The sequence below is a fragment of the Haliotis rufescens genome, unplaced genomic scaffold, assembly GCF_023055435.1.
Source record: "Haliotis rufescens isolate VD_foot unplaced genomic scaffold, xgHalRufe1.0.p SCAF_43, whole genome shotgun sequence".
In the NCBI taxonomy this organism is placed as follows: Eukaryota; Metazoa; Mollusca; class Gastropoda; order Lepetellida; family Haliotidae; genus Haliotis; species Haliotis rufescens.
The window spans coordinates 1,509,818-1,653,996 of NW_025964146.1; the positions used below are offsets into that span (position 1 = coordinate 1,509,818).

The window sequence follows — 144,179 nt, forward strand, 5'->3', positions numbered from 1 at the left end:
TATTTCAGTTATATCACGACGTGTCAGCTTGATGTGGGAGTGAGTGAGTTTGATATAACGCCGCCTTGGACAATATTTCAGTTATATCACGGCGTGTCAGCTTGATGTGGGAGTGAGTTTGATATAACGCCGCCTTGGACAATATTTCAGTTACATCACGGCGTGTCAGCTTGGTGTGGGAGTGAGTTTGATATAACGCCGCTTTGAACAATATTTCAGTTATATCACGGCGTGTCAGCTTGGTGTGGGAGTGAGTTTGATATAACGCCGCCTTGGACAATATTTCAGTTACATCACGGCGTGTCAGCTTGATGTGGGAGTGAGTTTGGTATAACGCCGCTTTGAGCAATATTTCAGTTATATCACGGCGTGTCAGCTTGATGTGGGAGTGAGTTTGGTATAACGCCGCCAGTGTGTCAGTCATATCACGGCGTGTCACGAGGTGGTGCAGATCAAAGACATTTACAACATGGTGAAAAATCCAAACATTGGTACCATATTTCAAAAACACGGCTATGGTGCTGAAAAACCTAGAAACATTATAAAGGAGAATCCTAGGTCCTTTGAGCGGTGCATGGTTTGGTTTATCGGCGAGGTACCAACCTTTACATGATGGTGTGGCCGACCAAGCGGATTTCTTTAGTTCTGCATGGTAGGTGCAGGTGATTTTGGAATGGACCGCTTTATAACCTGTGGCACACGTGGTAGTGCATTGTGATGTTATAGCGTTGCTATGGGTGCACTTCACACTGCCGTGGACCACAGTTAGTTTGGGGCAGGTAAACACTGGAATAAATATCAAAGGTCGGTGATATGACTTGTTTGTTGTTTACGCCGCACTCTGCAATATTCCAGCTATATGATGTTTGTCTGTACATAATTTAATCGAGTCTGGATCCGACAATCCAGAGATTGACATCATTCCAAGCAATTGGGATACAATGACATGCATCAACCAAGTCAGCGAGCCTGACCACCCGATCCTGTTAGTCGCCTCTTACGACAAGCATGGGTTTTGTGAAGACCAATTCTAACCCGTATCTCAATGAATCTGGTCGCGATTTGAAAAAGAAAGGCATTGAGAAAGGTGGTTGTATTCTGTCAACATATTTCAATCGTACGAGCTGGGTCAATAAAGATTTGACGGCGTTACAGCTGGATTTGAGTCAAACGTCGACAGGCGTACAGGTCGTGCAGGTCGAGCACGTTCATCATTTTGGTAAAACCGACGGGTAGGGTGTTGACAAACCTGAAATATCTTGGATACGAACCATCGACCAGTAAAGCCTCATGCGCTAAATCTATGTCATTCGTTTTAGAAAATTGTACTGTTCAAGTCCTACAATAATGACTCTTATTTATACGTAAATATGTTCATTACAGAGAACAAAAAACTTGGACGTTTAACTATAGCCTTACAAGAGTTACCTGCCCGCAAATTATCTCCCCTTTATCACGTGTCTACAGTAGGCTGTACACAAACTGTTGGCGTCCTATTTACGTTAGTTTCACGTTGACAGATAGTCAGATGAGAATGTTTCGTATTGTATTGTCAATTTCAATTCCATTTGTATATTTTCCGATAGATAATATAACTACACAAAAAGTATATAATAAATAGGATATTTCATGTGTCGAATGAAAAATCGTGTTCATTTATCGAGTTTATATCGCTTCGTGCAGTTTGTTATCTTTTTGAGAATGTTTCGTATTGTATTGTAAATTTCTCATTTAAAGCGTCAATCGAGACTGTTCGTTTCACAAAGCGCCACATTTGTTACTTGACCAGCGAGAATTGATTTTGTATATAATCATGTCGAAATGAATAACATCAAATATTTTCTGTTACTTTTGTATATTTTGTTTGAGATTTTGCAAATATGGAACTAGGATTTAAATCACACTTACAAGGGAATTTCCGATAGGTAATATAACTACATAAAAAGTATATAATAGATAGGATATTTCATGTGTCGAGTGAAAACTCGTGTCCCCCTCTCTCTCATCGAGTGACGGTGGGAAAGAATACATTTTCATAAGTGCCTCTATCTGTATTTACATATTTACAACTATAATATAAAGTGCACTCACTAGTTGGGGAAAAGAGAATCCTTCTCTGTTTTCCTGCAAAACAACAATAAGCCCCATGAATTAGAGATATCCAGCGAACTAACAAAGTATCTCCTGGTGCCGTCAGGCATGATGACCAGGGGGCATCTGGGATTCGAACTTGCACAGCGACACATATTATTATGACACTAATAGCATAATCAATTTTAATTCTTTAAATACGTCTTTACCATTCGATGTACATGTAATTTCTAACACAATTACACACACATATACACATATACACAAACACTCACAGAGACGCAGACATACACACACACACACACACAAAATACACACACTGCCAAAGTCTCAGATACACTCTCTCTCTCTCTCTCTCTCTCTCTCTCTCTCTCTCTCTCTCTCTCTCTCTCTCTCTCTCTCTCTCTCTCACACACACACACACACACACACACACACACACACACACACACCGTACATCCACATACAAACATATACCCACACTCTGACAAACTCTCGGTTGCAAACAATCCCATACACACAAACATATACACACAGAAACGAACACACATACATACACATAAACACAAACACAACAACACACACTGACATATACACACTAACATATACAAACACAAACACATACATAGACCCACAGATACAAACACATACACACAAATATGCATGAATCGAAAACACACATACACATACATACACACACTGACTGACATACACATTCACACAGACACATACGCGTACACTCACACAGACGCAGACACGCACACACGAGCGGAAGCACATACACACACATACACATACATGCAAACAAATACAAACACATATACACAAACACATTCACTTACACACACATACAAACACATACACTTACACACACATACAAACACATACACTGACACACACAAACACCACACACACAAACAAATACACAAAAACACACGTATATAACAACAATACTGACACTAATGACAATTTCTTTACACCATCTACATCTCTACCACGAAGACATTGAACGCCGAAAGTGAAGGTGTATTGTGATGGACACGCGGTACCTGTTTCCTGTCCTGCAAGGACGACGATAAACACCGCCTGAATCACCAGGAGACGGAGGCTGGTGCCCATCTGTAATACAACGGCATGGATCAGCTGTTTCACATCGAGAAAATATGAAAATATGAAATACTTCAATATAGCGGATCAGAGTTACCTCCCTTCCACCGTCCAGCCTCCCACATCGACCACGGGTCTTCACCATGATGTATTTCAATTGGAGTTTGTACAGTGCTATTTTCATGTGGAAGCAACTCCCCGGTAGATTGTTCACATGTTTTTTTTTATGTAATGATACTTTTGTTATGCAACGATGGGTCTTTACCTTTTCATCAATTTATTAGCTTCTAATAACATGTGGCGGAATGCAAACAATTTAAAAGCCAGGAATTCTACATATAGTGGTGTACACAAAGCATCACAATAATTACTAAACACGAGGGGATGCTGAAAGATCCTGAGCCTTGTTGAGAAGGATGTTACCCTCAACAACATGTACACGCTCTCTACTTTCCATGCATACACACTTCATTTTAATCAAATACACAACCAGGTAGCATCGTTCTGCAGGCATCAGAGTGACTACTCGTCACGATATGGTTGAAATATTGCCAATGTTACGTTTAATCTGAACTCGATCACTCAAAGTGATCAGGCGTATCTGTTAATGAAAATGGAAAGAATTGGCTTCTCGCTGTCAGGAAGTACACGTGTATCTCCAGCTGAAAGGGCCACCTCCAACGGCCATGTGGACATGGTGGCAACGTCAGAGGGTGATGCCCATTCTTTTGCTGTTGTAAATATATAGGCAGAGGAGATGAAGAGGGGAAGAGAGAACCTCGAAGATAATCCAAGTTCAGGAAGACCTTCAACTGCAACCACTGAGGATAATGTTGATTAAATAAACGTTTTGATTTGATTAAGGGTGATTGACGACTAGCCACACGTCACATAGTCAATACAGAAGACAACTCTCAGGAGAAAGTTAAGAACATTCTGGGGAATGAAGTTGACAGGACACAGGTTTCAGCACGCTGGGTTCAAATGCTTTGGACTCCTGATAAACAGAGCACTAGGTTCTTCATCTCTCGTGAGAATTGACGTCGTTTTGACGCAGACCTAGCTGATTCCTAAACATAGTTGTGTTTAGAGTTCACCACTATCAACCAGAGACTAAACAACACTCAAGCAAGTCCTCCCCCGGAAAAAAAGTCTGTTCAATCATCTGGCAATGTAGCGGGTATGATTTTCTTGGATTACAAGGAAATGCTATTGATGGTCTACTTCCCGAACGTTCAGCCACTTAATGGTCTTGATGCTAATCTGATACATCTCTTGCTCAGAAGTTGTTTGATGAAGCTTACAACATTCAAGGCCTCAGTAAACCTTTCAAAACGTTTTATGGTAGCCATGTAGAGGACATTTTCAAATTTGACGCATCAGTGACAAAATGATGCCCTATGCAATTCCCTATTTTGACTTGTTACATATGTTCCCTTGTTTTTTTAGGTGAATATGTTTGACTTGCCTTTGCATGTATTTGTGACGGGTAACACCGGTGGGGCAGGATACGCTTACCTTTTCGCGACCACCTGGTATCATCATTATTTGATAGTGATTCATAAACACATGCCCATGATATAGTCGGAATTGTACAATTGACTCTGCTTTGTACAGAGGCTTCTACTGGACATGGAAAGGGTTTGTCGCTTTATTATAATTGCAAAGTCAGCTGCGTGAGAATATCAAGGCTTAACGCCGTGGAAACGTGGTGTGTTGTTCCACCAAGACAATGCACCTATGCACAAATCTGTTGTCGTCATGGCTGTAATGCATGGATGTGGCTCTAATGCATGGAATGCACTGAACATCCTCCGTATCCACTTCTTCCCAAGTCCCTTGGGCTAGCCAGAAACCTATGATTGTGGGTTCGCCCCGATTATGTTTCTAGGTTTGTCAGCACCATACCCGTGCTCGTGGATTTCACTGAAGTGGTAAACGTCTGAGACCTGCATCACTTCGGGCTTTCCTCCCACATTAAGCTGACACGCCGTGATGTAACTGGAATACTGTTAAAAGCGGCGTTAAACCCAGGTCACTCACTCACTTCTTCCCAAACATGAATATACAACTGTCCCGCAAGCCTTATGCGAATGATGAAGACGTTATTTGTATCGTGGAAGACTTTTTACGAAACCAGAACTAAGCTTTCTACAACAGCGGGACTCAGGCACTCCAGCGTCGTTGGCAACAGTGTGTGAATCTCGGAGGGATTATGTGGAAAAATAATTAGCAATCAAAGCCATCAAAACCGTGATGAAGGTAGCACGCCGCGATATAACTGATATACTGTTCATAGCGTCGATAAATCCAACTCACTCAGAAAAATTCAATCCCGTCACATGACCCTTCAGCTACATGCATGAGGCACTCAAGTATTTAGCATTTTCAAAGTTCATTTTCATGTCCAACTGTAGACTGTACTCACGGTTTCCGTGTCTAAGAACACTGCGTTCGTGCATTCTTGAAGACCGATAAACAACTTCCAAGATAAACACCTGGCTACACTATATAGTTCTCATTCATGATTTCTCACTGCCTGGACTACACGACTTGACATGGTACACATATATTGGTCTTGATCACACGGTTTGACATGGTACACATATATTGGTCTTGATCACACGGCTTTACATGGTACACATATATTGGTCTTGATCACACGACATGACATAGTACACATACGCAGGTCTTGATCACACGACTTGACATAGTACACATGTATAGGTCCTGATCACACGACTTGACACAGTACACAGGTATAGGCCTTGATCACACAACATGACACAGTACACATGAAATGGTCTTGATCACACAACTTGACATGGTACACATGTATTGGTCTTGATCACACGACATGACACAGTACACATGTATTGGTCTTGATCACACGACTTGACATGGCACACATGTATTGGTCTTGATCACACGACTTGACACAGTACACATGTATTGGTCTTGATCACACGACTTGGAACAGTACACATGTATTGGTCTTGATCACACGACTTGACACGGCACACATGTATTAGTCTTGATCACACGACTTGACATGGTACACATGTATTGGTCTTGATCACACGACTTGACATTGTACACATGTATTGGTCTTGATCACACGACTTGACACAGTACACATGTATAGGTCTTGATCACACGACTTGACATGGTACACATGTATTAGTCTTGATCACACCACTTGACATGGTACACATGTATTGGTCTTGATCACACGACTTGACATAGTACACATGTATTGGTCTTGATCACACGACTTGACATGGTACACATGTATAGGTCTTGATCACACGACTTGACACAGTACACATGTATAGGTCTTGATCACACGACTTGACACAGTACACATGTATTGGTCTTGATCACACGACTTGACACAGTACACATGTATAGGTCTTGATCACACGACTTGGAACAGTACACATGTATTGGACTTGATCACACGACTTGGAACAGTACACATGTATTGGACTTGATCACACGACTTGGAACAGTACACATGTATTAGTCTTGATCACACGACTTGACATGGTGCACATGTATTGGTCTTGTTCACACGACTTGACACAGTACACATGTATAGGTCTTGATCACACCACTTGACATGGTACACATGTATTAGTCTTGATCACACGACTTGACATGGTACACATGTATTGGTCTTGTTCACACGACTTGACACAGTACACATGTATAGGTCTTGATCACACGACTTGACATGGTACACATGTATTAGTCTTGATCACACGACTTGACATAGTACACATGTATTGGTCTTGATCACACGACATGACACAGTATACATGTATTGGTCTTGATCACACGACTTGACATGGCACACATGTATTGGTCTTGATCACACGACTTGACACAGTACACATGTATTGGTCTTGATCACACGACTTGACACAGTACACATGTATTGGACTTGATCACACGACTTGACATAGTACACATGTATTGGTCTTGATCACACGACTTGACATAGTACACATGTATTGGTCTTGATCACACGACTTGACATGGCACACATGTATTGGTCTTGATCACACGACTTGACACAGTACACATGTATTGGTCTTGATCACACGACTTGACATAGTACACATGAAATGGTCTTGATCACACCACTTGACATGGTACACATGTATTGGTCTTGATCACACCACTTGACATAGTACACATGTATTGGTCTTGATCACACGACTTGACATAGTACACATGTATAGGTCTTGATCACACGACTTGACATGGTACACATGTATTAGTCTTGATCACACCACTTGACATGGTACACATGTATTGGTCTTGATCACACCACTTGACATAGTACACAAATATTGGTCTTGATCACACGACTTGACATGGTACACATGTATAGGTCTTGATCACACGACTTGACATGGTACACATGTATTGGTCTTGATCACACGACTTGACAAAGTACACATGTATAGGTCTTGATCACACGACTTGACATAGTACACATGTATAGGTCTTGATCACACGACTTGACACAGTACACATGTATTGGTTTTGATCACACGACTTGACACAGTACACATGTATAGGTCTTGATCACACGACTTGACATAGTACACATGTATTGGTCTTGATCACACGACTTGACATAGTACACATGTATTTGTCTTGATCACACCGTGACGGCTTGACACAGTACACATGTATTGGTTTTGATCACACGACTTGACACAGTACTCATGTATAGGTCTTGATCACACGACTTGACATTGTACACATGTATTAGTCTTGATCACACCACTTGACACAGTACACATGTATTGGTCTTGATCACACCACTTGACATGGTACACATGTATTGGTCTTGATCATACGACTTGACATGGTACACATGTATTGGTCTTGATCATACGACTTGACATGGTACACATGTATAGGTCTTGATCAAACGACTTGACATGGTACACATGTATTGGTCTTGATCATACGACTTGACATGGTACTCGTGTATAGGTCTTGATCATACGACTTGACATGGTACACATGTATTGGTCTTGAACACACGACTTGACATGGTACACATGTATAGGTCTTGAACACACGCCTTGACATGGTACATATGTATAGGTCTTGATGACACGCCTTGATATAGTACACATGCAATGGTCTTGATCTGAGACCTGCATCCCTTCGGGCTGTCCTCCCACATTAAGCTGACACGCCGCGATATAACTGGAATACTGTTAAAAGCGGCGTTAAAACCAACTCACTGAGTCTAGAAATGCGGTCATGAAACAAGCGGACATCCGATTTAAGTCTTGTCAATGCTGTAGAGAATTAAAAAACCCTACGTCTAAAAATATAAAAAAGTACTGGATATGTATTAGAATGTAAAACTATTTTGTCTTTCAAGTTGAAAATCTTAAAATCAGAAATGATACAATGTCTGTCTAAAATAGTTTTGGGTTATTATCGTGAGAAGAGTCCCTTTACCCGCGACAATCATTCTAACCCAGAACACCACATGCAACGGATTGATGTCGTCGTATTCTAACCCAGAACATTACATGCAACGGATTGGTGTCGTCGTATTCTCACCCAGAACACCACATGCAACAGATTGATGGCGTCGTATTCTAACCCAGAACACCACATGCAACAGATTGATGGCGTCGTATTCTAACCCAGAACACCACAAGCAACGGATTGATGGCGTCGTATTCTAACCCAGAACACCACATGCAACAGATTGATGGCGTCGTATTCTAACCCAGAACACCACATGCAACAGATTGATGGCGTCGTATTCTAACCCAGAACATTACATGCAACGGATTGATGTCGTCGTATTCTAACCCAGAACATTACATGCAACGGATTGATGTCGTCGTATTCTAACCCAGAACACCACATGCAACAGATTGATGGCGTCGTATTCTTAGCCAGAACACCACATGCAACGGATGATGGCGTCGTATTCTAACCCAGAACACCACAAGCAACAGATTGATGGCGTCGTATTCTAACCCAGAACACCACATGCAACAGATTGATGTCGTCGTATTCTAACCCAGAACACCACATGCAACAGATTGATGGCGTCGTATTCTAACCCAGAACACCACAAGCAACAGATTGATGGCGTTGTATTCTAACCCAGAGCACCACAAGCAACCGATTGATGGCGTCGTATTCTAACCCAGAACACCACAAGCAACAGATTGATGTCGTCGTATTCTAACCCAGAACACCACAAGCAACGGATTGATGGCGTCGTATTCTAACCCAGAACACCACATGCAACAGATTGATGTCGTCGTATTCTCACCCAGAACACCACATGCAACAGATTGATGGCGTCGTATTCTAACCCAGAACATTACATGCAACGGATTGATGTCGTCGTATTCTAACCCAGAACACCACATGCAACAGATTGATGTCGTCGTATTCTCACCCAGAACATTACATGCAACAGATTGATGGCGTCGTATTCTAACCCAGAACACCACAAGCAACATATTGATGGCGTCGTATTCTAACCCAGAGCACCACAAGCAACATATTGATGGCGTCGTATTCTAACCCAAAACACCACAAGCAACAGATTGATGGCGTCGTATTCTAACCAGGAACACCAAATGCAACAGCGTGATGAACACCCATTGTAACCCGGATGGACGAAGCATTTCGGTCAACGCACAGTGTTCCTATGTATGTCGATATTCTGCATGTGATGTGACCTGCAGACGGCAAACTAAGAGTACACTCTCAGGTCACTCGTGTTCAGGTTTGAGATTATGCTATGTGGTGCGGACATATCGCCTAGCCCTCGCGTGTGTGAGTGTGTTCAGATAAGAAGCGTCCTAAAGCCTAGATATATAACCACATGTATATTGGGCAGAAGAAACTACAACTCTGAGTTGTTCTATCAGGTTTTATTTTAAATTGAAACCTAAGCGATATTGAAAACATTAGAAGTTAGCGATGATACATCTTTATTTATCTAAATTTTTATCACTGGCTTTTGCTATCACCACTGTATTTTTGCATTTGATACTGACCACTGCCGTCATAGTACGTACTGCCATTAAATGATACATTTCTCGTGCAGTTCAGCAAGAGCTGTGACAACACTGGTCTTGTGAATCCTTCCAATAGCTATGTTACGGATGAAATAACTTCCAAATGGTTCATCTCGTTTTGCCCACTTTTCGGCATACAATTCAATTCAATTCAATTCTTTATTGTATGAAAGGCCACAGGCCCATATACAACGGATTTACATAACATATTTTATAAGATACAAAGTCAAGGTAACAATTCACTTCGTAACAAAAACGCATGATGTATGTACAAAGCCAGTTGATGTTGTGTTAGAAGATCCTTGCAGGACAGTAATGAAGACAATCTTACAGCATTAAAATGAGATAAAGACCACTGCGGTAAGTACTTGTTTCTTAGATTTTCGTATATAGGGCACATATACATAAAATGGTATTCATATCGACAACAATGTCACCGAATCTCCCTGTGTTAGTTTTTAGATCATTCAGGCCAAGTCTAAAACGAATAATGATGTTACGAAAATTCCTGTTTGATAAATAAGATTCATACAATACATCAATTATTGGGAGATCAGCAGGTACATAGCGAACGCGGCAATCACACTTGTTGAAATGATTTTCACTTTACAGGACTTTTTTGTAATTAAATAATTTGGAGGTAATGGTCATAGTATTGGACTGTGATAAAATCGTTTTATTTGGTGGTTTTGAAAATATGGATGGATTCTACTTGAAACACATTTGTTTCAGAAGATACTGACTGAATAGACTACAAGCATGCACTTATTGGGAAATTTCAAAAGTATGAAATCCTTAACCTCAATATCAGTTGTTTTATCATCTATTGTATTTAAACGCCGTTTGAGAAGTCAGAAAATAAATCTCTTGAAAATCACACATGCGTTTTATTTCTTGGGGATGTGTACATGAAGTCACAAACGTTTTGATTTAACTTGTTTCACTGAGAGTGATTTATAATGTAACTTCAGAGCGGCATGAATGTAACCATAGTAACTGTGTATAAGTGAGATCATACTTCTAATTCACCCTAATTGTCATAACCTTTCGTTACAGCATTTAATATCATACTCTTCAAGTCTGGCTGTAAAATCACCTAAACAACTATGAAGGAACTTCTCCCATACATTCAACACACAAGTTACTTCTTTTTTTTTAACAGCCGTCTACAGAATTGGTGTGAGACTCATAATAATATCAATGAACTACAGGGCTCATTACTCCACTATTGGCAATATTTTCATTACAGAGTATATTATCCCTATAGCATATTTTTTTACTGCCTCTTTGTTGACTCTAAGACATGATATTCTCATGCATTCACTGTGTCAAGTTGGTATTAAGGTTAGTTATTAATTATTATAACATCAGTTTGTAAAGGTATATATGTTACAATCAATGTGTAAAATCAGTCAATTTGTACAATTTACAAAACGCCAAAATATTTCAGTCATTTTACTTAAAAGCTCTTTTGAACTTCTGAATGCCTCTTAGTCAATCTAACGGGAAAGCAGATGTAAATTGACTGAATTAACATTTCAGTCATTTTACACATTGACTGTAACATACATCAGTGTTTTACCTGTAACATGGGCACCCATCAGGTTTGTGTTTGAACTCAAGAAATATTTATCATATTTTTTAAATGTTATTTGCCCTTGCACAGGGCTCGAAACATTTATAATCCCAACTTGTCCTGCAGGACAAGTAGACATTATTTTATACTCGTTTTGCAACATTTTCCCTTCCCGTTATGTTCTATTGCTGGTTGAGGGAGTTGATGTAGCAGCCTTGGACCTTGGTCTGCCCCCTTTTGCACCTTTCATCCAGTGAAGAATATATTTCTTGTGTTGAAAATCTTGAACAAACGGTCCATTCATGCTCATCCTTAACAGACTAAGTGTCCATGATCATACATGATATCAGGCTGGTTTTCAGCCTGCTCATACAGCTAAAGCCTCTCTTACAATCTGCGGTACTTGCGGAGATCGTCAATATGATGAAATCCAGAGGCAAAGTGTGTTGAATGTCTCTGACTGACTGTGACTAACAAACAGACCTTCATAGACATCAACCATTGGCCTGCTCTTCTGATAGTCAGGTCAAGCTATTCATCCGATGCACTGGTTAGTAGAGGACTGTAAATATCAATAAGCTTCTTGACATTTTCATCTCCATATGCCCTGAACTCTTCTGGTTGTGTTGTGAAATTTGTCCACATATGCTTATCAAACAGCTGGAACAGAGAATGGGGTTCCCCTCCAAGGTGTTTAATGAATCTTTTCGTGAAGAAATATTTCAGCTGTCTGAAATGGTGTCATTGTCTTTGTCAAAGTTCCCCTGTCTCTTCAGGTTTCACTAGACCTGCTAAAGGCCTTCCTTTCATTCTTGTTCTGATCTCAGACGCTTTTGCCCCCATTCCTCAACTCCCCTTCCAACTTCAGATACCAGTTCCTTCTACAGTTGGAACACTTTGGACACTTCCGTCACCAAGTTTATGAAATCAATCATGAAATGCAACATCTTCAAGAATTTTTCAGTTTTCACCTCAGCTAAGTTGTTTCTTGCTTTAGCTGGTACTTCATGTCTTCCTGCCGCTACTATAGTTGTCTGGGAGTGACCGCAAGGCTCATCTCACTTCCTTAACCCCTTCGTAATGTTTCAGGTCTTTATCCAGATTTTCAGCAATTTCCACTTCTTCAGGTATGTACATGCCTTGTTAAGTGTATCACACACTGCCAACTCAAGGTTGTGCACAATACAGTGTGCCACAGCAATGTAATCTCACAATGCACTGCCTCGTGAGTCTGTTTGAGATCATCTTAAATGCTCCTCCTTTCTTGCCAAGATTTACTGTTGCACCATCTGTGTTAATACCAAGAGGGTTTTTTCAAGACTGTTCCCTGACAAGCCCACAGTACTTAACATGATATTTTTATGTTCCGTTTCGGAAATTATATTTTTAACCCATTTACAAGTCCAGATTTTGGATCTGATAGTTGAGAATATGTGAGACAGAACACCAAGATTGCTGCGTTTAGACATGGTTGTTTTATAATGGTACACCTGTAGAAGCAGTATCTTTGTATGAATACCTGGGCCCTGTATTCTCTCCAAAGATATTCTGGAGCAAAGCTTGTATCTAAAGCAAAGTAAGGTAACATTTTCTGTTGATAATTACCAAAGGAAAGTTTGAGGTGAGCTACATGCCCTCTTTGCTCTTCTTACCACTGATCTCGCCAAGACAACTCCAAACCGTGTCTGTTCTCGCAGCTATCCTACATCTGTTATTTGCTACACGCGTTTGAAATAAGAATAAGTCAGCATCAGATATAATGTGCATTGATATTTAACGTCAATTTGATACTGATCCTTTCACACAATTTCCGATTATCTCGCGCTGTCATCATTGTGCTAAACGTACTTACATTGAAACCTCGTTCATGGGACTATCATGAGAAAATATACATATACATGTATAGAACTTTCTTTAGTTTGAGACAAGCGGATAGGCCTATATTAAAACCTGTAGTGCCGATGGTTTTATGCGATATCGAATACGCCCCATGTGTGTTAACGACGAAAGTTAACTATGAATTAACCTTGCAGTCTCTACACAGGAGCTTATGTGCAATGTATAGTTGTGATGAGATAACTGTTACATGATAATGACATTGTCTATATTTTATACCTATACATTTGCACCGTGCTTCATAAAGCGAGAAAGCATTGTTCTGAATTCACCTTGATGGTTGATATCCAGGTGACTTAAAGGCCCCAGGTAGTTCTGGCTTATAGTACCAGTTGGTAGCACCCACGAATCCATGCCTTGCTAGTACAGACCTGTATATGCATTCACATTTGGTCAAATGGGTTTATAGTTTTCTAATGGTACAATAATCTTTGCAGATCGTCTGTGGCACTGAGGTAAGAGTGTAGAGGTGACGCACTTCATTAAACAAAACTTTTAGTTTGATGCTTTTATTCTAGTATTCTGCTGCTCCTTTTTGCTCATGTTTCTTCATTTATTTACTGATTATGAACAAAAACAAATAACAACAAACTATAAAGAAATTAAACATCATTTCCCACTTTATTTTTGTAACTTTCTGTCTCCGTTCCTGTGACAAATAAATGACCATTGTTAGAAGGATGAGTGCTTCTTCCAGCTACAATCAACAGGGTTTAACAAAATGGTTGAGAAGTTACTTACTGTGTTGTATTTACACACGATGATAAATCTCGATTCAAACATATTACATGCAAAATTTAAAATCAATCCATTGAAGGTTTTACACCGGACGCTGCAATAAATTCGCATAAAGATGAATACATTTTAAAAACAAATAATCCTAAGATGACGGATATGTGATAAACGTATTCGAACTCAATAGGATTCATATGTACACCAACAAAGTACACTTACAAACAGGTTTGTAAAACAAATATTGGAAGGAGGGATGTTGAGAAATATAGAGAAATCATTGCAATTATGTTAGAATTGAATGGTTTTTTTATATACATTCATCACACATGCACACAATCTTGTGATATGAAGAGTGTCGGATGTATTGCATGGAGGACAACCACGAATGGTACAAACAAATCCACCAACTCCTTCAACAATTGGCCATTTTCAATAAATACTTGAGTGTTCTATGATGCGGTAGATATAAACGTCTCTGATTATTTGTGCAAGGGCACTGAGCACAGTATGGTTTATGAACCTGGTGATCTTTGAGGGGGAAGATGATGACTACTTTTATACCAGAAAATAATTTGGAGTTGGAGGAGGAAAGGAATAATCGGGTCTGAGCCGGACAAACAATTGATTGATATTATGAGCAACAGTCCATGATGTCACGCAATCAATGAAGTCGCCGAGGCTGACCATCCGATATCTTTGAGTTGTCTTGCGACAAGCATTGATTGCCGGAGATGATTGCTGGGGCGAGAAGGGTGAATATATGTGTGGTAAGACAATATTTTCCTCCACATATCTTAAAAACAAACATCAAATTTGAATCCCACATCCGACGACAAGCAGAGATTGCCTGAGACCAAGTTTAACCCGGAATCCTTCCAGGGATGGACTTCTACATATACAAAGGGATATTCATTCCAATCCATTACCTTTATTTAATTATGAAATGTTTTAAAGTGTAGTTGTAAGTCTCCTTTTCAAACCTTTAGGAACCAATGCGAGACTGAGTGAGTGTATGTCCTCAACGCCGCTTTGAACTGAACTTCAATTATATTACGGCTTAAAGTAATGCGGAAGGAAAGCAGGTCGTGAAGGTTTATCACACAATCCGGGATTCGAACTCACGCTCAGAGAATCCTTGGATGCTACCGTGCACAGCGTTTTGTTGTGCCTTTTATCACTGTGCCACTCGTACCCCACCAATGTGAGATCCCCACTGCGCCAACCGTACCCCACCAATGTGAGATCCCCACTGCGCCACCCGTACCCCACCAATGTGAGATCCCCACTGCGCCTCCCGTACCCCACCAATGTGAAATCCCCACTGCGCCACCCGTACCCCACCAATGTGAGATCCCCACTGCGCCAACCGTACCCCACCAATGTGAGATCCCCACTGCGCCAACCGTACCCCACCAATGTGATATCCCCACTGCGCCACCCGTTACCCACCAATGTGAGATCCCCACTGCGCCACCCGTACCCCACCAATGTGAGATCCCCACTGCGCCACCCGTACCCCACCAATGTGAGATTCCCAACTGGGCCACCCTCACCCCACCAATGTGAGATCCCCACTGCGCCACCCGTACCATACCAATGTGAGATCCCCACTGCGCCACCCGTATCCCACCAATGTGAGATCCCCACTGCGCCACCCGTACCCCACCAATGTGAGATCCCGCATGCGCCACCCGTACCCCACCACTGTGAGATTCCCAACTGGGGCCACCCTCACTCCACCAATGTGAGATCCCCACTGAGCCATTCTCGCCTGACCAATGGGAGATCCACACTGGGCCATCCACACCCCACCAATGTGATATTCCCAACTGGGCCACCCTCACCCCACCAATGTAAGATCCCCTCTGCACCACCCGTACCCCACCAATGTGAGATCCCCTTTTGGCCAAGTCACCCCACCAATGTGAGAACTCCACTGGGCGTCCCTCACCCCACTAATGTAAGTTACACAACTGGTCAACGCCCACCCCACCAATGTGAGATCCCCACTCGGCCACCCTAACCCCATCCGAGATAACCCGAGTAACAATTTGGAGGTAGTGAAATAAATATGTACACGTGGAAGCTTGCCTCTGGACATCAGCTTTGTAGAAAACGGCAATCGATTATAGCTCCACCTCGGCAATAATTAAACCACATAAATACCAACCGCTTTCTCGGTAGATATCCTTGACAACAGATTCGATACGTTTCCGTTTCAAAAGGATCTATAGTGACCAATTTATTTATAGATTCGTCAATCTGTGTCATGTGCTATATCTAATTCTGAAGGGGAAGCTAAATTAATAGTGATCACTGAAAGCAGAAATACGGAGCCACCATCACAGGACATCATTGAATGTCATTACAATAACACACCCCTACAAGACACATTGCAGCAGAAATAAAATCCATATTGTCCATATCAATGGGCACCAAACAGTTCTTGTCATTGCTGTCAGTATGGGCAATACATATAAAAAGTATGAATATATTTTACAATGAATCAGTCACCACGAATCACTTTAATACCATGTTTATATACGACACGTAGATCTTGCTTTCCATGTGTACGCCAGCACCTAGATATCCACGACCCCATCTTACACCACGTACAGGTAGATCTTGCTTTCCATGTGTACGCCAGCACCTAGATATCCACGACCCCATCTTACACTACGTACAGGTAGATCTTGCTTTCCATGTGTACGCCAGCACCTAGATATCCACGACCCCATCTTACACCACGTACAGGTAGATCTTGCTTTCCATGTGTACGCCAGCACCTAGATATCCACGACCCCATCTTACACCACGTACAGGTAGATCTTGCTTTCCATGTGTACGCCAGCACCTAGATATCCACGACCCCATCTTACACCACGTACAGGTAGATGCAACGAACAGGAACAGGTGGATACAACTACCAAAATGACATCACAATGATGACAACCAATATAGAACAAACTGGTGCTAAATAATTATAGATACAACATTATCTTGTGGTAACTTGTAAATGCTGCAATGTATATGTCATACATATATGTGCATATTTTAGGAACATGTTTAAAAACAATGGATAATAAATCCCGCTTCAAACGCATCATCACATTTACCATCAAACAACATAGAATACATCTATGAAAATGCAATAAAATATATTCATACATCTCGAAATCAATTTCTCGGAAGAAAGAGTAAATCCGTTGATTTACAGTATGCCAAACAAATTATACAAGCATTTTGCTATCATGTTGTGCGGTTTCAAGAATACGTGGTACCTCATCCTTGACTTAAGCTGTTCTGTTCTTCCTGAGGTACCAATAAAGTTCCAGCAGAACACATGAATTTACACGTCCATAGATTGGCGCAGTGACATTGGTGCATCTTCTTCAAGAACAAGACCAGTCAAGGCCGATCACTGATACATCTGAGTAGTATCCAGTACAGTTGATTCCTGTGATACCAAACACTCGTCATCTAGTCCCGTATATCAAGCTGTACATCATCGTGAGGTATCCGTCAAGGCATCCACTGCCGGATATCTGGATTCCAGAAGGAACTGTGTCCACAAAGGTATCCGGTACCAGACACCCGATTCTAAAAGACTGACTATCCACAAAGGTGGATGATCCGATGATGAATACCATGGATAGGGTATACGGAAGTGTATCTGGACACCAGGATGCATGTCGGGAAGATACAGGACTATCCCAAGGGAATCAAACATTTCAACATATACACAAGTCCAGATGTCTGAGGTCAGGTGATGACCCAAAGAGTCTTCAAGAACACATTTACAATCGATGTAACGAATGTTTCTTAGAGTATGTACACCATCTGTTCCTCGTGCGAAGACCTTACAGAACTCGTTCTGGACACTTTCGTATTTAGTGCATAGTTCAAGAACTACAATCCACACACAGTTTCAAAGAAAATGTTAAATAAAACAATACGATATCAGTTAAACATAAATTCATAAGAAACCATGGAAACATATTGTACGCCTTGCAAGCCTCATTATTCACTGTCTAGCACAAACGGGTAGACGTCAACAAGAATGATAATGCCTTATCCATGATCGTAGGATTATCAACACTTCCTTCATTGTTCCTTCAGAATGGTTTTCCAAACGCTGTTGAGTGGGGGGAGGGGAGGAATATTCCAGCGGTTGTACACCCAGTGACAATGATAAATATTGTCATCAGAAGACGATCCAAAACAAGAGCCAACTGTTGCCATTCGAGTTTAAGCTGATCACGCCTGTCTTGCTCAGCCAATCGCATTTCGTTTTTCTCTATTGTCTGGTACACCTTTTGTAGAACCCGCATGAACTGTCTCTCGGTGCTATCCCCTCCTGATGCTGTTCCCCCTGTGGGTAACTTCCGGGAGAACCGCGGAGAAAGGCCGCCATTTTTCGGCAGTTTATCAGCATCATACACGTCATAGTAATCCGTTGTTGGAACCTGATGCTGAAACAAGATATATAGTACTGAAGACAAGTCCATGACAGCCCGATTCTCATATTACATATATTAAGTTTAGATATATAATGACATAATGGATTAGATAATGTAAAATGACAGATACCGGTGGGCGTTAAGTTTTGGTGTAACTTTTGATATTATATTGATATTACCAATATTTTCCCGCACTCAGGAATGGTCTAGCTATGTGGCGGCGGCTTTGATGTTTTGTGTAACGTCTCATGCCGTTTTTGGTACATCTACACGCTAGTAATTAGAACGAAGAAACAGCGCCTTACAACTCTGTCCACCGAGCCACCTCTTTCAATCATTCTGTCATGAATACATTCACCATATGAATGAAATAGTTCGTCTACTCTAAAAGTTGTAGTAAATTCTTTTGATTTCACATAAATGGAAGTCCTCAAATTTAACGATCTCCTAGTGGTATGGGGGCGGTGGGGTAGCCTAGTCGTTACATGGTCCGTTCGTCACGCCAAAGACACGCGTTCGATTCCCCATATGGGAGCAATGTGTGAAGCCCATTTCTAGTGTCCCTCGCCGTGATATTACTGCTATATTGCTAAAAGCGGCGTGAAATCATACTCACTGACTCACCTAGTGATATCATTGTCATCCCAGTTATGTGTGTGCTATATGATACAGTAGCATGATTCCCTGTCTCCCGCTAGTACCATAGGTTGTACTGGTGCCTCCCTAGTAACATGGATACACCGTACCATCGTAACCATAGTAACATCGATACCTGGTTGCATTATCACCATAGTAACGATGCCAGATATTCATGCCGCACTCCTGTGTGGGAATATATTGAGTTATGTCCCTTACACCGGAATTGGCTGATGGTCCAGTATACAGTACTGCTAAAAAATGATCACCTTTCGTGCTCAGAATCAAGCACTAACCCGATACAACTACGGCACAAGTGATACTCTAGGATTAGAAACACGCAAGCCATGCGGCAATATAGCTGCAATTACGCGAACGAATCAGATACTTGTACAGCGGGCTACAACCGGAAGTTCCCCGAGCAAGCAACGGTGGACAGGTCTTTAGAGAGTCGGCGAGAAACCAACTTACCATCCCAACAGGGGCACTGTGAGGCTCCGCGAGGTCTATCTTAATGAACATAATTTTGGCGAGATAATTAAAAAATATTATCTTGACAACCCGTGGAATCTCCTGTCCCCTCGCTCCTTTATGGTGAATGTTGAGTGTTAGCACAGTCATCCCAGTAGCGAATGACACTATCGCTATAGTTATTCCATAATACAGACCTGAAAGAGAAAAAATAATTCATTGAACCAATACGACAAGGTTATTCCAGAATATAGTTTTCAAAGTATGGTTTTACACCGTTTGTAGTACAATCACGACGGTCGACACAAGAATTGGGCATTACACCTAGTATCCATATGGAGAATCGAACCAGGCCATTCAGCACGACGAGCAAACACTTTAGCCACAATCCTACCCAATCCCCCCATATTGGAATCTGACGTGTTCATATGAAGGAGAGAATTTTAGCTGGAAGTATATCAAATAGATTTAGATTTCGCAACATCTCTAAAGAGAGGGTTTTACACATAAATTCACAAACGTTGTTGTTGATAAGTTATGTCAGTCTGAACAGGGGATACCCATTACAGAAGGAACATATATAATGTATAAAACCTAACTCAGGACGTGAAGTTGATAACAATGACACGACAAAACCGCCATACGTTTATACAGATACACGTGGTAAACCTGTCCTTGGCCTTAAGAGTGAGCATAATTTTATTCCGCTCTCAGAATATTCCAACAACATCATGGCGAGGTACACAAGAAATTATTTTCACATTGCCTCCTTGTGCGGATCTCTTATGCTCTTCTTTCCTGACCCTTCTGTACCTGCTATTGATGGTTACGTCCTATTTCTTTCCTGACACTTCTGTACCTACTATTGGTGGGTACGTCCTATATCTTTCCTGACCCTTCTGTACCTACTATTGATGGTAACGTCCTATTTCTTTCCCGACCGTTCTGTACCTACTATTTGTGGTTACGTTCTATTTATTTCCTGACCCTTCTGTACCTGCTATTGATGGCTGTGTACTATTTCTTTCCTGACCCTTCTGTACCTGCTATTTGTGGTTACGTTCTATTTCTTTCCTGACCCTTCTGTACCTGCTATTGATGGCTGTGTACTATTTCTTTCCTGACCCTTCTGTACCTGCTATTGATGGTTACGTCCTATTTCTTTCCTGACACTTCTGTACCTACTATTTGTGGTAACGTTCTATTTATTTTCTGACTCTTATGTACCTGCTATTGATGGCTGTGTACTATTTCCTTCCTGACCCTTCTGTACCTGCTATTTGTGGTTACGTTCTATTTCTTTCCTGACCCTTCTGTACCTACTATTGATGGTAACGTCCTATTTCTTTCCTGACCGTTCTGTACCTGCTATTTGTGGTTACGTTCTATTTCTTTCCTGACCCTTCTGTACCTACTATTGATGGTTACGTCCTATTTCTTTCCTGACCCTTCTGTACCTGCTATTGATGGCTGTGTACTATTTCTTTCCTGACCCTTCTGTACCTACTATTGATGGTTACGTCCTATTTCTTTCCTGACACTTCTGTACCTACTTTGATGGTTACGTCCTATTTCTTTCCTGACCCTCTGTACCTGCTATTGATGGTTACGTCCTATTTCTTTCCTGACACTTCTGTACCTACTATTTGTGGTAACGTTCTATTTATTTCCTGACTCTTATGTACCTGCTATTGATGGCTGTGTACTATTTCCTTCCTGACCCTTCTGTACCTGCTATTTGTGGTTACGTTCTATTTCTTTCCTGACCCTTCTGTACCTACTATTGATGGTAACGTCCTATTTCTTTCCTGACCGTTCTGTACCTGCTATTTGTGGTTACGTTCTATTTCTTTCCTGACCCTTCTGTACCTACTATTGATGGTTACGTCCTATTTCTTTCCTGACCCTTCTGTACCTGCTATTGATGGCTGTGTACTATTTCTTTCCTGACCCTTCTGTACCTGCTATTGATGGTTACGTCCTATTTCTTTCCTGACACTTCTGTACCTACTATTTGTGGTAACGTTCTATTTATTGCCTGACTCTTATGTACCTGCTATTGATGGCTGTGTACTATTTCCTTCCTGACCCTTCTGTACCTGCTATTTGTGGTTACGTTCTATTTCTTTCCTGACCCTTCTGTACCTACTATTGATGGTTACGTTCTATTTCTTTCCTGACCCTTCTGTACCTACTATTGATGGTTACGTCCTATTTCTTTCCTGACCCTCTGTACCTGCTATTGATGGTTACGTCCTATTTCTTTCCTGACACTTCTGTACCTACTATTTGTGGTAACGTTCTATTTATTTTCTGACTCTTATGTACCTGCTATTGATGGCTGTGTACTATTTCTTTCCTGACCCTTCTGTACCTACTATTGATGGTTACGTTCTATTTCTTTCCTGACCCTTCTGTACCTGCTATTGATGGTTACGTCCTATTTCTTTCCTGACACTTCTGTACCTACTATTTGTGGTAACGTTCTATTTATTTCCTGACTCTTATGTACCTGCTATTGATGGCTGTGTACTATTTCCTTCCTGACCCTTCTGTACCTGTTATTTGTGGTTACGTTCTATTTCTTTCCTGACACTTCTGTACCTACTATTGATGGTAACGTCCTATTTCTTTCCTGACCGTTCTGTACCTGCTATTTGTGGTTACGTTCTATTTCTTTCCTGACCCTTCTGTACCTACTATTGATGGTTACGTCCTATTTCTTTCCTGACCCTTCTGTACCTGCTATTGATGGCTGTGTACTATTTCTTTCCTGACCCTTCTGTACCTGCTATTGATGGTTACGTCCTATTTCTTTCCAGACACTTCTGTACCTACTATTTGTGGTAACGTCCTATTTATTTCCTGACTCTTATGTACCTGCTATTGATGGCTGTGTACTATTTCCTTCCTGACCCTTCTGTACCTGCTATTTGTGGTTACGTTCTATTTCTTTCCTGACCCTTCTGTACCTACTATTGATGGTTACGTCCTATTTCTTTCCTGACCCTTCTGTACCTACTATTGATGGTTACGTCCTATTTCTTTCCTGACCCTTCTGTACCTGCTATTGATGGTTACGTCCTATTTCTTTCCTGACCCTTCTGTACCTGCTATTGATAGTTACGTCCTATTTCTTTCCTGACCCTTCTGTACCTACTATTGATGGTTACGTCCTATTTCTTTCCTGACCCTTCTGTACCTGCTATTGATGGGTACGTCCTATTTCTTTCCTGACTCTTTTGTACCTGCTTTTGATGGCTGCGTACTATTTCCTGACCCCTCTGTGCCTACTATTGATGGTTACTTAGAAAAAACACCCAAAACAAATCGGATATAGAATCAAATAAGCACACAATTTTCATGATCCTATGTCCCCTAGGGAAATCGTTACTTACCTTGCGGGAATTGTTCATATACAATATAAAAATGCTTTTAGCATATTGCTTCATATTAAACACATAAAACTGTATATATAGCAAACAATATAGAAAATTAGTTACACATACCAATTAAAGGTAATAAATCCGATGTCGGGGGCATTTGTTCGGCCACAATCATCAAAAAGACTGTCATTGACAGCAGCGTGGTTATTCCCATTGAAATCTTCTCCCCTGAGTCATTCGGCATATAGAATCCCAGCAGAGCAACCATGGTGATGAGCACGCACGGCATCACCATATTGAACAAATAAAACAGCGGCCTCCGTTTGATAAGGACAAAATATTTCATGAAAATATACGGCTCCGGACAACAAGAAAACAATACGGGATCACGCTTTTGGACATATTGGACAAGATTCCACTCGGTGCTTGGGATGTAGTTGGATGTGTCTCCCTCCTCCCCGACGTTCATAATGTTGAGAGACGTGGCATCGTACGTCCACGACGAGAACTCCATACTACAGTTTTGTTCGTCGAAGGGGAAGTGTTTGACGTCGATTGAGCAGGAGCTTTTATAGATGACCATTGAGAGATACGTCACGTTGCCGTCTGACGTAACGATGACGTTGGTACTCACGCTTGACATTTCCTTACTTGTCACTTCCGCTCTGGACAGGAAATAGAAAACACATTGATTTATAATCTGGGACAAAGACTTGGGCATAAATATATATGACATGCATTATTCTCTTACACGTTGGACCCTTGCAAAGTCGTCATGAGTGGCTCCAAGCTGAGCCTCTCTCTTAACATGGGGCTTAACATTGCTTTCAAGATTATTTCACTTATATAGCGACCTACATGCACGTGTGTGAGTGGCTGCTTGTCTTAATCCGCACTTACCTTGATTTTATAGTGTTAGCCCACTGAGATACCATGCCGCAGTTTAACTAACACCGAGCCGACCATGTTCTAGGGTAGGGTAACAACAAGTACCGTATTGTTGTATGATGCGGCCAGGGGATATAACTACCAACCTTCCGCTCTCCGGGCAGACGATCTATTTTCTATTCACTACACACGGAGACGGTTCAATAGTTAAATAATACATTTATGTTCATTCAATACCGAACAACAGAGGAAGCACAAGTCATCTATTCACGTTTATGTCAGACATTTTCTTACAACGTTTCGCAAATAGAAATAATACAAAATATATAACTCGTTCCATGTACAGAGTCTAGAAACACTATTGTGAGTCTTCGAAAGCTATTTAGAAATGATACACATAAGGAAGAAAATCTATCGACGTTAACTTCTTTATTATGAGGAACACAACGTTTCGGAGTATGTGCTTACTCCTTCCTCATTCAAGCGATGGAGTAAGTATATACTCCGAAACGTTGTGTTCCTCATAATAAATAAGTTAACATCCATAAATTATCTTCCACTATTGTGAGCATTCGTCTAAATTATAGGTTCATAATGCTACAACCACTTAATGCTAAACCCCTTTCTTTCTTTTCTATGTAAAGATTAATCGGTGATATTCTAGTAATTTTACTGTCCATCGATGACAGGTTTTTATTAAGTTAAAATATATGCATTAAAAATGCATAATTTCTCGTCACGATATGGCTGAAATATTGCCGATGTGACGTAAAGCATGAACTCACTCACTCACTCTCTATGACATGATGAGGCGGAGATTGTATCTTACTGTGTGTAAGGACGTCCATCATGTCCGGGGCAGAACATATTTGGTGAAAAATATAGTAAAATATATTTCCAGCATTTTCTTAAACCAATACTTTGCTTTCAAAACAATCCAAGCCCCCTTCACTATCACATGGTTGGTTTCTTAGTGTGAGAAGTTAGTTAAATAGTTTGAACCGCAAACATAAGAGCACAAGTACGTTATATACCGTCCTGACAGACGAATCTACAGTCCTACCACAAGCGGATCCTGGTACACCTTAACCAGGATCCGCTGTCAAGGTTCAAATCTTATATTCGTCTTGGTTTGTCACCAAACCCATGCTTGTAGGTTTTGCTAATATAACATATGACGGATATAACTAAATTATAAAAACTCCCAACAACGTTGAACGAGCTTCAATACCTGTGTCTCTGAAAGATCTGACATACTTACGTATTGTACAGCACTATGTCTGGCAGCCATACTGAATCATATGGAATTCTTATTACGGATATGTTTCCATATTTCTCTGGTACCCAGGCCAACTTTTTGTCAATCCAACCCTGTGATAAGAAAAACATGGATGGTTAGGACATATTGTTCACGAATGTTACTTTCAATTACAGTGTAAGGCCCTTTGACGGTCCGTGATTACACCTTCGTAGAACTATTTCTACTCCACTCTACATTTCTACTATTTTGGAAAGAAGAGTTTCTGATATGTAAAGAATATTATATAACTGTAGTTTTCACTGTAATGCTGGAACAAGTGAGAACGTGTATGTCATTAGGTCCACATTGAGTGAGGTGGGTTTACCGCGGCTTTGAACAGTATTCCAGTTACATCACTGACAGCTGAATGTGGGAAGAAATTTCCGAATAGGTTCAGTTGTCAGACGTTTACGTTCACCTCTTTGCTGAAACCCACGACCCTGGGTATGGTGCCTATAAACCCAGAATCGCGAATTGCAACGCCAAGGGCGACTGGAGCAATGAGACGTGTGTACATGTACGTGATGATTATATGAACTGAATACTGGTATCTAATGTCTCTCTACGGAGTTCGATTCCCTACTCACCTGATTTATCCAGCAATTTGTTGTCATAATTTGATTCTTTTCGTCCTGAAAAATATACAAAAATATATACCATATATTCCATATGTATCATATGTTCCGTGTTCTTTATCAAATGAACAATTGACATGCCTTTGCATGTGTTTGTGACGGGTGTTACCAGTTGGACACGATACGGTCAGCTTTTCGCGAACATCTGGTATCATTACTATTTGATAATGTTCATACACATGCCCATGATATAGTCGGAACCGTATAATGGACTTTGCATTGAGAAGGGATTTATTGTGATTATGGAAATAGGCTCTGTCTCTTTTATTTTCACATCATCAGCTAAAAGGCAACGATTCTGAATATGTTGCCGATGTCGTTCTGCCCGACGTCTTCGCAGTGCACGTGACGGCGTCACTGGTCACCAAGCCGGGCATTACATTTAGATTTGTAAACTTGATTAATCAAAATCATCGAAAGACCGAAAGATGAAAGGTCTCAAATCGGTTAAATGAATGACAAAGTAATGTTCTTTTATTCTTTGCTTGATAGCATTACGAACGTCATTATCCCACACTCGCTCCACATCAACGCACAATTCATTTAATGATCCCAGATCCATGAGGTCAAGCCAAGTTCAGTGCTACACAATGACTGGTGGTAACGTGATATAAATAGATTCGTCGTAAATGTATCTTCCTTCATTAAAACCAGGAACGACATCGCCCTACACGCGACTTCGTCTACGATGACTTGGGTATGAGTCAATCGGAACATTCATTTCCATTCGGCGTGACTTTGGAGATTTACTCGGATTATTTCAGGATTGAAATGACGGTTCCCGAGAACACCCGTGTCTCCAAGCTAAACAGGCAGAATAGGCAACCGTCTGTTTTAATCAACACCACATCGGCCAAATGTACCATGGTGATCGCAGTAGAATGATCACATTTGATTGTGAGATTCATTTACAGGGCTTTTGGTCTTTTAATATCAGTTCGGATTAAACTGGGGCGCCGCGAAAGGGATCCCATTACAGATTGCTACAAGACTAAGGCTCTAATGGGTGATTCGGAGCCTTGATCTTATGCTATATGCACGACCATGGGTGTACAATGTAAACGTTGATAATAAATAAAAGCGACAATACCTTTTCCATATTCATAACAAATATCTGCCAAAATCGGAGTCGACTGTACGATTCCGACAATATGATGAACATGTGTTTATGAATCCCAATCAAACAGTGATAGAAATAGAAAGATTCATAATGTTTTTTCATTAATCTCTATTCAGGTCTTTGATGCGATTTTAAAAGTTGGACGAACATGAGTGAGTGAGTATGGTTTTACGCCGCTTTTAGCAATATTCCAGCAATATCACGGCGGGGGACACCAGAAATGGGCTTCACACATTGTACCCATGTCGGGAATCGAACCCGGGTCTTCGGCGTGACGAGCGAACGCTTTAACCACTAGGCTACCCGACCGCCCCTGGACGAACATGAATACGTGATACTCTTTTCATTAGTAACGACGTTTCGGGGTATAATGCTTGTTCATTAATGACTATTACCCCAGTGGTAAAACATATCATTGCACATATTTCCGATAGTTGCACATGTCGCTTCATGTATTCTATGCCTTCACGTGACTACTTCCTCTGCATCGTTCATATTTCGATCACAAGAACACCGTTTCTGAATACGCTGGCAATACAACCAAACAACGGATAACAAACTATAGTATTTTTATTTGTAATTTTATTATCACAAGCTGCAGTACTATAGCGGAAAAACACTATCTTATTCTTAATATGTATCTGCAGCTGACTGGGGCCGTCGGGTAGCCAAGTGGTTAAAGCGTGCGCTCGTCCCGACTTCTGTACATGTGAAGCCCATATCTGGTGACCCCCGCCGTGATATTGCGGGAATATTGCTAAAAGTGGCGTAAATCAAAACTTACTCACTCACTCTGCAGCTGATTATCTATTTGCTAAATGAACGTATGTCAGATCACATGGTTCGAGATGTGACTGAGTATTGTTTTACGCCGCTTTTAGCAATATTCCAGCAGTATCATGGCGGGGGACACAAGAAATGGGCTTCAGACATTGTACCCATGTCGGGAATCGAACCCGGATGAATAAAGAATTTGGGATGAAGACAAAGTAGGACTATATCTCCTCTCCTGACATGAAGACATATGACAGATCACCAAACTGCCGTATATATATATGGCAATGTATGTGATACAACAATACGGAAATACAAGGCCCCTTCATGCAGTAAACAGTCCGTCACTGAACACATCGACTACATTAAACGCTGTAACGTTACCATGACGATACCAGGTGTTCGCAGGACAATGGACCTGTTATATTACAATCTTCATTATTATTTTTTTTCATTATCATCATCATCATTATTTACTCGGTAAACAGTGCACATTCAACAATATCGCTAATTATTCTTTTCTTACACAGAGTCGGACAGGGCAGAGATCTTCTTTCAACCCCCGGTTTGTAAAAGACCGCCGTGATAACACGGGCAATAATCACAAACACAAGCATTGTCAAGAATACATCACAAGTTTTGCTACTTTCATCAATACCACGGCCGAATAAGCGCTACATTTAGAACTCATGATGAGAGTAAGAACGTTTTAACGCTATAAGTATTCGTCTACAGATCCCGTCTAGTCAGAAAGGACCTTGCAAACGTGATGAAGCAATCACGGCAAGGCCTTGACCTTGCCGTTATAATTGCTCTCTTATTTACAGTGGACGGATGGTTGGTTGTCCTCAAGAGACTGACAGGTCGTGTCCTTGCAAATGGCACATCTTATCAAGGGACAGAGGAACGGCCCGTATCAACATACAGTTCTGTGATTGTTGAATGACCAGATTAAACTATTTAACCATGAATATATCTTAAACACGGCTTTTTGCATTGTTTACACAGATTCATCGGCTTCAGAAATAAACTGCAGGGCAAGAGAACGAAAACATCCATATATGATAATGGCTACAAATGAAACAAACAAGAAATTGTTTTTTTAAAGGTGATGTATTTGATACTGATATCATAGGTGTGATCTGGACCTTAAGTTTGCAGTGTTTCGGCGACTTTGTTCATCCCTGTAATGTTTTAATAACGTTTGTAATTGTTTGATCAAATCCAAATTTCAAGTGTATACTCTCCTTTGCCCGGCGCTGTAGTTTATTATAACAAACTACTGTATGACAAGCATAGGAAAATTAGCACCGCTTGTTCTGTTGTTGATTCGAACAAGGACAAGAGAAGGTGAGGTGAGGTGAAATGGGGTTTAACGTCGCGTCCAAGATTATTGCACTTATATAGCGACGTGCATGCACGTGTATGTGTGTGTGTGGCTGCTTGTACTAGTCCGGACTGATGCCGATTTATAGTGCTAGCTCACTGAGATACCATGCCGCAGGTTAACATGAATACCCCACTCAGACACAGTATACTGACTCCGAGCCGACCAGTCCTTGTTTTAGCCCCTTAATGCCGAGCGCCAGACAGGGTAACAACAAGTACAATCTTTTAACGTCTTTTTGTATGACGCGGCCCGGGATCGAACCCTGGACCTTCCGCTCTCCGGGCGGACGCTCTACCACAAGACCACGGAGGCGGTCAGGACAAGAGAAGACCAAGTGCATATGATTCTGATGCATGTAAAAACCCTATTAAAATATTATGGAATATATATAACTGTGACTTGAAGAACCTTCCAGAGTGAATTTGCTGTCACTTAATGATTATATCATTCGGTCTCATTAACACATTTTTGCAAATCAATCACTCAGATTTGCCCAATACGTTTAGAAACTTACTATGTCAATTATCTGGGCCAGAGCCACGCCCATGGTGACGTTCAGAGCGCCCGACCCGTTGACGAAGGGTTTGATCCGCTTGTCGTAAGTTTTCAGAATGTCCCGCACAAGACGGTATTCCTGTTCACTGCATGCAACCAGGGCTGAAAGAAAACAAATTAAATTAACAGGTTGAAAAAGAGTTAATTTCGGAAATCACGAATTCCACGTGAACATTGACATAAGTTAGTCATATTCGTGTTCTTGTTTGTTTAAGAACCGATATCAGGCCGCTGCTCTTGTGGTTGACATCGAGCGGTTAATAATAAAAAGAAAAAATAATAATAAAAACTCCAGCCTATTACGTTATAAAGTCACAGAGTTGGCACGTTTGCGTTTTGTATTAGTCAAACTCCCTTCAGCAAGACATTGTATTTAGCGAGATTGGCGAGCTAAATACAGAGTGTTTATTTCTACTACCGGATATTTACCATACCAAAAACACACAAGCGTGATAACATCTTTATCATATATTGTTTTCTTCAATTCTGTGCTTGAAAGTCTCTTCCCATTTGTCACAAACATTACCTAAACATTGCATCTTTTTTTTCTTGAATGTGCGCAGTAATATATATTACGTCAGAAGGTAAGTGATGTGTCAGTCGGTCAGTGACAGTAGCCAATATAGTTCAAACTGAAACTTGTTTCTGAAAAAGAGGCGTAACTACATATATGCAAAAAACAATTACCCACACAAATTGCCTTTACTTGCCTTTCGCGGCAATGCATCGGTCTGTCCGCTAGATTATCTGCCCTTTATCAAAGGGAAGCTACTCTAGTCCTAGTCTGTGAGACGTCATGTTTGTAAAGTCTGGCTAAGTGACTGTCCTGTCATAACGTTTCGTTTAAGTGCAGTCAGATGTACACACAGCGACAAAACGACACAAGGTAACAATTCGGACAAATTTCGGCCACATTAATCTGTTTTAATTTGGGGGAAAGCTTCCAAGCCCCAAAGATATAGAAGCACAGATATGGATCCCGCTAGGCTAGTGTCCTTGCTAAATCGTTTTAAAATGTATCTCTCCAAAGATGCCAAAACTCGTAAAATGACCTAGCTACGTCTCTTCTAAACACTGATTTTCAGCGTATTATACTATTATTTTGCTAATAATAGCAATTATCACAGTACTTTCTCCAGATTGTTAATTCTGACTAGATCGCCGAATGACAAGAGCGACGCCATGTTTGTTTGTAAACACTGAAAATAGTCCATACTTGACCTTTGATATTTGCATCTCTATCCGCATATGACCCCAACATATATCGTTTCTATCTGTTGACTTTATCCTGCCGAGAAACCTGCCCATTATATGATAACTGCTGGTCTCTGCTGGAACAGGGCATATGTGGGCCAGTGGTTGGATACCAGGAATCAGTTCTTAGGATTATTATTTACATGTACATCCGACTTATGGCTCCACCAGTATGTTGGCTAAAGCGCCGCAATTCGCTGTGCAGAGTCGTGTCCCTTGTGTACGCCAAACCTATGATCGCGTGTTCGAATCCCGGTTTGCCCTGATTATGTTTCTAGGTTTGTCACCACCATATCCGTGCTTGTCGATTTAACCAAAGTGGTAAACGTCTGAGGCTTGCATCACTTCGGGTTTTCCCACAACATCAGGGTGACACGCCGTAAAATAGCAAGAATAATGTTCAGAGCGGTGTTAAACCCAACTCACTCACTCTGCTAGAATGTCCAAAATATGAAACAAGTGAAACAATAGCATTCTTTATAGCAACAATAAGGACGTTAGGAAGAAATTGTCACTTGAACGTTTGCCATACCCATGATACCGTTTGCAAAGTCATTAAAATCAGACCTTAGTGCCAGCTACCGCTACGCATAGATCCGCCGATCACATGTCATTGATCTGTCAAAGGTCGCGAAAGGTCGTTCTGACGTGATCAGTAATAGGATGTCCTCAGATCTTTGTGTAGATGCAGCGAGCATCCAGATCTGATTATAATGATATATGCTACAACAACATTTGATAAAGTAAATTAATGTTAATATGGCTGGTACACCTTGCCTACATAGAGGTGTTTTATTTTCGTGTGACCTGACAATGTTGATATTTTCATAGGCGGCGCCGCCATGAAAGATATATTTATGCCAAGCTTCAATAATCATAAGCTGCGTATCTGCTTAAATACGCAAAAATAAATTACCACGATGCAATTAATCCGCAATTTAATCAAAGGGTGACGTCATGAACAATGAATGACGTATTGTATTTTCTAAAAATGAAGCACCGTGACGTCACATGGATTCCACTGAGAAATCACCACTGAAAATCACTAATAATGCACATGTGAAAATGTCGAAAAGTTATTCCACACCAGCTTTCTACCCTTAGGGTAAAACGAAATTTTACTCACCTAACAACCCTCCGATAATAACGCATGTCGGGATGAAGCCATTCGTGATCATCTTGGTAAGTTTCCCTAGCAACATGCTCACTGCAGATGAATCCGGGATACTGAAATGCAAACAAACGATGCTGTGAGAAAGTTTACAAAAAATACTCTGAAGACTTAAGTTCTGTAGCTCACCTAAATAATCTGGAATATTCATTGACCAAATTATCTAAAATCATCGACCCAACCTGTCATACCTATCTGTCCCAACGCTCCAATGTTGTATACAAGACTTGTACACGAATAGGTGTCTAAAAAGAGTTTTCACCTTGCTTTTTTTACATGATTTCAAATGGAGAATTTGCATTAGTGACGAACACAATGTTGGCCATCAGTTTGTTTGTTTGTTTGTTTATTTGTTTGTTTAACGGCGCACTCAGCAATGTGACGGCGGTCTGTACATAATCGAGTCTGGACCAGACAATCCAGTGACTGACATCATAAGCATCGATCCACGCTATTGGGATGCGATGACATACATCAACCAAGCCAGCAAGCCTGACCATCCATACCGTTAGTCGCCTCTTACCACAAGCATAGTCGCATAGTCGCCACATTTTATATATAAATACCCTGTATCTAGATTTCAAAACATCCACGAAATATCGCTGTGAACGGTGAAACATAGCGATAATTACGATGTACTTAATTTTCAGAATTCAAAACTGTATTTGTGTACGTGTTGTACAGTATATATTGTCAGTGAAAGAGAATAACCAGCCTAGATTTTCTGCCGAAACGAATTCCACTTGGCGTAAACGGCAGATAGCTGTGAAAATTGTATGAATGGATCATTGAAAATCAGTGATGATACCAGGTGTTTGCGATAAGGGTAAGTTAGTCCTTCCCCACCAGTAGTACCCGCCATTCATACTATTTGCAAAAATAGTAAGTATTTATTGCCTGACGCAACACATCAGTACTTCTGACATGCCACGTCAGTCTGTCAACAAACCAGACAATCAAGTGATCGATGAACCAGAAACTCCAGTGACACGAGAGTACTATTACTGATTTTGTTGAAACTAATAAATACGGTGTTAATTTTGAACCACGTCTGCTGTTTACAAGAGCAGAGATTTTGCTGCTTTTAAGTAAAGAAAAACGTTTAAAAATATGTTCATTTTGCAAAACAGTGGGAAGCAGTTTTCAAGTCTCGGACCAAACATTTCTTTTGTAGTTGTACGCCAGGGGGCTAATTTCATACTCAGCACTGTTCCAGCTATATGACGACGACCTGTAAATAATCGATTCTGAACCAGACAGTCCAATGATTGACATCATAAGCAACGGTCAACGGAATCAACTAAGTCACCGAGCGTGACCACTCGATCCACTAAGTCGCCTCTGACATCCAGCCCAGGTTGCTGGGGAGACACTTTAACCCAGAACCCCACGGGTCTGATGTCTGAGGCTTTACTGGATGATGCAGTGACTACGTGATGGCCAAAGGTTATAAACCTGTTATAAATCAACGCAGATGAAAATGAATCCATATTTAACACAACACAATATAAGTCATCCTTGCTGTATTCAGGTGAACAATTGACTTGCTTTTGCATGTGTTTGTGACTGTGCTACCAGTGGGGAAGGATACGCTCACCTTTTCACGAACACTTGTATCATCACTATTTCATAGTGATAAATAACCATAGGCTCATGATATAGTCGGAATGATACAATCGACTCTGCTTTTGGCAGAGACTCCTTGTGAATATTGAAAGTTTTTTTTAGCTTAGTTTTACTCTAAGGATAGTCAGAAAGACTTTGAAAAATGTCGATGATGATCAACCCCCGGTTCAAGTGAGCTACAGATTCTGTTCCTTCTGGCAGTGACACTTATACATTTAATCCGTGACGAAAAAATAATTCTCATCAACGGAAATTCAACGTAAGAGCATTTATCTTCAAGAAAACACCCCAATCTCCATATTGGGAATTTTTAATCAATGAGATAAAACCTTCAGTGTGCTAATTTTACGTAATTTCTCTGAACTTTCAATGTGCATGGAAATTATAGAGCCACGACGTCATACAACGTGATTGACGTGGAAACTAAAGAGCCTTGTGGCGCATCTAGCGATCCATTTTGCTAAACGTACGTGACTTGTCGTAAAATCGTAATTCATTAACGTTTTTATGGATTAAACATACATCGCGTCCCTGTAGTGTTGACGATTAATCTTCCATTCTGGGCTACTTCGCTAAATTCAAACCCTACTTTGACTTCATGCACATGTCAGAATGAAAATAGTTGTCGTAAACCAACTAACGGTTGTACGTTAGGAAATCAAACGCAATGAATAAGTTAATAAAAGATAAGAATGTTGTTCACGCGTTTCTAAAACAAGGAAGCGTGCACGATTTGTTGAAGTCTAAGATTGTTTTAAAATATTATATTTTTCTTACTTTGACAGATTTTACAGGATTTAATATTTTTTCAGTATAGTCATTATTTCCGTTTTGAGAAAACCTCAAAACATTAATAAAATGAAACTCGTCGCTAACATAACCAAGAGGGGCCCCAATTTTCGCAATATGTTTCATAGTATGTTTGTCTCCGACTGGTTTCAGTAGGTAGATAAAGTTTGCTGTACGGTTGGATATAAAACATAAAATCAACAGAATCTTCCAGAATTCAAAAGTAAAATACTACATTGGAAATCTAGTCCTTAGCTTGTCAGGTCTTCTGCATGGATTAGTCTATAGGTATCTGTTCCACCTTGGCGCACGTCTTGGCGGTGCGTCAAACAGATGAATCTGTAACGTCTGCGTGAGTCGAACGATTGTCAAACTAATTTAACACATTCTACCTTTGGTATTTGTTTTTACTTGGCTTCAGGGTCCAGTATAAAATCTTGCTATAGAACTTCACGGATTGATAATTTGGGAAATCTTTCAATCGGGTTACATATTTAGGATCTACACAGTAGAATTGATACCAACATTGTGTCAAATATTAGCAAGAAAAAGTTAAATGTTACACATAATTATGGCTGCTTTTAACAGACAATACATTGATTTATTAAACTAAATCTTTCGTCTCTGTATATTGTATAGGATACCATATCAAACTATACGGTTCCCGATACATGTTTTTATAGTTATTTATTACAACCAAAACGTTTTTTTTGTCATATCCACAAAACTGTTCCAATCCTTTGGATTAACTACACGTTACAGTACGGCGACAAAAAATATCTCAACACTGATTGAGTGAGTGAGTATAGCCTTCTTCTAGCTGTGTTTAAAACAGCTCATTTTGGTTCATATCAAAACTAAAGTGTTGTTTATCGGCAAGGGATAAAAACATGAAAACATATTTAGGTTGTATCCACAAGTAGACCGTGTGTTACAACTCCTCATTTCCACAAGAAATACATGTCTGTTGTTGTTTCAAGTAGTTGGGTTCAGAAGGGTCAAACCAACAAGTAGACATTGTTAAATAAAAAACTGCGTTTATAATACCAAGACATATTACAACACCCAACACTACGGGCATCACTGAACTATATTTGTTGAAGTCTACTAACATCAATTTGAAACTTGTGTTTAAAATATGTTTGATTACGATGGAAAAGAATATAATGGGCCAATACTGTTCATGATGTCTACAAAACATCAAAATCGAAGACCATTACGGAGGAACATGAATGTATCCAAGGACTAGATGTTCTAGAACCACATGGAGATGTTTCAGTATTGATGTTGCAATTGCCACCGTCATTAGTCTTGCATCAACAAACTGATAGCTAAAATCATTACACGTATGTGATTTAAAACGTTTTCTTATTAAGGTACACTGTATACAACCGCTTTCTTGGTGTTCTTTTGAAATTTACCCCATTTGTTCTTGTACAGAAGAATGAGCAGCCATCAAACGGAGGAATTGAATAGCGCTGATTGCCGGCCCCACTAAATCACTCAGGGAACCGTAATAAATGTTTCACAGCAGACAAGCGAAGATCAACAGCCAACATAAACGCGCGCAATGTGTGAAACAAATCCTTCGATTATTGCCAAATTGCCTGACAGTGATTGTTTGAAATCATTACAAAACCTTCACGGTCAATCAAGTTGAGGTGCAGACAGAAGCAAGACCAGCAAGTATTGTAATAAACCAATTTTCTTCAATAGCCATGACAGATAACCCGAGGTGCTAGACTTGATTGCGGTCAAATCCTCGCTGATACACACCATTGCAGCGCAACAGCAGTTACCCCCCTTTGCCTCGTTATGTAGATTTATGATTGACAGGTAAATGATGTATGTTTCATTTTCTGGTGGGTAAACAGAATTTCGTTAAGGTCTCTAAGCGTCTCGTAAAATACGATATCAAGGAGGATTACGTATTGATTGCTTCACGGGGGGATTGTTTTACTTATAACGGCATAGGAAATGTGAAAAGGGGTTCAGCAGAGTTTGCGTTATTTCTGCTTCGATAGCCAACATCCTAGTTTTTGTTATTTCTTCAGCGGTATCCTCTTTGCGTGCACAATTGGAATTGTTAATGATATTGAATGCATGGAACACGAACAGGCATTTATACATTGATTTAGTACATGTACAAGCGTAAGGCTGCATTACTGTTCCAGTGAGTGAGGGAGTTAATTGGGTTTATCGCCGTTAATAAAAATATTCCAGTTAGATCACGGCGTGTCAGCTGAATGTGGGAGGAAAGCCCGAAGTGATGCAGGTCTCAGAGGTTTACCACTTCGGTGAAACCCACAAGCACGGGTATGTGCTGACAAACCTAGAAACATAATCGGGGTGACCGGGATTCGGACCCACAATCATAGGATTTTGGCATGCCCAAGGGACGGCGCCTTGAACGACACAGGGCCACTGTGGTCCAACTGTTCAAGACAAACGTAACCTGTATCTTTACCGAGTGCGACCATTTTCATGCTTGTTTGTACACTAGTAGGCAAAAGAAACGAAGTACAGCCGTAAAATGTGCGCCGATGATTTGCACGCCTCTGTCGACATCAAGAGGGATGTTTATTGTGAACAATACTGTATTTAACTATAACTATTCAAAGCAATACTTACTTTTCAAATTGAAACCACATGACAGAATTCTTTCATTTTTGTAGGTGAGGTGAGGTGAAATGGGGTTTAATATCGCGTCTGAGATTATTGCACTTACATACCGACGTATATGCACGTGTATGTGGCTGCTTGTACTTGTCCGGACTGATGCCGATTTATAATGCTAGCTCACTGAGATACCATGCCGCAGTTAAACATGAATACCCCACTCAGACACAGTATACTGACTCCGAGCCGACTTGTCCTTGTTTTAGCCACTTAATGCCGAGACAGGGAAACAACAAGTACCATCTTTAAACGTCTTTTGGTATGACGCGGCCTTGGGTCGAACCCTGGACCTTCCGCCCTCCGGACCCCTAGATCACTAGTCTCTTTCATTTGAACGGTGGGGTAGCCTAGCGGTTAAAACGTTCGCTCATTACGCCTAAGACACTGGTTCATTCCCACATGGGTACAATGTGTGGCAGTCATGTTGAATGGCCCGGTCTGTTTTAATGTCGCTAAAAGCAATTTAAAGCATTATGACACCTTCTAGACAATACTTGTGTATTTAACTGACCAGCATTGTACAACCGAGTGTCAACAAGGACTGTTTATGTAGTATTAATAACAGCAGCATACGTCTTAATTTCAGTGGTAATTCTTATAAGCTGGGGACGTTGGGGTAGCCTTGTGGTTAAAGCGTTCGGTCGTCACGCTGAAGACCGGGTTCAATTCACAAACACATACAGATATCAGTTCGCTGTATCCGTTAGTTCGCTGAAGAGAGTTCTTTAAATACGTAAATTTTATAGGATAATATAGAGGAGAAAAATCGGGGATTTTTTAACAGTTCGTTGTATCCGTTTGTTCGCTATATCCGTGTTCGTTATATCCGTGTTCTACTGTATTTATGACAGATGCAGTTGCCTCTTCTGAATTGCCCCATATGTTCCTGTTTTTAAGGTGAACAGTTGACTTGCCTTTGCATGTATTTGTTACGGGTGCCGTCGTTTGGGGCAGGATACGCTCACCTTTTCGCGAACACCTGGCATCATCACTACTTGATAGCGATTTATAATCACATGCTCATTATATAGTCGGAATCGTACAATCGCCTCTGGCTTTACCCGAATATTATTCCTGAAACGTAGGAGCAATTACGGCATATACTGAAAACCTATGGTTGGTTGCATATATGCCTCGTAGCTTTAGACCCCAGTGGGGATTCTGGAATTTAATAGGTAAGGTACATCCTTGCTTGTACAAGGTGTGGGTTCGCTTGTCAGGTTGAAGACCCGGGTTCGATTCACCACGAGGGTACAATATGTGAAACCCATATCTAGTGTCCCCCGTCGTGATACTGGTGTAATATTGCCAAATGCGGTGTAAAACTATACTCACTCACGCACTCTAACTAAATAGGGTGGTCAGACTTGGCTTCTAGATCGTGTGACATCCTGCCGCAACGGCGTTGGACGATGCTCACAATATCAACCACAGGTACCCGTGAAGTTCCGGGTTAGACTTTATCTTCAGCATCCCATGCTATAGTCGTCAGAGGCGAATCACGGAATCGGGTGGTCAGACTCGCTGGCTTAGTTGATACATGTCATCGTATCCCAATTGTGTAGATCGATGCTCATTATGTCAATCACTGGATTGTCTGGTCCATACTCGATTATTTACAGACCATGGTGATACAGAAGGGTTATTAAACAACAAACAAACGTAGCTAAATAATCTAGCTTCTAGATGAGAGCAAATTCCCAGCCGGTGAAAGCGGCATTTCTTTACACAGCTAGACTGCTGTAAGATGTAAGTGTTGTCCGAGGCCTGCGTGTGATGCATTAATAACCTGGTGTCATGTTGCAATGTGAATTGACAGCTTCTGATGTTGTGTCTGAGGCTGATTGACAGGCAATTTGTCAATTTCCTGTCCAACAGAAATGAACTGCTCACGATATATATGAATAGTCATGAATTGGTTCTCGATTTACAACGCCTCGCAACATCAACTGAGAGAGCAAGAGAGTGCATAGGGAGAGAGAGACAGAGATATTGCGAGAGAGCGAGCGAGAGAGAGAGCGACAGATATAGAGACAGCGAGAGAGAGAGAGAGCGACAGAGATAGAGCGAGAGAGAGAGAGAGGGAGCGACAGAGATAGAGCGAGAGCGAGAGGGAGCGACAGAGATAGAGCGAGAAAGAGAGAGAGAGCGATAGAGATATAGAGAGAGAGAGCGACAGAGATAGAGCGAGAGCGAGAGAGAGCGACAGAGATAGAGCGAGAAAGAGAGAGAGAGGGTTGAGATATAGAGAGAGAGAGCGACAGAGATAGAGCGAGAGCGAGAGGGAGCGACAGAGATAGAGCGAGAAAGAGAGAGAGCGATAGAGATATATATAGAGAGAGCGACAGAGATAGAGCGAGAGCGAGAGAGAGCGACAGAGATAGAGCGAGAAAGAGAGAGAGAGAGCGATAGAGATATATAGAGAGAGAGCGACAGAGATAGAGTGAGAGAGAGAGATAGAGAGAGAGGTAGAGAGAGATAGAGACAGAGAGAGAGGTGAGAACAATTTTCAAGCAGGATTCACTGTACGATTCCGACTATAAACATGGAAAGAAAGGTCGAAATAGCCAAATTGTCTTGGACATCGGTTTGGTCACTGATGCGTCAAATTTGAAGAATGCTTCTGCATGTCTACCATAAAACCTACTGAACACTTTACGGAGGCCTAGCATCTTGCCACCCTGATCAAATAACAGGATTCATATGGCGCTCTATGAGGAAATTGTCGAAATATCGAAAGAGAATTATTTTCAAATGTTTACTTACTTTAGCCCGGCACTTAAGGAGTCATCATTAAGGATAAACGTCTAAGACCTGCATCACTTTGGTTTCTCCTCCCACATAAAGCTGACACGCCGAGATATAGCTGACGAAGTGTTCAAATAAAAGCGACAAGACCATATTCATAAGAAATATCTGCCAAAATCAGAGTAGATTGTACTATCCCGACTATATCATAAGCATATGTTTATGACTCACTAAATATCTTGCCCCACCGGTGGTACCCGTGACAAACACATGCAAAGGCAAGTCAATTGTTCACACGAAAAACACGGGAACATATGGTACAAGTCAAAATAGGAAAATGCATCGGACATCAGTTTGTCACTGATGTGTCAAATTTGGAAATGTCCTCCACATGTTTGCCATAAAATGTGTTAGAAGCTTTAATGAGGCCTTGAATGGTGCAACCCTAATCAAACAGCTTCTAAGCAAGAGTCGTACGAAGCCTTTGAAATCTTGGCAGAAAGAGCATGCTCGATTGTAATTCAAAAGTTATGAAATGTAGACACCAAGGACGGGAGCTGCAGGAATACTGCTCGACATACATTGTATAGGGAAAGTTGACCATGGGACAGTGTTTTGTCACTCTGAATCGTTATGCATAGATCTAAATATAAAACAGATGAAGCGGTCTCCCTTGTCTCCTTCATTTCAAGTTCAGGTGGGTAAATCAGTGGAAGGGAATTGGCTATTTGTTGCTTGTTGAATGACATCAGATCATATACCTGAAGCTTGTCCAAATTACATTGTTTCGACTTTGTCAATCGCAGAAGAAATCCTGATCCATGTGCTAAAAGGAACAGATCAGCAAGAAGGGGAGCGCAGTACCCATGCCTATTTCTTGCCTTAATGTCTTAACCCCAAATGTTACAAGGCATTTCACATTTCCAGCAAACTTCAGATGGCATTTGCTGTCATTTTTTAACCTGAACCTCTTAAGATAGATATGTTACTATATCTATGATCACCACGTTTTGTTAAAAAAAGATGGACCAAGGAATTGAGTTTTTCCTTAAGTTTGTCATGTGGGATATGTACAATGTTGAAAATGAAATGTTTTGACAGAATGGAACTTAGTTCTTTTCTGAGATTGCAAAAAGTAAAGCAAATCCTTTGAGTTTTTGAAAATTCACATGGTATTAATCCACTTATCTCAAATACTTTCTGTGAATATATATGGTAGTAGGTTGTTCACGATATTTGGTCAAAAATTTAATAACTGAGGAAAGTTGTTATTATCCACAGTAGAGGAATCACCTGTGATTATATGACCTACAGGTTGGTAGAATTATGATGAGTCTTGGCAGCCACAACCTGAGGTATTTACACCGCGAGCTGCCAAGTCCACGTGCTGCAACACGTTCTTATAATTGAACAACCTGGATGAAATTGTCTCGTGTAAGAAAATGAAGTTATTAATATTTCCTGAAATTTGATATATCGCGGTACATTTTGGGAAACTGATTTTTTTCTGAGAAAACTATCTTACCTAGAGGCATCACAAATTTCTGGTTTGGCCAAATGTTTCAAACCAAGAACTGTACTCTCTTGCCGATATTGTGGGCTCATGCTCTTCGTAGAGGGGCGTTGGGGTAGCCTAGTGGTTAAAGAGTTCGCATTAACGCGGAAGACCAGGGTTCCATTCCCTACATGAGTACAGTGTATGAAACCCATTTCTGGTGTCCCCCGCCATGATATTGCGGGAATATTGCTATGAGCGGCGTAAACAATACCCACTAACTCACCTATTACTGTCTGCAGATCCACCCGTCAGCAAAAGTTGCTTAATTTCTTTCAATGACACAGGGTAGAGTATTGCTCTTTCTTTGTGCAGTCCCAATGGTTCCTGAGGTAGAGGCAACAAATCTTCCAAATGAATGGAATCATATGGCTCTCGTCCTATCATGTGACCATGACTGCGTCGACGTGTGACACATTTCTTTCAAGTGAACAGATCATCGAATTACTGAGTGTCTTAGCTTTGCAATTAATGTGATGTCTGGAGGCAGAAGGTTTATTTCAGGTTGTCATATAAGCTTAGTTCTGGTTCCTCGGCTTAAGACTCTGACTATTGCGAAACGCTGCATCACAAATGTTATTTTCATCGACATAGTGAGTGAGTTTTGTTTTATGTCGCTCGTGGACAAAGTACCAACAATATCACGGTGGGGGACACTAGCAATAGGCTTCACACATGTGGTCCAATCGACCCCGAACCTTCGGGATGACAAGCGAACGCTTTAACCTCTAGGCTACCCCACCCCTGCGTTGGTTGATGATGTGCAAGGAGAAGACATTATTTGTCATTGACGTGGCTGAATTCTGTTTCATGTTGTTTTGATTTTTGTTTGTTTATGCTACAGTTGGTGATGTTTGTATCATCAGCTGAGAGTCTGCAGAACATGTGGGTTTGATTCCCCTAATGAAGTCAATATGTCTCGAAACACACAACATCAACAAAGTATCTGCCACTAACAATCTTTTGACGGAACACGTATACTGTAATATACAAAGTAAGGCCACAACAAACTTAAAACGTATTTTTCCGATTTTTCTCAAAATCCCATCCCTGTTTATACTGATGAATATTTCTGATAATATAGATATGCTATTTAGATGTCTACCCGATAATATAAAAGAGAAGCCATGACCTACTCTCCCACATGACTCACACGTCAGGGCGAAGCAGTTCTGTACAGAGTTGCATCCCTTAGGCCTGACAGGATCTTGTGCTTCTTAGATCCTGAATATTGCACGTGTTCTGTCAGCACCACATCTCACGGGTTTCACACAGATTGTAAACGTCTAAAACCTTCATCACTTCGAGCTTAATTCCCGTATTAGTTACAGATCAAGTCTCTGGTATATCAAATAAATCAAACTCTCTACTCAGTAATATTCCATGCACTTATCTCACATCAGCAAGAGAACATAATCTTTGAAAGCAATAAATATTGTGTTGCTGTGTTTCTAATATACTGTATTTTTAAACTATAATAAGTATGATTTTGCACGCATAAGGACCCTTATCTCATTGTTAGTCACACAGATTGACGTTGCAACAACCAAACCATAATCCCACGTTGTTTTGAACACTCCGAGAAACGAACACTCAACTTGATGTGACCTCCAAAGTAAGAACAGTGCAATATGTCGCCTGAGCCACACAAATGAGACAAACGTATTTCATCACAAACCTACACATTTCAGATTGTAACCATAGCAACTTACCATGCATTATAGAACTGTCATGACATTAAGCAAGCAATTTCATTTCTTTCGTCTTTGACATCTACCGACAGACACTCAGAGGTAACGGCCGATATTTATACATATACTCTCACATTACAGGTGTGTCAATCTGTTTATGAACTGAAAACACTCCTTTCTGAACGTAAACATAATTTTGCTGACAGAACCATTTTTATACGATATTGATTGGTCTCTCTCTCTCTCTCTCTCTCTCTCTCTCTCTCTCTCTCTCTCTCTCTCTCTCTCTCTCCCTCTCCTTCCCTCTCTCTCTCTTTTACTGGCTTAAGAGAAGCTTTAAAGAATTATGGTTTATGCCAAATTGGCAGAAGATAGTAAACAACTGACAACAAAGAAGAAACAATATCAATTACGAATTGCACAATTCAAACTATGACTCAAAACAATGTTGAAAGTAGTATTCTACATCACGTATAAAGAATTAGTCACTGTAGCTTCCATGGCTTGTATCGCTGGTGCTGTCTACTGATACCGTCTGCATGCAGTAGGTTCTCAGTTATACACCTGTAGTCATACTACATGACGTAACGAGTAACTCTTCCTCTCATAGTTCACGTGAGTCAGTGGCTATATTTAGTACTTGCTTAGCACATTGAAAATTGGGACATGCCATTAAAGCATGTACCTGTTATGTACCTGTTATGTACCTGTTATGTACTTGTTATGTACCTGTTATGTACCTGTTATGTACCTGTTATGTACATGTTATGTACTTGTTATGTACCTGTTATGTACCTGTTATGTACTTGTTATGTACCTGTTATGTACCTGTTATGTACCTGTTATGTACCTGTTATGTACCACAGGTATACTCAGAGACGAAGAAGTCATGGATAAGTCACTTGGGGGGCACATGGAGATAGGTAACCAGGGGTTGTCTCAGTGGAATCTGTTTCGTCTGATAGTCCAGACTGTTTGTTCTCTAGTGTTGACATTCTATAAATACTCGCAATGATGTTAACACATCAGTTACATACATTTTACTAAATGGGTTTCAATTCTAATCATAATGATGATTATGATGATGATGCATTTCTATATCGCAGACATTCACACATAGTGAATGCTCTGTGCCCTGTATGATGTTCTAGCAGTCAATCTGTGTTCTTGATTTTAGTTACAATTGAAAGGACCAGATGTCATTTATCGCAGCAGTAGACTCTATTCTGCAATAGCCCCACATGTTACCTTACTTCTTATCGTCAGTATATCTTCACATTTTTAAGAGAAACAAGAACATGGCTACACGTTCTACACGTTCGTATTATGTTTTTTTATGTAAACTTATTTCAGCATTTAATGTTGGTTATTAACTCCGTAATCTGGTTATTCATACGCATGACGCTTACAAGACCGGGACATCCAGCTTATGAATGTACCTCTTTTATGCTTCATCATGCGTATGGCTAGACATAGACACTTCTCACACACACCAGACTGGAACAGCTAGCTTATTCAAGCCAGTGATGGACAAACAACTGCGAGTAGCCGCGCTTAGATCAATGGATTTAAGTTGGTTACAATGTCAACGGTGAGCACTAGCCTCGACTGAGTGGTCATTTCACACTAGGGAAAAGACGATCTCAAACTTAATCATCTATTTGGTTTGGGATTTCCTCGTTCTTGATTGTTGTAATTGTTTGGGAGGGACTGGGGCAGTATAGAAGGAGGGGGATGTTAAGGGGATGGGCAGAGGATGCTGAGTCCATTGAGAACTCAGTTGCCCTGGCACTCAAAGAAAACATTATCAGAATAGTATCTGAAGTATTTCATTGAGACGAGAACGTACAAAAAGTGGAACCTTGTTTGTGAAGTACGTGTCTATTAGCGTTTGACGCACGTATTTCATAATAACTTGTTTGGGTTTGGAAAAGGATAAGTGACACTTGTGCATAATTGGCATCACCATTGACATCACCACTGTCATCACCATTGGCATCATCATTGGCGTCATTGGCATCACCATTGGCATCATCACTGGCATCACCATTTGCATCATCATTGTCATCACCACTGGCAACATCATTGGCATCACCATTAGCAACACCATTAGCAACATTCGCATCATCATTGGCATCACAATTGGTATCCCCATTGGCATCGGCATTGACATCACTATTGTCATCATCACTGGCATCATCACTGTCATGACCACTGTCATCACCATTGGCATCATCTTTGCCATCGCAATTGGCAACATCATTGGTAACATCATTGGCATCATCAATTGGCATCATCAATTGGCATCACCATTGGCATCATCACTGGCATCACCATTGGCATCATAAAGATGAAATCGAAGGGAGAGTAGCGAGCTAACGTTTTCACCAGATTCACCTCATAGACCAGTGGGAATGAATGACAAACAAGACAACATATGGATGACAACTTCCCACATATCCCATCAGCGACAAGAGATACGATACGGTTATAGGATAATTAACATGGTGCATACATTTGTAGAAGCTGTTATCGTCTTTATCTGTAGAGCACCTACTGCGATGAATAGTCCTGTTGTTATAATCGTTACCCTGATTTCACAAAACTGTCTAATGTATTCTAAGCCATCCTTTTCTCTTTGAAGTTTATGGATCATATGGCAAATTAGGTGATACAGGAGAATGTATCTGTTTTCAGAAACGACAAACTCAATTCACATCAAAAGAATACACAGCGCTTATGGTGAGTATGAAGAACTGCATACAAACTGATAAACATTTAAAGAGCCCAGTGGGGCTATCTGATGGAACTATACACAGAATATGCAGAAAGTCCGGACCAGCACTGCGACGCTTGAGAAAAGGAGTCCCTTTTGATCTCGCTTATAAAAGCGCTTATGGAATCGACAAGCGAAGATCAATAACCCAAAACATGTTTGGAAAGAAGCAAATAGGCTAATTTGGCCCGAACGTGCCTCCGTACGACTTCAGTCCCGAGCCAAGAATCTTGAAATGCAGTAACACTGCTAATCTCCTTGATTCAATGAAGTTCATTTTCAGAGCTTATGGATTGATCATGACTCAAATATGAACAATCAAGACTGCTTCTGGTTGATCCTTGGTCAAATTGTGCCACTCCACCAATACTTTAATTTGCCGCGGTCGCTAGTTTTATTATCGAGAGATACTGCCTTGTGGCTGAGATGTCTTCGCACCCAATTGATGATAATTTTTCATGTTATGTGCAAACACAGCTCCGAGATTGCTTTTTACTGCTCCTTCGTCAAGCAGACGCGAAAAGAAGCAGCAACATTATCGTCTTGAAGCGCTTGCATTTATTGAATAGAGGAATCGTCTCACAAACTAAGTGATAGACATAGCTAATCGATAAATCGTAATCGACTTTCTTTAGTAGTAACTCTATCTAATTCAAACTTGACGTAGCCTTTGCCCTACAGTGGAGCTGATCAGTAGATCGAGGCACACAAAATACTTTCATTTCAAATTTCCGGACCCTTTGCAACAGGCTGATTTGCATCTCCAACTAAACTAAGATTAAGGGTCCAATGGTATCAGATAAGATTTGGTGATCTTGAAATGTTTCCATAGAAGATCAAGGGACGTCTTCGTCCTTGCCTAAAACATATCTTGTGGTAAACAGATCATGGTATTCCATGGCACGTTTATATCGTATAGTAAAAATTCCGTACTTATTCCAACCCTACCGCAACTACATAATTGATGAAAAGGTTAAACACACTGTCAAAGACTGGCTCAGTTTATTTTTGAAGTTGAATGAAAAGGCATTTTGATATGAAAGGTTTGTGTTTTGACAGCTAAAGGGTTTTACGTTTATCTGCCCGATAAAGATGAATTGGTTCAATTTTATAAGAATGCAATTTCCTACTAATTTGTGACTTAATGGATGTTGTGATCATAAAAGAGACCCTCCCTTGCATCGTATATTATCTGTCACACAATCGTAAGTCAGGGGAGCAGTCGCACAGTTTCTGTAGAGTCGGAACTCTTCAAGAAGCATTAAGTCCGAATTATAATTTCCTATTTCGACGGCACTTCGTTCTTCATAGCAATGAATTGCAAGTCATTCCGTGGCATTTGACTGACTAACCAGGCATTTTATTTAGCGTTCATGTTTCCATAAGCCGAAAATCAAATTAGGCCAGGCCCAGTAACGGCAAACTGACTGGCTGAAAATAAAATGGGCGGGGCTTGTGTTTGTGCTGCATGATATTACTCATTTCAGCAGTTTTTCGTGTCAAATATCAAACAAACTACACAGAGCATACACAACACACATTGTGTTCTCAAGTGTGCTCAATATATAACAGGCAGTGACAAAATTAAGTCTGTAACACATGATCTACTCAATGTGGCAAAGAAATATGAATTACGGACCATAATAGTTCACTTTATGAAAACTAACCACTTTCCATCCAAGGATGTGTGGAACAAAACCGTACAGACTAAAATAACAGAACATGAAACTGCTCATTGGCACACGAGTCTGTGAGATCACCCAGATTAAACAGATTTATTAAAATTCACAGTAAGCTTGTACCTCATAGACTGTGGAATATGTGTATTTTGTACAATATACAAACTAGACCTATGTATGCACTTGTGAAGCTAGGAACACTACCAATAACACCTGGACAGTGTTTAATGTGTGAGGACGAGTGCGATGACATAATAAAGCACCAACTGCTGTGTTGTACAGCTTTAGCTGAGGCAAGGAACACCCTCTATGAGCATCTATTTGACACTTTAAACCTCGAACAATACATGTGTATTGAGGACTGTGCAGATGACGAAGTAAAACTTGTGACATTGCTAAGTGGTATAACCCGTATTGTAGAGGATATGTGCCGGGCTGAATTCATATCTTCTATATCACGAGATGTAAGCTCCTGGAACCAGCGATCAATGCTCTACCTATAGACAGTATATCTCATACCAGGACCACGACATGTAAATATTCAGTATTGCCAATTTCTCTGCATAATGTTCTTGTAAATATGCTGTGTTAACATGATTCCAAATGTATATCACTCTCCGAAATTAATGGAGGAAATTAAAAATTGTCATTCATTCATTCATTCATTCATTCATTCATTCATTTATTCATTTATTTATTCATTCATTCATTCATTCAATTATTCATTCATTCATTCATACACACATGTACACATTATCCACACATGTACACATCATATATACATCAATAACTACACGGAGCATACACAACACACATGTGCACACCATACACACATGTACTCACCATACACACATGTACACAACATACACACATGTACACAACATACACACATGTACACAACATACACACATGTACACACCATACACACATGTACACACCATACACACATGTACACATCATCAAACATCAATAACTACACGGAGCATACACAACACACATGTGCACACCATACACACATGTACACAACATACACACATGTACACAACATACACACATGTACACAACATACACACATGTACACAACATACACACATGTACACACCATACACACATGTACACACCATACACACATGTACTCACCATACACACATGTACACACCATACACACATGTACACATCATACACACATGTACACAAAATACACCTATGTACACATCATACATACATCAATAACTACACGGAGCATATACAACACACATGTGCACACCATACACACATATACACAACATACACACATGTACACAACATACACACATGTACACAACATACACACATATACTCACCATACACACATGTACACAAAATACACCTATGTACACATCATACATACATCAATAACTACACGGAGCATATACAACACACATGTGCACACCATACACACATATACTCACCATACAAACATGTACACAACATACACACATGTACACAACATACACACATGTACTCAACATACAAACATGTATACAACATACACACATGTATACAACATACACACATGTACACATCATACATACATCAATAACTACACGGATAATACACAACACACATGTACTCATCATGCATCCATGTACATAACATACACACATGTACACAACATACACCTATGTACACATCAAACATACATCAATAACTACACGGAGCATACACAACACACATGTACTCATCATACATCCATGTACACAACATACACACATGTACACAACATACACACATGTACACAACATACACCTATGTACACATCATACATACATCAATAACTACACGGATAATACACAACACACATGTACTCATCATACATCCATGTACACAACATACACACATGTACACAACATACACACATGTACTCAACATACAAACATGTATACAACATACACACATGTACACATCATCAAACATCAATAACTACACGGATCATACACAACACACTTGTGCACACCATACACACATATACTCACCATACACACATGTACACAACATACACCTATGTACACATCATACATACATCAATAACTAAACGGATCATACACAACACACATGTACTCATCATACATCCATGTACATAACATACACACATGTACACAACATACACCTATGTACACATCAAACATACATCAATAACTACACGGATAATACACAACACACATGTACTCATCATACATCCATGTACACAACATACACACATGTACACATCATACATACATCAATAACTACACGGAGCACACTGCAAACACGAAAACGTCGTTTTTTTCCGTATATGGTCATTGGACGGAAAAACGACGTTATTTGGACGTTTTCAAACCATCGTTTTTCCGTCCAAATAACGTCGTTATTTGACATCGGAATTTACTGGGAGAGAACGATAGCGTTAAGCTCCTCCCTTTCTTGATTGACATTGTCAATCAAGCAACAGCGTCTACCGGTATTTCTACTTCTCAGTTTTCATTGGTCAGTCCCCGCGTGTTAGATTACAGGCCCGCGTTTGACGCTGCACTCGATGCGCTTAGCGGAAGTACTGAAATCAATCGTTCTGCGCATGCGGATTACTTAATGCCTTGACCAAATTTTCCGTTCTGTGCATGCGCGATTTCGCGTATTGTTTCCTAGATTTAATGTCACCACTATTTGACAATGGTTCATAAACACAGTCACGTGAAGGTTCGGAATCGTAACGAGTAACTCCATTTAAATTGAAGAGTATCCCCAGTGATATGGGAGATTCCAAGATGAAACTATTCTATGGCTATCTAGGCTGCCACCCAAACCGATCTAAACGGGACCCGATAACTTATTGTATGCTATATAGTCATATGGAAGTGACAAGAACTATACATTGTATTCCGACCGATTGTTCTTGCATTTACTTATAAGTCAGGAAAATGGACTTAAAAGGGGAGTTGTTGAATGTAATTATTTTAATTATTAAATGTTGCCTATACACTAATCTGGACGAACTTCTCATTGTTCTGTTTATGTCATCCTATATACTATTAGTATGTTACCGTTCTAAAGTCAACCTCTCACAAAACATTATATTGTTCATAGTATCAAAGTTTAATCAACAATATCAAGAGCAGCGATTTAAACCACTGAAACACCCAAACACAAGGCTGTTATCAAGCGCTAGTGCAGACGTGATGCATCGTAAAAACTGTATCGTGATGTCTTCAGAATTACAATTATACTACGAGATAGTACGGCTAACGCTGACTCACCGGTGGAACAAAGACAATATCGCTAATACAGATATAACGTATTTGAATGTTAATACTAAAGACAAACAATCATTATTTTTGCAGTGACGATATAACACGTATACACGTTTATTGTTAACTTTCATCAGTTTTGCTCTTCATTTTAATAACTTTGTTTTCACATATATATGTAGCAATACCCGACAAGCATGTCATACATAATTATGGGGCAGTTTTCAATCTTGTACTGACTTACTCTGGTGTTAATGAGCGAAGTTTATTGGCTTGTGTGTAAAACCCCGTTTTTCTGGTAATCCTATTATTACTTAGTTTATTTCTATCTAATGACACCCTGTACTCTGGATCATGGCTCCGTGACTATCCATAACAATTAAGATGAACATTCAGTTCAAGTAAATGAATGAGTTTGTTTTGACGCTACAGTCAGTCAAAAAACCAATGTTGTGAGGTTTGATAACACACTTCTACCAGGTCGAACATCGTGGATCCTCATTTTCTGCCTAAAGAGAATCATAGTTCATATGCTAATCCATCTGCGAATACCCTCCCACTCAAGATGACCTTACTTGTTGCTAAATCTATCATCTATCCCCCCAATCTCACCCCCCACGCACCCCCCCCCCCCCCCCCACGCACGCACGCACGCAAACACGCACGCACGCACACACGCACACACGCACACGCACGCACGCACACACACACACACACACAAACAACTGACCTAAATAACCTGGACAGGAAATACTGCTGATAGCCTCTGGTCAACTCAGCCGCGCCACCGCAGAATGTTCGTCCAACTCTGCAGGGGGCATTCTCAGTGGCTTCAAACGCGCTGAAATGTTTTCGCCTTGCATCCAAGATGGTGGACAAGTGAAATCGTATGAAATTTGGCTATTTTATGTCCTATCTCTTTTTTGATTACCCAATAAAGTCAATTCATATTTACACGGTTGTGAAGAAGCTTACAACTTTATAAGACTTATTCATCTCATTCCAAAAAAGCTACTCGCGCTCACATAAAGTTGTAGTTATTATGTCACTGTTTTATTTCTTTAAAAATATATTACATGTTCAACAATAACAATTAAGATGAACATTCAATTTCCGATATAAGTAAATGAATAAGTGTGTTTTACGCCACAATCAGTCAAAGACCAACGTTGTCCGGTCTGATGACACACAATCTACCAGGTAGCACATTGTGTACACCCTATCCCCATTGAAGTCTCCACTGTGGGTATTCCTGGGGACGAAAAGGCCCCATGTACCTAGGAATTTCATCAATACATTCATGCGCGGCATTCTCTGCCTAAAGAGGATCATATAGTTAACATGCTAATCCTACTCGAACTACCATCCCGCTCAAGATGAATGTTTTATGTAACATCCAACAGGCCCACATTTACGCACGCACGCACGCACGCACGCGCACACTTATATTTGGATTTACCAATCCCTGAATTGAGAAGACGTGCGTTACGAAGCTCCTCCAAGTCATCATCAATATCCGTATATGTCTGTGATATCATTACCCATCCAAAGCCGAATATACATTTATTGTGTTTACTTGACAACAAATGTTATAATTGGGATAACACTTTCTGAGTAAAGTACAGATTCTCGTACTTTCTTGGGTTGAGTCCCGTCCGGAACACAAAGTTGGCGATCTAACCCAGCCACCGAACCAAAAATGTTAGTCCACATACACAACACACATGTACACAAAATCCCTCCATGTACACAACATACATACATCAATAAGTACACGGAGCATACACAACACACATGTACACAATATGCATACATGTACACATAACATACACACATGTACACAACATACACACAACAAATATGCACCGAGCATACTTACATACAGACAACATATGCATAACACACATGGCATAAATACGTGGTATGGATACAGAATATGAACACATGCCTATATAGATACACACATATAATAAACACACAGATGTTAAGTAAGGAGAACCCCGGCCCGTTACACGAACAACAAAGCTATCCAGTCTCTAAAAGCCACTAACGAGTGACCTCCTAACACCTTCCAAAATACATCATGTAGTGTTTCACCCTACAGTCATGTTCTGAGTTAATGCAGGCTCATCAGGTTTCTGCTAAACCACCCCTTGCTTACAGAGAAGGCACGTATAAGGTCGCCATGTACTTTCGTCTGGATTTCTTCATGTAAGGATTTAACAGGAAGCTAGTAACCCTGGAATGTTCCTGCACCTATCGATGAATATTGCAGGGTTAGTCAGTCATACAGACCCTGAAACAAATATGTCCAACACAGCCCATGCACGTCTACTATATAGTAGATTACTTCAGTTTAGGTATCTGGGGTCCTTTCTAATATTTGTTAGATTATCACTCACGGAGCGTGAGATGTACGTAGGGGGCAGGGTTGAGATGAGCATGTTATTGTTTCAATGCATAATATCCACGTAAGTAGACAGTCTAGAATAAAGGTAAATACAAAATTTCAACGCCAGAGAATAACCAGTCTCGACTATCCGACAGAACAGATTCCATTGGGCTTAAAAGGCAACATAGTGTGAACATTATTAAAATGGATCACTGAAAATTAGTGATGACAAAAATGGTAAGAGGGCCTTCCCTACCGCTGAACAGATTGTGTCATTTTAAGTTTATAGATAACCAAGATTAAAAACACCATGTCTACCAGTTGCTATGAATAATAGCAACCAGCCTAATGGCATATATGATCTGAAACGTGAGTTGGTTTGAACATTCGATGGTACACAAGCCCATTACTCATATTACGGAGAGCTATTCGACTGACTCTACACAAGCCCCATAACACAGGCTCAAAAATTTGAATGCATCATTTTAACGTCATGCAAATAAAGCCAGATTTTATATATAAGAAATCATGGGCACTGTGTGGTGTAGACCCGTTGAAGTTAAATAGGGTATTACACTTCTAAAAAGTACTTTCACCTTCAGTGCAACAAACACGGTGGGTGGGTTTTATTGATTTAAGGGAAATGGACACGTGTGCTTTCGTTATAAGGAGTTTGTTTCATTATTCACAGAAAGGAGGAATCAAAGGTTCGTATGTGCGTTAAAGTAGTCTCCAATTTCAGACACATCGACTTTTTATGTTTCAAAGTGATGCAGTATTTTGATCTTTGCTGTCAATAATGGCGGAAATACATGACTCTCAATGCTCCAGGTGTCTGACGCATGTTGTGTGTAGGACGCGGGTGTTGATTGTGGTGTAAATCAAAACTAATTATCGTGATTTTGTTAAACTAATGAACACACAAAAATGTTTTTCAAGTCGGTTGTGTCCACTTCTGTATATAATTGAACACTTTGTCAGATGTAAATAAGATAACAAAACCCTTTCCATAATCAAAAGAAATCTCTGCTCAAAACAAACGCCCAATCTTCACGCAGCCGCGAATGGGACATTTCCCTCGAAGCACTCAGTTTGATATCTACAAATGATCAATTCACTTATCAGCTCAAAGGCGGAAGATACGGTGACATTTACAAATGCCATATTCACTCAAAGTTAACTGTTAGATGCGGTGAAATGCTTAAATGTCAAATCCAGTTCTCAGCACAAGATTAACCAGTAGATACAGTGAACCGTACAAGTGTCATATTGACTCAAAGTTTACCAGTAGATACTGTGAACCGTACAAGTGTCACATTGACTCAAAGTTAACCAGTAGATACTGTGAACCGTACAAGTGTCATATTGACTCAAAGTAAACAAGTAGATACTGTGAACCGTACAAGTGTCATATTGACTCAAAGTTAACCAGTAGATACAGCGAACCGTACAAGTGTCATATTGACTCAAAGTTAACCAGTAGATACTGTGAACCGTACAAGTGTCATATTGACTCAAAGTTAACCAGTAGATACTGTGAACCGTACACGTGTCACATTGACTCAAAGTTAACCAGTAGATATTGTGAACCGTACAAGTGTCATATTGACTCAAAGTTAACCAGTAGATACAGTGAACCGGACAAGTGTCATATTGACTCAAAGTTAACCAGTAGATACAGTCAACCGTACAAGTGTCATATTGACTCAAAGTTAACCAGTAGATACAGTGAACCGTGCAAGTGTCACATTGACTCAAAGTTAACCAGTAGATACTGTAAACCGTACAAGTGTCATATTGACTCAAATTTAACCAGTTGATACAGTGAACCGTACAAGTGTCACATTGACTCAAAGCTAACCAGTAGATACAGTGAACCGTACAAGTGTCATATTGACTCAAAGTTAACCAGTAGATACTGTGAACCGTACAAGTGTCACAAATGCACAGAGGTGCTATTCACTCAATGTGATACAGGTATATACGGTGAAATGCACAAATGTCACTTCTCAGTGCAACACTACGCCACAACATAGATACAAGCCCATCAGAGTTAGTAGCCTTCTCACGTTGTGGTGATGTTATGTTAGAAGCTTCGTGACTGTAAACAGACACTGGGAGGAACACAAGCATGATTCCTGCAGGAGCTGCAAACAGGAGCTAATTCACCATATGTTGTTGATAGAGGATGAACTGATTGACAACCTAAGGGCCGGCGCACGTATCTTCTCGTGGTGGGGTTACGCCTGGTTAGGGAGATGTTGCCAGATACACCCCATAACGTTGGCAAGTTGTTTCACAGACCTTACTTTAGCAGTATCAATTCAAAGAGTAAATACCTGGAACGTTTAAGACCATGTAAACAAACTGATGTCTCCACATATAACATGGAAACACTTTTACCCCGTAAAAGTAAGATATTTCAACACTATAATTTAAAACTTAATTCCATAGAATTAACAGCCTGGTTACGTTTTGAAAACATCGATTATTGCTTGAAGTATGAAAAAGTTAGAAGGTGTACATTTACTTGAAACACGTTTATAATGTTGCATAACTGCGAAACCGATCATGATATCTGTTTCGAGACACCACGCAGAGAGGGGTAGTTTGTCCTCTGCATCATTTACCGAGTATATTCAGCATAATGCTGTTTCCTTTGCACTGATTGTGTTTCATGCAGCGTGGAGGTTATGGAAGGACTTTAACAGCCAACAGCACAGAACGATCGATGAACATCCGAAGCCACCAAAGCCATGCATGTCACAATTACCAACTTATACAGCCTTATTAAAACTGAGCATGTTTTATCTTTAAAAATATTATCTAAGAGAGATATATGGGATATAATGTCACATTGTCTAGACAACATACAATTATGGTGGTGGAACAATTTGTGGTTCCGAAATATTTTGGCAACATAATTACAATTTGGGCTTCAAATTGGCCATGTTGTATTGTACATAAAGGCAACGAGGACACCAAAATGACATAAAGTGGTTGCCGTGGCCGCTGCTATCACACACCGAGCCTGGGTTTTCTAATCTGCTTGATAGCACTTTTATGTGTGGTGATGTCATAAACCGAGGACAAGGCTTAGTTAATAACACTAAACACGTATAATAAGAGCATCAACTCATGCTGGTCGCTTCATTTCGCATTAATGTGTACTCAGTGTGTACTAGCTATGTGGGATATGGGCATGGCGGCAGCATTCCGACTCTTGATGGAGGGCATTCTTAAATAGAACTCATGACTGACAAGGTAGCTGCAGAGAGATAGATAGATGAAAAAGGTGAATATACATAGATGAACATAGATAGTTAACAAAGACATGTGAATATAGATGCATGGATATCAGTGGATAGAGGATATAGACAGAAAGATGAATATAGACAGATATATGCAGGTATAACATGAATATAAATAGAAAGATTGATATAGCTAGGAATCCTAGTATAGGTAGAGGGAGGATATAGATTGAAAGAAGTATATTAAAAATGAATATAGATAGATGAATACAGACACAAATATGAATACAGAAAGATGAATATTGGTTCATATGTGGCATAGATAGAAAGATAAATATAGGAAGATGAATACAGATAGAAAGGTGAATACAGATAGAAAGATGAAGACAGATAGAAAGATGAATACAGGTGGTAGAAAGATGAATATAGAGAGAAAGGTGAATACAGATAGAAAGATGAAAACAGGTAGAAAGATGAATACAGATAGAAAGATGAATACAGGTAGAAAGATGAATACAGGTAGAAAGATGAATACAGATAGAAAGATGAATACAGATAGAAAGGTGAATACAGATAGAAAGATGAATACAGGTAGAAAGATGAATATAGAGAGAAAGATGAATACAGGTAGAAAGATGAATACAGATAGAAAGGTGAATACAGATAGAAAGATGAATACAGGTAGAAAGATGAATATAGAGAGAAAGATGAATACAGATAGAAAGGTGAATACAGATAGAAAGATGAATACAGGTAGAAAGATGAATATAGAGAGAAAGATGAATACAGATAGAAAGACGAATATAGAGAGAAAGATGAATACAGATAGAAACACGACTAAAGAGAGAAAGATGAATACAGATAGAAAGATGAGTATAGAGAGAAAGATGAATACAGATTGAAAGATGGATGCTGGTAGAAAGACGAATATAGAGAGAAAGATTAATACAGTTAGAAAGATTAAAACAGATAGAAAGATGAAAACAGATAGAAAGATGAATACAGGTAGAACGATGAATATAGATAGAGAGAATGATATACTTGTAGGTAGATGAATACAAATTTATAGATGAACACAGACAGATAGATGCATAGACATAAATGAATACAGATTGATGAATGAACATATATAGAAAGATAAATATTAATAAAAGATGTAGATATAGATAGAAAATGAACATATACAGATGAATATATACAGAAAGATGAGTGAGTGAGTGTGAGTGAGTAGGGTTTAACGCCGCTTTTAACATTATTCCAGTTATATCGCGGCGTGTCAGCTTAATGTGGGAGGAAAGCCCGAGGTGATGTAGGTCTCAGACGTTTACCACTTCTGTGAAACCCACGAGCACGAGTATGGTGCTGACAAACCTAGAAACATAATCGGGGCGAACCGGGATTCGAACCCACAATCATAGGTTTCTGGCGTGCCCAAGGGACGCAACTCTGCACAGCGAATCGCGGCGCCTTAGACGATTGGGCCACCTGGGCCACCCGTGCCCCCTCAGAAGGATGAACAGAGATGGTTATAGATAGATAGTTGAATATAAACGGACAGATAGATGACTATATATGGAACATAACTTCAAAAGCTGACATAAATCGAGAAAGATATGAGAAACAATGTGCGGCGTCATGGTCCTATGTGGATGAGATTTCTTATGATATAATTATGTCGCTTTTATTTGTCTAAAATGAAATATCTTTATCTAGATCAGCAAGGAAACACAGATAGACAATTCTCTCTCGACAAATAGCATGCATTATCACCCAAATTATACCACACAAATGGGATAGCAACTTGCTTTAACAATACACTTGATAAATTGCTTACTGAAATGTTTTTGAAAATGAAGTATCAAAACACCATCAATGACTTGAGAGTGACATACTAAACATTTTTGAGCATGAAGAATCCACATGTAAGTCGGTCACACATCAGTAAATGAAAGTGTCATCCGAATGCTTTGAAGCATGACGAACCAACGTCTATTTTGGTCACACATCAATGATTGAAAGTGTTATACGAAACGTTTCGCCCGTGCTTCATGCGTCGGTCAATATTCATCAAGTCATTTCACTTCGATCGCAAACTGAATGTTTCCAAATTGTTTCTGTCAGTTAACAGCCGATATTTAAGACATAGACTTGTAAGGAAAAGTAATTCTCCGTCGATGGTGCCGTTCCTACAGCCAAACCTAGTTGGTACATAGCACCTGCGTCAACAACCCGAAGGATGAAATTGACACAAATCGATGATGATCAGCTGATTGCTTGTTTGTTTGCTGATGAATCAATCATGTCAATCCACTACTTGTATCCACGGGGCTATCGTAATTAACTGATGTTTGTCTGTAAATACCCAAATCAGTACCACTTTGCGGTTTCAGTGTACTCCGCGTAATCTACCTGTTGAAACTGCAATATTATCACTAATTGCTCCCAATAAGGCCTGGCATCTTAAGCAATGGAAATATTGAGTTTGATTACAGATCATTCATCTTTATAATAATTTCCAGCATGGATTGATTACATTATATAAACAGTTCGTGGCGTTTCATTTGATAGTAGGAACAGGAAGCAATTTGGGATACTATTTTATTATAAAGATGAAACGTGTGTTTACATTTGAACTTTTTTTGGACCTCGGTGTACTATCTTGCTATAACATGACCAACGTACGGCGACGCCTTGTTGCTGCTCCTTTTGTGATGTTTGTTGCATACATGGTGATCACACAATCACTTTACTTTTACATTATGGCTTTACGATCATAGAATGACTTTACTTTCACATGGTGGCGTTACGATCACACGGAGACGTTACTTTTACATTATGGCTTTACGGTAATAGAATGACTCTACTTTCACATCGTGGCGTTACGATCACACGGAGACGTTACTTTGAAATTATGGCTTTACGGTAATAGAATGACGTTACTTTCACATCGTGGCGTTACGATCATAGAATGACTTTACTTTTACATCGTGGCGTTACGATCACACGGAGACGTTACTTTTACATTGTGGCGTTACGATCACACGGAGACGTTACTTTTACATTATGGCTTTACGGTAATAGAATGACTTTACTTTCACATTATGGCTTTACGATCATAGAATGACTTTACTTTCACATGGTGGCGTTACGATCACACGGAGACGTTACTTTTACATTATGGCTTTACGGTAATAGAATGACTCTACTTTCACATCGTGGCGTTACGATCCCACGGAGACGTTACTTTGAAATTATAGCTTTACGGTAATAGAATGACTTTACTTTCACATCGTTGCGTTACGATCATAGAATGACTTTACTTTCACATCTTGGCGTTACGATCACACGGAGACGTTACTTTTACATTGTGGCGTTATGATCACACGGAGACGTTACTTTTACATTATGGCTTTACGGTAATAGAATGACTCTACTTTCACATCGTGGCGTTACGATCACACGGAGACGTTACTTTTACATTATGGCTTTACGGTAATAGAATGACTTTACTTTCACATCTTGGCGTTACGGTCATAGAATGACTTTACTTTCACATCGTGGCGTTACGATCACACGGAGACGTTACTTTGAAATTATGGCTTTACGGTAATAGAATGACTTTACTTTCACATGGTGGCGTTACGATCAAAGAATGACGTTACTTTCACATCGTGGCGTTACGATCACACGGAGACGTTACTTTTACATTGTGGCGTTACGATCACACGGAGACGTTACTTTTACATTATGGCTTTACGGTAATAGAATGACTTTACTTTCACATCGTGGCGTTACGATCATAGAATGACTTTACTTTCACATCGTGGCGTTACGATCACACGTAGACGTTACTTTTACATTATGGCTTTACGGTAATAGAATGACTTTACTTTCACATCGTGGCGTTACGATCATAGAATGACTTTACTTTCACATCGTGGCGTTACGATCACACGGAGACGTTACTTTTACATTATGGCTTTACGGTAATAGAATGACTTTACTTTCACATTGTGGCGTTACGATCATAGAATGACTTTACTTTCACATCGTGGCGTTACGATCAAAGAATGACTTTACTTTCACATCGTGGCGTTACGATCATAGAATGACTTTACTTTCACGTCGTAGCGTTCCAATCACACGGAGACGTTACTTTTACATTTTGGCTTTATGGTAATAGAATGACTTTACTTTCACATCGTGGCGTTACGATCATAGAATGACTTTACTTTCACATCGTGGCGTTACGATCACACGGAGACGTTACTTTTACATTATGGCTTTACGGTAATATAATGACTTTACTTTCACATGGTGGCGTTACGATCATAGAATGACTTTACTTTCACATCGTGGCGTTACGATCACACGGAGACGTTACTTTTACATTATGGCTTTACGGTAATATAATGACTTTACTTTCACATCGTGGCGTTACGATCATAGAATGACTTTACTTTCACATTGTGGCGTTACGATCACACGTAGACGTTACTTTTACATCATCGCGTTACGGCCATAGAATGACGTTGCTTTCACATCGTGGCGTTACGATCACACGGAGACGTTACTTTTACATTATGGCTTTACGGTAATAGAATGACTTTACTTTCACATCGTGGCGTTACGATCATAGAATGACTTTACTTTCACATCGTGGCGTTACGATCACACGTAGACGTTACTTTTACATTATGGCTTTACGGTAATAGAATGACTTTACTTTCACATCGTGGCGTTACGATCATAGAATGACTTTACTTTCACATCGTGGCGTTACGATCATAGAATGACGTTAATTTTACATTGTGGCGTTACGATCATAGAATGACGTTACTTTTACATCGTGGCGTTACGATCATAGAATGACTTTACTTTCACATCGTGGCGTTACGATCACACGTAGACGTTACTTTTACATCATCGCGTTACGGCCATAGAATGACGTTGCTTTCACATCGTGGCGTTACGATCACACGGAGACGTTACTTTTACATTATGGCTTTACGGTAATAGAATGACTTTACTTTCACATCGTGGCGTTACGATCATAGAATGACTTTACTTTCACATCGTGGCGTTACGATCACACGTAGACGTTACTTTTACATCATCGCGTTACGGTCATAGAATGACGTTGCTTTCACATCGTGGCGTTACGGTCATAGAATGACGTTGCTTTCACATCGTGGCGTTACGGTCATAGAATGACGTTGCTTTCACATCGTGGAGTTACGATCATAGAATGACTTTACTTTCACACAGAGACACGGCACAATGAGACTTTCAAGACAGCCTCAAGACGTTGGTTTTGTCCCCTGTTTTACGACCGTGCCATGCGCTACTGTCATAAACCGACGTTGCGATCTTCCTTGATCCATGTCTAGTATGACGTTACGACGAAACAATCAAGATAATTTCACAGTATAGCGTTACAACTACACTGTGATGAGGTTTCACAGTATGACGTTAGTACTACATAGTGATGTAATTTCTCTTTATGACGTTAAGATCACACAGTGATGCTCGTTTCACAGTATGGCGTTACTACTTTATAGTGATGTAATTTCACACTATGACGTTACGATCACACAGTGATACTAATTTCAAATCATGACGTTAAGATCTCACAGTAATGTAGTTTCACAGTTTGACGTTACAACAAGGCTGTGATGCTAGTTTCACGTTATGACGTTCCGACCTCGAACTGACGTCACGAAAAGGTTCTGACGTATCAATCAGGGCGTCGCACACCATCTGCACATGTGTCGACTGTTGCTAATATCACGAATGACGATGTGATCAGCGACGTTTAATATTTAAGGCTGCGGAACTTGTTAAACTTGTTTTAACTGCGGAAGTTCAAAGGAAATGTTAATGTTGTAACAGAACGTAATACTGGAGGAATTAGTGATTTGGGTTGTCGCTTTTTTTAGATTTATTCCGGACATGTCCAGTCGAGGACATCAAGAATTGGTTTCACACATCCTACCCATCTGGTGAGTAGAAGCCTTTTTCGGTGCGACGAGCAAACGCATGACCTACATCGCTATTCCATCGCCCCTGTACCCGACGATCCGATATATATTACACATGTCGTACACAATCAACACATTAATAAACATGGTTACTGAACTAATCAATGTCATTGTATATAAGCAGGATATCAACACCTGGTATCATTACTATTGCTTATAGTGATTCATAAACACATGCTCCTCGTGATATAGTCGGAATTGTATATTGAACTCTGCTAGTAAAGACGACTAATGCTTACGGAAATGTTTTTGTCAGTATTATTTGTTGTGTATTTATGTGAAGTTTTGTACGAATCCACAATGTTTCTGTGTTGAGAACTTCTCTATACTGGACAGACTCCGTGGTCTAGTGGTAGAGCGTCCGCCCGGAGAGCGGAAGGTACGGGGTTCGATCCAAGGCCGTGTCAATCAAAAAGGCGTTAAAAACATGGTACTTGTTGTTACCCTGTAACATGTGAAATAATCATATTACTCCATCTACTCGCTTGACTAAGAAATACCCAAACCAAACTGTATGTATATGTTGAGTGTATAGTTGATCAAACACATGCATGTGCCTCGCAATAGAGTTGCCGTGTAAAAAAAACATATTAAGCAAATAACAGGCGAATGCGGACGGAGCGAATTGATATGAAAATATCAGCACAACACTCACAATTCTTAGAAAATGGATTGCATGATTGATAGACATTACATAAAACTGATTTTCCATTAAACTAAAAACAATATTTCCCCGTTTTTTTTACCAGAATCTCAGTGGGGGACATCACAGCGCTTCAATTTCTGCAATTACTCTGTAGGCAAACTCAAATATCAAAAACGCATTTTTTTTGGTGTTGGAGTGCCGTTGTGATAATTGAACTTTTTAAAGCATATCGTCTACATTATTAATCCGAGGAAACTGGCTTTAGAGGGACTAAAAACTGATCAGGTCTGATCTATTTGTTTATATCTTGAGAAGATATTTCTTCGTACAACGGTAATTTACAGAAGTTCATGTGATGTTAAATCTTACACAGCATAGTGTACTCTGAAATATACAGTGAGTGAGTTTGATTTGACGCCGCGTTTAGCAATATTCAAGCAATATCACGACAAGGCCCAGGGGAAATGGGCTTCACACATTCTACCCATGATGGGAATCGAACCCGGGTCTTTGGCGATACGGACGAACGCTTTAACTACTAGACTACCCCACAGCCCGTGAAATTTACTGACACAATGTTATCTAAGTATGCAGATATTCTTGAAAAGACTATGTGCATATTGAAGGTTATCGTGTATTTTGTAGTCCGTTAATGTCAATTCTATGTTGCATTTCAGTGTTCAGGTAAGCAGTATAGAGGTGGGATGAGATGAGGTGTAGCGTCCAAGATTAGTACACATATATAGCGACGTGCATGCACGTGGGTTTTTTTCCGTGGCTGCTTGGACTAGTCCGGACTGATGCCGATTTAAAGCGCTAGCCCACGGAGATACCATGCCGCAGTGTAACATGAATACCCAGCTCAGACACAGTATACTGACTCCGAGCCGACCAGTCCTTGTTTTAGCGCCTAAATGCCGAGCGCCAGGCAGGGAAACAACAAGTACCATCTTTAAACGTCTTTGTGTATGACACGGCCTGAGATCGAACCCACGACCTGGTGTTCTCGAGCCAGACGCTCTACCACTAGACCAGGATCAGAAAGCAAGGGTGCCAATTCCATAAATGACCTGACTTTGACCCCTTGTATTATAGCACAGTATCGTAGCTCGTGGGTGAACAGGTGAACAATTGCCTTGCCTTTACATGTGTTTGTGACGGGTGCCACCGTTAGGGCAGGATTGGCTCACCTTTTCACGAGCACATGGAATCATAACTATTTGATAATGATTCATAAACACATCATATACTAGTAGTTGGAATCGTACAATAGACTCTGCTTTTAGCAGATATTTCTCATGAATACGGAAAGGGTTTTGTCGTGCCATGTATATCGTTCCCAGTAATCGTCCAGAAGGAATTGTTTCTGGATTGACGGAGTTTGGACTAACGAGGTAAGTCTGCAGTGCTGAAGGACCGAGAGAAAAGCGACCATTCTGGAATACTGAGGAACACTGGAGGATCTGACATAGGTAAGGGAGGCCAAAGGGCCAGGATTGTGATAGAGATCCAGTATCAACCATCATCACATGTTGATTGCAAGATAATGAAATCAAAAGGTGCACCTTCAATATGTTTCGATATATGGTGTTGTACCGTACATAACTGCAGATACATTTCAATTGCGGTTGTGGTTGAATGATTTTGTGTGTATAAAATCCTCAAAACGCATCCCATACTCCCGTTTACATTTATTAGAGTGTGATAAAAATCAAAATAACCCAATTGTCCCTTTCTTATTTACATATTAGAAACATACATTAAGCAACATAGGTCGCCCATGCTCCTACATTGTCAAGACAGCAATCGCATGCATGAGTGACCTCAATTTGACCCAAATCCTTGGACGGTCCCCACGGATTTACCTCCCTGATTGCATTCATTTTATCAATACTTGAGAAATTAGAATAAATTATCGTCCTTCAAATGAAATGATTCACCCGATGAAGGAGTAAGTACATTCTCCAAAACGTGTTCCTCATAATAAAGAAGTTGACATCCATAAATTATCTTTCAAATGTGTATCACTTCTACATGCCTTTCAAAGACTTGTTCTTGAAATGGTTAAGATTCTTGTGTATGTTATTCGAAGCAAAACGTATTCTGTGCACTTTCACGGACCAGTGTACCACCGGATCTCACCATGAATTGCAAATATAAAAAGCGAAAGACAAACTAACATCAGCACTATGTCATACACATGATAATAATACACATACTTCCAATTCAGTAAAGTCCAAATTAAAGAGGTTCAATTATATACAGTTACCAGAGTTGATTTCTGAAACTCGCCATACGTATACAAGAACGTCAGTGCAATAAGTGTACTTATATTATTACGCGCATACATGAAATGTCTGTGTTTATTATCAGTGGGCATAGATGATAAAAATAGTCCCTCAACTCACATACAGTTGGAGATACGTGGAAAACTCTTCAGATATCGCTGGATGAAGGCGAGATGAAAAACATCAAATGCGGGAAGATAACGTGTGTAAAAGTTCGCCAGCAGGTAGATGATTTACGAGTATGATCATACCAACACAAAATATTATTTTCAATACCTTTGAGGTCAAACGCACCTGTATGTAATACGGATCAAAGGTCCGACTTAGCTGTAGTTACAATGTAACAAAACAAACAGAATGTAACCCATGACAACAGCACATGTTTGGTTTACCAACATAACGTGGGCTCTTCCTACAGGCACGCGTGCAGGCCACGTGGTATAGGTATCTAATTGTGCGCGGCTTTCGCGGAACAGGAGTTAAAAACCAATCATTAACGTCATGTTGTCTGTTCGACGGAAACGTAATGAACAGTTGCAGACAATAGACTGTATGGTTTGGGCGTTAAAACAATCCACAACAATGGCAGATAGTTTTTACACACGCCTTTTCATTCTGTCTGAGTGGGAATATGGGTCGGGTTTCCCTAACCTTTACAATGCTAGAATAACTCATCTGGATTTTGAATCTTGTCTCTATTGATGGTATCAGCGAATAAACTGCCGGACAAACAAGGTCCAAACACAAGTATGATAGCTGTATCAAATGCATCACCATCGAATAATCATTTCTTGTTTGTTTAATATTTAGCCACCATCAAACATGGGTGTATACGTTCTTGTGCCCGTAGTTTATACAAATGATCTATTTTTTCAAACTGAATGAGAACAGCCATCTACAATCCGATTGTCTTAATCAGCCTGACGTCAGATTTAAAATGTATGTGACATCACGAGCGCTATTGTGACGCCATGATAATAACTTATGTATAAATATGTGACAATACGTGTAGTCTCGACGACGCCGGTGGGGGAGGGTAAGTTCACATTTTCAATATTTGAAAATGATTTATGAACACACGATTAAAGTAAGAATTGTACCGCGGCCTCATATTTTAGCAGAGATGTTTTATGATTAGGTCGAAGGGTCTTGTCGCGTTTTCATTCTAAGATATCGAGACCAGATATTTTCATTTGGCATCTTGTTCGTCTCAAAGCCACAGTGTTGTCCGAACATTCCAGGAACGATGGAATTACTGACCTCGGTTGTATTCAAAGAAAAACTCACAAAATGAAATGATGAAAGTTCCCAAATGTGTAGATTGTTTCAAGATCTGTAATCTATCAGAATGTTCTGATGACTCCAATCTCTCATTGAGACAATGCTTGAGTGAGTTTAAGTTTCAGTAGCTTTCAGCAATGTTCCAGGAACATGACGGCTGGAACACCAGACAAGGGTTCACACAATGCACCCATGTAGAGAATCGAGCTCTGGTCATAGGCGTGAAGAACGAACACTTTAATCACTAGACTATCCCACCGTCCCTGTATACCATAAATGTAAATACATCGTTCGAGTTTCTTAGAGGTTCGGTAGATTGATAAATTTATGTACTATCACTTCGACATACATGTACATTGGTTTATATTCAATAATGTAGAACCTACGGGTCAACAATGCGTTCGATATAGTGGTATGTACTATCACTTCGACATACACTGGTTTATATTCAATAATGTAGAACCTAAGGGTCAACAATGTGTTCGATATATTGGTATGTTCTATCACTTCGACATACACTGGTTTATATTCAATAATGTAGAACCTACGGGTCAGCAATGCGTTCGATATAGTGGCATGTACTATCACTTCGACATACACTGGTTTATATTCAATAATGTAGAACCTACGGGTCAACAATGCGTTCGATGTAGTGGTGTGTACTATCAATTCGACATACACTGGTTTATATTAAAAAATGTAGAACCTACGAGTCAACAATGCGTTCGATATCGTGGTATGTACTATCACTTCTACATACACTGGTTTATATTCAATAATGTAGAACATACGGGTCAACAATGTGTTCGATATAGTGGTATGTACTATCACTTCGACATACACTGGTTTATATTCAATAATGTAGAACCTACGGGTCAACAATGTGTTCGATATATTGGTATGTACTATCACTTCGACATACACTGGTTTATATTCAATAATGTAGAACCTACGAGTCAACAATGCGTTCGATATATTGGTATGTACTATCACTTCGACATACACTGGTTTATATTCAATAATGTAGAACCTACGAGTCAACAATGCGTTCGATATATTGGTATGTACTATCACTTCGACATACACTGGTTTGTATTCAATAATGTAGAACCTACGGGTCAACAATGTGTTCGATATAGTGGTATGTACTATCACTTCGACATACACTGGTTTATATTCAATAATGTAGAACCTACGGGTCAACAATGCGTTTGATATAGTGGTATGTACTATAACTTCTACATACACTGGTTTATATTCAATAATGTAGAACCTACGGGTCAACAATGTGTTCGATATAGTGGTATGTACTATCAATTCGACATACACTGGTTTATATTCAATAATGTAGAACCTACGGGTCAACAATGCGTTCGATGTAGTGGTATGTACTATTACTTCGACATACACTGGTTTATATTCAATAATGTAGAACCTACGGGTCAACAATGTGTTCGATATAGTGGTATGTACTATCACTTCGACATACACTGGTTTATATTCAATAATGTAGAACCTACGGGTCAACAATGCGTTCGATGTAGTGGTATGTTCTATCACTTTGACATACACTGGTTTATATTCAATAATGTAGAACCTACGGGTCAACAATGTGTTCGATATATTGGTATGTACTATCACTTCGACATACACTGGTTTATATTCAATAATGTAGTACAGACGGGTCAATAATGGATTTGAAATATCGGTGCATTCGAGATAACCAAATTCCGATATTTGATAATAATATCATTTCAGACAATAGACTTCATCCTTATGCATATATATATATATGTCAATCACAGGGTTTACTTGTTCAGACTAGATTATTTAGAGATCGCCGCATATGTTTGCGAGTGCAGTGATAAACAACCAACAAACAAACTGTATATGCGGGGAAACGCCAGACAAGGGTTTCACACACTGTACCCATGAGGGGAATCGAACACTGGTCCTCGACATGAAGAGCGAACACCTCAACTGCAAGGCTAACCACCTATCTTCTTGATATCATATTATTTTTTTTTATACGTGTACAGTCAACTACGGTTATAACGAACTCAAAGGGACCACTAATATTAGTTCGTTATAACCGCAGTTCGTTATAAGCATATATACTGCAAATGGACGGGAGCAAAAATCAGTTTGTTATATCCATCAGTTAGTCATAAGCGAGTTCGTTATAAACGTAGTTTACTGTATATATATAGTACATGTTACACAATCAAGACATAGGCAATATAACACAATATAGCACAATATAATAATCCTGAGTAGAGGTACTGGACCCAATACGAGTACAACTTGATAACTTTGCACCTGAAAATGGACATGCACACAATATTCAAGTATCTGTACTGCCCTGAAATCAAATCAAACTATCGAGCTGTCTCTGAAGCTTATCCAATACACCCGGCGATCACAAACGTTTCACTCATAACCAGTTCAAGCGATATGTAAAACACACGAAAATCGATACAAGGTCGGTGACATTTACCTGATTTTAATCGACAAATCCCTTCTCAGGCAGCTCTGCACTTGGTAAAACCATACGTACTCTCAAAGCTTTTAACTCAGTCCTTCGTATTGACACTTTGCCCCTTATCAAGTTGTCCACGCGATACCACGCGAATCCTGATTCACGAGGGAAATAACTTCATATCCCAACGCTGCCAACTTTTTAACAAAATATGATTGAATACTACAGAGGGATTGACGGCGGCGTGGTTTTCCAGCACCAATAGCAGCACGCTAGCGATGTTAGTGTTGACTTTAGCCTTCTGGTGAAAGCATTACCATTGCAGCGCCTGATCTACGCTGCACGGCGTTAGTCTATGGTTGGTCATTATATGCGAATGTTGGAGGCATTTTGTGTGTCGGGACACGCTCTTAAAATTACCACACAAAAATAGCCAAGTTTACGAGCCAACAGAGAAATCTCAGCTCTAACCTTCAAATGGAAGTGCAATATTGAAAGACGTTTGTGCAGAACATTCAGAGAATACAATATCGCTACTCCAGCCATTTCGTCTTCTAGACAGCGGAGACTATTTCTGCACTCATGCTGGAGACATCAATGATTTTATTTCGATTATACAGAGCCACAAGAACATCCTCTGAATAGAAATGGTCATTAGCGAACACTTTTCTCATTCGTCTTTGAGAAGTATATTTTTGTACTTAAGCTTTAATGTCTCGCATTGAGCAAATATATTAACATTGTGCATATTAACGAAACTTTCATCATTAATAACATCGGATGACAAACATATTTACATCCTAACAGTGGTTATGTTTTTAAAACATATTAAGACTCATCATCATGTGGACGAAAGCTATTAATATTATTCGGGAAAAGATCGTTCACCAAAACAAAAGCAAAACGTTGTGTATCTGAAAGCATGGTGCACATTTCAACAAGGTGTACATTTCAACTACCAGCTGTACATTTCAACAGGCAGGTGAACATTTCAACAGGCAGGTGTACATTTCAACAAGCAGGTGCACATTTCAACAAGCAGGTGAACATTTCAACAAGCAGGTGAACATTTCAACAAGCAGGTGAACATTTCCACAATGTGTACATTTCAACTACCAGCTGTACATTTCAACACGCAGATGTACATTTCAACAAGCAGTTGTACATTTCAACTACCAGCTGTACATTTCAAAAAGGTATACATTTCAACTACCAGCTGTACATTTCAACACGCAGGTGCACATTTCAACAAGCAGGTGAACATTTCAACATGCAGGTGCACATTTCAACAAGCAGGTGAACATTTCAACAGGCAGGTGTACATTTCAAAACGGAGGTGTACTTTTCAACACCCAGCTTTACATTCAACAAGCGGATGTACATTTCAACATGCAGCTGTACATTTCAACAACCAGCTGTACATTTTAAAAACCAGGTAGTATATCGCAAAAGAAGCGGTAGAAATGCACCCAAACAACCAAGTGCAGATAAGAAACAATGCATTTTTATTCTTGTAAAATCATTGCACAGATAAACGAATAAACAATGCACACACAGTTGGTGGTATCTGTCTATGCCGCCTTTATTCCCCGCGTCTTTTGCTTACACAACTGGCAGTGGAGCAAAAATAAACACAAAATCTTTCGCCAACCTCCCGCGATTACATACACTGTCTGTACGTCAAGAAAGACATGCTTTCTCTTGTTCATTATTTGCATTGAACGATATATTTAAATAAGTTCTATATTCAGCTATTGTACTTGGGGACATTCTATAGGGGCGTTCCTCGGAATAGTTCAGTTACCTCGAACCCGTTTCTTGGAGCGATCCAGCAGACCTGGGCAGAAATTGGGTTCATTATTTGTCCGTTTGTTTCTGTACTGTCACAACTCTGGTTTATCTTAATGACTGTCGGAGTGATGATGCCTTCACCCACACGGTAGTGACGCTACAAGGCTATTTTAGTGCTTAGGCTACTATAACATACATTTGAAAAGTTTACTGAGTCCGCCTTTGGAATCCCGGGTTTTGACTGGTCCTAAGTCACCGATACATGCTGTATAAGGTGACTTCGTGGATTGGATGGTCAGGTTCGCGACTTGGGGGATGACCTGTCGTGATTCGGTGTTCATCATTACAATACACACACACACACACACACACACACACACACACACACACACACACACACACACACACACACACACACACACACACACACACTCACACACACACACACTCACACACACACACGCACACACACGCACACACACGCACACATACACGCACACCCGCACAGACACACATTCAAAACAAATAAACAAGCCATATTTATCGTATTGCTAACACTTTGTACACGCACGCCTGTTGCACAAAAATCTACAGGAACACGTCCTTAGATCAAAGAATTAACAAGACAAAGAAGATCTTTAAAATTATCTAAAAATATGACTTCAATAAATTGAGAAGCGAAAGGAACTACGTCTCTTATCATAAGTTTGATTTCAAAATGAAAATATCGTTAGAGATTTATATGAAAATGAACTGTGCTGGCACTCAAAGAATACTTCTAAATGGTTTTAATGATTAAAAACTATTAATTACTGCTGATGGATATCGTAGACATGTTATCATTACATTTAACTTTTTCGGTACACATTCACAACATTTCAAACATGGTTGGGGTCACGTGGTTGCAAATTCATTTCTTACTCCAGTCTTCACTGAATCAATTTAGTTTTACACAAAAATACCAGACACAGATTACAGTGAGTGATGGTTAAACAAACATAATGAAATTTAACAAACGTTCTTCCAAAACAAACTCGGTTTACATTCCTTTGCTCCTCTATAAGCTGTCTCGATACACGAGATATTATACGCGTACATAATTCATGAGTATAACCAAGTACTATAAAACGCACCAATGTATGCCTGCCTGACTAAACCATGTGCATAGCTGAGAATATAACACGAGTGTCCTTCCTTTTTTTATGTTTACAGGTTGAGTGCTACGGTTATCATATTTCCCAGGAGACGGAGAGGCAATGAATGTCATAAACACAGCATGGATATTTTATTTATTGTGTTATTTTTACATACTTTGTAACAAAGCTTATGCCTCCCAAAACGTAAATGAAAGGCGTGTGACGTCAACAGTGTTATGATATCACAAGTTTAATCTAGAGGCATAAAGATATCTATATCTAACAGTGAATATTCGTTGATTTGTAAATATAAACGAAAAAACTAAACGCATTCGATTGTACGATTCCGACTACCTCGTGAGCATGTGTTTATGAATCACTATCAAACAGTGATTATGCCATGTGTTCGCGTTTCCTGTCCCACCGGTGGTACCTGTCACAAACACATGGAAAGGCAAGTGAAATGTTTACCTAAAAGAAACACGGGCACATATGGCACAATTTAAAATGGAAAATTGCATGTGACATCCTTTTGGTCACTGATTCGTCAAACTTGGCCATGTCCTCCATATGTCTGGCCATGTCCTCCATATGTCTCGCCATGTCCTCCATATGGCTCGCCATATCCTCCATATGTCTCGCCATGTCCTCCATATGTCTCGCCATGTCCTCCATATGTCTCGCCATGTCCTCCATATGTCTCGCAATGTCCTCCATATGTCTCGCCATGTCCTCCACATGTCCTCCATATGTCTCGCCATGTCCTCCATATGGCTCGCCATGTCCTCCATATGTCTCGCCATGTCCTCCATATGTCTCGCCATGTCCTCCATATGTCTCGCAATGTCCTCCATTTGTCTCGCCATGTCCTCCATATGTCTCGCCATGTCCTCCATATGTCTCGCCATGTCCTCCATATGTCTCGCCATGTCTGCCATACACGTGGAGCTGAATGTTTACTTAAATTGATGGCATAACAAATATGCGATCGAGAAAAAACATTCAATCATATGGTTTCCCTTATCCAATAATTAGCTGTATACAAAATGTCTCTATCCTTATCTCGCAAAATGATGAGCCGCGTTTCGACAAATCCTTTTAAAACATACTTTTTAAGCAACTTAACGAGGCCACCCCATCTGAGAAGAATAACAGACATACTTGGAACTGGAAAAAAAAGCACAGAAATCACGAGAATTGCAAAGGGATATATCAAAGGTTATCAATGGTTTTAATCGTCGGGGAGATCCTTCGCAGAATGTTGTGGGGCTTTTTGCATGTATTTGGCACGAGTTGCGGTGCCATGTTCTGCCGTTCTCTGAAATAGACCTCAGGAATTTTGCACCAGTTGCCTAATTAGAAAGCCATCACCTCCACCAGACTTTGATAAGGCACTCCTCCGGTCCTATCTCGCTCTCACACAATCTGGCCCAGACCATTTAGACAGGGGTCGAGGCCAGGACGACGCGAGTTGGGGTGCGCCTGATACCACACAGGCAAATCTGAGATTCATTAAGATAATCGATGGGCATTCTTCAGTATCAAACGTTGCTTGCTTCTGCAGCCTATAATATTACAATGATTTTCTTAATTGAAGCGTATTTGATGTTTCATTTTACATGTTATGCAAATTTTCGTGTGTGATATGTATTTCTTGAATATTATTTTTGTTACCTTGTTTTAATTATACATTTATGTTTATGTTTGTTTTCATTTGTATAATTGTGTTTGTTTGATTTTGGTTGTTTTTTTGTTTTGGTTTTTTTTATAGTTTTTTTTGGGTGGTGGGGGTGGTTATGGATTATTATTTTGTTGTGGATCTGAATCAGAAAACTCAGTGGTGAGCGAAACAAGCGACCACCACAGTCCGATGACACATATCAACCACCGTAACCCCCAATTCCCCATTTTAATCCACTCAGAACTAGCCACGTGTACATGCGACCTGTCTTGCCCTGAAATCTCCGCGGGATATAGAGTAGTGATTCATAAATGCGCTACTCCATGTTCTTCGTTTGTGCAAACTTCAAAACGATTTTGTCCAAACTGAGACTCCGTAGTTTTCATCCTGTCCAGAAACTTCTATTATAAATAGAAGCGTCAAATTAGGACCAAGTGTATTTCATTACGTTAACTATGTTCTTATCCTAGTTAATTACCGATGCAACAGGCCTATGTAATATATCTTATAGATATCCCAAACTAATTCATACCAGGTGTATCAGGAAAATATACGTGGCGTGAGATCCAAGGTAAAATGCAATCCATCAAAAGTTTCACTAAGCCATTACTCACATTGCATCCTGCATATAATCTTAAACTTAATCTTGTTTAAAAGCCGTGGTTGTTTAGAGCGTATTAAATTGTTCACGGATACAGCGCTTGATATTTATTCTCATACTTAACCTTCAAGATCCTACAGATTGTTTCGCTTACATTCTTGAAAGGTCGAATGGCAGTATCAAGTCGGTCCATACGGTGCCAGTGAAGAATAACTTCTTCGTCGACCCAGAACACACCGTGTTAGCACTGTGTTCAGTCATAAGGCATAACACGCTCGATGAAACATCCCTTATCTCAAAGGGACCCTTGGGTTTTGAATTTGTTAGATGATTTGCCATTCAAAACTATATCCAAAAGATCATATTTGATTGCCTTTTTGTTGTTTGGTGTAGGGATTGTTTTAGGACTTCTATTGATTTCATTGTTTCAAATGAAGCTTGCTGTTCGGAATCGACATTTTACAACGGGATTGGCCCTCGTTTCGCTACATGGTCGAAAGGATACATATTACATGATCCGGAACTGTCTATTGCTACTGTTCTAACAATCGTTCTACTAACACTTTCCAACCGTCCTTCTACTGACACTGTACTAACAATCGTTCCACTGACTCTAACAATCGTTCTACTAACACTGTCTAAATAACAGTCCTTCAACTGACACTGTACTAACAATCGTTCCACTGACTGTCTAACAATCGTTGCACTGACTCTGTCTAACAATCGTTCCACAGACACTGTACTAACAATCGTTCCACTGACACTAATAATCGTTCTACTAACACTGTCTAAATAACAGTCCTTCTACTGACACTGTACTAACAATCGTTCCACTGACGTCAACAATCGTTCTACTAACACTGTCTAAATAACAGTCCTTCTACTGACACTGTACTAACAATCGTTCCACTGACTGTCTAACAATCGTTGCACTGACTCTGTCTAACAATCGTTCCACAGACACTGTACTAACAATCGTTCCACTGACACTAATAATCGTCCCACTGACTCTGTCATACAATCATTCCACTGACTCTGTCTAACAATCGTTCCACTAACACTGTCTAAAACTCGTTCCGCTGACACTGTCTCACAATCGTTTCACTGACTCTGTCTAACATTCGTTCCACTGACACTAACAATCGTTCCACTGACACTAACAATCGTTCCACTGACACTAACAATCGTTCCACTGACACTGTCTAACAGTCGCTCTGCAGAAACTTTCTTATAATCGTTCCACTGACACTGTCTAACAATCGTTCCACTGACACTAACAATCGTTCCACCGACAGTGTCTAACAGTCGTTCCACTGACACTGTCTAACAATCGTTCCACTGACACTAAGAATCGTTCCACCGACACTGTCTAACAGTCGTTCTACTGACACTGTCTCACAATCGTTCCAATGACACTGTCTAACAATCGATCCACTAACACTGTCTCACAATCGTTCCACCGAAAGTGTCTAACAGTCGTTCCACTGATACTGCATTATAGTCATTCTACTGTCACTGTCTAACAGTTGTCAACTGACACTGTCTAACAATCGTTCCACTGACTCTGTCTAACAATCGTCCCACTGACACTGTCTAACAGCGTTCCCATTACACTGTCTAACAATCGTCCTACTGACACTGTCTAACAGTCGCTCTATCGACACTGTCTAACAATCGATCCACTAACACTGTCTCACAATCGTTCCACCGAAAGTGTCTAACAGTCGTTCCACTGACACTGCATTACAGTCATTCTACTGTCACTGTCTAACAGTTGTCAACTGACACTGTCTAACAATCGTTCCACTGACTCTGTCTAACAATCGTTCCACTGACACTGTCTAACAGCGTTCCCATTACACTGTCTAACAATCGTCCTACTGACACTGTCTAACAGTCGCTCTATCGACACTGTCTAACAATCGATCCACTAACACTGTCTCACAATCGTTCCACCGACAGTGTCTAACAGTCGTTCCACTGACACTGCATTACAGTCATTCTACTGTCACTGTCTAACAGTTGTCAACTGACACTGTCTAACAATCGTTCCACTGACTCTGTCTAACAATCGTTCCACTGACACTGTCTAAATAACAGTCCTTCTACTGACACTGTACTAACAATCGTTCCACTGACGTCAACAATCGTTCTACTAACACTGTCTAAATAACAGTCCTTCTACTGACACTGTACTAACAATCGTTCCACTGACTGTCTAACAATCGTTGCACTGACTCTGTCTAACAATCGTTCCACAGACACTGTACTAACAATCGTTCCACTGACACTAATAATCGTCCCACTGACTCTGTCATACAATCATTCCACTGACTCCGTCTAACAATCGTTCCACTAACACTGTCTAAAACTCGTTCCGCTGACACTGTCTCACAATCGTTTCACTGACTCTGTCTAACATTCGTTCCACTGACACTAACAATCGTTCCACTGACACTAACAATCGTTCCACTGACACTAACAATCGTTCCACTGACACTGTCTAACAGTCGCTCTGCAGAAACTTTCTTATAATCGTTCCACTGACACTGTCTAACAATCGTTCCACTGACACTAACAATCGTTCCACCGACAGTGTCTAACAGTCGTTCCACTGACACTGTCTAACAATCGTTCCACTGACACTAACAATCGTTCCACCGACACTGTCTAACAGTCGTTCTACTGACACTGTCTCACAATCGTTCCAATGACACTGTCTAACAATCGATCCACTAACACTGTCTCACAATCGTTCCACCGAAAGTGTCTAACAGTCGTTCCACTGATACTGCATTATAGTCATTCTACTGTCACTGTCTAACAGTTGTCAACTGACACTGTCTAACAATCGTTCCACTGACTCTGTCTAACAATCGTCCCACTGACACTGTCTAACAGCGTTCCCATTACACTGTCTAACAATCGTCCTACTGACACTGTCTAACAGTCGCTCTATCGACACTGTCTAACAATCGATCCACTAACACTGTCTCACAATCGTTCCACCGAAAGTGTCTAACAGTCGTTCCACTGACACTGCATTACAGTCATTCTACTGTCACTGTCTAACAGTTGTCAACTGACACTGTCTAACAATCGTTCCACTGACTCTGTCTAACAATCGTTCCACTGACACTGTCTAACAGCGTTCACATTACACTGTCTAACAATCGTCCTACTGACACTGTCTAACAGTCGCTCTATCGACACTGTCTAACAATCGATCCACTAACACTGTCTCACAATCGTTCCACCGACAGTGTCTAACAGTCGTTCCACTGACACTGCATTACAGTCATTCTACTGTCACTGTCTAACAGTTGTCAACTGACACTGTCTAACAATCGTTCCACTGACTCTGTCTAACAATCGTTCCACTGACACTGTCTAACAGCGTTCCCATTACACTGTCTAACAATCGTCCTACTGACACTGTCTAACAATCGATCCACTAACATACATTGTCTAACAAGCGTTCCCATTACACTGTCTAACAATCGCCCCTTTGACACTGTCTAACATTCGTTCCACTGACACTGTCTCACAATCGTTTAACTGACACTGTTTAACAGTCATTCTGCCGACACTGTCTAACTGTCGTTCAACTGACACTGTCTAACTGTCGTTCCACTGACACTGTCTAACATTCATTCAACTGACATTGTCTAACAAGCGTTCCACTGACACTATTTCAAAGTCGTTTCACTGACACTGTTAAACAGTCGTTCCACTGACACTAACAATCGTTCCACTGACACTAACAATCGTTCCACTGACACTAACAATCGTTCCACTGACACTGTCTAACAGTCGCTCTGCAGAAACTTTCTTATAATCGTTCCACTGACACTGTCTAACAATCGTTCCACTGACACTAACAATCGTTCCACCGACAGTGTCTAACAGTCGTTCCACTGACACTGTCTAACAATCGTTCCACTGACACTAACAATCGTTCCACCGACACTGTCTAACAGTCGTTCTACTGACACTGTCTCACAATCGTTCCAATGACACTGTCTAACAATCGATCCACTAACACTGTCTCACAATCGTTCCACCGAAAGTGTCTAACAGTCGTTCCACTGATACTGCATTATAGTCATTCTACTGTCACTGTCTAACAGTTGTCAACTGACACTGTCTAACAATCGTTCCACTGACTCTGTCTAACAATCGTCCCACTGACACTGTCTAACAGCGTTCCCATTACACTGTCTAACAATCGTCCTACTGACACTGTCTAACAGTCGCTCTATCGACACTGTCTAACAATCGATCCACTAACACTGTCTCACAATCGTTCCACCGAAAGTGTCTAACAGTCGTTCCACTGACACTGCATTACAGTCATTCTACTGTCACTGTCTAACAGTTGTCAACTGACACTGTCTAACAATCGTTCCACTGACTCTGTCTAACAATCGTTCCACTGACACTGTCTAACAGCGTTCCCATTACACTGTCTAACAATCGTCCTACTGACACTGTCTAACAGTCGCTCTATCGACAATGTCTAACAATCGATCCACTAACACTGTCTCACAATCGTTCCACCGACAGTGTCTAACAGTCGTTCCACTGACACTGCATTACAGTCATTCTACTGTCACTGTCTAACAGTTGTCAACTGACACTGTCTAACAATCGTTCCACTGACTCTGTCTAACAATCGTTCCACTGACACTGTCTAACAGCGTTCCCATTACACTGTCTAACAATCGTCCTACTGACACTGTCTAACAATCGATCCACTAACATACATTGTCTAACAAGCGTTCCCATTACACTGTCTAACAATCGCCCCTTTGACACTGTCTAACATTCGTTCCACTGACACTGTCTCACAATCGTTTAACTGACACTGTTTAACAGTCATTCTGCCGACACTGTCTAACTGTCGTTCAACTGACACTGTCTAACTGTCGTTCCACTGACACTGTCTAACATTCATTCAACTGACATTGTCTAACAAGCGTTCCACTGACACTATTTCAAAGTCGTTTCACTGACACTGTTAAACAGTCGTTCCACTGACACTAACAATCGTTCCACTGACACTAACAATCGTCCTACTGACACTGTCTAACAGTCGCTCTATCGACACTGTCTAACAATCGTTCAACTGACACTGTCTAACAGTCGCTCCATCGACACTGTCTAACAATCGATCCACTAAGATACATTGTCTAACAAGCGTTCCCATAACACTGCCTAACAATCGTCCCTTTGACACTGTCTAACATTCGTTCCGCTGACATTGTCTCACAATCGTTTAACTGACACTGTTTAACAGTCATTCTGCCGACACTGTCTAACTGTCGTTAGAAAGACCGGAAGGTCCCGGCCGCGTCATACCAAAAGACGCTAAAAGATGGTACTTGTTGTTAAGGGCATTAAGGGGCTAAAACAAGGACTGGTCGGCTCGGAGTCAGTATACTGTGTCTGAGTGGGGAATTCATGCTATACTGCGGCATGGTGTCTCAGTGAGCTAGCACTATAAATCGGCATCAGCCCAGACTAGTACAAGCAGCCACACACACACATACACGTGCATGCACGTCGCTATATAAGTGCAATAATCTTGGACGCGACTTTAAACCTCACCTCACCTCTAATAGGTGTTCCACTGACACTGTCTAACAATCGTTCCTCTGACACTGTCTAACAAACCTTCCGCTGACACTTTCAAACAATTGTTCCACTCACACTAACAATTGTTCCATTGACAATGTCTAAAAATCGTTCCACTAACACTGTCTAACAATCGTTCCCCTGCGTTTGTCTAACAGTTGTTCCATTGACACTGTCTAACGGTTGTTCCATTGACACTGTCTAACAATCGTTCCACTGCGTCTGTCTAACAGTTGTTCCATTGACACTGTCAAACGGTTGTTCCATTGTCACTGTCTAACGGTTGTTCCATTGACACTGTCTAACAGTTGTTCCCCTGACACTGTCTAACGGTTGTTCCATTGACACTGTCTAACAATCGTTCCACTGCGTCTGTCTAACAGTTGTTCCATTGACACTGTCTAACGGTTGTTCCATTGACACTGTCTAACAGTTGTTCCCCTGACACTAACAGTTGTTCCATTGACACTGTCTGACAATCGTTCCACTAACACTGTCTAACAATCGTTCCACTGCGCCTGTCTAACAGTTGTTCCATTGACACTGTCTAACGGTTGTTCCACTGACACTGTCTAACAATCGTTCCAGTGCGTCTTTCTAACAGTTGTTCCATTGACACTGTCTAACAGTTGTTCCCCTGACACTGTCTAACAGTTGTTCCATTGACACTGTCTGACAATCGTTCCACTAACACTGTCTAACAATCGTTCCACTGCGCCTGTCTTACAGTTGTTCCCCTGACACTGTCTAACGGTTGTCTCACTGACACTGTCTAACAATCGTTCCACTGCGTCTGTCTAACAGTTGTTCCATTGACACTGTCTGACAATCGTTCCACTAACACTGTCTAACAATCGTTCCACTGCGCCTGTCTCACAGTTGTTCCATTGACACTGTCTAACGGTTGTTTCACTGACACTGTCTAACAATCGTTCTTCTGCGTCTGTCTAACAGTTGTTCCATTGACACTGTCTAACGGTTGTTCCATTGACACTGTCTAACAATCGTTCTTCTGCGCCTGTCTAACAGTTGTTCCATTGACACTGTCTAACAGTTGTTCCATTGACACTGTCTAACAGTTGTTCCACTGACACTGTCTGACAATCGTTCCTCTGACACTGTCTAACAGTTGTTCGATTGACACTGTCTAACACTCGTTTCTCTGAGACTGTGTAACAATCATACCACTAACACTGTTTAACAGTCGTTCCAGTGCGTCTGTCTAACATTTGTCCCATCGACACTGTATAACAATTGTTCATCTGACTCTGTATAACAGTCCACAGCTAATACTGTTTATTGTCAGGATTGGTTTGTTAGTCATAAACCACCTCATCACTCACAATATGCAAAGGAAATAAATAGATTTTAATCCTTTATGCTCCCAAAATAATCATAATGACAATTGCACATTCAGTGTATGATACAGACATTAAAGACAGTACGTGGGCGACGATCTCAAGACTCAATAACCAGGCTGCCTAAATGCCTCACAAGCTTCACCTAGTAGATTCACTATGACGTCATGACGTTATCACCTCATTTCGACATTGAGCGAAACGTCATATCTGGAGATATTGGTTACTACAAATAATCTGAGTTTGCAAATATACCATTTTTACTTTTGTTAGTTTACTTTGTGTTCTATGACAAAGGTATGTATATGATGACAATACAATGCATGTTTAGTGTCAGCACCACTAATATGCCAGAAACCCCTGACTGTGGGTTTACATTCTCCTTCGACCTGATTATGTTTCTAGGTTTGTCAGCACTGTATCCGTGTGTAAGACCTGTATCACTTCGGACTCTCCCCCAACATCAAGTTGATACTCTTTGATACAATTGAAATGCAGTTTAGACTGCCGTTATTTACTTACTAACTTTTTATCCTCATCAGGGACAAACAAATACACATGATTTGAGTTTGCAACGACCATCCTAGTACGTACATAGAGATTATTATACGAGCATGTGAGTCATACTGATTTTACGAAACGAGTGTCAGAATTATTGTATTTCCCGAACGAGAGCGAGGGTAATACATGAATTTTTACACTTGTTTTGTAAAATCAGTATGATACACATGTAAGCGTAATAATTTCTTTAGAAATCATTTTTTCTTTATCCTCTTGAGCTCCCCTTTACAAAATAATGCACTGATCACCACCGCTGTCCTAGAAAACAACAATTTGTCGAATGACGTCAACAATATTCAGCTATGAAGTCGTTTCTAGTGTTACGTCATTCCGTCTTTACATTACAATAAAATTCGAATGACGTCAACAATGTCCGGATGACGGACACAATACACTGGTGCGCGTGAAGTAATATTTGCACTAGCGCACATACGATTTTTATTAACTCAGTTATTTCTAACCCTGTGGGTAATAAATAAAAATTCTGCTCAACCCCCTGTGATCTCCATAACTGTGTTACATCCCCTAGCCTGTGATCTACATAACTGTGTTACCCTGAAGTCAACATAGTTGTCCCCCATGCTCTGTGATCTACCTACAGAGGCTATCCCGGGGGAAGTATATGATTTAATATTGTCATGCGACTAGCCTCTAAAAAGTAGATAATTAGAATGATGCTACTCCCTGAGAAGCATATAATCACAAGTGCGCAGCGGTTACGGTCTGAGAAGTACATAATTATACTTGTGTTACGGTTACTCTCGGAGAAGAACAAGCATGCGATTCACATTGTTTTAGTTTGCCTTTCCGGAACGAAATCAATTAATCAATACGTTATGAATTATATTAGACTGGACGTACTGATTTCCAGTTTGAACTTTTTAAATATCAAATTACAAAAAAAACATCCCATTATATTCTTCCTCTTCCATTGGTTGTTCCGAATGCACAAAAAACTCTGAAAACTGTGTCACTAATTAAAAACGTTTCTTAGCAAACCATTATGTTTCAATTGTCCGCTGCAGTTTGTGTTGTTAATTGTGGATATTTGAGACATTACGATTATATAATAAATGGAGACTGATCAAGTCTGCTCAAAAACTCAATATCACACATAAGATTTACAGTTGAGCTGGATAAATCCGATATAAGTTGATGGTCGGTGAATTTGTCTTCACAATATGCATGGTCGTAAAATATTTTTTAAAAGATATATATGTATGTTTTGAAGTGGTGATCGACTAGGTCCTGTTTCTGATATAACACTAACTAGCTGGTCTCTTACAACGATATGCTCCCTTGAAAGACGAAACAGATAAACACAACAAGATTAAGTTTATTTGAAAACAAGCTGTTAATGTTATTGTTGACCAGTTTCCACACGAATATGTCATCAAATACAGAAGTACAAACACCTTGAGCTAGTGTAACTATCACTATGAGGAAAAACTCACCAATAACCTGATAATAACTTAACCTCACACTGCGTGAAACATACGGTGAGGTCGTAGAAACATACGTGTTTGGCTACAACACTATCATGTTCATATCACAACACGTATTGCATGCAATGTCCTTTATATGGTTCTTGGAATTGTGTCTCATAGAGTTTCTCTGAACTGAAATACAGGAACAGGGCCCCGTTCCACATTGCGATGCTAAGGTTGCGTAACTCTCACAAATGACCGTAGACGTAGACTTACGCCAATCGTAGCGCTAAGATCGCTTTGGCTAGTCCACATCAGCGCGTCGTGCGGTCCTCTGACATACATTGCTAGTTGTACAAGTACAGTCGTGCTTTATCTGGAACCGTGTCCATCCTCAGAGACCATTAGTGTTAATAGTAAGATAAGTGGGAGGAAAGTAGTCACTAATTCTTCCCCAGGAAATAGCGATCATTTTCTGATGTGATTAATCTATCTTATAGACCTTACACATGAATCACAAGTATCAAGCTTTACAAACACGTTCGTGTGTCAGTAGTTCATTTTGCTCCGTTCGTCCTAGTTACATTTTCTTGTGGGTAAATTGCTATCCCCACGTAAACATAGAGCTAGCCGAGAAACGTTCTTACCACTGCTTTAATACACTTGATTGACAAAGATATTTCAAAATCATTTCAGAGCATATACCCTCTAGAACCATGACATATTTTATTTTTTTTGCGATGTAAACTGCCGGGCAAGGACAAAATACACCATGTTTCATGGTGGCTAAATATGAAACAGACAAGAAATGGTTACTCGATGGTGATGTATTTGAAACGGGTATCCAGATTGTGTTTTAAACTGTTTCAGCCTAGTAACGTTCTGATAACGTTTGTAATTTTTTGTTCAAATCCATTTTTCAAATGTATGCTATTTGCCCCCGGCAGTTTAGACGTTTAAAGTTAAAACGGGACTAATATTAGCTGAAGAACGATGTAGTAGTTTGATTAACATAGGTTATTATTATATTCTGCAATATGTTTCACAGATCAGTATACATACACAAGCCACGGTTATACATATGCGTTTCTGATCACAGCATGTGCGCATGTACATTACCAAGGTGTACAAATCATTAACGTTTTGGGTTCACTACACTTGCACCCAGGTTGGCATCGTTGTCGGTAACTAAAACACGCGCGGAGGGACATGGTATTATTCATGTATTGTTGTAGGAGCATGCCTAGCTTTGCTTGGTCCTGACTGACTAAATGAACAGTGTAAATAACATAGTGATAGACATGCAAGTTGAAGACGAACTATGTTGTATTCTGAATTACAAGTATCAAAATAATATGTTAATATATAACACGTTCTACATATTATGATATGATACATGCCTATGTATGGTGTTAAACGTGTGTGTGGTATCCTGTGTGGTATCCAACATTTTTTATGGAATATGATAATGGCTACATGTAACAACCCTTGCAGGATCGTAATACGTATTACGTATTACGAAGTTTTCATCCATCTTACCGTACTGAAAAACCAATGGGTGTTCTGCAGTGTAATCGCTAAAGGAAAATGAACCTTCACAGATTTTGTCTTGTATCTAAAGGTAAAAGTGTTGATCTTGTGAATATAGTAAAATATGTTCATGTCCTTTCTGGTCGATTTGTATGAAATACATAAAAACTGTGCAAAACAATAACGAAGAAGGAAGATCTGACACTGCGAGCAATGAAAAATCAATATGTTGTATTTGTTCTGTAATGTTTCTGAAGTTCAAATTGTGTACCATATGTTAAAATTAATTAACATGAATTACATCAGAACAATCCAGAATGAGTTGCATTATTAAACCGGACATGAGAAACAAACACCATTGTACAGTATTTGTCTCGCAATGCTAAAAAAAAACACAAAACAAACATCATTCGAAAAGCAACCATGAAATTGGCATATTTGAAGGAAGAAACATCACGAGATGTTGCGATGAAATTGCAATTTAACGCCAACAACATTAATATGGAAAATTGTTATCAATGCAATTGACAAATGATATTATCAAGTAAATTACCTCGTATACAAGTATCCGTTAACTCTCCGTCGTGGAAGCTCAGTAGAATGTTCTAAGCATAGCACAATCCCTCCTGCACAAACGCATTGCTCCTTTCACAAATGAAATCCTCCAGCCAGGAGGAAAAGTTGATAAATTCGTCAGTCGGATCTTCTAGGTCCTCGACCACTCGCGTATTCCGTCAGCCATATGGAGCAGAAACATCCCCACTAGACGATAAAACAGGAAACATCATAAATCAGACATTAATTGCTGATCGTGTGAATGAAAAATCAACAATTGTGCCCAGGAATGCGAGCAGGGATTAGCGCGATCTCGGCAAGCGTGCAACATTCAATTTGAAGTTAGCAGGGTTGAAGAACCAACTGGCTAAACTCAGCGCGCCTCTTCGGGTCCCATAGCTAATGGCTTGTCCACAATACACCAAACAGTTCATTCCTCAATCGATGTAAAAGAGCGGATCGTCCCTTTGTGAACAGACGCCGTAGGTAGGAGTTTTCAATCTCTTTGCCTGGCCTCCATCGTAACTAATTTGACTTGATGACTCCGGTTATATATAGTGTGGACCGTCGTGCCGGACCACATAAAGAGAAATGTCTTGTCTGGTTAAGAATGAAAAGTCTTAGCGTTCTTAGAGATGACAAACGCTTGTGAAATTGTTCTTGGGAAGAGGAATCAGCTGTCCATGATCAAAATGATTTTGCCGGAGCCTCGTTATGGCGATTAAGTTTCAAGAATGAGCATTGGGAAAATCTTCTGGATAAATCTTTAAATTAAGGGTTCCGAAGCTGTCTCCTGTCAATGTTTATAGGTGTGTTGTTACTCTACGGCGTTAACATGTCTTATTCCTTGCTGATCACAGGTGAACTTTGATTCGTCATGTATGCATAACATTTCAGTTGTGTTGTGATTTATGACATAAATAATGTAGCGTCGTATTACAGTCGTTACATGTAGACTAATAGTTTAAGAGCAAGATCTTCAGTCAACACACAGCTGCAGAAAATAAGACAGCAAGAAGTGAAAAAGGTTATCACTTTGAAACCAACTCTTTCTGTTCTTCAAATTAGATGATATATTTGACATGGACTGAAAGTTTCCTAACAGCCATGGCATAACGATTATATCACTGAGTTGACTAAGTGTTGGTTGTTTGTTTGTTGTTTAACGCCGCATTCAGCAACATTCAAGCTTTATGACGGCTGTCTGTAAATAATCGAGTCTGGACCAGACAATCCAGTGACTGACATCATGTGCATCGATCTACACAATTGGGATACGATGACATGCATCAACAAAGTCAGATAACCTGACCACCCGATCTCGTTAGTCGCCTCTTTCGACAAGCGTAGTCGTCTTTAACGGCAAGCATGGGCTGCTGAAGACCTGTTCTACCCCGGATCTTTGGGGTTAGAAAGTGAATGACGGGGAATGCCGACACTATAAAGGCCGACTGTTATAATCAAGTCTAGACCAACAAACCAGTGACTGAGGAATGTGAAACGAAAACGCAGCCAAGTCGCAAAAGCCGACCACCCGATCCAGTTTGGGCCCCTCTCAGGAGACAAGACAAGTGTGGTTGACTAGTCAAACATGTACTGTAAGCGATATACAAAGGGTAGGGTAACTGTTATTTGTTGCTTACGCCGCAGTCAGCAATATTCCGGTGTATCGTTGTGGCGTGTGATTAAGTTTGCATCAAGAAAACCAACGGTCGATAACGTGAGCAACGCCCAATGCTGTCGGGCACAAGCATGCACCTCGACAAAACGTTTGTCCTATATGATTACACTTAACTACTGTGGCCCATATGAAAATATTTAACTAAAACTGACCTGTTACAAAATACGTAACTGAACCTGACCTATATATAAATACTCAACAACAGCTGACCTATATGAAAATAGTTAACGAAAGCTGACCTATATAAAATACTTAACTTTAGTTGGCCGATGTGGAAATACTTAACTACATCTCACCTGTATGAAATACTTAACTACATCTCACCTGTATGAAATACTTAACTACATCTCACCTGTATGAAATACTTAACTACATCTCACCTGTATGAAATACTTAACTACATCTCACCTGTATGAAATACTTAACTACATCTCACCTGTATGAAATACTTTACTACATCTCACCTGTATGAAATACTTAACTACATCTCACCTGTATGAAATACTTTAATACATCTCACCTGTATGAAATACTTAACTACATCTCACCTGTATGAAATACTTAACTACATCTCACCTGTATGAAAAACTTAACTACATCTCACCTGTATGAAATACTTAACTACATCTCACCTGTATGAAATACTTTACTACATCTCACCTGTATGAAATACTTAACTACATCTCACCTGTATGAAATACTTAACTACATCTCACCTGTATGAAATACTTAACTACATCTCACCTGTATGAAATACTTAACTACATCTCACCTGTATGAAAAACTTTACTAAAGTTGATCTATATGAAAAACTACAGTAGACCTATAGGGAAACAAAGAACCCAGCTGAAACAAAATAAGCTCATCGACTCCTGGTCGCTTATCATTTTCTTTAGGGGCGGTCGGGTAGCCTAGTGGTTAGAGCATTCGCTCGACACGCCGAAGACCCGGGTGCGATTCCCGACATGGGTACAATGTGTGAAGCCCATTTCTGGTGTCCCCCGCCGTGATATTGCTGGAACATTGCTAAAAGCGGCGTAAAACCATACTCACTCACTATCATTTTCTTTAAAGCAGATTTGCGCTGACTAAGTGGCTTAAAATACCAATAGTTCACATGGCGACTGACCATAGTCACTACGTATCAGGAAGCTGGAAACGACACCGCCTTCGCAGTTCGATGTAATTATATGAATTACCCCGAATTATGTTTCCGACTATTGCCGGATACCAAATCAGCCCTTAACGGTTTCCGTGGCAAGGCCATTCTAACCCGGGATACTACACTAAGGAATGTATGGTTTGTGCTCGTTTAAATGGTATGACATCAGTTATTAATTATTAATTATAAACAAAACAGTCCAGTATTACCATGCCACGATGAGTGGTCATCACATCGTTAATGATAATAGTGTTATATATGTAACATCGGATGTAACCAACAAACATTCCTGTTTCGTTGGAGTTAGTTACATTCGGAGTTGACTGGACGACATTCGTAGTGAAATAACAGCAAATGAATATTTACCCAAATGTAGCCAGCAATAGTTATTTAGGAGAACTCTTTGAGGCCTGTTCATTGGTTGAACCTCCATGCCTCATTATGTCTATGCACTGATGCTAATAGCTGTAACACCAACGGCGACAACATGTACATGAATGAGTTCTGTTGTACGCCGCTTTCAGTCATATTCCAGCCAAATCACGGCGGGGGACACCAGAATTGTTCTTCACACATTGTACCTATGTGGGGAATCGAACCTAGTTAGCTGACTAAGTAACACTGTCACCTACCCACATATACATGCATCACCACAGACTGCGATATGCTAGAAACTGAACACTATATAATCCAGACAGTAGCGTTCCCACTGTCATCGTCAACACATTTTCAAAGTAATAAGGCACTTTATACTCATGTAAGCTTACCCAGCAGCAATTGCCCGATATGCGGGGTGTCTAGATTAACGGGGTCCAGACTAACGATTTAATTCTTATTTATTTTGTTCTGTGCTGTTTCTGTCCATATCATACCATGAGCACCCTAACAGCTTGACGTGCTTGTTGTCGAATAGTCACAAGTGTTTAGCTCAGCTGATGAAGCAGCAACTTATAGCACTAATGTAACAATAACGTCATGACCCTTACTCATCAGACACAGCTTAAATATTGAGAGCTCCTGAAAGCATGAGCGTGGTTTGACGCAAAATACATAAATATTTTCATTTCTTAGACTTTTCTTAAAAAAATCTATGGGACTGAAAATTAATTTTATTGTCTTAAAATATATCCTAATTTAAAACTGAAGATGAACTGAATTAAAGATAAGAAAAACTAAAGTTATTGACACAAGTCAATGAAATTATCGTATCATATTATTTCAATAAATGTATTGCTTTGATGATAGAATTATAAAGGATTAGGCTTTTCATGTGATGACTTATGCTTTAGTTCTTAATGACACTGTTATGGTTGCCCGCTGGTCGCAGCGTCTCAGTGTTGACTCAGTCAATGAACTCTCAGCCGGCTTGAGTGAAGAACCGGCTCCATCGACACACCTTATTTCACTGAGTAAAAACTCTTGTTTGAAATGAAATTCTGGTAATGCTTTAGTAAACGTACATTTTGAAAAATCACAATCTGATGGCAATTTCCCATAACCAGCTTTGCATTTGTCCGGTGAATCAATAAACCTTTGCTTCGTGGCCACATTGGGCACTATAACATGGCCCACCAATTAAACATTTTGATAACCTTGGCCCTCGAGGGAAAGAAAAACTGACAAATTTACATCATTTGGCTCTCAAATATGTGTGACCTAGGATTTAACTATCCAGCACAATCGCATGGCTGAATCAGGTCCTTCAACGCACAAACGAAAGAAGCCATAAGCCTCCATTAGAGTCACAATCATTCAACGGGGACCTTATTTTCCGGTCAATAATGACCCCAGGGCTTTATTTGCACGGTATGCAAATTACGGCTGGGAACTTCCGTTTCGACTGAACAGTTCAGAGGACTTCATTCCAACTCCAAATCAATGACGGTGGTTTTTGGGACAAATGTCTTTAAGTCTAATCCGGTAATTTGAAGCCTAAGTTAACTAATGAGTGCTCGCAACATTTTGACTATTCATACTTCAATAGTCGACCGAGTGCCGTGCTGGAATGAGATGGACTGCGTGATGTAACATAGGGAGAGGGGGTATAATGATTTTCAAAGGAACAGGACTTGCTGCTTTGGAAACCTGACTAATTTAATGGCTGTTTTTAATTCAGGTTTCATTAGATATAACACGTAATTAGGATGAGATTCGTTTCATCTCACCAACCTGGAAATGACTAACTTGAAAGTTACATCACCCAAAATGGCCATGTGACCTGGTTGACCTGTTGTAGTGCTGTACCTGTAAAGGGGGCATCCGCTAGATGATCTGTCAGACTAGCCGATGACTTGTCGTCATCCAGTAAATATTTAAGACTATATACATCGTGTCTGTATTTAAGACATTTATAGAATTACGTTTTGGGTGAAATAACCTTCGACGGTATCCGTGGCATGTACAGTAAACTACGGTTATAACGAACCCAGAGGTACCACTAATTTTAATTCGTTATAACCGTAGTTCGTTATAAGCAAATGTTCAGAATATTTACAGCAAATGGACAGGACAAAAATAGTTCGTTATATCCGTCAGTTCGTCATAGCGTGTTCGTTATAAACGTAGTTTACTGTACAATGAATGCCTTGGTCATTTCAGTGACTGTCAAGTCATCTGACATTTGCCTGTATCGATAGATGTATTTATAGAACTAATTTATACCACCGACAGATCAGGAATACCCTCCAATATCACCTGGAGACTTTGATCTTGATCGCTGCCTTGAGAACACAGGTGTCACCGTCAGGATTGTGACCATTTAGCTGCGCGATAACTACAGTCATCAATGTCATTCATGAATAACGGTCTTACGAAAGTATATTGTAAAGGACTGATTATTTGGAAAAAAATAATACATAACATTTGATACCAAAAAAATGTAATTGCTGACTAGATGTCCAGAAAAATATGCATGTGTCAAAGGAAAGGTTTAGCTCCAGAGAAGGAATACACGTCTTGAAGCAGTGACCGAAACCAACTTAGTTTCAAACAAACATCTCAGACCATCCCTTGGAATATGAAAAGGTCGTCCCCAGGGTGTATCGACACACTGCTGTCTTCCACCACAATAATGGCCATCACGATCGGAGTTCAGATTGTGCGTGCTGTGGATGGCATAAGTGGACTATTGTGTACATTTTCCATGCTCCGCAGTTGTCTTGTTGTATTAGCGTACTCCGACATCAAGAGTAGATCTTTTGCAAAATGTGCCCGTGGGAAATCATGGCTTGAATAAGTCTCCTCCACCCCGGGCTCATTGTTGCCGATTCGAAAAGAGATTAGATGGTTATGATGATGTAGGCGTTTGCATGAGACAACTGCTAAAACATGGCAGCGAGATACAGTGAAGAATGTCAGTCAGTCATTCAATCATTCATTTTGTCATCTGGCTCATGCAAACCTTATAAAACAAAAGCTGACTGCCATATTTGTATGAATCACTTGGGGTCTCAAACCTCAGTTTCTTTGGTAGCACAGGGCATTGGTGTACACGATCATCGGATGGATGGATTATCAATGTTCTACATATATTGCTACAATTAAATATGATTTTGCTGGATCCAGCTTACAATCTCACTCACCCCCCTGTTGTCATGAGCGAGTTACAACTATGGACAATATTGCAGCTATCCTGGGTCATCACCTCATTCAATTAGGAGACAAACACACTCTGCAGATGTAATCGCGCTAAATTGAATTTGGAACCGAACGCGCAGAGTATTCATGAGGTTTCCAATGTTAAATTTAGCGCTTAAATTGGGACTTAAGAAAAATAGAACTCTTCTGTACAAGATCCAACACCTGATAGGTATAAATCTGACTCCCAGCCATGACCAGAACGTACAGGAAGACGGCGTCTAAGCGTTCGACATTTGATACTACTGTCTGAAAACAGGTGAACTTTGATTCATCATGAATGCATAAAATTTCAGCGTCGATATGATATTTGACATACATAATATAGCGCTTCATCCCCGCCAGTACATGCAGACTAGCACTTTCAGAGCAAGATCTTCATTTAGCAAAGAGCTGCAGACACCACGCAGAGGCATGTAAAGACCGTTAGGGACAGTCACAATGCAAAAAAAGGACCGAGTATTCCGCCATTCATTCTGTTGCAATTAATACAAAAGGCCTTTCTCGCCGTTGCGTTCAATGTACTCTTTATATGCCCTGTGGGAACTTCACGAACAACGAATCTAACGATTAGTAAAATTTTGACCGTCGAGTGAGCCAACCACTAATGGATTCTAAATAGTAAACAAGTGCATGTTTAAGATGTGGTATACGACATGCACTTTATCACATTCACTGTGCAGGCAATATGTATATAAGACTTTGAATCTGTTTCACATTGGATTCACTTACAAATATCGTAAGTGTAATCATATGAAATTAAGTTTTTATCATCAAACATTTCCATCTTTCTTTGGCACTGTGCTCCAAGACTCTCCCGCGATATTGCATTATTTGACGGAAATCGAGCAAAAGGAGAAAATTAGGTCTAATTTCCTTCTCTAAATCGCCAAGCCCACCGGTAATTTTTTAGGATTAATTCCTTTATAAATTCGTCTCCGGATAATTATTTTCTGCTGGACATGAATCATTTTCCGGGTTCGGAAAGTTGAATTTTATTGATTCGATGAACCATTGGCATTGGCTATGTCGTTTAGTGAGAGGTTTCAAAGCCAAAGTACATTTCGTTAAACATGTTACATTAAAATATGTCATCATGACAATATGGTATTTCGCTGTGTGGGCATCGACTCGGATATGTTCAGCAATGAGTTGGCTAATGGTCATGTCTCCGCTATGTTGTTGATGTAGGATATTTCAATACAGTGGAGGGTAGGGTGGCGTTATGGTGTGGTGGTGTGGTCAGCCCAAGTTAATCAAATCTAGCATCGGTATTCGCGGTGCAGAGTTTCGTCTCTTTGGGTTTCCAGAACCCTGTGATCAAGGGGTCGAACTCAGATTGTTTTTCTAGGTTTGTCAGCACCATACCCGTGCTCGTGGATTACATGATCACCAACGTGGTAAAATCTGAAACCTAAATCACATCGGACTTCTTTCCACACCTAGATGACGCGACGTTTTATATCTGACTTTCTGGTCAAAGCACCGTTTGACGAGATAATGCCGTTTTTAATTTCCTGATATCTGTGGAATACATACATTGACAGATGACAGAGAACCCGCTGCATCTACGAACACGCGACTATGGAATGAAAAGAGTGATAAGCTTCAAAATGATCAAACTAATCATCAGGTGAATGAAGGAGTAAGTATTACTCAGACACGTTGTTTTCCTCATAATAAACAAGTTGACATCCATAACTTCTCTTCCTTATGTGTATCAATTCTAAATGCCTTTTCAAGGACTTGGTGATTAAAAAAGCAATAGATTCTGTTGTGTGCTCAATACAATAAGTTGTAAACGAAAAACAACTTTCCAAATGCTAGGTGTGCATTGTTAAAACATCCACATTAACGACAAAACAATATCCATGAGTACATTGTACGATTCCTATTGTATCATAAATCATATGTTTATGAATCACACCATGAAATAGTGATGATACCATGTTCGCGAAAAGATGAGCGTTTCTTATGATTATGGAAAACGTTTTGTCGCTATGTTCCACGCCTCGTTCTTCTATGCTCGGAAACAGGGTTTCACGTCGAGTGATATAGCATCGACAGAAAAATATTTTTGTAAATAATTATCAAAATTGTTACATTTTAACAGATATTTTTTAAATAATCTTTTGTTGCTTCTGGAGCAACATCAATGTGTCCCAGAGCGCATCTTCACACCCAGTAGGTTGTGTTAAAAGCAACATTAATCTAAACAAGGAAAATATTAAACACTTGGGAACCCAAATAACATTCTATTGTATTCTACTTGGTACAGAGGCATTCATGTAAAGGACGTTTCATTTGATATAGTGGTTATGCTGTTTCCGGGTTACTAGTCACGTGCATGTTCCAAGACTTTACCAACACTTTGTCACGTATTGACATAACTATGTCTGTTTCTGACGTATTGCCTGATCAAATTACGGATAACCCGCAATGGCGTTCATAACACGGACTATATGTGAGGTCAGTTAGTATCTAACCAAATCCTCAAAGGAACACGCCAAATTGAACTCCCAGTTAGGGTACGAAATCAAGGCCACGTGTCGAATTATAAATACAAAATTAGAACGAAATCGATGTGGCGATGATGTTGATGGCGCCAGAAGGCTCTGTTTCAGTTTAAACGCTGTGTTTATAGAATTATTACAATGGTGTGGGTTTAGTGAAGTACACTGTTAGTTTCTCTATAAATAGTGCACGAGGGGCAAAGACTAGCAAAGGCCTCCATTGAACATGGCCTTTCTGCCGACGGTGCTTCTGGGTTTGTGGTTAAGTGAAAAGAGCGTCCCATTTAGAACCAAGTAATTTCATTTCATGACCTATTTACAAACCGTAAACCGAAAATGAAGAATCAAAGATATATGCTTGGATGTTGTACTTGTAGACTTGTTTAAGATATTAGAAAGGTTTGTGCTGTCTGTTTGGTATTTGGCATTGTATTCTAAAGTCTATAAAACGATAAGATATTGTAATTTGGTTTTGATAGATGTTATGTATTTATCAAAGGGGAATTTTGTCATTATCTGTAGTTTATTTTATCATAGATGCGGTCGTATCTTGAATAAGACTGACACTAAAAATTAGGAATTTATGTTAAAGTGCATCTTTGAAGAGAGTTATAAATCAATGTGTATGAATAAGTATTGTGAAATAAGCCAAACATGAAAGAACACTTAGTAGGTGCTTGCATATCAGATCGTGGGCTTCAATTGATAAACAAATGGGTCATGATGGCCTCTACGTGACTCAGACGCCAAAAATTATATCAATGCGTAAAAATCAGTAAAAAAGGAAACTTTTGGAATAAATACACAGCTGATTTTCCGAATCTCTCCACAAAGACCACATCGATAACTTCGTTATAAACGAGGTAATTGTATTCAACATAAAGTTTATAATACAACCGTATTGCGTATATATTTTTTAACTGTTCGATACAGAAACGTTACAGTTTTGTTACAGAATATTCTAAACTTCACAATACAAATTGAATACAATCAGCTGCCATCCAGTTCAACCCAATGTTATCTAGCTCTATCCGGTGCTTTCAGCTGCCATCCAGTTCAACCCAATGTTATCCAGCTCTGTCCGGTGCTATGAGCTGCCATCCAGTTCAGCCCAGTGTTACCCAGCTCTATCCAGTGCTATAAGCTGCCATCCAGTTCAACCCAATGTTATCCAGCTCTATCCGGTGCTATGAGCTGCCATCCAGTTCAACCCAATGTTATCCAGCTCTATCCGGTGCTATAAGCTGCCACCAAGTTCAACCCAATGTTACCCAGCTCTATCCAGTGCTATCGGCTGCCATCCAGTTCAGCCCAGTGTTACCCAGCTCTATCCGGTGCTATAAGCTGCCACCAAGTTCAACCCAATGTTACCCAGCTCTATCCAGTGCTATCGGCTGCCATCGAGTTCAGCCCAGTGTTACCCAGCTCTATCCAGTGCTATAAGCTGCCATCCAGTTCAGCCCAGTGTTACCCAGCTCTATCCGGTGCTATAAGCTGCCATCCAGTTCAACCCAATGTTACCCAGCTCTATCCGGTGCTATAAGCTGCCACCAAGTTCAACCCAATGTTACCCAGCTCTATCCAGTGCTATCGGCTGCCATCGAGTTCAGCCCAGTGTTACCCAGCTCTATCCAGTGCTATCAACTGACATCCATGTCCAACCAATGTTACCAGTTCTTTCCAATGTTATCAACTGCTATCCATTTCTCTCCAATGCCATCAACTGAAAAACAGTTCTACCCAATGATATTCGGTTCTATCCAATTGTATCAACTGCTATCCAGTTTATTCAAATGCTATCAATTGCTATTCAGTATATTTGAATGCTATCAACTGCTATGCAGTTTATCCCAACTGCTATCCAGTTCTATACAAAGTAGTCCAATACAAACGCATTCTATTCACTGCAATCCAAACCTTTTACAGCTCAGACACGTCCCAAACACGTCCAAAACACGGCCCAAACATGTCCCAAACACGGCCCAAACACGGCCCAAACACAGCCAAAACAAGGCCCAAACACGGCTCAAACACGGCTCAAACACGGCCCAAACACGTCCCAAACACGGCCCAAACACGGCTCAAACACGGCCCAAACACGGCTCAAACACGGCCCAAACACTGCTCAAACACTGCCCAAACACGGCCCAAACACTGCTCAAACACGGCCCAAACACGGCTCAAACACGGCCCAAACACTGCTCAAACACGGCCCAAACACCGCCCAAACACGACCCAAACACGGCCCAAACACGGCTCAAACACGGCTCAAACACGCCCCAAACACGGCTCAAACAAGCGGCGATATCCGATGACCAAAATATATTCAAACACTGTATGCATTGTTATTCCATCTGGAATTGTATATGGAACCATATATGGCGCTACACGTGATAAGGGCATCTGAAATAATAATATGTTTATCCCTTATCATTGACTAAAAATGACTTTTCAAAAAGGCATCAACGCTTTGCAATTATCCTAATAATAACATATTTAGCTACAGGCTCCTTATGACATAGATTAAACTTCCTTTATTGAGAGACGCAACAGAAACTATCGACACGATCGGACATCGACAGAAAGTGTCTAACAACATTTCAATTCTGAAAATATCCCATCTATTACCCTTAAATGCAGTCGAATAAATGTCCAGAGAAAATCATTGGATGCACAGCAAAGCCATATGGATGTAATGGCAAAATAAAATATATTGACAGTCCTGTCTGTCTAACCAAAGACCTGCCAACGCCAATGTTTTTAGTCTGTTTCTGGCATCCCAAATTCGGCGACTCACCCATGGTCACAAGAAAGGACGAAGGCCAAATGATACCATTTATCTGGAAGGTTTGTTGACCTTCCTTGAGGCACCACTGTGACTGCACAAGGAAAGGAACGACTCAAAGACATCAAACGACTCCTGCAACGTTCGCCGATGGACAGGTCTACAGACATTTGGTCTACAGTGAATTAGGTAGATGTCTCACTGAAATGTTAGTGAAGGTTAGAATGGTATCACTGGAAGGCAAGCTTGTGTTGTCACCACAGGTTACCCATATTATGCAATGTGTTATGTCAACCGTCCAATAGTACTGATGGTTGTAACTGTGCGTGAGTCAAATCGTTCAATCCATCCTCCTGGTGCATCGTTTGTTTGGATGTCTGACAGCGTACCCAGTGTCAGTAACTGTTGTTTAAAAAAAGTTGATTGATCAATTTAAACAGTTCTTGCGTACGATCGCAGAATGTTCAATCAAAAGGAGAATAGTGTATCATGTACAGGCAATTACTTCACTTAGAACCCTATCGGTTACAATTATCATGTATATGTACATCTCGTATTTGACTTACTACATTAAGAACAGCAAATCAGAGACATGATTGAGATAGGAAAGAGTATGAAATAAACAAGACGAAAAATGTAGTCTGTGCATATTGCTGTATTTATCCAAAGTATTCAAATTATTCTGACATTCAAGACTTTTAAATGTATATTCTTTTAATGTAATATACATGAATCACTGTGGTCAGTTTTACACAAACACACAACAAAACACAATGATTGCCATCAAGTTTGTTTAACTGACTCAGTGACGCTCAATAACGACATCGGCTACAGAAAACGATGTCCTGCAAAACATTTCTCTAAAAAAAACAATCATTGACAATCATGAACAGGATGACACGTGGGTATGCTCTACCCTATTTATACTTGCAAATGTGTATATAACGCAATATTTCAGTTAGCATTCCAATGGAATTCTCACGGAACGTATTTAGAAATTCCCATTTGTCCCCAAAGTTATAGAAGAAATTGATTCGACAAGTGACCTTTACTCTGTTTTCTGGTCAGCATCACGTTGTGGCGTTCCGGGTGGAAATACAGTGGTAATATGTTTGGGTTTGGGGACTTCTTTGCTTAGCGCCGCACTCATCAATATTCCATCTAGAAGACGCGGGCACTTACACAGCTAGGAGCGTCCATCCGGTGCTCTCCCCAGTTGAAAAAACGATGGGGTTTGCCCAATGTAAGGCCAAAAGTATGAACACTGCTATAGTCATTGATCGTATGCTATCCTCTGCTTGTCGTGGGAGGTAGGAGGGCGGGGTTGGGTGTAGTGTGTTGTGGGTGGGAGGGGGGAGGGGGGGGGGGGGGGGGGGCGGGGGGGAGTCGTCTATGGCAACGTGATTCGCTTGCAAAGTCGCGTTCCCTGTGTACCCCAGAAGCCTATGATCGTTGGTTCGAAACCCGGTTCACCCCGATTATATTTTCAGGTCTGTTATCACCATTCCCGTGCTCGTGGGTTTTATCAAAGCGGTAAACGTCTGAGACTTGCATCACTTTGGGCTTTCCTCACACAATAGTGAGTTAGTGAGTTTGGTTTTACGCCGCTTTTAGCAATATTCCAGCAATATCACGGCGGGTGACACCAGAAATGGGCTTCACACATTGTACCCATATCGGGAATCGAATCCGGGTCTTCGGTGTGACGAGCGAAAGCTTTAACCACAAGGCTACCCGACCACCCCCTCCCACAATAAGCTGACACGTCGTGATGTAACTGGAATACATTTCAAAACGTCGTTACTCCCAACTCACTCACTCACCCATTTGTCATAAGAGGCAACTCAAATAGAACAGTTGTTTAGGCTATGTGCCTTGGTTGTGTACGCGTCGTCGCACCCAGATCTCGTGGGACGTTGCTCATGATATCAACCACTAGATTATCTTGCTCAGATTCAATTTTTACAGGCTACCATATTCAATTGGATTAATGGAGTATGGCGTTAAACAACCCACAACAAACTGGGAACAACAATTGACTTTGAAACTCTTTTATGAATTCCTTTAATCTTGACTCGACATGTTTTTGAAAATATTTGTAACGAAAAATATTTTTAATGGAAGCTATTTGAAAAAAGTCCGCCAAATATTATCCATGAACAATAAATGTACAAAGAACAAAGAATGATAAAACAAAACACGAAAAATACATAAGACGAAAAGAGCGCTTTGCATTGAAATGTGCGTTTATGGTGGCAATTTATTCAGAGCTGTTCAATCATAAAGACCAGTTTAACAGTTTGTGAAGCACTTGTTCCCGATTTACGATAATGTTGTCTGCGAAATAAATGTTATCGCATTTTCGTGACAGAAAACATTAAGATGATAGCTCGTAATGTTTGAATGTCAGCATTGTCAACAATTCCGTTTTATTTGTTTCATGGAATTTAGTTTTCCTGGTGCTAAAAAAACACATTATGAGCGAAGAGGATTTTACAGTGATCCGACATTGTATTCATTGTGATTGACTTCATTCACAAACAAGTAAAATAGGCATCATTTAGACGATAACAAATACACCACACGACCAACCCGGATTTCAGATGAAATGGCATTGTTTTAAAAATAATCAATAATTAAGCCTTTGTGGTCGATATTTCAGAAGAAGATATTTCCTCATATGTTTTCAGCGTTAAGGGTATCCGTTGACTTGTGCTCAAAGTATTTATTCCTGAGAATATTTTAATATTTTACGATTTAATCTTATTTTCCAATGAAAACGAAAGGGTTACGGTGCATTCTGTTCGCTAGACGCACTAATTAACTGCCACGCCCCCTGCACACTTTACTGTAAAGAAAACACTCACTGTATAAAAAGGTTCGCATAAAAGTGTAATTATTAAAGTTTGTAACTTTTAAAACTATTTTAGCCATATGTGGTAAAACGTCCATGTAAATATGCACATCATATTTCCTTCGCATAGTGTTCTAATTCGTCAGCAAATGGGTAAATCGTTTCGCAAAGCATGGTTTCCTTACTTTCTAACATGCAGCGTCATTGATGACGCCATACACACAGTGACAATTCAGTGACAGTTACTATGTATTGGTTATAAGTAAAGGTTATAGCTATAAGAACATTGCATTTCCTAAAATAGGAAATAAGGCACATTTTATATAAAACGCCGAATTTTGTTAAAAATTTTCTTATAGTGTCTGAATCTCGACTGCACCACTTCAGTCGAGAGTCTCCCCCCCCCCCCCCCCCCCCCCCCCCCCAAAGGTCAGGTCAAAGTCAGGTCATAGACGTTTATCCTTAATACAGATTCCTTAACTGCAGGGCTAAAGAAAGTATACACTTGAAAATTAGATTTGACCCCAAAAAATCCAAACTTTATCGAAACGTTACTTGACTGAGAACACTTGCCGAAACACTACAAACTAAAGTTCAAAAACACATCTATACTACCCGTTTCTAATAAAACATCGAGTAACCATGTCTTTTGTGTTTCATTTTTAGCCACCATCCAACATGAATATATATTTCTTTTGCCTGCCATTTTATATCACACACAACACACCTCAGTTGTGATATATAGGGAGTTAAGTTACTCTCACATACAAGACCATAACTATACCATACATATTCACAGACGTTGTGGGGACTATCGTGTTAACCGTATTTCGAGACATGCAGAGTGCACATGTTCGACCATATGGTGGTTTTATGCTGGCCAGAGCATAGTGGTAAACACCCTCTCGTTATATTTGTCGGCGTTTTCGATGCAACAGCTGCAGATTACAGCTACCTACGTATACCTGCAAACACATGTAAAGAAACGTTCATAGCTCAGCTTTGTTCGAATAACGTCCTTGACGGGACTTAATCACCCATGCTGTCTGTAAAAGCTATTGATTATGTTAATGTGACGAGCTGTCACATGTGACCTAATAATGGCATTGACGGGGCATATCAGAGCATGTGTGATATCGACAATAGCTACTGATTGGTCTGATATGAAGGATTTTGTCCAATGCGTTATGGTATTTTCGACGTAATCATCGTTTTTACTTGCACACGTGCAGATTTGTGTGACAGGTGATTTAATGAATGTCAGGGAAATCGTTCATGTCTTGGTGAGGTTACACGCAGCATGGCCACGTTTTCGTGACGGCTGATTGATCATTTGTGAACATTGAGATTATGCTACTTCGGTAAATGAATAATATTTGAATGTTTGAATGATCACGTGACGTCACAGGAAATCTTTGGAACATTCATCTTAGTTTACACAGCTGGTCCGTCGTCTCAGAAGAGGAGAGAAATTTATTATCTCAGTATTAAATCATATTACTTTTTTAGTTAGATTTGATTTAGGAAATCGTATGTCATATATACTTTTTACATCAAGACGCCCCCTAAATCGGGGCTGGCGAGTAGCCCAGTGGTTAAAGCTGTGCCTCGTCGCGCTGCAGACCATGGTTCAATTCCTCGCGTGGATATAAGGTGTTCTCCCCATTGTTCACAAATGATGCTCCAATGACACGACAGTATGTGTCACATAGAAAACATTGAAATGTTATTCAATTTAACTTTTGAAAGTTATGAAAAGATATGACTAAAATTATTTTTCATTTCTTACATCTTTGAAAACGATATCAAGGCTTTATGTTTCCATTCTTACAGCAACAGCTCATGGCTGGAGACGTTGCTGAGTAATGAAACAGTGTTAATAATCGCATGACAAGATACCTGTAGATTCACTAGCCACAGTAGTAGAGACAGTGTAGATATACCTGTAGATTCACTAGTCACAGTAGTAGAGGCAGTGTAGAAATACCTGTATATTCACTAGTCACAGTAGTAGAGGCAGTGTAGAAATACTTGTAGATTCACTAGCCACAGTAGTAGAGGCAGTGTAGAAATACCTATAGATTCACTAGCCACAGTAGTAGAGGCAGTGTAGAAATGCCTATAGATTCACTAGTCACAGTAGTAGAGACAGTATAGATATACCTGTAGATTCACTAGTCACAGTAGTAGAGACAGTGTAGATATACCTGTATATTCACTAGCCACAGTAGTAGAGGCAGTGTAGATATACCTGTAGATTCACTAGTCACAGTAGTAGAGACAGTGTAGATATACCGGTATATTCACTAGTCACAGTAGTAGAGACAGTGTAGATATACCTGTATATTCACTAGTCACAGTAGACGAGGCAGTGTAGAAATACCTGTAGATTCACTAGCCACAGTAGTAGAGGCAGTGTAGATATACCTGTATATTCACTAGTCACAGTAGTAGAGACAGTGTAGAAATACTGTAGATTCACTAGCCACAGTAGTAGAGGCAGTGTAGAAATACTTGTAGATTCACTAGTCACAGTAGTAGAGACAGTGTAGAAATACTTGTAGATTCACTAGTCACAGTAGTAGAGACAGTGTAGAAATACCTGTATATTCATTAGCCACAGTAGTAGAGGCAGTGTAGAAATACGTGTATATTCACTAGTCACAGTAGTAGAGGCAGTGTAGAAATACCTGTAGATTCACTAGCCACAGTAGTAGAGGCAGTGTAGATATACCTGTAGATTCACTAGTCACAGTAGTAGAGACAGTGTAGAAATACCTGTAGATTCACTAGCCACAGTAGTAGAGGCAGTGTAGAAATACCTGTATATTCACTAGCCACAGTAGTAGAGACAGTGTAGCAATACCTGTATATTCACTAGTCACAGTAGTAGAGACAGTGTAGAAATACCTGTAGATTCACTAGCCACAGTAGTAGAGGCAGTGTAGAAATACTTGTAGATTCACTAGTCACAGTAGTAGAGACAGTGTAGAAATACTTGTAGATTCACTAGCCACAGTAGTAGAGCCAGTGTAGAAATACCTGTAGATTCACTAGCCACAGTAGTAGAGACAGTGTAGATATACCTGTATATTCACTAGCCACAGACGTAGAGACAGTGTAGAAATACCTGTAGATTCAATAGCCACAGTAGTAGAGACAGTGTAGATATACCTGTATATTCACTAGCCACAGACGTAGAGACAGTGTAGAAATACCTGTAGATTCACTAGCCACAGTAGTAGAGACAGTGTAGATATACCTGTAGATTCACTAGCCACAGACGTAGATACAGTGTAGCAATACCTGTAGATTCACTAGCCACAGTAGTAGAGACAGTGTAGAAATACTTGTAGATTCACAAACCACAGTAGTATAGACAGTGTAGAAATACCTGTAGATTCACAAACCACAGTTGTATGGACAGTGTAGAAATACTTGTAGCTTCACAAACCACAGTTGTATCGACAGTGTAGAAATATTTGTAGCTTCACAAACCACAGTTGTATGAACAGTGTAGAAATACTTGTAGCTTCACAAACCACAGTTGTATCGACAGTGTAGAAATATTTGTAGCTTCACAAACCACATTTGTATGAACAGTGTAGAAATACTTGTAGCTTCACAAACCACACTTGTGTAGACAATGTAGAAATACTGCAGCATCATAAACCACAGTAGTTGTGTCAGTGAAGAAATATTTGCAATTACGAGATTACATTATTTGCTTCATTTATGCAGGTGTAATTGCGGATTCGATGACCGGAAAATTTTACATTACAAAATCCATTTGGAACCGACATCGTTAGAGGGAGGTTTCACATGTAAACAGTTCCGACCACGGAATACTCCATAACATTCACAAATCTGAAACGCTTAATGTTCGTCAACAATAACAAATATAAATAGTCATCAGCAATGTTCCGTATGATACTTATGAACAAAATAATTCACACGCAGTGAAAATTAGAAAAACAATATCTGGCATCAAATCCCATTAAACAACGCTATAAATTACTCAGATTGCAACTCATGCCCCCATTCCTGATGTATGCCGTGTTTTTTTCAGGTGAACATTTAACTTCCCTTTGCATTGCTTTGTGACGGGTGCCAGCAGTGGGGCAGGATACGCTCACCTTTTTGCAAACACCTGGTGTCATGACTGTTTCATATTGATTCATAAGCACATGCTTATGATACAGTACAATTTTACTCTGCTTTTAGCCGACATTTCTTATTATTAAGAAAATGGTCTTATCAACTATATTTATAGTCGGATACGTCCACTTGACTTTTTATGATTCTGAAAGGGATTATGTTTAATATTTGTAAATGTCACAAAACAGCATGTTATGGATGGGAATCAATACAGAAACCCACCTTCCTTTTCATCTCTTTATCATTAACTGCATAAAACCATATTCAAGAAAGGTATATTCGTTCCAAATTTTTCTAGAAAGAACTTAACCCGAATTCTATTACTCCACATTTCCGCTCTTACAAAAAACAGCTTACTCGGGCTCTGTCAAGTGTGATGCTTGTACATAATGTGGCATATAGTGTTTCTGTTATTGTAAGATATATGAAAAGCAACAAACTTAGACATAATGTAACAAAGTAAAATTTACAGTCATACGAACACGCCAGAGATATAAATGATGCTTCTGCTATACCGTCTTTCATACGTTCTACCTGATTAGATACGTCTCGGTATCATATGTTTCATAGACCTTTACATAAAGATATTGAAAGGTCATCGAAAATCCTGCAGACACATTTGGTGCTTCGTTTCGTTCCAACAGAACCAAACACCCACTGCGCATCTTCATTTTAACATACATGCAACAGATATAAACACATTATCCCTGCATATATCCACATCATTGAACGAGCGCTCAGGTAATCAGACAGATAATGATATATTATATACACCTGCACAAACATGACATAATATTTACTTACTGAAATGTATTTTCCAAGTGTGGACAGTCCTGATCCTCAGCATATAAATACCGAACAATTACATTAGGAAATCCACTGGGATGTGATGTATCCATGCACGGAAAACTGCAAATCTGTTTTACTTATGTGTGATATTACTGTGGTTATGTGATAGCCCATGTAAGGCTGTTCCGAGCATAACCAGATGTCACATATTGATTTGCCGAGGATGCAGGAAGAATGCTCTGCAGTTGACGATGCCGAGACTCGACAACCTATTGGGTCGTAACTGACATATATACATCAGTAATTCCTTTGATTGTCTTGTATGAAGAAGTAGTGTTCGCAGTTTTAATGTTTCAAGAAGTTGATATTGTTTACCGTTGTAAAACAACAGAGTAAGGATCGAGATGTTTCGTGCCAAGTCAATAGTTATTACTGGTAGATGTATTGTCTGAAGGCATGATATGAATGGTTGGTAACCTTGGTCTCTTAGACGTTTGGGTGAATGAATGCATAGATGCATGTGATGTTTAAATGGTTCGATTATAAATATATAAAGTAATCGAGGTGTATTGATACAATGTAGATGGACAGATAACACAATCTTCCCCATGCTGATTGATAAATGTCTCAGAACATAGTTCATGGAACATCAAAGATGAGTCTGTCTTGTAGGTCTTCAGCAAGAAAGGAAATAGGTCTTCCAGTGAAATTAAAATTCGAGCACTATCTTTTGATGTTTTTCGATACATTTGAGGAAGTATTATTTTTAACTGGAAATATTATTTGCAGGGCAAACCTCACGCCATTGTAAAGTCTTCTTGTAACCTGAATCGGAAACGTCATCACTCTCTGCAGCTTCATGCCTCTTATAAACAATAAGAACATTTACTGTGGTTGTTTAACATGCTTTGGCTCTGTGGGACATTAATGTAACTTTTATATTTGGACTGCTTCCTTCAGACTCCGCGTCTAGGATGTAGCTACTGTTTTCCTGTACGGCTTCCGTGACCACGGGATTCAAATCAATAAGTTCCCAATTACAATATTGCGAAATGTTATTTCTATTGTCCAACATGTAATTGACTGCTGGAGGAACACTCCGCCCTACCGTATTTAGTCATGTAAAAATTAGTCGTCTTCATTCTTTGGGGCGGTCGGGTAGCCTTGTGGTTAAAACGTTCGCTCCTCACGCCGAAGACCCGGGTTCGATTCCCGACATGGGTACAATGTGTGAAGCTCATTTCTGGTGTCCCCGCCGTGATATTGCTGGTATATTGCTAAAAGCGGCGTAAAACCTTACTCACTCACTCACTCTTCATTCTTTTCAGAGTCATCAAACTTCCAAGTATGTGGTAAGTGGTGAGCTTGGTTTAACGCCGCTTTCAATAATGTTTGTGTTTACTTTGTTTCTACTTGATGTGGGAGGAAGGCCCGAAGTAATGCAAGTCTTGAATGTATACCACAGTTGAGAAACCCACGAGCACAGATATGGTGTTGACAAACCACTATCTGGCAAATCTGGGATTCGAACCCACGATCCTGGGTTTCTGGTGCGCGTAAGGAACGCAACTGATAACACCGGATTGAGGCCCTCAGGTGATGGGACCTCCACGCCCCAAATTGGACGTAATTCCTACTTAATCCACCACGTCGATTGAATGTTTATACAGATGAGTTTAGCGATTAAAGTTGAATCTCACGTTTAATTCCACGTGAATGTTTGAGTTGAGGTCATCTGTTTTAATCAGCATTTATTCGTTGGTAATATAAACATTAAGTGTTATCGATTTTCATGGTCACCTGGCAGGAACAACGTACTATTATAAGAAGTCTGTGCTAGACGAAGTCCATTTATCGACTCCGCCAACATCATAAACATGTGTTTATGAATCACTATCAGTAGTGATGATACTAGGTGTTCGCGAAAAGTGAGCGTATCCTGTCCCACCAGTAACACCCGTCACAAACACATGCAAAGTCAAGTTAATTTTACGTGAAAATACAAAGGAACATGTGGTACGTATACAAGTCAAAATAGGAAATTGCATCCGACAAGTACAAGCTCCTGCACCGGAACCTTACACAGAAAGAACAAAGAAGTTGTAACCCATATTGTAATCCTTGGGGGCCTAGTCATCTGGGGGGCCCAGTCATCTAAGGCGCAGCGATTCGCCGTGCAGAGTTGCGTCCCTTGGGCACGCCAGAAACCCCGTTCGCCCCGATTATGTTTCTAGGTTTGTCAGCACCATACTCGTGCTCGTTGGTTTCACCGAAGTGGTAAACCTGTATCACTTCGGGCTTTCCTCCCACATTAAGCTGACACGCCGCGATATAACTGGAATACTGTTAAAAGCGGCGTTAATCCCAAGTCACTCTCTCACTGTAATCCTGGGAACATAGAACATCATTGGTTGAATCACACATTAGAATAAACGCTCTCCAACTGCGCCATGACAAGAAGGCTGCATTCTGACCATTCACTTTATCTCATTTACGGCCGCTACAAACGTAATGATATCGGATATTTTGATAAAACCTATTTTTTGTTTGTATCAATGCATATGAATTATCAAACTTTTTATTTGCCGCATGCTCATTTTATGCGACAAAACATTTTACCGGAAAAATAATTCACCTGAGGCATGAATAAGATATCATATGGTTCAAAGAATGAATGGGAAACCTCACAACACCCTGAAGGCAAAGCTACGTACCAGGGCTATTAGATTGAACAAAGAGTTTGCAATAATTCGTAGAATGAATATGATATACTTAATGGGTTTGCCTTCAAATTGAATTTAGAGGTATCAAATCGTAACATTCTTGTTAATGCAACTCCAATCCTCCGAATTGATTATGGAATGGTATAAGATGACGTGTGCCAGTATTGCCTGTCTCGAACACCAGGTGTGATACAATGATTCCTACATATATTAAATGCTTCACATCCAATTATGTTTGCATTTGTTGTGATATAAATGAGAGTATGAGTTCGTGTTGCGTGAGTAGGTTTAACGCCGCTTATGGAAATATTCCATCAGGCGGAGGACACCAAAATCGGCTTCAAAAGTTGTAACCATGTGGGAAATTGAAACCGGGTCTCCGGCGTTAAGAGCGGACACTTTAACAACAAGTCTACCAAACCGCAAAATGTTGGCATTTAAATCTAAATGATAAGGGAAAAAATGTCTACACAAATGTGCACGTGGACGCCATCAGAACACTCTGTGATGATCAGAGTATTGACGAATGGACCAATAACACCTCAAGGTGCAGCGTGGTCCATTTGCTTTATTACAAATAACAAACCTCATTTCAAATTGAGTCTCCTGCCCTTGCATATAAAACCGCCTTCGTGGTCTAGCGATAAAGCGTCTGCCCGGAGAGCGGAAGGTCCGGGGTTCGATACCAGACCGCGTTATATCATAAGACGTTCAAAGATGGTACATGTTGTTACCCTGTCTGGTGTTCGACACTAAGTGGCTAAAACAAGGACTGGTCGGCTCGGAGTCAGTATACTGTGTCTGAGTGGGGTATTCATGTTAAACTGCGGCATGGTATCTCAGTGGGCTGGCACTATAAATCGGCATCTGTCCGGACTAGTACAATCAGCCACACAAACACACACACGTCAGGCACGTCGTTATATAAGTGCAATAATCTTGGACGCGACGTTAAACCCAATTTCACCTCACCTCACCTTAATGCAGATGCAAATCATGTTAGAAATATAATTATTTATATGGATGTATGAAACATCTAAAAGCATACTTTCCTGAATGGACATTTTAACGCCCATTAACCTAGGTACATTGAGAGATGGAATGAGTTTGGCAATTTGTGTTACTTTCCGGTGCAAAGTGGAATTAACCAGCAGCTACACACATACACACGTGCAAGCACGTCGCATATAAATGCAATATTCTTGAACGCGACGTTAAACCCCATTTCACCTCACCAATGAGTTAGTGAGTATGCTTTTACGCCGCGTTTAGCAATATTCCAGCAATATCACGGTATGTTAACGTTGAGTTTGTGTCATAACATGTATCATCCCTATTTGATAGAGATTCATAAACACATGCTCCTGATATGGTCGGACATGTACGACAGACTCTCCTTGAAAAGGTTTCATGTCGTTCTTATTTATCTTTACCGCGATATATAGGCAAGATCCTCTCATTCTTCAGCCGGACGTAACCAACGTGAGTGCGCTGATTAGGAAAACATCGTTTAATAATTTCATGGTCACCTGGCAGGAACAACGTACTATTATAAGAAGTCTGTGCTAGACGAAGTCCATTTATCGACTCCGCCAACATCATAAACATGTGTTTATGAATCACTATCAGTAGTGATGATACTAGGTGTTCGCGAAAAGTGAGCGTATCCTGTCCCACCAGTAACACCCGTCACAAACACATGCAAAGTCAAGTTAATTTTACGTGAAAATACAAAGGAACATGTGGTACGTATACAAGTCAAAATAGGAAATTGCATCCGACAAGTACAAGCTCCTGCACCGGAACCTTACACAGAAAGAACAAAGAAGTTGTAACCCATATTGTAATCCTTGGGGGCCTAGTCATCTGGGGGGCCCAGTCATCTAAGGCGCAGCGATTCGCCGTGCAGAGTTGCGTCCCTTGGGCACGCCAGAAACCCCGTTCGCCCCGATTATGTTTCTAGGTTTGTCAGCACCATACTCGTGCTCGTTGGTTTCACCGAAGTGGTAAACCTGTATCACTTCGGGCTTTCCTCCCACATTAAGCTGACACGCCGCGATATAACTGGAATACTGTTAAAAGCGGCGTTAATCCCAAGTCACTCTCTCACTGTAATCCTGGGAACATAGAACATCATTGGTTGAATCACACATTAGAATAAACGCTCTCCAACTGCGCCATGACAAGAAGGCTGCATTCTGACCATTCACTTTATCTCATTTACGGCCGCTACAAACGTAATGATATCGGATATTTTGATAAAACCTATTTTTTGTTTGTATCAATGCATATGAATTATCAAACTTTTTATTTGCCGCATGCTCATTTTATGCGACAAAACATTTTACCGGAAAAATAATTCACCTGAGGCATGAATAAGATATCATATGGTTCAAAGAATGAATGGGAAACCTCACAACACCCTGAAGGCAAAGCTACGTACCAGGGCTATTAGATTGAACAAAGAGTTTGCAATAATTCGTAGAATGAATATGATATACTTAATGGGTTTGCCTTCAAATTGAATTTAGAGGTATCAAATCGTAACATTCTTGTTAATGCAACTCCAATCCTCCGAATTGATTATGGAATGGTATAAGATGACGTGTGCCAGTATTGCCTGTCTCGAACACCAGGTGTGATACAATGATTCCTACATATATTAAATGCTTCACATCCAATTATGTTTGCATTTGTTGTGATATAAATGAGAGTATGAGTTCGTGTTGCGTGAGTAGGTTTAACGCCGCTTATGGAAATATTCCATCAGGCGGAGGACACCAAAATCGGCTTCAAAAGTTGTAACCATGTGGGAAATTGAAACCGGGTCTCCGGCGTTAAGAGCGGACACTTTAACAACAAGTCTACCAAACCGCAAAATGTTGGCATTTAAATCTAAATGATAAGGGAAAAAATGTCTACACAAATGTGCACGTGGACGCCATCAGAACACTCTGTGATGATCAGAGTATTGACGAATGGACCAATAACACCTCAAGGTGCAGCGTGGTCCATTTGCTTTATTACAAATAACAAACCTCATTTCAAATTGAGTCTCCTGCCCTTGCATATAAAACCGCCTTCGTGGTCTAGCGATAAAGCGTCTGCCCGGAGAGCGGAAGGTCCGGGGTTCGATACCAGACCGCGTTATATCATAAGACGTTCAAAGATGGTACATGTTGTTACCCTGTCTGGTGTTCGACACTAAGTGGCTAAAACAAGGACTGGTCGGCTCGGAGTCAGTATACTGTGTCTGAGTGGGGTATTCATGTTAAACTGCGGCATGGTATCTCAGTGGGCTGGCACTATAAATCGGCATCTGTCCGGACTAGTACAATCAGCCACACAAACACACACACGTCAGGCACGTCGTTATATAAGTGCAATAATCTTGGACGCGACGTTAAACCCAATTTCACCTCACCTCACCTTAATGCAGATGCAAATCATGTTAGAAATATAATTATTTATATGGATGTATGAAACATCTAAAAGCATACTTTCCTGAATGGACATTTTAACGCCCATTAACCTAGGTACATTGAGAGATGGAATGAGTTTGGCAATTTGTGTTACTTTCCGGTGCAAAGTGGAATTAACCAGCAGCTACACACATACACACGTGCAAGCACGTCGCATATAAATGCAATATTCTTGAACGCGACGTTAAACCCCATTTCACCTCACCAATGAGTTAGTGAGTATGCTTTTACGCCGCGTTTAGCAATATTCCAGCAATATCACGGTATGTTAACGTTGAGTTTGTGTCATAACATGTATCATCCCTATTTGATAGAGATTCATAAACACATGCTCCTGATATGGTCGGACATGTACGACAGACTCTCCTTGAAAAGGTTTCATGTCGTTCTTATTTATCTTTACCGCGATATATAGGCAAGATCCTCTCATTCTTCAGCCGGACGTAACCAACGTGAGTGCGCTGATTAGGAAAACATCGTTTAATAATTTCATTGTAGGGTTATGTTAACTGTAAATTTGATAGTTCCATATTGCACTTGAAGCCAAACGCACAGCGGCAGATAAAGGGATTTTATGATTTCTAACAAAGCAGAATCTAGAAGGCCCTCATAGTTGGGTGGGGGCACGAGTGGCCCAGTCGTCTTATGCGCCGCGATTCACTGTGCAGAGTTGCGTACCTTGGGCACGCCAGAAACCTATGATTGTGGGTTCGAATCCTGGTTCGCCCCGATTATGTTTCTAGGTTTGTCAGCACCATACCCGTGCTCGTGGGTTTCACCGAAGTGGTAAACGTCTTAGACGCATCACTTCGGGCTTTCATTAAGCTGACACGCCGTGATATAACTGTAATACTGTTAAAAGCGGCGTTAAACCCAACTCACTCACTCACTCATAGTTGGGTTGGGTTTTACGCTTCAATCAACAAAGTTGCACGCGTATTGTACCTCGACCGTTCATAGAATAGGGCTGCAAAAAGACAAGGAGACGCTGTTAGTCCGAGTGTCGACCATCCCAGTTGTCGGGGTACGGTGTAAATAAGCCAAATGGTATAGCTATAGAGCGGGTAGCCAGCCATACAGTAGGATCATCGTATATAGTCGCCATACGTAGTAGAATCTGACAGTTAAACAGACAATATGGCAGGGTCTAAGCTAAGACATTTTGGATCAGCAAACTCAGTGAAAATATACGTTTTGACGCAAATTGTGAAATATAAAAAGTTGATCTTGAACATAATCTTATACATGGGTCATGCTCCTCGCACCTTGTCACAGGAGATCTTGGCCACGTTGATCTGATTCATTGCTCATTGTATCAATCGCTGGGATGTCTGGCGAAACCTCGAGTACTTAAAGAACGTCGTGATAGACAGAAACAGTTGAATTCGGCGTTAAACAACACTCACTCGCTAATCATTTGCACCCATTAAAGCAGATCACTAAACAGAATAACAATGGTTCTTTAATAATTAAGACCCGTGAAGATCCGGGGTAGAACAGGTCTTCAGCAACCCGTGCTTGCCGTTAAAGGCGACAATGCTTGTCGTAAGAGGCGACTAACGGGATCGGGTGGTCAGGCTCCCTGACTTGGTCGATCCTTGTCATTGTTTTCCAATTGCGTGGATCGATGCTCATGATGTCAATTACTGGATTGTCTGGTTCAGACTCGATTATTTACAGACCGCCGTCATATGGCTGGAATACTGCTGAGTGAGGCATCAAAAAACAAACAAACTTTAATACCTAAATAATAATCAAAACAACTCTTTACGGAATAATACAATTAGTGAGTGGGTGTAACGCTGCCTTAAACAATATGCCAGTGATATTGCAGCTCTCAAATATAATTAATTACAACTACTCATATATAGCGAAGGATATAATGAAATGTCCCTCCGTGTCCATCTTTTTTGGTTAACTATGGTATGTTCAAGCGAAAGTCGTGGTTAACCAGGCACATTATCAACCTGAGTCAACCGCAAATTACCGTCGCTGGACTTGCAAAACGTCTCATTACAGGGAGAAAATCACCAGGCAAATATGTTCAAACTGCAGACCTGCTGTTTCGGACAATGTTCATCATTAGTCCCGAGACGACCGAACAGGCTGCCATTATATTCCCCCACGAGGTTAGGAGTTGGCTTGTGTGTGAGAGAGAGAGAGAGAGTGAGAGAGTGAGAGAGAGAGAGAGAGAGAGAGAGCGTGATATATATATATAGAGAGAGAGAGAGAAAGAGAGAGCTATATATTGAGATTAGGAGTTGGCTTGTGTGTGTGTGAGAGAGAGAGAGAGAGAGAGAGAGTGATATATATATATATATATATATATATATATAAATAGAGAGAGAGAGAGAGAGAAAGAGAGAGAGAAAAGAAAGAGAGAGCTATATATTGAGATATATGCAGATATTGTTATTTTGTATATTTAATACTTATACACCTGAGGAAATCACTTGTTTTTATTTACATATATTACATATATATATGAACACACGTTGCCATTTAGAAAGTGGTCAAATGTAACAAATGTTATATTTGGGATAACCCTTTCTCGGTAAAGTACAGATTCTCGTACTTTTGGGGACTGAAACCTACACTGCCAGAGTGAAGCACCTCTGGTAGAGAGAGACAGAGAGAGATAGAGATAGACAGATAGAGAGAGATAGAGATAAACAGAGAATAGAAGAGATTTATAGTAATAGAGATATCTATAGATAGATAGAGAGAGAGAGAGAGAGACAATGAGATATATATATATATAGAGAGAGAGAGAGATGGATACAGAGAAAGTCTATTCCTCCAAATACCCACATGTGCTTTAGTGTACCTATAGAAGGAGTTCATTAGTATTCGTTCTACCTTTGTGAAGCGAAATTATACTGTGAGAATATTGTCTTGTTCACTGAATATGTTGTGTTGTGTTGTGTAAATCAGCTGTTGTGTTTTGAACCATGAAACTTAGATACATGTACTTTCTGACTTGACTTTGTAAGTCTTAACGCTGTTACGTGCGTTCTTAGTCAAGCGGTCGTTATCGCCATTATTCCTTTCTATATCAACAAATGCATGGGTATAAGCTGCAAGCGTCACCATTTGTGTATTTGTGAATTCGGGTACATTACAAAAAATAATTACAATTACAATGACCAAAGAAAAGAAAAAATACTGTTTCACATTTAGAGTAGACATCAGTATCATATTCACATAAACATCCTGAAAAGGTCATCTCTTTCATCAAATGTGCACCCATATAATGACCTTTGAAATCAACACCAGGGACCTCGATGACGATCCGCGTCGTATGATCATATTTAAAACAAAAACGTCTGGGTAGCTGTCGTCATTAATGTTCATCAAATGAAAACAAATTAACATAAAATTTACGCCCATTGAAAGAAAAGTACTATCGGCATGTACCATTGTGAACCGCATCTTATAAAAATTGCATGTTCAGCAGATTATGGCTATAAATAATATGTCTTGACATTCAGGAAAAATGTAAATATGCACTAAAGGAAAACCCGTGTTTTGCTCTCCATCCCTGCTCGGCTGATGGCGTCTGATTGTTAAAACATATCCTGCGTTTTTACGATTAATGTTCAAGCCATGCTTATAGGTGTACGATAACTGGTTTTCACAGATCTATACATTGCGGGAGACACTTTAAGGCGATAAAACCCTCATAACGGTAAAACAAAGAAATATGAGACTAGTGTATGGAGACGTGGGATGGTTCTAAGAATGCCATAAAGAGCACAGCACGTGAAACGGGAACAGTGCTGAAAATAGGCACGTCAATTAGTTGAGCAAGAGTAAGTCTAACCGACTGCCTGTAGTCCGTGTTCTGTTTCAGACATATATATCAAGTGTTCTGTGACTGTAAGTAATCAAAGTTGCAGAGACGTCTTTGTGTATGCTACAGACCGAACCTCAATTTCGCATTTACAAAACATTTACTGTCAACAAGCTGTTATTTAACCCTAACCCTAACCCTAACCCTAACCTAACCCTAACCTTACCCTAACCCTAACCCTAACCCTAACCCTAACCTAACCCTAACCCTAACCCTAACCCCGACCCGAAGGATTACAAGAACAGATAGATGCACGCAATCCCTCTTTTTGAAAGAAACAAATGCTATTTCTCATCAAACGTCAAGTCGAACATTGAACAGGTACAGGGAGAATAAACCATTTACTCTGTACGTAAATAAAAGCGACAAAACCCTTTCCATATTCATAACAAATCTCGGCTAAAGCAGGCCATTGTGCGATTCCGATGATCATGAGCAAGTGTTTATGAATCACTATCAAATAGTGGTGATACCAGGTGTTCGCGGAAAGTTGAGCGTGTCCTGCCCCACCACTAGCACCCGTCCCAAAACCGTGGATTTTTTAAATAAAATTCCGCCTTGAAATAAAGCATTGAGATAATTTACACTGCTCTTATAAACGGGTGTTCGTCACTAATTATAATCACATTTACTTACAGTATTAATCCGTCCACTCATCTCATATTTCATACGACTGGTTATAATTAAGTTAGTACATATCCATTATTTTGGACCCAATTGCCCCGAATATCAGCCCAGCATATGTATATGCAACAAAGGAGAAATACCATAACACATAATATAAAAATATGCTGGAGAAGAACAAGCCAGAGATCTAGAGTGAGTGAGTGAATTGAGTTTAACGCTACTTTGAAAGTTAATATTTCAGTTATATCAAAGCATTAACAGCTGGAGACGGGTAGTAACATCAGTTTGCCGAAGCCCGAATAACGACGTTGGAAGTTTCCGAATCCCAAATTTTGCAATGACATAATGCCGGCATGGCGGTCGTACGTGTGATCTCGTCACCCAGGCCAGGAGAGAATTGCGGCAATTTCACGACTTCAAACATGAATCTCGAGACGGCATTGCATCTCACGCCAACTATCGACGCGGTGAGACTAGTCCAAGAGTCAAAAGCAATATTGAAACTTTCGGAGAGGAGAGTGTAGAAAGTTTTCTATGGCAGATCGATTCAGAAGTCATTCCATCGACTGCTAATACTGTGGGTTCCCCCTTTAAGAATTTCAATGCATTGACGGGGAAGCGCGATGGGAAATGTCCCGTGATCGATGTCTCTTGAATTAATGTGAGCATTATACGGATATTGATGCAGGAATTGTCACCATAGACTGAGTAGATAGACTTAAATACTCCTATGATAGTATTAATAGAATCAATTTAGTTTTTTAAATGAATACTATGAGTTACATAAGCGATTCAAATGTCTGGTCATTTCAGGTTATTTTTTAGTCTAGAGGTTTTTTTAGCCAGCACAACACATCTTTTGTCTCTTACACGGAACAACATCGTACGGAGCTACAATACTCAAACACATTACGCGGCGTAAAGTCCTTCGTTATTTTCTAAAGCTACTTGTAAAACTCTGTATTGATTAACGTTGTCGCGAACACAGCCTGAAAAGACAGAATGGTTGTGGGAGGGAACTGAATTGAGTGATGGAATTTCAAGACGACTTCTGTTGTCTGACAATACGCTTTAAGAACAGAGAGTGATTTAAAGTGATGTAGTACATTGGCGGCACCAGAAGGGTCGGGGATGGGGGAGGTGCATTCCTCTTTATTTCATACACCGTACGGGCCAGTCACCCCATCATGTGTTTTTGTTGTGACGTGTTCTGTAGTGGGCACGCACCCTTCCACGAACGGGTTCAACGCAGACTCCCGTGTTGGGAATCGACACCAGGAATTTTGCTGAACGAGCGAACATACCCCAGGGATACCACACAACCCCTTCTATATACTCTAAATACTTACGTGAATATTTTTTTTATATTTAAATATCCATATTTTTTTCAAGTAAACTGCCGGGCCAAAGAAAGCTTACACTTGGAAATTGGATCTGATAAAATAAATACCAACTTTATCAAACCGTTGCTAGGCGACCTAAAACACAACACTGTAAACTTAAGCTCCAAAACACAAAAATGATACCCGTATTAAATACACCACCGAATAACCATTTCTTGTTTGTTTTATTTTAGCCACCATGAAACATTTGTGCATATCTTGTTTTGCCCGATTGGTGTTTTGTCAGGGCCAAATTTCCAATAGTCAATTAACTGTAATACAAGTTCAACACAACTCTAACTTGCCACTTAATGATTTCAGTAGATACACCTACATTTAAAGTAAATTAAATATTAATATAATTAATATTATGGTACCGAATATGAAACGCACTTTCAGTCAGTTATACACGCATTCGAATTTTCATATTCATTTTTCTAGAGTCACATTATATTTAGTGAACGGATAATACATAAGTACATTATTAGTAAAACGATGTATCGAGCATCTCTCTTCCAACTGTGCAAATTAAATTCATATAACAGAGAACCGAAGGTGGAATATCCAACACCGACCAACATTTAGTACTTGCCTTACCTCTGAGACGGGTCTCACCAGTCAAGACCCAAATGTGTGTCACTATTTTTTGTGGAGGATAAAGGGTTAATTTCAGACTTAAACACGTTCGACCACGAGGATATAGAGTTGAAAAAAGCCTTAAACATTGTTACCGTAATGCATATACGAACGAAACGGCGCGTAAACAGATTTTAACTTCACTCCAGCTTAACCTGTATTTACTCTTCGAGATATCCAATGAATAAATGTCATGAAACTGTCGCCCTTGGTATTTCGTGAGATGAAATGTAATTTAAGACCCAGCGAATGTCTCAAGCAAGATGGCAAAGTGGCTTTATGCTCACTTTAATCAAACGTTATTTCTTGGAGGGGTTTTCTGTGTTGACTGCCTAATGAGGTGACACCCAAGGGTAATTACGTGTGAAGCGTCCCATAAAAAACAACCATAATATTGTCACTTAAGCGATCACTTCAGTGTTTGTCCCCAAGATTCCTTAAGGAGGGGAACAACCCCTGGTATGATTGATGTTGATCGTTTAACTATGTGTGCATATTATTACTTTAAGAGACAGTAAATGTCATGACGCCGTAGGCACCTTCTCTACTTATTCCAAGGTCGGGTATAACGAATTTCATCTGTGAAACATAACGCATTAAAAACGGCCCCTTAATTCGATGTGTGCTGCTTTTTAATATGCGGTAATAGGCGGTAAATTACTTATGCAACTATGCGTGACTGTATCAGTACACATGTGAAAAGGGTCTCACAGAGTCCCGTTAAACCTAATTTAATCTCAGCAATATAGGATTCTATACATAGATATACATGTAACCACACCACGTCTCTATAAGACGTGCATAGCGCTTTCAGAATAACTTATAGCATATTCATTTCTATTTATATCAAACTCGAAAAAGATGTCTGCACACGATCGATTTGCGCTATTGCAAATCAGAGTTTATGATATAAAACGTCAACGCCAGACAATAATCTGTCTCGAATATCCGCCGAAACAGATATCATTGGGCATAAAAGGAAAAGTAGCGGTAGAAATTATATGAATGGATCACTGATAATTAGTAATGACACCAAAGACACCCTTTCATCTTTACCAGTTACCTACAATGCAACTCAAGCTTCCTGGAAATGACTGTCGCCAATACGTTCTCAAGTGATTATACTAAACATGAATAACGTCACATGTATGTAACGTAACGCGCACAACGTCTAAGGACGGAACGGCAACGTCATGGACAGCTACCGTTAAATCTACTACTACGCTATATTAACATTGTTTCGATGCCACATAGGATCATTACTATTGTAAATATCCCAGCATATTTGTCTTGTTTTCAATCCCCATTGAAGAACGGTCGTGCTAATAACCGCCCTCACCAGTTTCTGCAACAACGCTCCTCACAGAAAGCAAGCCCCGTATGAGGCACGTCCCTACCTTAATAGAAACCAATTCCAGTCAAAGAGGTGATAAGACATCTAGGAATTCCACGACAATGGTAATGCTTTCATCCTCTTCAGACAGATTTTGCCCATCTTCATCAACCCGACCCCAGCTTTCCTGATCCGTATCTATAAATATAGCCAGATGCATCGTTCTGGAAATAGGCAAACTTGCTACAGCGATGTTCGCTGTTTGTTCGGCGTTACTGCCCATTTTGTAACACTGAATGCCTATTTCGTCCGTCAACCTTGTGTACAGTATGTTAAAAGCCGCTGGATACTCGTCAGTGGGAAAGGAGATTTGAATACAAATTATTCACAGTAAGCATGGTAGTATGCATTATTAACACTAACCCTTTTAGCGCTGAATGTGTGGGGGATCTCCAGAGTCATGTACGGAACTTGTACGGAACTTTTGTACATCGGATATTCGTGTCACTAGCTTGTACCAAGGTAGTATTTGTATGTGTTGGATTCAAGGTTCCAAGCAAGAATATAGGTCCTCAGCAAACTGGTAGTCGTAATTTTAAGAAGTGGATGAATTAATCGGGTTGTCATGCTCGGTTAATTGTTTGTTATCGTTTTTGATCGATGCTCATGATGTCAATCACTGGATTATCCGATCCAGACTCGATTATTTACAGACTGCTTTCATATAGCTGGGATGTTGCTGAGTGTGGCGTTAAACAACAATCAAACAAACAGACTTCAATCCCAACCCTGTATGTTTGGCTCAGAGGGGAAAGCGTTAGCTCGGTATAACATAGGGGCGGTTCTATTTTCAAGATGGGTGCATCATGTGAAACCATTCAGACAACCGCCATGGTGAGGTAACACTCGCTAATTATAACCAGTTGTTACGAAAATTAAACAGATTAGAATATCGGTTTTCATGAACGCTGATTATTTGAAATAGTCTATGTATTCAGGAAATTAAATAGAGAATCGGTAGAGAACCGTTTTTCCCCCGGGGTAACGTGAGGGCTTAACAAGATCATTGGAAGCTTTTTCTTAAATTACTACATATAGTTCATTAAATAAAGTATCATAAGTTGAAATAACAGCGTTATACAAGGTAGCCCTTGAGTGTAAGTTAATGGGAGTCCTCAAATATTTTAATTTCAGACCTAGAGATGAACAGATGAACTAAAAAATCCTGTATACTTATCTAAACAAAAGTGGGATTGTCCTATAAAAACAGGTACATTGGTACATTGTCGATGCAGGAATTTAATTTATATAATTTATCATTGCTACATTTAATTACATTTGATGATTTTGATAAACTGTCACCGATGTCCCAGGAGTCCAGCTTAGCGAGACTAGCGCCAATCGTGTAGCTCACCGCTTTAACGTTCTTTACGGGGACTCTAGTGCCGAACCAATTGTCAGCTCATTCCTGCAATCCTATACTCGTCTGGGAACTCACGTTTTATGATCTGGATCAGTCTATCAGAACATGATTACACGGAGACAATGTCTTACTTTCACACAAAGAACCATTTCCAACAGATCTACACTTAAACACAAGTCGAGACAACTGGTATCCTTCAATCGGCTCTGATTTGTATTTTTGTCTCTGCTGCAATGAAATAAAAACGCCAAACCACTTTCCATAATCTAAAGAAATCTCTAATAAAAAGGAGAGTTCATTGTTCGATTCTGACAATATCATAAGCATGTGTATATGACTCACCATCAAATAGTGATGATAACAGGTGTTTACTGCCCCACTGGTGACACCGTCACAAACACATGCAACGGCAAGTCAATTTCTTCGCCTGAAAACAAAACACGGGAACATAGGGACTTGAATTGGACATCATTCTTGTCACTGACGCGTCAAATTTGGGAATGTCCTCCACATGTCGACCACTATATCTTTTGAACGCTTTACTGAGGCAACTTTTGAGCATGCTCGATTGTACTTCAAAAGCTGTTCATTGGAGACACCGTAGTGAAAACTAACTGTTGGCAAATTGGAGTCATTCCTCTTGTCATGCAGTCTTGTGGAGAGTGGTTTGTCACTCTGAACATTTATGTTTAGATCTATATATGAAACAGATGAGGCGGCCTCACTAGTCTCCTGAATTTATCGTATAATTAGCTATTTGCTGATTATTATATCAGATCATCGATATACTTGAAGCATACTGGAAATCCAGGATAAGTTAAACCGACGCGTTTGAGACAAGTAGGCGGTGCACAGAATTTGGGCAAACATATTTCGTTTGTTACAGGTAGAGAGGGTAAGTCGATACCAGAATTCTCTAAAAGTCATTTGAAAGAAGTAACTGTTAGTTACATGTTAAGGGTTGGCCATCTTTAATTCATCGAATCTGGATGAGAAGAACCGGTGATTGATACGAAATCAAGCTATCCATCGAGCTTGAACACCGAGTCTCTCCTCGTACGACACCATAGCTATAGGTTACTGGGGGCATTGTAAACACGAAGTCCATTAGAGGCACACATATTATTTTTAACCCAAATGTCCGAGATGAAAGGTTTTTGGATTAACACGTGTACCTGTATTTAGGATGTGTGTTTGACCTTCACATGACATAACCACAGTCACTACACTGACAGACACGACAACATTTCGTATGTTTGTAAACAGTGTAAACTTGGGAGCTGTTCTTACGCAAACACCGGAAATTAACTCTCGGAGCTTACAACTGCCTTTAGAAGGCCACGCAGCCTGAGGCAAGATGGATTCTGACAGAGACGTATCTGTAATTCAACACACTACAGAATACACCAGTATAAGGCTGTGATCACGTGATCACGTTAACCAAACCACAAACGCTACAATTTCGTAACGGAAAATTGAAAACAATATGTATCCGAAACGGAGAGTTCTGTTACAGAAGGAATCAGAGTCTAATCTGGAGGATGTCTTCAAGTATAACGACTGCCGTAACTCAGTGTAGCCGTGAGATTATAGTAACTGTATTATTTTTAGCTTCTTGTTTGTTCAAGCTATACGACAGCGTTCTGTAAATAATCGAGTGTGAACCAGACAATTTTGTGATCGCCATCAAGCGCATCGATCTACGCAAATGGGATACGATGCAAAAGCATCAACCATGTCAGCAAGCCTGTCGACCCGATCCCGTTAGTCGCCTCTTTCGACAAGGATGGGTTGCTGGAGACCTATTCAAATCAAACTCAACGGAACCACAAAGTGAGTACGCTATAAGCGTGTTCGTTATATCCATCAATGCTGTATGATACAATATGCAGGACATGGCCGGGATCCCTTAAAATACAATTCGGTATATCCCTCAGTTCGTTATAAGAAACGTAGATGACTGTAATCGAAAACGAGACATGCCGGTTTTACATGAAACTTCCGGGGCGTTGAATACTCAAATCTGAATACACATATGTTTATCTCCTGAGTCAAAGATGGCCTCCTCAGTGGCCAGAAGCACCGTTAAGAACAGCGCATTGTTAATTGAAAATAATCATAAACTTACTAAATTTCCCGTTGACGTAACTAACTAACCATTACCACTTAAAGAGTTAAATTCTCCCACTTTTCCCTTGGGAGAAAATTCTCAAGCTACCTCCCGATTCATGCGCATTTTGAACGCTCAAAAGACCATTTTAATTGCTTCTGTAACGTCCAAGTCTGCGACGCGGCTCCCCGTCAGTTGTGAAAGAACTCATTGATTTATTTCCCATCTGCATCTGAACCTATTTAATAAACTTTGATAGAAAGACACGAGGGTCAATCCAGTATTTGGGGTCAATGTGCCGGACGCGCGAGAAACTTCTTTCGTTCGGATCTCAAACCTTTCTCTGAAGAATTCGTGCTGGTATGATCATGAATAAACATGTGCATCCCACGATATACATGATGACGAAAAGTGATGGAGCAGATATACAGTGAAACTTCATCTTTCAGGACGTCCATATATGACCATGATTCGTTAATCCGGACACTCTATAATCCGGTTCCAATTTCGTTGAATTTTACCATACAATGACTGGTGTGATGACTTAACATGTGTTTACATTTCATAACTTTAGAGATGCAATCGAGCATGCTCTTTCTATCAAGATTTCAAAGAGCGTCATACGACTCTTGTCCAGAAGTTGTTTGATCAAGGTTACAACTTTCAAGGCCTCAGTAAAGCTGTCAAAAAGTTTTATGATAGACATGGGGAGGACATTTCCAAATTCCCGTGTATCTTTAGGTGAACAAAGACTTGCCTTTGCATGTGTTTGTGACGTGTACCACAAACCAGTCACTCTGTTGTGCTTGTTGCTCTATCTTTACTACCAACCAGTCACTCTGTTGTGCTTGTTGCTCTATCTGTACTACCAACCAGTCACTCTGTTGTGCTTGATGCTCTATCTGTACTACCAACCAGTCACTCTGTTGTGCTTGTTGCTCTATCTGTACCACCAACCAGTCACTCTGTTGTGCTTGTTGCTCTATCTGTACCACCAACCAGTCACTCTGTTGTGCTTGTTGCTCTATCTCTACCACCAACCAGTCACTCTGTTGTGCTTGTTGCTCTATCTGTACTACCAACCAGTCACTCTGTTGTGCTTGATGCTCTATCTGTACTACCAACCAGTCACTCTGTTGTGCTTGTTGCTCTATCTGTACCACCAACCAGTCACTCTGTTGTGCTTGTTGCTCTATCTGTACCACCAACCAGTCACTCTGTTGTGCTTGTTGCTCTATCTCTACCACCAACCAGTCACTCTGTTGTGCGTGTTGTCTGACGCTGCACCCAGAACTACGCCAGCCATATGACGGCGGCCTGTAAAAAAACCCAGTCTGGAGCAGACAATCCAGTGATTGATATTATAAGCCAGGACCACGCCGTCCGGGTACGACGCTACGCAATCAACCAGTGCGGGAGGAGGAGTGATTCTCCAAGTAAAATTCATAGTAGAAGATAGCATAACGTACCATGTTGCCAAGCAACGTGTTGAACCGGAACAGCTTTGAGCACTAATTATCTTTCCAAATTAAACAATAGTTTCCTGTATACTTCACGAAACATTTATTATCAACTGAAGTAATTACAACTCTATAATTCGTTTAGTTTCCACATAAACTAGATAAACTTCAAAGAAACATGTCAAATTAATTTCAAACGACATCTTTGTTAAACTACCGATTAAACGCAAAAGTACCATAACGACCTCTGAAACATGTTGTTATATAGTTAATTAATTTTGAAAATATTCATTTTATTGCAAAACACACTGAACAATGGACAAGCGTTTGATACGTTTGTGAAACAATATATATTTGAGTGAGTATGGTGTTACCCACACGTTGCAATATTCCAATAAGTCAGCAATGTGCTTCATACACCCTTACAAAACTGCCGGACAAAAGAATGTTGTTTGATGGTGGCTTAAAAAAAAACAAAAAAGACATGGTTAATCATTTGTGATGCATTTGATACGGGTATCAGAGGCTATACTACATTTATATAAATTCGTATCTCACAGCAGGCGACTCAGTTCAACCAAGTAAGGTTGTAATGTTTTGTCAAATCCATCTTTCGGGTAACTTCTTTGATAGGCATTTAGAAGTTGGAGTACTTAGTAAGCATAGGATTTAGGGATGAACAACTTTCATCGGCTGTCGCATACCTTGTACAGCACTGGGTAAATTATACGTGCCCTATGTGTACGAACATCAGGTGCCATATACATAAAAGAAGACATTGACAGAGTGGCTGTCAACGTCCAACAATTGGCCAAGACACATGACTGATGAAGACTCAACTTGCATATTCCTCTCCAAACGCCTCAACATCTTCATCTCTGATCCACCCTGCTTGTCGCAGAGTTAGCGCTTCTAACAGCAATACAAATATTTTCTCAGGCAACCAAACCAAGAAAGCACAAACCTTTCATTCTGAAAATATTGACGCCAAAAGATGAGATGAAATCGTTACGTCGCATCATTTTGCGAAGGAGCCTCTTTGGTCTGAGTCAAGGGATTTCATTACCGGGAGCATTTCAATGTAGAATTTCTGAAGGCTGGAGAAAACTGTCAAAATGCACAGATTGGTCCATTGAAGTATCGATGATGAGAACAGCTAATTTGTCTACGTGTGATCACGAGCATATTGAATACTTAACTTCATTCAGAATCGTTACGGAGTGAATATTCTTTTGGATAAGTTCATTCGTGTAAATTTGCGTTTCAGACGGTCGACTCGATGGCTGACAAACCACGAATCCTGATAAGGGCGATCGAGGATTCGAACCTACTATCATACGACATTGGCAAGCTTGAGGGAACCAGCAGTGCATAGTCAGTTAGTGGATGGGGTCGACCAAGCTCCCGGTAGTTGCAAAAGAAAGAAATAGTAGCGATAGTAGACAGATAGCGGACGAGCAATTGATCGCAGTTTGAAATCCAAAATGGCTGCCACAAAGGTTCGTGGAAAAACTGGCAACATCATTTTTCTCAATCTGTGATGTATTTTCATGGTTTTAAACAATGTAACCAAGATTCTACCTAAAATATTCTTAAACCTGTAATTTCGTACATCAGCCCTATACTATAGTATCAATATTATGCACAGAATAAAATATAAATACAGCACAGAGGGTTTGGGTGATCCTGACACAGTCAGGCTGGTTAGGCCTATCATCAGCTCAGGGCCCTTGCCCTCTCTACACGCAGCCCAGACAGCGAATGATGGGACTTCTCCCAGGAAACTCTGCCTAGTGGAACCGCCCAGACCTTTTCGGAGAATGTGAAGACTTCCCAACACTGCAGCCTTCTTCATTACCCAGATTGTCAGAAGGGCTGTATTCCTGGTTGCAAACCCGGGTACTCTACCAATGTCAGTCAACAGATTGGGAGGTACCAAAATTAAGGCACCGAGTACAACGAGGAGTCGGACAACTTGGTACTTTGGATGCATGCGTGACATTTCGTAAGCGAGGTCCGTATATGATTTTCCTGAATCTTGACAATTACATTATTGTCAAAAGGGACAGAAAATCCAATGATATATATGATTTCGTTGAATTAATCAAAAAGGACAAGATCAGGTTTGCTGGCCTGGATAGTTCTGAGTCTGTATACGGGCCTATTCCAAAGATATTTGTAATTATCATTTTTCATGACGCCCTTTTCATATTCTGGTTCAAAACCACAAGTATACCGAAGACGGTAATATAATTATCGAGCCACTCCATCATGTCGTTTAAGATACTGTGCTTGTGGCAAAGCTGGGCATCCACTGACAATGTGTTGGACAGTCGTTGGACAGTCGTTCGTTCATTACGTTCAATCTACATTTCATATTTACATTTTGTTGCAAAATCAAACATTTACGGTTTCGCTGGAAGTGACTGACTCTGAGCAGCAAACAGAAAGCTTTCTGTTTCACTTTTCAGGCAGCCGACTTAATCCAAGCGACGAATGCCTCCGCATGGGTGCTGTCCCTATCAACACACTGCACATTAATTCGATGCAGTGGTCGTTCAGATAGCCTCTAGGCCAATTTGATATGGCACTTCGCGCGATTGACGTTCATTTTGGTACCGTCCAGCAGTAAAAAACCATCAACAAAGTCAACATTGAAGTTGCGAATATGTCTCACATCCTTGGCTCGTGTGAGAAAACTGTGGAATGCCTTGTTTTCATCATGAGTCTTGACATGCTTCACAAGAGGATCATCAGACAGATAAATGTGTGCAAAAGGTGCACAATACAATTCTATCATGAAGAGCCTCCACGTTATTATTATTATTATTTTATTATTATCTTTATTTTATCATTATTATTAATATTACCATTGTTACTCGTTTGTTTGATTATCCTTGGAGAAAATTACCCATTGTTACATATTCATCAAGTGTATATCAAGCGCACTGTCAAGCAATATATCGGTTTAACAGTGTTACCATAACTAAATTCAAACGTATGCCAGTGATCAATACTGTCGACTTCCACAGAGTATTGCAGACAATCATCTCTGATTAAAAAGCACATAACTTCGAAATCCCTCACGTCCAATACCTAGATATATTTCAATATCAATATCAAGTCGACCGGGATATATAAATATATTGAGCCGATTATCTTATAAAGGATTCCCATAGCGAATCAAGGAGGTTACACCACGGCCGTCTTACCGTGATGAAAAACTGGCAAACATTTTCGAGACTTATCCTGTTCATTTGAATTTGATATTTGATAAATAAATATTTTCCCTTAGCGTTATACTTAATTACAGATGATATAGATTTCAGATCTTCCAAATTAATTCGATTCAACATCATAAAGCAGCTATTTTCCACACAAAAACATGGACAGTGCCTTTTGTTGAAGTGAAAAACCGGAAGGGATGAATATTGTAGACGATGTCCAATTTTATTATCATTGCACTGTAACAAAGAGCTCAGTGCTGACAAACCAAGTGTGATAGTCAGAGAGAATCTGGGAATGGAACCATGATTCTGGCACGCATTGGGCCAGTGAAGATTATTGGTTTATAAAGTTTATATAGTATATGACAAAATATTGATCTTGTCACAGAACATCGCAAATTGGCATATCAACACTTTACAGAGGTCATATAGTTTAGCCTCGGATCACATCAACATGTAAACTTGGAACAAGATGGTATCAATGTATTATCAAAAGCGTTACACGCAACAGTCAGCCAATCCTAACAACATGTGTCTGTAACGTGCATGAGTTGATTTAAAGGGAGACCCCGCTCCATGCTGTGGTGCCTAGCTCCAGATGTTGCTATCACTGCCATGTATGGCATTGAAACATTTGGATGATTGAATAAACAAATCCTGTCCCTCTCTAAGTCAGAAGCTTTCCGTAACGATCAAGAACCCGTCTTACGTTGACGGGTGTCACCGGCATGGCAGGATATGCTTACCTTGTCGCGAACACCTGGTGTCAACACTCTCTGAAAGTGATTCATAAACACATTATCATGATGCAGTCGCAGCACGGCCTCTGGTTTCAGCAGAGATTTCTTATATTCATGGAAAGGGTTTTATTAAATTTATTTTAAAATAATTAAGAACTTGTATAGCGCATTTTCCATTAACTCCATTTTTCCAATTTAACAACTGCTTAAATGTGTTTAGACCCTGACTAATCTAGTCAAGGGCTCTCTTCAAGAGGCAGGTTTTAAGTGTCTTTTAAAAGTTTGTCAGATTTTCTGTTTCTCGGGTTTCTTATGACAGGATTGTCAAGTCCGAGATCATCCCCTAAACTATATATGGTAAACGGTAAACATATTCCACTGCATCCTGAAACACGTCATGGTTTGAAATTAAAAGATTAAACTTCCCAGTTCCAACATGTTGTATTTGCAGTAACCCTATGCCAGGAAGCGAAATGTCCAGCCACGCTAAACAAAGATGTAATCAGTTTGCAGGGCACAGCCTCTGCACGATCAGGGCCAATAATATGGGACACTGTGCTCTGATAACGGATGAAAATAATCAATTTCGATACTCGATGTAAATTGACATGTTAAATGCTATGTACATTCCCTAGGAATCTAATTAACGACAGATCCCAACCCAAATCGCCTGCAAACAAGACGTTAGGTTAGGGTTAACTGTGATTGAAATAAATGTCCCTGACAATATGTTCATGTCACGACGGTTGTAAAATCGCCATAGTAAAGGCACGGGATGGTAATAAGGATGTGGTGTACATTGCATTTATGTGTGTTATGGACCACTAACACATAAACTGCTTTACGAACATTGATATCTATCTGACAAGCAGCCTGACAAGATATACACGCACAAATGGTTACATCTTGATAGCCGAGATAGTGTTTCTGTATCATACATTTTATGTACATGTATGTCAAGCATATTATGTGACCCATCTGGAGACAAGGACCTGATGTGCGCCAGTATACAATTGTGCTGTGAAGTACGAGGGGTGTTCATTAAAGATTTCCCCTGACCCACTTCCGATGGACCTAGTGGAATGAAACTTGGCATAGGTATTAGTCTTTCTCCACATAGGAACCACCAAGAGTTACACACTTCTCCCATCGTTTTATGCAACTATGGAGACCTCGCTTGTAAAAGCCCTCATTTTGCGTCTAAAACCAGGACTTGACTGAAATCAGTGTTTCATCATCTGTGAAACGTTTTCCCTTCAAAAATGACTTCATGGTTGGAAAGAGGTGGAAGTCAGATGGTGCAAGGTCAGGAGAGTAAGGAGGATGTGGAAGGATTTCATAGCCACAGGACCGCGCTTCTGTCTGGGCAACATGAGAGTTGTGCACTGGAGCATTGTCTTGAAGGAGACGGACACCCTTGGTCAGCATGCCACGCCTCTTAAGCTTGATAGCGTCCCGCAATTTCTGCAGCAGTGAAGCATAATAAGCTCCTGTAATTGTGGTACCCTTTGCCAAGAAATCCATCATCACTACTCCATTGCTGGTCCCAAAACACCGTGAGCATGACCTTGACTGCAGGGGGTCGGACACGTGCCTTCTTTGGGGGTGGTGACTCCACATGCTTCCATTGCATCGACTGAACTTTAGTCTCAGGATCATAGTGTTGGACCCATGTTTCATCCTGTGTGATAAGTCTGTCAAAACAGTTTGCCTGGTTTTTTTGGCACATGTCCAAAAGATCCTTTGAGCAATTGACTCGTTCCTGCTTTTGGAAAGGTGTGAGTAACCTGGGAATCCATCGTGCAGACACCTTATGCATGTTCAAACTGTCATGGATGATTTTTTCCACAGACCCTACACTGATCTTGACATCTTGTGCTAACTGGCGAACAGTTATACGTCGGTCTGCCAAAATGGCGGTCTCCACGTGATGGATAGTGTCCTCATCAATGGCTGAATGGGGGCGACCAGGAATGGCAGCTGTTTCCACAGATGTCCGACCACACTTGAACTGGCGATGTCAGTGTTTAACAACGTCATATGATGGGGCATCTTCCCCATAAGTTGCTTTCATTTCATCGAAAGTTTCTTTTGGTGTGCGACCTTTCAAATATAAAAACCTAATCACTGCTCGGTATTCTACTGGCTCCATTGTCACACCCTACTCGATCATAACACTTGTAAAAGTGGTAAGATTAATAGTTCGGTGCTGCAAATTCAAACATAACCCATAGATACATGTATCATTACACATGTGAAATATGATGACCCTAAGTGGTTTAGGGGAAATCTTTAATGAACACCCCTCGTAATAACTGATGTCTACTTACTTCAGTGAAGATCGCGGCAAAACATTTCGGCATACTAATTTCAATTTATCAGACATCATGTCTAAAAACTGAAGTTATTACATAAACCATTATAAGTCGGAAAAATTAGTCTACATGGTTGATGCCATACGTCTCTGTAATAAATATGAATTTGAGCATGCGAATAGTATTTTTGTGTTCCGAAGATACTGTTACTGTGTGTAACAGTAGTTTTAAATATAAGGAAAAGTCAAAATGTGAATTTTCTCCCATAAGGTCCCTTATCTCGTGGTTTGTCACATACAATGTATGTATTATTTATAATGGAATCATACATTATCATGCTTTAAGCAGATATTTCTTATGGCTGCGGAAGACTTGTGTCGCTTTTATTTAATATGGGTCCCTGTTTGTTTTTAGACACACCACATACCAGGAAACCCCGTCTTACCATGCTGGGAATGTTAGTTAATAGCTTATTGAGCAAACCAACATTTCAGCGATGTTTGGAGTTTCATCGATGTACAGTTCCTGCTAGGTAGCCTCATGTGCATATCTATCGAATCGTGGTACTCAGTTTGTTGGGCTGATTCATCACAATAGGAACACTATCTATATTTAATGATAAACAAGATAAATATGTATATTATGTTTTGTTTCCTTTTTGAAGGGATTTGGTTTTACAGAAGATATATGCTTGTGTTGACGTTCTCCTTAGCCAATAGCTTTTCGGCAATATAACCAGGTTGGGTTTTTAATAAGGCCAGTTTACTATTTGTGGCGATACGGGTCTTCTTGGAACCTTCTCGTTACCGTTAATATAAGACCCGGGGAAGAATAGGTCTTCAGCAAACCATGCTTCCCGTAAAAGGCGACTATGCTTGTCGTGAGGGGTGACTAACGGGATCGGGTGGTCAGGCTCGCTGACTTGGTTGATGCATGTCATCGTATCCCAATTGCGTTGATTGATGCTCATGATGTCAATCACTGGATTGTCTGGTCCAGACTCGATTATTTACAGACCGACGTCATAAAGCTGGAATGGGCCTGACCAACCAACCAACCTACGTTAATACAAGCCACAAAACCATTTCATTAATCAAAAATATAGTAACCACAAACATTTTGCAGACACAGTTACTTAAGGTTATAGATATCTTATAATTATAGAAAATGTATTTTAACCTCCAAGGTAATTACGGATGACATTTCTGAGCCGATTACGTTAATATGTACCATTCCACTCACACTTAATTTGAAAGAAGACCTCCAATGAAAACTCATCAAACATTAGAATATACACTTTGAAATGTATACACAATAACCAAACGCAAGTGTGTCTGTTTTGAACGTAATTGCTTTTTATTTTATTTTACGAAAATGTAAATAACTATTTACTACTCTTGCCGCATGCCTCTTGCCGTCTTTCATGACGTCAGGCGTCACGATTACTCTACACGATTACTGCACGGGATTATTTAGGACATGTGTTGTAACAGACCAGGGTAATGCTGTAAACACGGATTTATCTGAACATTATGGGAGCGGTGGGGTAGCCCAGTGGTTAAATCGTTTGCTTCTTAAGGCCAAGGCCCAGGTTCGGTTTCCAACATGGGTACAATGTGTGAAGAATATTTCTGATATTGCTGGAGTGTTTCTAAAAAGCCCATACTCGCTCACTAATCTTATGTCAGAAGAAATCGCGTTTGCCATTATACCACGGGTATGATATACCGTGTTGTATTCTCAAATAGTGTAAAATAGGTCATGAAGGTGAATGGGTGGTAAGACGTGCCAATATATCTTACTGGCAGTTCATTGGCAAGACAGCCGAATTGCAGAAAACAACAATCATTATGCATTCTTTGAATGATATATGGATCCAGTCGTTCAAAACATAGAAATGGATGTTATTATTTCTCTAAAAAAATGCCACAATGATTTCACTGGAAAGACTATTCCATCATTGCTGATTTGATACGCAGATTATGTAAAAATATGGTGTATATCAGACATAGATTGATACAAGCGCATTTGCTTTGCACTTCACTTTGAGACATGGACATGTGAAACACGTTATTCTTATTCAGTACTTTTAGTCAAAATCATTGTGAATGTATGTTATGGGTCCTAGACCATCCTCCATCTGTCACCCCACTAAAATCTGTCCTTCCACAACTACTGAATATATCAATATCGTTTTCACAAAAAAAGGGTTGGGTCCGTATTAGGCAACACAGAAACACCTACTTTTATGCAAATCGTGTGAGTGACGGGTGTTAGCGCTAGGGCGGGACATGTATACCTTTTTCGCGAACACTGTCATCACTGAGTTTTAAGGATACATTAATACCATGTTCATCGCTAGTTTGCCCTTAACGCCCAATGAAACATGTTTCGGTAGATAATCGAGATTATTCCCTGGAGTTGATGGTTCATATTTTCATGTCCATGGCAAAAAGTAAACCTTTTTTAGTTAATAATAATGAATAAGGCCGCCCCAGCAGCACATATTAGTGTATTGTGCATCCTCTTCTCCTCAGTCACTACTTGATGTTCTGTACATTTCTCAGAGGATGTTAAGAGGGAACTTTCGTTAGAATGTTGTGAGGTTTTAGGATTAAGCGATTTGAAAAGGTAGAAAAAGGGCATTTGAATTTCGATTTTGTCTTCAACATGCTCACTGAACTTGAACCACAACGTAGACAAACTTTATGGATGGCAACGCCTTTATTATACTGTAGTAATGACATTTCGTTATAGATTCGTATACCATTCTTACACAAAACTCAGTAATGTGAACATGGTGCATAAATATATGTGGTAGGTGGGGGATTAAAGGTACTGTCTGTATCATCTTTCACTTAAATACCACATATAATTCTGTATCAACCTTCACTTTAATAACATACATAATTCTGTATCATCCTTCACTTTCATACCATATATAACTCTGTGTCATCCTTCAATTTAATAACATCCATAATTCTGATTCATCCTTCACTTTAATAACATACATAATTCTGTGTCATCCTTCACTTTCATACCACATATAACTCTGTGTCATCCTTCACTTTAATAACATACATAATTCTGTTTCGTCCTTCACTTTAAAAACATATATAACTCTGTGTCATCCTTCACTTTAATAACATACATAATTATGTATCATCCTTCACTTTAATAACATATATAACTCTGTGTCATCCTTCACTTACATACCATATATAATTCAGTATCATCCTTCACTTTAATACCACATATAATTATGTATCATCCTTCACTTTAATACCACATATAAGTATGTATCATCCTTCACTTTAATAACATACATAATTCTGTATCATCCTTCACTTACATACCATATATAACTCAGTGACATCCTTCACTTTAATAGCATATATAATTCTGTATCATCCTTCACTTTAATAACATATATAACTCTGTGTCATCCTTCACTTACATACCATATATAATTCAGTATCATCCTTCACTTTAATACCACATATAATTATGTATCATCCTTCACTATAATACCACATATAAGTATGTATCATCCTTCACTTTAATAACATACATAATTCTGTATCATCCTTCACTTACATACCATATATAACTCAGTGTCAACCTTCACTTTCATATCATATATAACTCAGCATTATCCTTCACTTTAATACCACATATAATTCTGTGTCAACCTTCACTTTAATAACATACATAATTATGTATCATCCTTCACTTTAATAACATATATAACTCTGTGTCATCCTTCACTTACATACCATATATAGCTCAGTATCATCCTTCATTTTAATAACATACATAATTCTGTATCATCCTTCACTTTAATACCACATATAACTCTGTATCATCCTTCATTTTAATAACAAACATAATTCTGTATCATCCTTCACTTTAATACCACATATAACTCTTTGTCATCCTTCACTTACATACCATACATAACTCTGTGTCATCCTTCACTTTAATAACATACATAATTCTATATCGACCTTCACTTTCATGCCATATGTAACACAGTATCATCCTTCACTTTAATAACATACATCATTCTGTATCATCCTTCACTTTAATAACATATGTAACTCTGTGTCATCCTTCACTTACATACCATATATAATTCAGTATCATCCTTCACTTTAATACCACATATAATTATGTATCATCCTTCACTTTAATACCACATATAAGTATTTATCATCCTTCACTTTAATGTCATACATAATTCTGTATCATCCTTCACTTACATACCATATATAACTCAGTGTCATCCTTCACTTTAATAATATATATAACTCTGTATCATCCTTCACTTTAATAACAAACATAATTCTATATCGACCTTCACTTTCATACCATATATAATTCAGTATCATCCTTCACTTTCATACCATATATAATTCAGTATCATCCTTCACTTTAATAACATACATAATTATGTATCATCCTTCAATTTAATACCACATATAATTCATCATCCTTAACTTTAATAACATACATAATTCTGTATCATCCATCACTTTAATAACATACACAATTCTGTATCATCCTTCACTTTAATAACATACATAATTCTGTATCATCCTTCACTTTAGTAACATATATAACTTTGTGTCATCCTTCACTTACATACCATATATAATTCAGTATCATCCTTCACTTTAATAACATACATAATTATGTATCATCCTTCACTTCCATACCATATATAGCTCAGTATCATCCTTCACTTTAATACCACATATAATTCTGTATCATCCTTCACTTTAATACCACATATAATTCTGTATCATCCTTCACTTTAGTACCACATATAATTCTGTATCATCCTTCACTTTAATAACATACATAATTCTAAATCAACCTTCACTTCCATACCATATATAGCTCAGTATTATCCTTCACTTTAATACCACATATAATTCTGTGTCATCCTTCACTTTAATAACATACATAATTCTGTATCATCCTTCACTTACATACCATATATAATTCAGTATCATCCTTCACTTTAATACCACATATAATTATGTATCATCCTTCACTTTAATAACATATATAATTCAGTATCATCCTTCACTTTAATAACATACATAATTATGTATCATCCTTCAATTTAATACCACATATAATTCTGTATCATCCTTCACTTTAATAACATACATAATTCTGTATCATCCTTCACTTTAATACCACATATAATTCTGTATGATCCTTCATTTTAATACCACATATAATTCTGTAGCAATCTTCACTTTAATAACATACATAATTCTGTATCATCTTTCACTTTAATAACATACATAATTCTGTATCATCCTTCACTTTAATACCACATATAATTCTGTATCATCCTTCACTTTCAAACCATATATAACTCTGTGTCATCCTTCACTTTAATACCACATATAATTCTGTATCATCCTTCACTTTAATAACATATATAATTCTGTATCATCCTTCACTTTAGTACCACATATAATTCTGTATCATCCTTCACTTTAATAACATACATAATTCTAAATCAACCTTCACTTCCATACCATATATAGCTCAGTATTATCCTTCACTTTAATACCACATATAATTCTGTCATCCTTCACTTTAATAACATACATAATTCTGTATCATCCTTCACTTTAATACCACATATAATTCTGTATCATCCTTCACTTTAATACCACATATAATTCTGTATCATCCTTCACTTTAATAACATACATAATTCTAAATCAACCTTCACTTCCATACCACATATAGCTCAGTATCATCCTTCACTTTAATACCACATATAATTCTGTATCATCCTTCACTTTAATACCACATATAATTCTGTATCATCCTTTACTTTAATAACATACATAATTCTGTATCATCCTTCACTTTAATAACATGCATAATTCTGTATCATCCTTCACTTTAATACCACATATAATTCTGTATCATCCTTCACTTTAATACCACATATAATTCTGTATCATCCTTCACTTTAATAACATACATAATTCTAAATCAACCTTCACTTCCATACCATATATAGCTCAGTATCATCCTTCACTTTAATACCACATATAATTCTGTATCATCCTTCACTTTTATACCACATATAATTCTGTATCATCCTTCACTTTAGTACCACATATAATTCTGTATCATCCATTACTTTAATAACATACATAATTCTAAATCAACCTTCACTTTAATACCACATGTAGCTCAGTATCATCCTTCACTTTAATACCACATATAATTCTGTATCATCCTTCACTTTAATACCACATATAATTCTGTATCATCCTTTACTTTAATAACATACATAATTCTGTATCATCCTTCACTTTAATAACATACATAATTCTGTATCATCCTTCACTTTAATACCACATATAATTCTGTATCATCCTTCACTTTAATACCACATATAATTCTGTATCATCCTTCACTTTAATAACATACATAATTCTGCATCATACTCCACTTTCATACCATATATAACTCTGTGTCATCCTTCACCTGCCATACATAGCTCTGCTATATACTGTTTCAGTGATGTTTCTGTTATATGATTGGCTGACTTCGTGAATATCACTACTTATGGTACTCACCGACTAAAGAAACGCGAATACCATACATATTGGTTAATATATGAAGAATTACTCGTAATCAAGAGGTATTAGATTGGATCGAGGCACAAATGAACATCCTGGTATGTTGCGTGAACCGACGCTCATGAACGCATCACATGTGACGTCATAGATCCATGACTCGAGATGCACCATTTGTCTCGTGCAGGAATAGCGTGTAAAGTTTGGATACCGCGTGCAGCATGTCGTGATAAGAATAAAAACACTGTGGTAACACTTGACTGATTGTTAGTTTTGTCTTTAAGTGGTCCACATTGGACCCATTCTAAACGTACATACGTCTCCATTTGGTCCGCATTTCTTTTGGCAGAGTACATAAGCACACAAGCATTTCTATTTGATCACATCATATAATTGCATGGCTTACTGTGATCAAAGCTAAGTGTGTTGGTGAAATGTCACAACCATGCTTCACACCTTCGAGATCTACCCACCTTCCAACTTGTTATTCGCTGCGTTGATCGATGGACTGTTTACTCCCTCTCAATACACAAGGTTCTGTTTTCTTGTAACATGCATGGTATACCGACCAGAGGATACTTTGTACTAAGAACATTATAAACCCACACTCGTTCACACCACACACATACATCACATACATTACGCACAGTCACACACACATATACACAACACACACACATACATCACATACACCACATAGAGTCACACACACATATATATACACCACCCACCCACAGACACACACATACACATAGCACACACATACATACATCACAGACACCACATACAGTCACACACACATATACATCACCCACCCACAGACACACATACACACAACACACACACACACATACATCGCAGACACCACACATAGTCACACACATATATATGCTACACCCACCCACAGACACACACATACACACAGCACACCCATATACATACATCATAGACACCACATACAGTCACAAACACATATACACCACCCACAGACACACACATACACACATACATCGCAGACACCACACATAGTCACACACATATATACTACACCCACCAACAGCCACACACATACATCACACACACCATATAGTCTCTCTCTCACACACACATATATATATATATATATATACACCACAGACACGCACACATACACACACATCACAGACACGCACATATATACACCAAGAACCCACAGACATACACACACATACACACACATACATAACAGACACCACACACAGTCACACACACACATATACACCACACACACATATACACCTCCATGTAAGTAATATGTACGTAGCATCTGCACTTATATTGACAGAGAATTGAACCGTGTGAAGAACTACAAGGATGCTAGAAACTTTGATATTCGTCATTTTATGAAATCGTCAAAAGTTTGGTGGCCAGATATACTTTTGATGACCTGTATTACTTCCTAAAACACGTCACAGATCAAGCTCAGCACAGTTTGATCCAACCAACATGAGCTAAGGTACCTGAGCGTATTTCGATTGAGGAACTTTATCAATCTTGGCCTAGAACCTGTGTAACACTGATACATTGTCTGTAAGTAATTATAAGTATATTCATTAACAGACAAACAAAGCGGTGTTTGTAGACTGAACTTGCTTGGACTGCAAATTTGCCCGAGACATGTTCCCCTTTAACATTTGATATTAAATACAGAAGCATCAAGGGGAGCAGTTTTATTAAACTTTGACAGATTATTAATTCTTCCTCACTAGCAGAGAAGTTTAGGCGTTTGTCAGGAAAGTCTCAGATTTCGGGAGTAGAAACGGCAATTAATTTGAAATGCCTATGACGTTAGCAGTTCTACACGTCCTACAGTACAAGGAATACATTCGAGTGATGGTGGTGAGCTAGCGGGTACAGTGGAAGAATAAAGAACACTTCTCGCCCCTCTATATCGACAAGTCGCTGAATATAAGTATCCCCTGTTATTCGAAACGGTTCCTTTATTCATAACCCATTTGCTCCAACACGAATCAAATATTTCTGCCCACAATGACCAAAACGAGTTCGATCCATTTCTTAGAAAAAGTATCCCGAATTTAACAACGGGTTTTTTCAGCCAGCATGTCGAAAGACAATTTGACCCCAAAATCTGTCAACCCAAATAAATCTGCTCTTGAGGTTCCCAGACGCCGGAAATGAAGCCCGGGACTCAGCTCTGAGCACTCTTACTCGTTAAAGCTTTTCACCAAGGCTCCGTGAAACGGAAGTTCTGTCGTAAATGGGTCGATGAGCAAATTGGATGTCGCAAAGCGAGGCTAGAAAGATTCTTTGCCACAGAATCTTGTTAGAGTAATCTCCATACGGAACATATCTTGCTTTGCAGTTAAGGGTAAGTGGATGTGAGCTTCGGAATAAACGATAGTAGGTGGTTGGAGGAAGTTTGTGTTTTGAAACGTTGAAAGCTTGATGATAACCTAACATAGGGTATAGTCAGTTTGATAACATATACTGTGCAGCATCATACGTTATATAACAGTGCCTATACAGTAGTGCAAAGAGGTTAGCTTCATCTATTTCCAATACAATTTCCTATTTTGAATTACCATATGTTCCCGTGTTTTTGTAGGTGAACAAATGGCTTGCCTTTGCATGCGTTTGTGCGCGTGCCACCAGTGGGGCAGGATACGCTGACCTTATCGCGAAATCCTTGTTTCATGACTATTTGATAGCGATTCAGAAATACATGCATATGATATAGTCGGACCTAAGGAGAGGTTTCTTATGGTTATAGAAATGGTTTTGTCGCTTTTATGTCATAGGAATATCATTTGGGTTTTCCAAGGCTGAAAGGTTGGCAACATACAGTAAGAGTCAATAACATATAAACAAATTGTAGGTATTGGGATTTCTGTTTTGCTTATTTGCTATATACGCTTTGAAAATACCCGCCAATGGTGGCTACTCGGGGCTGTTCTTATACACTTAAATAATTTTACAATACATTACGATATATTTGGAATTGAACGAGTTTGACGATGTGATGACCTGACACAACGAAAGTTAATAATTAAGATGGCGTTAGTCATGGCGTCTATCTACATTGAATTCTAATTCTAACACAACGTATCACCTAAATCTCTTTTGTTAGTACGTGAATTTGATTTAACGCCGTTGTGAACAGTATTTCATATATCACGGTGTCCTTCATCAGTGATAGTTTACCTCGAAGGACAGAGTTTTGAAATTATGAATTGTAAAACAGAAATGAGGGTGTGTGTGCTTTTAAACGGTGGCACCGTTGAGTATGGGTTCAAATCCCGGTACGTCCTGGTTATGTTTCTTTGGTTGTCAGCACCACGTGCTCGTGGGGTTCATCAAAGTGATAAACGTCTGATCATGAGAGCTGCGTCTGTGCGCTAAAAGGAACTCACTCACTCACTTACTGCTTTAATTGGTCAGAATGATTGGCTACGTACTCGGTTTGTCATTACAAATCCATGCGTCGAATACTGAATACTGAATACTCGTAAACATGAAAAAAAATCTTTATCTAAAAAAGATATCACTTTCAGACATTTGAAAAATATCGACATGACATTTGACTCTTTCGTCTGTGAGCTATAAAAACGTGACTCTATAATCCCGAAAACATCAAGGGCAAGGGCATAGTCATAGTCGTATCCCAGCAACATGACAGGTAACAGATTTGAAGCTAAGAGAAAAACATGTTGTTTTACAATCATGACACCAGGTGTTCGTAATATTACACAATATTTCGATATTCTTTTAATATCTCAGCCGTCTAACGTGGGAACCCATATGGAGCCTCTCAGCTGACAAACTGTCGCTATTGACCCCCATGTTTCTGTGACAGTTTATCAATCATCAGCACTGACCTGCATGTATTTATCACAAGAAATCGATACAGTTTGTCTAAGAAGGATTTTTTCAACGCATGTCTGGAGCCGCTTCGTCAAATTTATGTAGAAGTTTTAAAGATCAGACTATTATTGTCAATTATCAGATTTATCCTAAGAACCGTGTTTAGCAATGGTGTCCACATTTTGGAACGCGATTTTTATGACCATGATTGAGTTATAAAATGGCTGGGTTTCAGTGTTATCTGTGGTGCTTATTACAGAGTCTACTGAACGGGAAGGATTAGCTCCTGCAGACATCTTTCATCTTAATTACTTTAACCAGGTTTTGAACCATGTTAATCAAGAGATACACATAAGGCTCGATCAGGGCCAATTTGGTCAACTATTGACAAATAGGAAAACTGTTAGAAACTTGTTTGTTTTTAAATTAAACGGAAGGGTTCAACTCATTCACAACTTAATCATCTCAAAATGTCTGCAAAGGCTGGATATAGAGGAAACTGACTATCGAGTGAGTGAGTTGGTTTTAACACTGATATTAACAGTATTCGAGTTAAATCACGGCGTGGTAGCTTCAAATGGGCGGAAAGCCCAGAGTGACGTTTACAAAGTGCGTGTAACCCACGAGCATGGGAATGGTGCTGACAAACCTTGAAACATAATCGGGGCGAAACGAGATTTTTTTAACCCTCAATCATAGGTTTCTGGTTTGCCCAGGGGACGCAACTCTGCACAGACGACTGGGCCACCCGTGACCCCCCTAAACTATGGAAAAATGCGTGATTCAAGATAGCTCTGCTTGGTCCATAGCATCGCTCATAATGCAACAAAATATGCAATACTGAAGCCACATCATGTGGAAAGACACAAACTACTCACTCACTCACTCACTCACTCACTCACTCACTCACTCACTCACTCACTCACTCATTCACTCACTGACTCACCCAAACACCCACCAACTCACTCACTCACTACATTGCGGTTTACGCTTATCATCAAGGGGGGTGGGGGTTGGGGGGGGGGGGGGGGGGTTCAATGTGTGAAACGCTAAGAAACTTGAGTTGGAATGAGAGGGTCAATCTGTCATTGAATGAGTGAGTGAGTATATATTTACGCCACGCTTTAGCAACCTTCCGGCAATATGTCAGTTAACGCCAAGAATCTTACCACATAAGCGTACCCATGTGGGGAATCTTACTCTCTTTGAGGCAACAAACACTGACGTGTTTCTGCAACTTGTGTGAGTTGACAGTAATACCGGTAAAGCAGGACATGCTCAATGCTCAAACACCTGGTGTCTTCACTGATTTTCATGATCCATTTATACAATTTTCACCACGTTTTGCCTTTTAGGCCTATGGAATCTGTTTCGACAAATAATCGAGATAATTGACGTTTTATATTATAATACATTTTCATACACTGTCACATGTTATTAGTTCGGACACAACATGTGCACAAACAAGATGGCCACTACTATATACAAACATATATACAAACATACTTTCAAAAAACAATAATATCCCAAGGGACGGAATCTAAATAAATGAAAAGATCTTTAATGGAGATGTTTGTGAGTGATATTTCATTGTTAAACAGCAGTTGTTGCTGTCAGTAAAATTCATGAACCCCTCTTTAGAGTAAATCAACAGTCATAAATCACTTGGAAATGTTCATCTAAGCGTGATATGAGATAATTAATCACTTCTTAAGCCAAATAACGGCTTTAATTTCCAATTTCGATTTAAAATGTAAGTAGAATTTGTTGCCAAAAGTGCAAAGCGGTAGACGCCTTTGCTTTCCAGCAGAATTGGACGCCGAACCATGAGAACACTTTTCCATTCACCACCTTCGTACGCTGTGTCTCTTCGTTAATCACAACTCTAAGCGATTTCCAGTGTTTGGCGTAAACCGGCAAACCCCGACTCCTGTAAGCTCGCGAGTAGCGGATTGCATTTTCAATAAAATTAACATGGAAAGAAACTAAAGGATTAGTGTGAAGGGACCCCCTCCTTTCTCCCGGACACGCGCACCGTGACCGGAGCCTAGGGAGCCGCCAGGGCACACCCTTGTAACTAGGAGCCAATTTGTTTTCAGACATTCGGTAACCTTACCCCGGTTCTTCAGCATCGATAACAGCGGAAGTGAGTGCACGCAAAGATCGATGGGAGACGACGTCATCAGCTGGATGGGGTCAGACTATGTTTGACCCTCCCAAAACACCTTCTCTCGGTGACGATTACGTGCTTGCTTACTTAAGTACAAGCGTACCGATCTCTGTGGTTAGAGACAATGGGTTAATGTAACCTGTTTTAAGTGAATTAGGAATTTTCACTTGGAATATTTTGACTGTCATTATCTGCGGACATTTTTTTGTTAAGTTGTATTTGATATGCTTATGGGTACATTTGTGGCATCAGTTGTGTTTTGTATGATAATTATTATAATGAGTGTGTACGTTTGGTTTGAATATGATTCCAGGTATATCACGTCGTGTCAGCATAATGTTCGAGGAAAGTGTGAAGTGATGTAGGTCTCAGACGTTTACCGCTTGTGAAATCTACGAGCACTGGCATGGTGCTGACAAACCTACACACATAATCGGGGCGAACTAGGATTCGACCGAAAGATCAAAGGTTTCTGGCGTGCCCAAGGAACGCAACTCTGCACAGCGCTTTAGACGACTACGCAAAACGTGCCTATTGATGATGAGGACTACTACTATTATTAGTATAAAAAGTATTACAACACTGCACATATCATGGCCATACATTGTTTAACCAAATTATGGTTCCAGCAGGTTTATGCTTTCAGTG

General features: G+C 39.8%; 2 protein-coding genes across 5 annotated transcripts in view; both read right to left on the reverse strand.

Annotated features, from left to right (window-relative positions):
- LOC124110525 (sushi, von Willebrand factor type A, EGF and pentraxin domain-containing protein 1-like) overlaps nt 1-3,249 on the reverse strand; it is a 17,130-nt gene extending 13,881 nt beyond the window's left edge. Inside the window, exons 1-3 of the mRNA XM_046469893.2 lie at nt 3,141-3,249; nt 2,092-2,124; nt 604-786 (exon numbers count right to left, since the gene is read on the reverse strand). Coding sequence (XP_046325849.2) covers nt 604-786; nt 2,092-2,124; nt 3,141-3,210 — 286 coding nt within the window. The 5' untranslated portion in view covers nt 3,211-3,249. The remainder of the gene's footprint in view (nt 1-603; nt 787-2,091; nt 2,125-3,140) is intronic.
- An 11,108-nt stretch (nt 3,250-14,357) lies between these two features.
- On the reverse strand, nt 14,358-119,812 carry LOC124110533 (ligand-gated ion channel 4-like). 4 transcript variants are annotated; one of them, XM_046469905.2, is made up of 8 exons: nt 119,670-119,812; nt 32,486-32,586; nt 30,065-30,207; nt 26,219-26,263; nt 25,593-25,702; nt 23,567-24,108; nt 20,058-20,254; nt 14,358-18,962 (listed from the first exon to the last, which is right to left on the reverse strand). In XM_046469905.2, exons 1-8 carry the CDS (start codon nt 119,708-119,710, stop codon nt 18,606-18,608), a joined length of 1,536 nt encoding a protein of 511 aa, XP_046325861.1. In that variant the 5' UTR covers nt 119,711-119,812; the 3' UTR covers nt 14,358-18,605. The 4 variants fall into 4 exon arrangements, with proteins under 4 accessions (XP_046325861.1, XP_046325860.1, XP_046325863.1 ...); XM_046469904.2 differs by lacking the exon at nt 119,670-119,812 and adding an exon at nt 105,585-105,733; XM_046469907.2 differs by lacking the exon at nt 119,670-119,812 and adding an exon at nt 85,990-86,740.
- Nucleotides 119,813-144,179: the final 24,367 nt, after the last annotated feature.

Excerpts from the sequence above, each read along its gene's own strand:
- LOC124110533 (XM_046469904.2), bottom strand. The coding sequence starts at position 105,679 with ATGGATACATCACATCCCAGTGGATTTCCTAATGTAATTGTTCGGTAT. Across the intron at positions 24,109-25,592 it reads GACATAGTGCTGTACAATAC|AGCGGAAGTGACAAGTAAGG; the intron begins GTAAGTATGTCA and ends TTTCCTGTCCAG. Across the intron at positions 20,255-23,566 it reads GGATTTATTACCTTTAATTG|GTCTGTATTATGGAATAACT; the intron begins GTATGTGTAACT and ends TTTCTCTTTCAG.